The following is a 144,179-nucleotide window of genomic DNA, read 5'->3' on the forward strand; positions in this document are numbered from 1 at the left end:
TTAATTTTTGGTGTAGAGAGTATGACTGCATGTTACATAACTTAGGGTTTGTTTTGCTGCAGTGAAGCAACTTCGAATATGGCCCCACAAACCCAGGAGGTTCGTTTATAGACATGCAATTTACTTTTATAAGCTCAACTTTTAGTAGATGAGAGTCAGGGATGAGGAAGGAAAAAATAAGTCTGCCAATGTTTTCATGGCCCGCTTAAGAAACGGTGCCCAGCAGAATGATAAAAGATTATGCGTGCGCAGTTATGAACGCGTCTTAAAATAAAATGGCCAACACAGAAACTGATATGTTATGGTAAACATACAGATTTAGTGATACGGTGGAAGTCTGTAAGTGTTTGGACAGTGATAGACTTTAATTGTTTTGGCCCTGCTCCAGCACTTAGTGCAGTACTTGTGAGAGGAACAATGCCTTTGAGGTTCAAGTGTTGACTCTTGGTATAAAGGGGTTTCTGGGTGTTCCATACTAGTTGAACATTACAGGAATATTTACACACTGTAAGCCAGCTATTTTTAATTCCTTATCTGTTCATCCATTTCTTCAATTTCTTAACTGCTTCTGTTCCAGTGCAGTTAGTGCAAAGCATAAAGCAGCCGAAAAATTTGCCTCAGGGCAAGAAAATACAAAACAAAGGCAAAAAAAAGAAGATGTGACATGCAAAAATTTACACTTCAGACAATGTTTACCTTTTTAAAAAAAGAGTGTTTAATATACTAGCTGCTGACACTGTGGAGGGCAGGGCAGGAATGCTGACTGCCAGACTGTAACAGTCGAGGCAGACAGGTAGTGAGGTCTGTAGTGGTTGATTGCTGGCCAAGGGGGTGTGGGTCCACTTCCTTTGCCAGCGTCGTGTCAAATCTTTGCTACTAGGTGGATGGAGAGATTCTGATGATGAAGTGCTCCGTCATGGCACAAGAATTAGGGAGGAGATGAAAGACTTAGGGTAGGCATGGATGCTGTCTACAGTGACTTTTTAAATATAAGGTGAGTAGATCCAAATATCTCCAGCACTGGTAAGCAGATAGGCTTACATGGGTGTGTTTGCATTCCTTGTTTTTGGCTGGGCCCTTCTTGTGTGTATCCCTCCAGCTGACAGAAGCTTCCTGATGTAGTAATTGTCTTCTCTTTTTTTTTAGCTAGACTGAGGCGCCCTGTAGTCCACAGCACTTCAATCACCTGCTAGACAGCCGAGAACAAGTCCAGTGAAGGACTGCAAAGTAAAGCGGAAGAGAACAGACAAGGCTTTGAGGTGACTGTAGGAATGTTAAAAATGTCACAAGGCGCAGAGGCCAGTCACTAAAGCACTTCAACTAGCATGAAGTGGCAGTAGCCATTCTCGACGCTGCATAAGTTTGGCTTCATTCAGTTCCCCTTGAACTACATGGATCTGAATTATGGCCTTCTCTGTAAAAGGAGCCTATAATTGTTAGTGAAATGAATAGTAACAAGATTAGACCTGGCTTGCCTTTGTGTCTGTAATAACTCCACCTCTGTGGCATTCATAACACAAGCCTGGGTCAGAGTTAAGAAAGCGAAAGGATAAAATAAAGCAGCAGCAACATTCTTATCCAGTGCTCCCCTCCCTTCTCTTTTCCTTCCTGCAAAATCATATCTGAGCTCTGGCTTGTCTCTGCTCCTGGCCCCCGGAGAGCGAGAGGGGGAGATCTGTCTGTCCTCAGCGCTTCCTCCCTAGCCTCGCCAACATGGGTGGCGCTGGGAATGTTGCATAATTGCGGGTGGACAACATAAAATTATGAGGTCATCGCCCTTTGACCGAAGGTATGCCTCCTTACACTCGAGCAAGTCCTTTCCTTTCCTCTGATGTAGTGAAAGTAGGTCTGAGTCTAAGGTTACGTCAGGCTACAATAGGTGCATGAATGTATGTAAGGATAGAGACAATGACACTGAGGTATTATGTCATAGTTCAAAAAATAAAATAAAATAATGGCAGAGGCTGAAGCAAAAAACAAACAAAACAAAAAAAGCTACAAAAAAAGCATTAGTTGTGATTTACTAATCACACTGATGGACAGAACCAACAAGGATTGGCCACTTCAAAGAGTAACTGGAATAATATCAGTTAGTCTCACATGTTGCCATTTTAGTCCAGATGGAACTATTGCAGCCACTATTTGACAGATCAGTGTGAAATGTAGTACATGCATAATGCACAGCATTTAAGAATGATGATGGTAGAGTTATTCAGTAGCACCATAGTGATGATGATTTATAGCCTGTGCTGCGGACATTACTTTAAAAAGTATTGTATTACACATTACACATTAGTTTTCTTAAAAGTAACGCAGTGCATTACATAAGACCACTACTTGTCACATTACTATAACATTACTGAATAACAAGAGCTGAAATACACTGTCGCATGATTGTCAGTCAACAAAATACCTGAGGCTATAGTCCCAAGCACCAACACATAACAACACATCAAAAGTTGTTGATTCTTTTCCTCCTCCCTGCATATGAACCAAAATCAGCTAATTGTAGTGCAAGTGTGGATTAATAAAAACACATATTTTATGTTTTTTTAATGAGTGTTACGCAGATAACTTAAGAATCCTTGTAACGCAAGTTAAAATATAATTATGATATTGAGTTCGATTGTGAATTACATTAGAGCATCACTGATGCAAAATTGTAATATGATTACAGTAACATGGACATGTTACCCCAAACACTACTTATAGCTGTACAGAGTTAAATATACAAAATTCTTTTATTCAGCTTGCAGAATGCTATAAGGGCAGACCTGTCCTTTCCATTCAAGATTTTAAAAAGATTCGTGTAGCCATCGTGACATCACGCACCGGTTCATGATGTCATGATGCATTTTAAAGGCTATAAAGAAAAAAAGAAAATGCATGACATATGAATAGACTGGATTGGCACACTGCACGGTAACAAACCAGCTTCCTAATCAGCATTAGTATATAGCCTAATTAGTTAGCTTTATGCTATAACAACATTTTTGGTGGGCATTTTAACATTGAAGTCAGCTCACTTGGTATAAACACGCTATGCCTTTAGAAGTAGTTAGATTTTGTTTCAGGCATACTTACTTGTGTTACTGAGTGCTTTTGCATTAATGGATGCCTTGATTCTCTCGAACAGTGTTTTGAACTACACTCACGTCTGACTCAAATGGGCCTACATGAACAAAAATTACATTATGACACCTTCCAGCTTCAACTTCTCTACTTTTAGACTGGTGCCTGCAATCGGCGATAATATGAGAGTGTGTCTTTGTGCTTATCAGTGGAAGCATCAGTGAACTCAAACAGGAAATGTCTTTTTAATGACCGCGCTGTCCCTGTACCGTAACGCTATGCTAGCCAATTAGTTGCCAATAATTGCGTGCTTGTGTGTGTTTAAGAAATGGACCTTAGCTCTGAGCACATTTATTAGTTTTGTTTAGACAGTGAAGTCACAAACAGTCCCTTTGAGAAGCTCCTCAGGTGTATTCTGTCACTGTGGTCTGTGAGGCCAGCTTTCTGTGGTCGACTTTAATGTTTCCTATTGCAAAATTGTAACATTTTGTGCCGTAGCTGGCCACGACATAGAGTGGAGACCAAGTGGCGCACTGAAATTGCGATAAGCATCAAATTGCTCCCGTCAGTGACAAAAAACGCCTCTGTTTCTCAACTTTTGCGGCTCGGGCAATGATCCTTAGAAAAAGGACGCCCTTTGAAAAGGAGCTGAATAACATATTATGGAGGAGTGAATAGAAAAGGAGAGCTATTTCAGCGTCTAGTTAAGGAATGACAAGTGGCTGAACCCTGTAGCATGTATATTAACGTTTATATTAACATTTTTCAGACAGGCAGCACAGCTAGAGCACTTGACATGTGATGCAGTCTGGCCTTAAATGCATATTTATTGCATTCTTAACACTTTCCGTGTTCACTAAAGATGCTCCATCAGCAGTTTCTCATTGCTCTGTGCTGTTAGTTTTCTGTCTGGTCACCATTACAGAGCCTGTGTGTGTATAGTTTAAGATAAAAGGCTCCTCCTATCTGTGGGCAGAGGGTGTGTACTCCAGATCAGCACGCACGCCATCGTCAAGTGGATATTTACCCTCTGGCACGGTTCCCTAGCGTTTTTCTCACAATGGCATGTGACGTGGTTTCTGTGCCTTCGTGCTTGCTGAGCATGTCCCAACAGTGGCCGGTGCCACACTTTGATCCGTGCCCAAGCAAATTTTCACATTCGTATATGCCATTTTTCCTCTCGGTTTCAGACACTGACCAGAGCTGTGTCTAATACTGTCATACAGAAAAGCTGATACAGTGACAGGTTTGATATTTTATGAAGCCAAGTGTAATAGTATTGCTGGCAGTAGCCACTGTGACATTATAATTTAGGTAACACCCTCATTATGGGTTAATGGAGCTGTAAGAGTGACATAATACTACAGAGACCCTAAACTTCACTGGAAAATCCCCCTGACGAAGTCTTTCTTTGACCCAGAGTTGAGTTTCTTCGTCCTCGGCACCTGCTGATTGCCTTCACTGGCTTTCTCCTGGACTTCACATCTTCACATCCTCACTCTTTCACTCCAAATATCCCTCTCTGCTTTCACATACTTTTGCCGCTCGTCACTATGTAGTTAGTGGATTGTTTTACTACCCAGACTTAGCAGTCCAATCTTAAATTGCACTTTAAGAAAAAGAAACAAACTCAACAGCTGAACATTTCTATGGAGGTGCAACCTAACCCGACTGCTACATATTTTTGCATAGCTGTCAGTTACAGCAGCTTGGCACGGGGAACCGGCACTACAGCAACACCAACCATGATGATGATGCTGGTGAAGACGACATGACGGTAGTAGATAATGGCAGGAGTCATGGAATACTACTCTATGGCATGTAGCGGCTGCTTACGCTCTTATGAGAATGAGTCACAGGGAGGGGAGGGTCCTTCCTCCCTCTGCAGCTTTGTGGTTCGGTATTTAAGTAGTGAGGAGAAAAAAAACTGGTTTGACAGACGGTTACACAATCAGGATTCTTCTGTTATGGAACGAGGGAAAGTAATTGTTGATGTGCTGGTGAGAGGCAACCGTGCACATGCCTGTGCTGTAAATGCGAGGACAAACAAGGCGACGTGCAAGTATTGTTTAAAGGAGAAAAATAAAAAGACAAAAAAGTCAGTGTGGTATTTGAAACAGATCACATTTTTTATTGATTACATCCTCCATCCTCCACTTTACCTTAAGGGAGCCAAACTGGAACCTAAAAATGACTTTGGTGGGAACATTTAGGACAAATATGTCTTGGCATAATGTAACCTGCATGTGTGAGCAACTAAATACATTTCAGTGTCACTGTATATGCAGAGTAGTTTGGTGTAAGAAAATAGTGAAGTCTGCAACTTGATGTTTAGAGTAAACATTTTGGGGTAAATCTTTACTGCTTGCTTTTATTTTTTCAAACAATTCGAACCCTAGACTTTGTTTAAAATCACCATTGTCAAAATCATTGTCTGTCTTGACCCATACTGCTTCTTTTATGCAGTGCTACTGGCAAGGATCGGTCGTTTGAGGGAGGCTGCCTATTCCCAGATTGGAGCAAATAACTTGATATGTATAATTCGATTATTACTTTGGATGGTTCTGAGCCCAAGCTATGTTTAAAATCCTTTGGGGGAGTACTGGAGCCTCTGACTGGTCTGTTTGCCTGCATAGAGTAGCAGCACACACCCTTTGAATCAGGTTGCGTGTGCCAGCTTTCATTGACAAATGGGTTAAAATTGCATGTAGTGCATGGACTGTGCATGTAGACTCCACTTTATTTACAATTTGTCAGCTTAGGTAACATTAAACAACAACACAAGGCTTGCAGATGGATTCTTTTCCCCAATTTTTCATAATAAAATGTGAGGGTCACACTTTAAGTTATGGGATTTGCCTAAGAAAAAAGGCAAAAATACTGGAGAAACCATGGAAGGACAGGAGTGTTGGCAGGTATAACACAAATGAAGTGAAGACCTCTTTGACGTGCAGTACCATTCGGGAGACCATGTTATTCATTAAACAACTCTATTACAATACTCTAAAAACTAGAACGCAGCAGAGGCTTCAATTTCAGCGCCTCCAGTCAGAGCAGAAGAGTCGTAGCAGATGCTGATTGGCTGCGTCTAACTGAAAACCTCTCCCTTGAATCAGCCATTCCTCTTATGCAACCCTATTCACCCCCTATGGACACATTATGAAGGGGAAAATAGGGCAAAAGCCAAAGCATTTTTTATACCAGGATGTAAACATCCATTTTAATGTTGTAAAGCTAGACATTTTAATATAGGAGTCTTTTTGGGCTAGCTTACTTTTCTAGCCAGCCTCAGGTGGCCACCAGAGAAACTTTCCAACTTTTTTGGTGCTGTATTGGCTTCTTTTTTTAACTCCCCAGAGTCTGATGCTTGAGTGAAACCACATATCGCATATAAATGTGGATTTAGCCTTAATGATACACAGTGGATGACTGGCCCTGCCTAAGGTTCTGTCAGGGGGGTTTTCCTGTTGAAATGGGATTTTCCTTCCCTCTGTCACTACGTGCTTGCTCATAGGGCATTGCATAATTGTTGGGGTCTCTTTCATTTAAAGAAATACCTTCAAAAAGTAAGAAATTAGCTATTTATACAACCTATCCACATCCGTTTTGGAGGGCCTTTCCCCAGCAATCTCTTCCAGCACATTTGAGGGTGCACTGAGGAATTCCCAAGCCAGCAAGAGGTATAATCTCATCATGTCCCAGGTCTGACTCTGGACCTCCTCCCAGTAGGACATGCCAGAAGTATCTTAGCTGCTTCTATTCAATGTGGAGGAAAAGTGGCTCCCTGTATCTGTGACCTCGATCTTTTGGTCACTACCCAGAGCTCATGGTCATATGTGATTGTGAATATGTTAATACAATAATACCTTTAATTAACAAATAGATTGTAACCAAAATACATCTCAAAATCTGTATACCTGCATATGAAATGCTGACTCACATCATTGCGTAACATTTTTCTCAGATGAAGTTCTGCCCACTTGTCACCTGACCTGTGTACATTTTTTGACCCCCTAAAAAATGTTTCGCTTCAACAGCTACTGAAAGTCAAACACAGCCAGAGGGCCTGAACGGTGACTGCTGTGTTTACTGCTGTGTTTCCTACACAGGATTCACTTTTGCCAGTTATATTTAAGCTATTTTTAAAATGTATTTGTAATTTATCTTTATCAAGAGCATCCATGACCGATGAACAGACTCTGAACATCTGTCTCTTGGTCACTCTGTTATTATATTAGAAGACATGGACACACTGCTGAGCTCCACCACAACCAGAACCTCCAGTGTGAGCTCTGAGGTCACAGATGCCTCAGAGTGGGATGAGATGCTCGCCGGTCATGCAGCTACGCCAGGGACCACACCTCTGCCACAGTGATACTCCACCAATCCAAGCCTGGTGTGTCAACTTGAGATCAGACTCCCAGGACCTCTGCCCCTGACTGCCAACTGGTCTACAAAGCACCGAATGCCTACAGTCCTTTCAGTGAGGGAGTCACTGGAAGGGCGGGCCCATTTAGCGCTTTCAGGCCATGCCTGAACTGGAACGATGGGCTAAGGACCCAGCCACGGGCTGGTCTCCTGCAAGCACCCCCCTCTGCCCTATCCTGGGCATTGTCCCTTGGTTTTCTTAAGCAATTAGACACTGAAACCAACAGTTTTATTTATATTAGGCTGTAAAAATGTTTATATCTGCTATACAGTTGGCATTTTAACATGGGAGTCTATAGGGATTGATCCACTTTTGGAGCCAGCCTGAGCTGGCCAACCAATGAACATTTAGCATTTGGCACATGGACCTTGGCTTCATTTTTCAGCCCTGGAGGTTGCCACTTCACCGAAACTGATGGTGTAATCATTTTAAGTCCATACGGTTATCTTCTTTAAGGATTGTTTTCAGACACACACAACCACATGTAGAAACAGAAAATGAGGATAGTCATAGCTCCTGGCTAACTCTGAGCACAAGAACACCACCGTTTAGTCTCAGTGACCTCTCCGTCACAACAGGTACACAAACTGCTGATTGTTCCTGTCTTCACGTCATTCTGCAGACCGTGGAGCCAGCTCATGCACTTATTTGCTCTAGTCAGGAAGGAGTCCCTAACCTATTTAATAGGAAAATACACAGGTGCACTTTAAATAGCAGCATGACTTTTGTGCAGTATGTGAATGTGGCGAAACAGGTGCTGAAGCCTCCAAGGCAAACAAAAGTTGTATTTTTCCTAAAGCACACAGAGTCGAGGTGTGTGAAAGTGTGTGAAGGAATATGCTTACATGGCGTTTGCATGCTCACGTCATACTGGCTTTTTGTTAAGTTCCTTAATGTTGACAGCACAGACCCTGCATCAATTTTTCCCTGCTACAGATGTAACTAGCTCATGTCTGCCATGTATGTGAGCAGGCATACATACTGTATCTTGGCATAATGGAATAAGTCCACACGCTCTCACACCATCAACAAGCTGGAGAGCTTCCACTCTGACTGTAAGGGCTATAAACCAGTGCAGGGGCAACAAGGTCACATAGCTTGAAAAAAACCACAGAGTGAGTCTCCCAGTCCTCTTAAAGAGGTCGGTGGCTGTACTGTTGGAAAAGCATTTAAGGTAAATTGTGCTAAAGTACTAAAGAACTAAATATGTTCAAGGAAAGACATCTGAACTGTAATACATATGCACTGTATACAGTAGCTGAAAAATATGTTTGAAAAATGACAACTGATTATCTGCCTTTCATTTGTGCTCAAAGCAGACCAAGAAAGAAAACTGGCTTAAAGCACAGTAAATAAATAATACCATTAAATGTAAGTTGTTTTGCTGTAGTGAAATCTCTTTAGCTCTTTCTCAGTGTGCACCCCTAACAGTGTTCTTGTACGAGCAGCTGACGCTAATGGGATCAGTGCTTTATCTTATAAATTCCATCAGTTCCAGTGGTTTAATGAGTGCTTTTTGCAGTGTTTCCGATACAGTAATGAACACTGATGTGGATTTTTTTTTTCTAATCCATCTTTCTTATTAAACATCAATAAAATCTGTGGGCAAAAAATACTGTTCAGAGTGACAAAATGGCCTAACTTTAATGATTGCCATGCTTTTGTCATCTTTATGGCCATTTATGTGGAAGGTTCTGCCAGGGAAACCCTAATTTAATTCTTAAGGACGTCTCAGCGTTTTTTCTTCTTCTATTTGCTCACAGTGCCATATAGTCTCCATGCTGTGTCATAAATGTCATTAGCAGCTGGTGAATTTACTTTAATGCCTTCTAAGTGCACAATTGATCGCAGTTGGTATAAAATCACAAAGCCTCTGATGTCTTTTCAAAAATGTCTGCAAATGAAAGTGCTTTGCTAATGTGGCAAATTTCCCATTTTGGTTCTAAAGAAATTCATGTGAACCTACTAATTTAGTGCACTTCTAACATCCAGTTTTCTTTTCAGACTCATTAAATCCATGTGTCTAATGAACAGCCTATGCAATAGTTCTCTCTCTTCCTCTCTAACAGTGCATGCACATGTATACTTTTACTTTGGGCTCAAAGAAGAACTTTGACAGTTTGACATTTGGAGAAATGCACTTATTTTCTGTTGTGCTGAAAAGACTGACACCACCCCTGAGACTGTCTAACAAATAGACAGCGGAAACCAGAGGAACCAGTTAGCTTAGCAAAACAGAATGAAATCATGAGAAAAGAGTTAGCCTCAGTGCAGATGCATAAAGTACAGTGCAAAAATCTGGAGCCACCCCACATTTTGCTATATATTTATATTTTCTTTTATAAAGTGGTGTTCTCCAGGCTCCCCTAAGGTTTTCCAATTGTTTCTATATACACTGGCTGTGTTTTTGTTCATTTCTAATCCAGTCCTTGTACCTGACCATTTTCAGAGAAAAGGCACCTAATATGAGGAATGAACCAGTCTACACATGACAGTCACCTTAGCAAAGAACCAGTTTTAAATTGTGTCTTTAGGCACTTTGTTACCATCAGCCTGTTGCACAACATCACGTATTTGCACTTCTCTGGTTGAATCTACAAAAAATGTCAAAAATAATATAGTTTGGCAGGCATGCAACAGAATTTAAACACCAACGAGGTTATTCCAAAAGAGCTACTAGGCAACCTGGCATATCCCGGTATGCTGTGCAGTGTATACTTAAAAAACTGGACAAGTGGAGAACAAAGGAGGAAGTGGGAGGCCTAAAACTATCTACAGCATATAAAAAAATTACTGAAAGTCATAATCTTAAGGAATGGGGGGGGGGGAAGTCCAGCAAAGACCTGACGCAGGACCTGAACACACCCTCCGAGCAAACTTGAAAGTAGCAGGCTAAGAGCGAGCTACATGTTTATGGTTCCCTCAGTAGTCTGTTTGTGTGTCCACCACTAAAGTTAACACATTAAAATATTATACCTGGTTTATCCTACAACCAGGTCAGCATATAGCCCTAAATTAGTCATAACATCTTATTTAGAGATGCTGGTACATTTATTTCACAGAGCCAGGCTAGATGATTCTTGGCTTTTCCAATTTAGAGAGTTAAGCTAAGCTAATGGCTATAGGAGCTATAGCTCCAGCTATATTTACCATATGGTTATGTGATTGGTATCTAACTGTTGGCAAGAAAACAAAATGTCAGACTATTCCCTCAAGGGGATTCATTAGTCTATCCTGGCTGTTCCAACAAGAAAATCTGATGTAAAATCGGAGGATTTTAAGATGAAAAGACAGTACTTTCGCCATTTACCCTGCCATAGCGTCTTTATGATAAATGGCATAGTATCAAATTCCTACAATCAGTACAAATAGGTCAGTTTTACGACATTTTATTTCATAGTTAAGTATTTCATTGAGCCAGAGTAGCCCTGTAAGTGTAAGAGAGAGAGAAAGCCAGCGAGAGAGAGTAGAGTTGGGGAGGGGGGCTTTAAGTTCATGAGCTGGTGGCCCATCTGGTTTGAGTTACAGAAACCCCCCTTCTCAATTAGAGGCAGCATGATGTCAATAAAACGTCAGACTGGAGAAGCCATCACTTAAATTGTGCCTGTCAAGTTTTGTTCTTTCTTCAGCATTCCAGCCGGGCCGATGGGTCTGAAATGATTTGTAGTTTGATTAAGGTTACCACAATGTGCCATTTCTGATTTGATTTGGGTGCTTGCCTCACAAAAGTTGCCACAAAAGTTGTTTGCCTGTTACTGGAGATGCATGCACAGAGCAAAGTGAGGAAGGAAGGTGGCTTCCTCAGTCAACGTGCTTTTTGAGCAAGAAATCAGCGTATGCTTTTAACTTTTAATTAGTTTTCCAACTCTAATTTTTCCATGTCTCTGCTCTTCACAACAGTTGTCTTTTTTCCAACTGTTACAGAGTTCTGCCCTGCACCTCTTAGATTTATGCTTGAATATTAAACCATGGGGAGGTTTGGAGACGCAGTCGTGACATTTATGTTTCTCCTCTCTTATTGCACATAAAATTTATTAGGAGTTCCCTGGTTTTTCAATGGGGCTTTCCCACCAAGACAGTTTTCTCTCTTCTACAAACCATGGATCATCCAGCAGTATGTACGTGCTGATATTTTGGATTATTAGTGTCATTTTAATTCTCAGAACGTTACTCACTTGCAGGTATGTTTCCAGCACGACAATCTGAAAAACCTGAAAAACAGCAATACACAAAAGGGGTCAAACATTCCCAACCACTCCCAATGGGAAAACTTGGTGCACAAGGAACCCAGGAGCCTGCTACCCTCAAATCTGAAAACAATTATCATATGAATTTCAGGACTTTATAACACTAGAGAGTAAACCTGTAGCCAAAGGTGTTCATCCAGTCTGGAGATCATCAGGATGTGATGTGTTGGCAGTTTAGCAGTTTTAAATGTAAAGCTTGTGCATTCAAACATTTAGCCCTCAACCACTCTTGAATTTAATCCACATCATAAAAGCTTTAAAATTCCAAGTGCAATAGCATGCAAGCTCTAAGCCGTGTAAATCAAAAACCTTTGGCCCCATTTCTATGTCGCTGAACCGCTGAGCGTCTATCACATTGCATCTTAGATTCCTGTAAGCCTCACAAACATAAAGATTTAATCAAGCGATGTAAAAATATGACAGGTCTGGTTTAACAGCGCTGCATCAAGAGGATCGACGACCTGTTAGCTGCCTTTGAGTCAATGCCAGTGTTCTTCTTAAGCATTTGAAAAGTGCTTGTGATTGCCATATTAGCTGTGCAGGGTCTGATGCACTCATACAGTGAAACAGAAAACTTTAATACTCATATGGAACCTCTCTAACATTGTAAAGATCCTGGTTTACTCACTGAACTGTACACTTAGCTTTTATGGTACAAGCATGACTGAAATTCCTCGTGTTAAATTAGACTGTTTTGTATAGCTCATGTTCCCCTGGCCTGTACTTTAAAAATCATAGTTACAGGTTGGACAAAATAAAGAGAACCTTTTCAGAAAGATGCATGGCTACAGATGTGTACAGATGTGTGTTTCTGGTTATGAAATAATGCATCAATGTCTTTGTAAACATGCTATAGTTTGTGCTCTATAGTTTGTGCTCATGCACTGAAGACTTGGCCACTCTGGCTTGGTTAACTAACTGCATCCTGTTGTCTACATGCTGTGGACTATGTGTGCGCCTAGCCACAAACAGTGTGTGTGTGTCTGCCTATTTTTTTATAGACTTTGCCTTGTTTATGCAGACAACTCAACCCAAGAGTGACCCTCAGCAATGCAAAATGACCATCATGTGACTATTTAACAATTTTTTGACTATTCTTTTAATCCTAAACCATATATGCACGATTTAACTTGATGCCATTTCAAAAATCATAGTGACACTAACAGTATTAAAAACATTGTATTTAAGTCTGATATTAAATGGATTCAAGGAAACTACAGCACTGTGCAGAACTTTTGAGTCACCCCTCATTTCTTTAGATTTTGCTTCCAAGGAGCCAGACTTTTTAAATTGCTCTTGAGCAATAGTTGTCCAGGCTTTCTGAAGGCCTTTCAAAGTTTTTCTTTGATCACTGGCTGCTCTCTCACTCATCTTCATTCCACTCCATGTCGTCTGGCAATTTTCAGAGGAATGGGTTTTTTATTTGTTTGTTTGTTGAACCACTTAAAACCGACCAGTCTAACAGAAGGGATGAACCAGTGTATTTTAGGCACTTTGTTGTTCTAAAAACTCACAGTTGAATCTGTGATAACACATTTTGACAGAAATAAAATTGTGTTTTTCCACCAAAAAGGTGATTCCCAAAGAGCCAGTGGCTGAAAACCTTGCACATCTGAGCGTGGCGTCCAGTACGTCCATATAAAAAAAAAATTGAGGAACATGTACAAGTGAAGGAAAAAAGAAAAAGTGGCAGGCCTAGAATTTTAAAAAAGGACCCAAGAGATGCATCTGGCCCAGTTGATCCAGCTACTGTTCAGTGAAGCCTCATCAAAAATGGTCTTGATCGGTGCTCGACAAGAAGACATTCTTAAGGAAGGGAAACAAAAAACTTAAGAATATCCAAAATTAGACAAAAACTGCCCTGAAAGTCAGTAGCAACAGGTCTCATGAAAAATATCAAATTTTTGGTTCAAATCAATATTGGAGTGTATGGAGGAAGTCAGGAGTACAGAGAGGTTCAACAGTGAGTGTTCAGAGCAATCTGTGAAACAGAATGGAGGCTCTGTCAAGGTTTGGATCTGCATTTCAGCCAGTGGTGGTGGGGAGCTTGTCAAAACTGATGGAGTTATAAACACAGAAAAGTACCACTATCAGATTTTAATGTGAAAAGTATCAGATTAGAAACAGCTTCATTTTTTTATGCATGACAGTGATGTTGATGACAATGCAGTAAGCATACCTGGATGGAAAAACACACGTTGGAACACTATAAGTCATGGATTAACCTCCCCACAGCCTGAACATCAACATTACAACATCCAACAGTATGGGATTGTCTTGACAAAGAATGTAACAAAAGGCAGCCAGCAGCCAAAATAGAGCTGTGAATGTCCTTCAGGAAGCCCGGAAAACTATTCCCTACGTCTATTTAAAGAAATGACAAGAAGGCTTGTCTGAGAGGTGAGGCTATTCTGAAGAATAAAGGTGGTCACACCAAATATTGACTTTTCCCATTTTCCGAGCAAAATCTGAAGAAATTAAGCGTCTCTTGACTTTGTGCAGTACTGTACTTCCAAAGAAAATGCCTTCATTTGCACTTTATATAATTACAGTACTCAAGGATGTCATTCATTTCTAAATGAAAATCCCTATTTTCCTGCCATTCACAAAGTTTATTGGAAGCTATGCAAACACCTTTAAGGGCTTTAAACTTTAAACAGAGTCAAATGTACACAGATTGGCCAGATCATTGAGTCACTAAGCAAACCTAAGATAACTGGCTTAAAAACAAGAAAGAAAGCCAAGCAAGCATGGGCAGATATTTGAGTTAGTCCTCATGCTCAACTGATGTTAATCCCAAACAAGCTAAATCGTTGTTATAGTTAAAATGGAGGCGTTGGAAAATGTTCCCACTTGAAAGGACCTGCTTGAAGGACACTCCCATTAACGATCGGAAGCAAAAAGTGATGTCTAAACTGAAACTATGTGGGCGCTCAACAGAAAGGTTCACAGTAAAACCCTGTATTGGCCTACATTTCATGCTGGACAAATATTAAACTGTATTATATCAAGTGACTGGAAAATTAAAAACCAAACATAAGGCCCAGGGGCCAGAATCGGCCTGGCAAAGACTCGAATCCGGCCCACTGGGTGGCCTTGGAAAATGTGAAGGAGAACATCAATTTTGGACTTTTAACTGTATTTTCATAACTTTTCCAGCTTTTCCTGAGATAAAGATCTCCCCTCATGGTCATTCATTTTAGGTCAAAGTAATTAATATATACATTTCTGTTATTTCACGCATTTAATTCTTACAATTTAAGCCTAGATAATTTTCTTTCCAGCCCACATAAGATCCAAGTGGGCTGTATATGCCTGCAACGTAAAATTTGTTTTAAGCAGAAACCAAAAGATCACCTACATGACCAATCTTGTCAATGTTTGAAAGAAAGCCTTGTGAGTCTGTCTTTTACTGGCTCACTAACTCACAAATATCCTGCAGTCAACCTGACTACAATCCAGACTCAGGTAGTTTCTGGCTGGTCACAGTTACAGCAGTCCCATTTATGTCTCACTGGTCATACTTGATCAGGGAAGCTGTTTTTAAATCTCAAAGAATGAGCAGATAAGAGAACAGATGTGTGCAGGGAAGTGAACTTAAGTGTGTGTTTCCTACATGGGAAATGTTCACCACAAGCAAAATGTTTGTAACATCATGCCACTAATTATATGTATTTACATTAAATTAAGGCAGACATATTTTATATTATCATCTAATTAACTGAGCCCCATTTGGATGAGACACAATATAAATCTGACAAACATCACAGGCTGTAATGTGAGGTTGGTAATGATTTCAGGTTCCAGATTGAGACACGAAGCGGTCCAAGTTCTCCATATGTCAACAAGGTGAGCTCATGGTAAGTCCCTGATTCTCCCATGTCAAACACAGAAACACATTCTCTCCAGCTCTGGCAGCCCAGTCCCAGGCCTTTTCTTTTTAGAGGCTTCTAATCCTGGTGGGTCCCTGGCCTGACGTCACACGGCCCTCTCCCCACCCCTCTGTCTGCTGATGTGCTGTACCCACGCTCTCATTTCCTTTGCAGCTCACGAACACCAATCACTGCCCCGGTCCTTTTGACTTCTTACGTCTGAGCATCTGATTAAAACAGACTGCCTCATCCGACGCCTCATCTGGCCAGCTGAGGGGTTTAAACCTTACAGAAAGGAGGCGCTGAGCGCTGATTCTGTGGGCTGGTGTGAGTACAAAGTAGCCAACCAGGCTCCCTCTCCTTCCCTCACTCGCCCTTCCCCACTCGTCCTGTTGCATGTTCAGCTTCTTAGGCTTGATCACGTGACCAGGAAGTGTGGCTCTCTTCCATTTCCCCTCCTGAAGGAAAGAAAATATTTAAAAGGGGGCTGGCGCTAGGCTCTGTTACGTGGGCCTGGTTAAAAATAACTTAGATATTTAAGGCTGGAATCCCAGGGCAGGCAAAGGCTGGACAGCTTGCCGCCCGACAGGAGCTCTCGCCTCCCTCTCACTCTGTTTCTTGCTAACTTCTTCCTAACAGTGCTCCGTCGTCTGAAGCCATTTCGCCTTACCCACGATCAACACCCTGCACCTCAGAAACATTTTCCTACAACCAGTGGATGCTCAGGTCTACATTATTAAATGTTATGAAAATTCAGTTGGTGCTTCTCAGCCCAGCCGCAACTTTGTTTGGCTACTGAGGTTTGGCCGGAAACGTCCAAACAAAGCAGCCGGACAAACCCAGACTTCATCCATTTGCATACCATGACAGAACTGTAAACCAACAACTATCCATCAACTATCAAAAATTTTCACCACTGCAGTGATTTACATACAAGGCCACAGCACCACATGTGATATACTGTTGATCTAAAATAAGTACTGAACTGGACACCAAATCTAAATCCTTCAATAATTTGATTTAGCTTTAGATGATTAGAAAATGAATGCAACTCATCAGATCTGCCCCTAACCTAAGGTTATTTGTAAGAAGCACATCCAGTGAAAAGATGCTATATTGCATATTATTATAATACTTTAAACTGTAAACATATATTTTAATTTGGGAACAACTATTTGAAACAATGTTAACACCTATAAACTAATATATTAAGTACATTACATATGATAATAATAACATTACTCACATAATATTTCAGTCAAATAACTAATAACAATTAGCCAGCTAGCAGAATAGCAATGCCTCAATTCCTTTTTCAGCCACAACTGCATAAAATTAACTGAAAATGTTTACGGTAATTTACTATTTTCCTTTCTTTCAGTTCTTTTCCGCATTTGGGTTATGGGCTGTAGGTCAGCAATTTAAATATAATCATTAGTGACATTTTTCTGTAAACCTGAAATGCTCAAAGAGCAGTTTGGGATTTTTGAACAGATGCTGTTGTCAAATAGTGCGCTGTAAGGGTAAGTTTAGCTGCGAATGTTACAAACATTTGCTGCTTTTGTGCCGCTTTTTTTTCTTTTGTGCAGCACCAGTGAAGGAATTGAGACTCGTAGCTGTCTGAGTGCTACAAACCACAGCGATAGGGGAAATAATTTGATTACAGCCACAGTCAGTACCTCGTTGCTCGTGCTGTTCGAAAGCAAATAATCAGAAAGTCATCTGAACTTGAGTTCCTCTCTGGCTTTGCACTGGCTTTGCAAAACAAAAAGTTCCTACATATATAATTGTATTAAACCTAATGCGAGGTGGAGTAGTGGGGAAAGTACAGCGCTGAGATTCAACAAAGCTTGACTCAGCTTTCAAGAATTAGGGAAAGAATGAAAGCTATTTTTTAATTACTGAACAGCATCTGGAAGAGAGCACAGCAAACCTCAATATCTGGAGTTATGATCCGCTGATACTCATATGCACTTGGGCGCTTTCCAGGAGGGGGAACTTGACTGAGGGACACCAGTGGAAACAATGCCAGAAAAGCTCAAATTCTCCAGTGATAGGCAGTTAAGCGTTTTGTTATTCAGTGTTCACAAGTGTGTTGTTAGACTATAAAATATGGTTTTTTTTATTTGAATAGCCACAGATTATGTCAGCAAACATTAGAAACAAAACCAAAAAAAAAAACCCCTCTCAGCACAGCCAACAACAACACCCCCGTTCTTCTTCAGGTAGGCATCATAGCACTCACACTTTATCCATGTTGATAAGCAGAAACAATACCAGGACACTTGTTGAAGTTAATCAGAGGAAAATATTACACTGTACAGATACTAAACAGTTATGCTTGCTCATACAAAAACATTACCTCAGTCTCACCACCTCCGATTCTTATGTCATCAATGCCTTGCAAAAAAAAAAAAAGTCTACAACTGGGTATTGCAGATTTGTCTTTCATATTCTCAGCCGATACTGTGAGTGTTACATTAACATATTCTATACAAGCGTCTGGTGTGAGTTACTAAATCACCACGACTTCATTGTGTCAGGAAAAGAACACAGCCTACAGTGGTGTCACCTTCTCCTCCTTTATCTCTTTCCTCTGTTCCTCCTCTGCCTGTCATTATTGCAAAAGCAACTCAGTTGTCAAAGCCAGGCCTTTGTTTTCAGGATCACTTTCACCACCATTATCTTCCATCATAAAGAATATGGCTATATTCACACAGGTTCCTTTATCTCCCTACCTGCTGTAGGAAGCAGGTCTTGAAGAACAAAAGATGTAGTGCAAACGTTGTTGGTGTGAAGCCATCACTTCCCACCGCACATTTACAGGCGTTAAAAGACAACGCAGGTTCGGATTTTAAGTCTCATAGTATTAGTATATCAAATTATTGCAGTGAGCTAACCAACAGGATACACTTGCTATTTACCAAAGAAAATTTACATTTTAATCTGCAATTTTCCCACGAGTCTTGTTTGCCAGCCCAAGCTCTGTGCATTTGTGCAATTTCAAACGGTGAATGAAGATATTCACTGAGATGTGTCCTGTTGAAATGACGGCACATTTGTTGACATGCCTAACAGACAAGATCCTGATGCAGCAGGATCAGCAGCGAGCGCTTTGTTTGCTCTTGCACTGAACTCTTGATTCAATGTGTCTAATTATGCTGGATAGAGAGGTCTGTGTTAGTTCTCCTGTTCTGTGCAAACACTGCTGAGCCCAGTTCAAACGCAGCTCAAATGAGAAGTGTACTTTAATGCTTGCAGGAAAGGTTAAGTTTACAGTGCTGTTTATAGTTTTTCATGTGTTTTTTTTTATGGGCTAAAAGTGACAGCAAGATAATTATTATGTGTCGTTTCTTGAAGAAACGTAGTAAAATGTTAAAAGGGATTTAATTCTAGTTGCCTATATTTCAAGCACACCACATAGCATTTGTTTCAGAATGATAACATATTTTGTATATTGAAGGCCCATTTAAGGATAAGCATTGCACGTTACCTTTGGCTTTGGTGTGTAGCATGGCTAGCTCTCAGAATTTTGGCCATGCATAAACTGCAGTGTGTTTGCAATACAGTGTAAACATTCTAAATAATTATTAAAAATATTGTCCTAACATAATCATATTATTTTATAAATAATAAAATGATACATTTTGCAGAGCAGTGGGAACATTTGTTGCATGAAGGCTGGCCATAGACTGTATATAAAAGACAGGCATAGTCACCGTGGTCTCATTGATTTGTGGAGTGCCATTTTTTAAGTTTTTTTGTTTGGTTCTTTGATGTAAACCAGACGTCATAATTTAGAAAGGGAAGTGAGCATACCAGATGCTCATATAGTAGTGATCTGTCAGTGTCAGCCACGCCCTAAGGCAGGTCACATGTACGTCACAGTTCACACTGATTCACGTCAGGCTTCAGTGCTATCTCTTCGCAATCATTTTGAGTTGGGCAGTGTCACGTGGATCTATTTCTTTGTTCTTCATGAATAAAAAACAAAACAAAACGTACTTTTATATAGTGCTTAGACAGTCATTAGCCACCCAGTCAAATCAGTTTAATCAAATGCTCCAGCCAATGAAATCATGAAAAATATTCCTGAGAGAGTGAGATGGTTGCAGGTCAGAATGAAATTTAAAAGAAGATGGCTGTTACTTAGCTTTTTATATACAGTGTCGTGTGTAACATGTTACAAAGTAACGTCTTACTGTAGTTACATTGCATGTTTCAGTAACACAGTAGTGTAACGTGTCACTGTAGTAATTCAGTAACTACACTACATTTAATACTATGTCGTTACTTGTGTTGCAAGTGTTCTTTAGACATCTGTGTGCTGGGCGAAGACGGAAAAAAACACATCCTGCTAGAAGATTATAGCTATAGGTTTATATTACTGGTGATAATATGACAGAGCATTTCAGGTCATTTGATCTATTAATAAATTAGTAATGCAACAAGTAGTGCAATAAATTACTTTCTCAATTTAGAAATCAAGTAATATATTTCATTACTTAATACATTACCTTTTCTTGAGTAACAACTCAGATGCTGGTTATGTATGAAAAAGCTTTGTAACAGCTAGATTGTCTCATGGTAACTGCTAATTAAAGATATGTTAACTTGATTTGTGAGTGATTGATGGTTGGTGCTTCAAAAATTCCTCTTGAAGACACGTCGATAAGTAACAGGAGTATATCCTACCCACGGCATACTGTCTTTTCATCTATTTTAACTTAGACTAATTTATCTTAAACTATAATTTACAAATAATTTACAAAATGAAACCTGAGTTGGATTAAATACGATGTTTCACTAAGGATTAAGACGATGCACTGAATAAGAAGGTGTCTACTGAGATTATAAATCAGGTGAGCAAGATAAAATCTGACATATTTTTAAAAACAGAAGAGTCGCCTGCAGGACTTTGGAAAGACAGCAGGGTGCAACATTGGATTTACTTGCTTCCATCATTTCCGTCATTTATATACAGGCTGTGTGAAGCAACTCAGTACTCAGTATGTCCAGGACTAGATAGTGTTTTCACTGCTTTACAGGTCTGTCCGAAAGCAAAGTATTCAAGACTCAGTATTGTCTGTGATTTATTTTTTGTGTTCAACAAAGCACTTTTTAATTATGTTTTTAAAGTGCTATACAAATGAAGGTTTGCATTATTAATTATTATTATTTCACAAACTATAAAGCCATCATGCATTATTCTGAAGATGAAAAAAACGACCACAAAGTTGATTAATTTGGAAGAAAAGCACTCAGCATAATATTTGCTTTAATTGCGTGACACAAATTAGATATTTAATGGGGGATATGAAACGACTCCCTATGCGGTCCTTTACACAGAGCTCCCTATTTCACAGTGAGTGGGGAGTAGTGAGTGGCCGAATGATTTCCAACACAGGGTCCTTGTGCCGGCTCGTGATGTAACATAGATAAACATAATGTTTACCCACAATAATTTGCATATTTACCTGTCATGGGATAGGCCACCGCTTTTGGCACTACTCTGTGCCACTAAATAACAAATCCACAATTACGACGGGAAACAAACGCAGCAATGACAAACACAAATAGAGTTGTTGTTATTGGATAAATACGCCAAAAGCAGAGGTACCTGGTGTTTTTACAACTCAGGGTTAGCTAATGAAACGAGGCCCTAATATCACCTGCTCACGTCAGGTGACTCTCCAGTCGTTATTAACGAAAGTCTCAGGTATTCCCATGTCAGCCGTGTGCAGAATTTAGAACAACGCGGTTCTTCAACCACATTTCGCACGACTAACAAAAAGTAAGGAGAGTCACGGTTGCTATGAATACAAACAAACTTCTCTCTCCAATCTTTCGCTCTCCTTGCCTCTCCCTCCAGTCCCCTCCCCTCCTCCCCCCTCCGCTAATGTTTTGTTGCCGGGGCGACAGAGGCGGTTCCCTTCGCTCCAGTGATTTAAGACGAATACCTCTCACGCGCTTCCCTCAGTTCAGACTGCCGGTCCCTGCATGGCAACAGGAGCAAGGGATTCCCCCCCTGCCCCGTCGCCCCAGTCTATCTTCCCGTTTAGCATCGTTTCAGCTTTAAAAATGCAGCAGCCCGGCAGCTTTTAACCCGTTCGCGGTGGCATGTCCTGGAACCAAAGTGTAATGCGCGACGCGGAGCAGAAACTTTAAAATCCGGGGGATATTCAAAGCAGTGCAGCCGCATCCTCAGAAGAATCTTTTCAAACGGGACTCCGCATATATATACATTTATATATATGTGTGTATATATAAACTCTAAGCGATGAGGTGTGGACCTGACAAACTTTTAATGACAACATCTGACTGACTAACATCTGCTTGTTGGACTACAAACAGCCTGCGCTCGCCCGAGGGATCAGCCCGCGAGGATTTACGTTATTTTTCTGTTTAAATTTCAGGCAGCCTCCAAATGACGTCGAGATGGCATTAGGTGGAACCCTTCTGCCCTCCATATCCACCTTTGCCAGCGGCCCCACTATCAAGAGTAAATCTATAGGAAACGCCAATTTAGTGAGTATCCTGTGGTCACTTCATATTATGCGCGCATGGCAAAAAAAATAGCACTGTGTGGGGTAAAAAACAAAAATAAAAAAAGCATCAAAGAATTGGGTGCAGTGTATTTCTAGCGTGTTTGTTTTTCCAATGTGTCTCTCCCATGTTGTTACACTACAGCCAGGGCTTGACACCACGCTCCAATGGGGCGTGCACCAGTTTACACAGGCTGCTTTAGCGTGGAGACAGTGAGACATGCACGGGAAGCGCACATGGGTTACTGTATTGCTCCGTGGAGAGCATCCAGCTCGATTAGCTTTCCAATTAAATGCAGTTCAAATTCAAAATATTGAAAGGAAGATTATTCTGAGTCTGATCATTAAAAAAGGGCCCACTCTTTATTCACCAGATATACCTGTGCCTCTTCTCGTGCTTTCAGCTACAAATCAGTATTCTTGGGAAGTGCTTACAGCCAAGGACACTTTCTGCACCACACTCAGCTCTGTAGCTAAGCTGTCATAATAATCAGTCTCCATACTGCAGATCCAGGTTCCCTTCACTCTAAATTACCCTGTTTTAGGGCTGTTTTCAAGCAGGACAGACAGGATAAAACCCTAGTGTGATTTTCTTGACTCTGTGCCTGTAAAAACAGCAACATGACACAAATGATCAAATTGTGCCAGCACACTCATAATTGCCTCTATAACTTTCCCGTAGAGATGGAAGGAGGAGTTGTCCCATCTTAAGAGATCCAGCGTGCCAGACGAAAGCAGCTGCCCCGACCCAGACCATCCCACTGCCACCAGCATGTCCAAGAAAGACACAGAGCTGGACCTGGACTTAGACTATGACTTTATTTTGTCCAACTCTATTCTGCAGCAGCAACAACAGCAGCAGCAACAGCAGGAGGATGCCATGGCATGCACCTCTGCCCAGGGACTGTCTCCTTCCCCTGGGTCTTTCACCTCATCTTACCCTCTCCCTTCCCCTCAGGGAACTGCCAGCGAGCTGCTCTACACCATTCCAGACATCAACGATGTTTCGCCCTCTGGAGGCTTCGTGGCCGAGCTCATGAGACCCGAGCTGGATCCGGCTTACCTCCAACCCACGAGCCTCCATGGGAAGTTTGTAGTCAAGACAACAATGGACATGGGAGATTACAACCAAGGCATGAATGTTAGCAAGGCCTGTGTTAACGCTGTGTCAGACCCGACTCCCTCACGTGCCTCGACGACCTTCGCGTGCCATAGGATAAAGCAGGAAAACCCCAGTAATTGCACCATCTCACAACCCATGGACCTACACCTGGCTGGAGTAAACTCCCACGGACGAGGAAGCCAGCAGCAGCAGCGCCCCAGCCACTTGGATCTTGGGTTCCATGGCAGAGGGCGCTCCATGACAAACAGCAGGTTATCCTCATCCTCTTCCCTCTCCCCGGACCACCCCTTGAGCCGGGAACACCAGGTGTTGGGCCATTCCCACTCTCAGATCCCTCTTCCTCCCCAGGGATACCACCATAGTTCGCCACCGGGATACACGTCCTACGCCCAGACATCATCCATGCAGTACCAAGGTTAGAGAGCATTTATTATAATAGAGAGTTCTTAAAACTGTGTTTTCTTAAAATCTGTCTAAGAACACAACTTATACAGAGTCAATGGTTTTAAACGAGCCATTGGTTCAAAGTGTTGCACTTAAAAGGATCTTGTCCTCGTAAAACTCTTTAAAAGTATAGCCCGCATACAGAATTTGAATTTCTATAGAATCTGTGTTGTTTGTTACTTTAAAACATTAAAACTAACCACTTCTCTGTTGTGGTGGGGTTTTTTTTTTATTAATTGTGGCACTGTGCAGTGTTTTGCAGAGAAGTATTAAAGCTTTTAGAATCGCAGCTTTATTTTGCACAAGCCTTTTATATGATTTAAAGGAGGTGATGTTTTCTGAGTCCCTTCAAAGTTCGAGACAGAAGATACATTCTTTTTAAACAAATATTGAATTTTTATGCCTCTGTTATATCGGCTATAAGCCTGCCCCACTGTTCAGTGATCTCTGATATAGTTATAAGTTTTCTCTGTTCATGTGGAGTATGATTAGGGACCATGATAACAGTTATTGTCACATCTGTTTTTTGACTCCACAGAACCCCTCATGATATCTACTGGTGACTGCATGCCGGAGGAGCCAAAGCCTAAACGTGGTCGACGGTCCTGGCCGAGGAAGAGAGTGGCGACACACACGTGTGACTTTGTCGGCTGCGGGAAGACATACACAAAGAGCTCGCACCTTAAAGCGCACCACCGCACACACACAGGTATGCAGATGGGTGTTTGACGCTTCTGGCGTCCGCTTACACTAGTGTTAGCTTTTAGCCTTAGCACGCTCTCATTAAGCTTATTCTCTTCTTTTCGTGATAGTTTCCTTGTTGAACATCACTTGCTCATTATGGACAAACATGTTTGAATAGGGGCTGGAAGGGTGGGGGCTGGGAGGGGGACTTGTTTAGCAGGTGCAGTAAAACAGGTTGATACTGATCCCTTTTCAAATACAAACCCCAGGCCGGATGGTTTGGCCTTTACACACTAGCTGCAGGACAGGATGGACCTCTTTTTCTCCTGAATGTGGGGAAGGCTGGGCCGTTTTTAACCTCAGGGCCAGTGCTAACCGCTCTGTGTGTATTGTGTTTCCATCAAAGGGGAGAAGCCGTACCACTGCGACTGGGAGGGCTGTGGCTGGAAGTTTGCGCGTTCGGATGAGCTCACCCGCCACTACAGGAAACACACAGGCCACCGGCCGTTCCAGTGCCAGAAATGCGACCGGGCGTTTTCAAGGTCAGATCACCTAGCTCTCCACATGAAGAGACACTTATGAGACTTGGATGGTCGGTGGATGAAGGCTCCAGTGGGCGGGGAAGGGGACATATATGTACGTTAGCAGAACCCTGAACAAACCTGTGACCTACAGTTTTTTTTTCTTTTAAACCACGATTTGCCTTCAAACTGGCGTCAAGCAACAAGACAAGCTGTGGTGTTCATGGCAAAAAAAAACAAAAATGAAAGAGCGCTGGATCTTTAAGAGCCAAGAATTTCTCTCAAGACTGATCCCGTGCTCGCACGTTGTGCAGGTGACTCGACAAGACCTCTCAGCCAGGGTTGTAAACTTTTTTATGAAAGGGACCAAACTGGAATTTGTGTTATTTAACCGACAAAACTTGGAGGACCAGGTGCCAACTGTTTTTTGGGTTTTTTTTTCGAACTGGAAGTGTATTTTTGTCAGGGAAACCAGGAGCAACAGAAAAAACATCTCCAGAGGCCTTCTACCAGCAACATGTCTTCATAGGCCCTGTAAACGACACACTGTACAATTAAATACATATATATTTATATACACATTTCACCTGCAATGCCATTGATTTCAGGTACAATGTTAATTTATACAGAATGGTGCTCAGTGACTCTGAAGGGTTTTTTTTTGTAATAAAAGGTACCAAAGATTATACAAAAAGGGTGAAATGAAAAAGTGCCATATGGTTTTTGTGTTTCTTGGAAACCTCTCTTCCGCAATCTGACTTAAATCAGGTAAACACTTCATTTTTTTTTAAAGGTGATGGCAATCTTCAATGCACTGCAGCTGCAAAGTGCAATAATTTATATGAGACGCTTGTATTTTTGTATTGAATGAATAACTCTGAACAAATATTTGTTTGTTTATAGCCAAAATATGTAATATAATCTTGAACTTTGTACATTTGTAAATAATAATTCTTTGTTATTGTTTTGTATTTTACATTATAATAAAATGTATTTGGTATAAGAAGAAAAATCTTTATGACCTTTATGCCATTTCATTGACAACCTTTGATATCTAAAGACATGAACAGTTGGCAGGATGAAAGACATTAGTCCTATAAAAAAAAAAGTTTTACAGTAGGTTGAAGATTACCGCACTGACCTCTGTGGTAATGGTGAGATCACTCCAGGCGACCTAACACAATGTTGCTGTTAAAAAAGGTTTTCAAAAGAAAATTCACTCCTACAATGTCGCACTTCCATGGAGTTCTCTTTCCACCTGTCAGGCGGATGAATTGGGAGGACAACTGAGTTGGTGGCTGACATTCAAGGGTGACACCAAATCTGACACCGATGTGCACAATAGGAGTACAAGCACTCAGATATGCTGCGGTGAGATAGATGACCCGAGACTTACAGCACTGAAAAGAGCTCAGTAGAAAGGTGATGTTGCTGAGCCGTTAAGGCTCTATACCTATACTGTGCAGGCCTCATAGTGTGACCTCGTAGAGAGATTTGGACTATAATAACCGTACTTATTTTTATGTATGTCAAATAAGTTTAAAATACAGATGGTGATCATTTTTAGATATTTAAATAGCCCTTCATTTTGACAGGGGATGTCAAAATGTATTAAATCTACCACTGTATCTAACACTGGGTTTGCAACAGCTGTGTTATTTATCACTAAGTATTTGGATTTGTAGCGTGATGACATTATAGCACCTTGCAAAGAATTTTATTAAATTTATCAAGAAAGAAAAAAGTAATTTACATCCTGATAAGAAAGAAAAGGGTAAAAACATAAGAACCCATGTATGAGTATTACTTGTGTATTTAGATGTTGACACATTTGCTGTATAGTTACATTTATTAAAGTGGCACTTGGCAGGTGGGTGAAGCCTGAGATCAGATGTTGTGGTGAAGCAACAATAATAAAAAAACCCCATAGAGACTCACCTTAAATTAAACCCTGAGTGAATTTGTACTGTGGCCTCCATTGGATTTGTTTTCTTTGAGGATTACGTGATCGCCTGAGTGGTGCTGCTGTGTCTCTGAGGTTTACTGCTCTTTGAGAGTGTACAGCCTTTCAATAATACAAAATTTTTATTATAATTTTTTAACAATATGAATTTATAAGATGATTCAAAACATCACATACTAACTGATTATAGGGAAAAAACATCCTATAGTTAGGACATTACAGCATTCTTTAGAGACTTAAGTACCACAGCACAGGGATGACAAGGGGAAAAGAAGGATGTGTGTAAGACCATGCGGGTAGCATTGCTTTCCATTTGTTGTGAGTGGTAGCCCCCAGTCACACATCTTCAGGCTTGGAAGTTGGAAATATATTGTGGTCTATGTTGCCCCCTATAGGTTTATTTGGCTCAAGCACAGCAGGATCCCTTCAGAATCTCCCTTTTAATTAAGAATTACACTTCGTAAACCAGACGGCTATAATTGCAGGGGTCATTTGTAATGCTTATTGCCACAGAAAGAATATGCTAATTTTCAATGTCTTTTAATTCAGCATTTTAATGACTAAAGTGTCAGACGGATTGTGGATTTCTTGTGTGTGTTTATTTATTTTTTTACATAAAGATGTAAAAGTGAGTATACACATTTATTAACAGCAAAAAAAAAAAAAAAAAAAAAAAAAAAAAAAGCACTGTATTACTTCTCCCAAAGCTTTGACCCTCCTCATACAGTGCTCTGAAAAATCATCGCCCCCAAATGTGGTTATCAGGCGTTTTCCTACACCAGGCCCGGCAAGTTTGGGAACATTAACATTTTCACATTAATAAATGAAAAACTGGATTTTGTATTTTTTCAAGTTACCTCTAATATTACATTTGTTTGATTATTTGAAAATTTAAAAAAAAAAAAAAAAAAAAAAAAAAAAAAAAATCAGGAAGAAGGCTAATACTTCTCCATAGCACCACAAATGTTAAAATGCAAGCATATCTATCTAGATCTATCTATCTATGCGTATTGCAGATTCACCAGTTTGGTGTACCCTGCTGGGACAGGCTCCAGATCCACCTCCGAAACACAACACTAACTCAGATAAGCAGTTAATCGTGGCGTTTTTTTTTTTTTTTTCTCAACAAAGATGAATAAAAAAATAAATACAAACAAAACTCCACGTTGCTTGTGTTGAACACTTTAATTTTTCAAATCTCCATTTTAAGTCAACTCCAAAAATCAAATAAGAGTGCATGAATACTGTCAGAACCTTTCAGATGGACCCAGAACTCATCTCACATAACAGAAAAAAACTTAACATAAAACATACTGGTCTTAAGTATAACAAATAATAATAAACAGATTATTTCTGATGCAAAATTATTGTACTTTAATTTTTACTTCATTTTTAACCAATAACAAACAAAATCCTCCCCTCGTACAGCAGCCATCAGCTGATAAAGATCCAGTGTTACAAAGAAAGTAGAACGTGGAAGTGGTGAATAAAATAGTTTTTTTGGAAACTAAAAGGCTTATTGTGCACATTTATCAAAAAAATCTGCAATCAAAACATAAAGAAAGTGGTATGAAGATGGCTTGTTTAATCCTCATCAAAGTTCTGTTGTAAAAGGAAGTTGGCAGCCAAGTTCTCATTCTTCTCACAAGCAAAGTAGGCTTGTATAACAAGTCCCTCTGGAAATCCTAAGGCTTTTAGCTGGAATCAGAGAGTGATAGCTTAAAGTTAGTCAATCAATACGTTAATACATACTCCCCAGTCAGTAATATCCCTTCATTTGACATTTTGTTGAGTAAATGTTGCACAAATGTGACATGTAAGGGAAACTGGTTCACATAGATACTCCACCACCTTTGGTAAAGGAGCCTTGAGCTTTGCAATTATGGAAAATGTGTCATGTATCAGCCATGTGTCGTTCTCCTACCCTCTCAATGGCCTCCTTCTCCTGTGGTGTGACCTGGATATAGTTCATTTGATTTCCGCCACCACCTCCTCCTCCTCCTCCTCCTGCTCCACTGCTGCCACCTCCTGGCACTGGCTCTGGGACGGGTTCATTTAACATCTGAATGAACTGCTCTTGGTGGCTGCTGATCTCCTAGTGCGGTAGATAAAAAGAAGACTCCATAGCAATGGAAACTCTCTACTGCAGAAATAAATAATACATTAAAAATAAAGACTACAAATGATAATTTTATAATTAGAAAAAAAATAGGTGATTAGGTATAGTAGTTTCCTAGAGTCACAAGACTCGCAAACACCAAGGGTCTAAAGGTTTATTTGCACAAAGCAGCTGGAATCTCATGAATTCGCTGTGCAGTCACACAACTCAACACAACATGAAGCCAGAAAGTTTCACTTCTAAAATAAACAAATTAAAAAAAAATACACATTTTCTGACTTAAAGTCAATTTGTCTGCGCTCCCCTTATAAGTAGTCTCCTCATGGCAGCACTCCACTACTTCCAGTGCTTTTGCTACTACAGCCCGTGTCACAGTTTAGGTGGTTTGAGTTTAATGTTCTTCCTCAGACACCCCTTTATGCTACAGCAGAGCTGTATGTTTATAGTTTATAGTTAGAGACAAATTCATGCCGTAAGCTCCTTGTTGCATTCTTAACTCGATGAACTGACTCAGACCTTGGTCATCCATGGTGAAGTGGTGCAAGTAATCAGCTTTGGAGTCCTAGGACGCGTACTAAAAACAGAAACTACTCTGGAAACGGTCCAGAGGTGCCTAAGGAGACAACCTGGAAGGGGAGACAATCACGCTACAATTTGCTTGCAATGTAGAGCAATTTTGATATAATTTTTTTTTCTAATCTTATGGTTAAACTTGTTAATATGCCAAGTTAGGAATGAACTGATCTGATATATGGACAGTATATCAGACTATTCCCCACTTGAAAAGCCAGATTAGATATGCTCACAACAGGCTGAAGCAATTCTTCATTTCATTTCTGTGTTCCTTGCCAGTCAGCAGCAGTGTAACAGTTCCTGGTAGGAGTGCTAACAGCATAGCAGAAGCTAACAGCAAAGTGTGAGCAGTTTGAGCAGAGGTATTTCACATCTGCCATAACTGAAAATCTCCAGTCATGGTGCTTTTCAAATTCCCATTATGTAAGCTTGAAGACTCATCTTCTTCAACTTATACGATTTCGGTTTCACTGTAAAGATGTGCACTTGTGATAGTGATTCCCAACTAGCTAAAAGAAAGCAATGCAAATACATACATTTGAACTGAGCAACGCAAAAAAAAAAAAAATGTTAAAAATACCACTTCGCTAAATTAGAATTATTTCATTAAATTATTTGTTGTAACGCTTAAATTCAGTCTGATGCTTCCTCAAATATAAAAGAGTGATTCTCTGAGCCCCTCCTTCAGAGTAAGGGATATAGCTTATCAACTTAACACTGATATCAGGCCATCCAAAGGGAAGGTGTATTCTATCCAAACTGGAAAAACAGTTAACCTTGCATTGAGTAAGTAGAAGTATGAACTGGTCAAGTGACCTGTTAAGTGAAATATGACTTTTTAACCCCTTAATTATATTAAATAAGAATTATGTTAAAAGCCTTTACTACATCCATGTTTCCAACAACATTTTTATTTTTTGACACATAAGGCTCTGTCCTGTCACCTGCAGCAGCTCTGGATTTTCCCTGCCGATCTCTTGCAGCAGGGCGGGAAGAAGGGCTGCGTTCTGCTGGATCAGCTGTCGCATCACCTGGAATTGGGGCTGATTTCTTAGGAAGTTCAGTGGATTGCCTACAAGTATGAGTCACACAGCGCAGGCAAAAAATTTAAAGAAAGAAGACACAAAGACAAGGAGAAAAAAAAAAGAGCCACAGGAAGAAGAACAAAGAAAAACATTTGTTCATTGAAGCTGCAGAACAATATAAGGCCATTTACCTCCCCCAGCACTTGGTGAAGACCTAGTATTGGCAGGAGCACTAGCATTGCCTGCAGGTGCAGCTGGAGCTCCACTCGCTGGTGGCGCCGCTGCATCACGACCTGATGCATTACCCTGATTTCTGCTTGGGATACCCTGTGGGGAAATTGATGACATACACCTGTTTGTTTGCTATGACACAGTTACTGAATATACAATACTCTGTTAAAAATTTCACTGCTCTTACTGTGAGGAGGTATTCCATAGCTCTGTCGGGGTTGTTAAAGCTTGCTCTCAGAGCAGCCACCACCTGCTCCCTCTCGTAGCCCATGAGCATCATCTCATTCACCATGGCATCATATGAAGAGCCTGTCACTGTATGGATACAAACACAAAGACGGAACACTTCGTTATTACAAACTGAAAGTCAAGTTTTGTTTTCCGACGTTTAGTACGTCATCAGCCACTTCTAGAAGAATGTAGTAAACTTAGGAACTTCTGCTCAATGGTGCAACATTGTAATGACCCAATATCTGCATATATGTTCGGTTTCAACAGGGACATGGGCTGTGCGATATGACCAAAATCTCATATCCTGATATAAGACATCTATCGTCCCGATAACAATATAAAAATCACAAAAATTTAACATTTTAAATTCTGTGAATCTCGGGCAGCTCGACTTGCGTGAAGTGTTTCCAGCTGGGCGTCATGTACTTGGAGTCGAGTGTTTTAACCGATGCATGAAACGATACATTTTTAGACATAAGTTGTAACAGCCGCTGTTTTCTTTGTGAGTATTTATTACACGGCGTGCTGCGGGGAAAAGCCTGTTCTAACGTTTGAGTCTAGGGTTTATTTTTTAGCACCTGGCGGCTCTTTTTTGCTTCTCATCCGTAAATACTCTGCATACTCTTTCATGTGATTTAGTTTATTTTGAAAAGTCTCAACAGTATCTTGAACTTTATTGTGAAAGGTTTATGTGGAAAATAAAAAAAGCGGACACGCGATGGTTTTACCGTCGTTGTTGCTAACGACAACGCATAAAAACAGGCGCTTGTCCGTCCGTAGTGTGGTTATATTAAATATAAGAGAAAGAGAGACCTTTAAGAAATTAATATAGCCACTACAGTGACCATCAAAACGATGAAAAATTATTGCCGTAAATGGTTTATTTTGCGACACCACAAAACAAACGATAGCGTAAAATGAAACGATAGATGTTTTTATATCGTCATCCGATATATATTGTTATATCAAACAGCCCTACTTTAGCCATTATAAAATCTTTCCCCTCAAATACAACAACAAGAAAAAATAGAAATCCAACAACAATAGAACGCAATAGAATACTAAACCTCACAAAAACAAGCTTACCTAGATTTGAAACTGCTTCACTGATTAAGTTTGCTGAATCTCCAGAGTGTCTGTAACAGAAGGAGACCTTGGATTAGGTCTAAAAGTCGTTTCTCAAAGCCACACACTGAACAGTTAAAGAGAAGCATCAGCCCGTCTTTACCCGACAGAAGTGGAAGATGCTTCAGTTGTTGAAGGCTGGCTCTCTTCTGGTTTGTCGTCTGTAGAAGATTGCTCTGCTGGTTTGTCTGAAGTGGATGATGAATCAGACTGTGCAGCTGGAGCTGTAGTGCTGGGAGCTGGCACTGCTGTTGAAGGCTGTGAGGCAGCGGGGGCTTTTTTAGGCTGCAAAACAAATTTGTAGTTTTTTTTTTTTTCTTTTAGTTGTAATCAAAATGGTAAATTTGGGCTGTATTTTACTTAAGGCTGCTCTCTGCTGGATCAGCTGTCGCATCACATGGAATTGGGACTGATTCCTTAGGAAGCTCAGTGGGCTCCTATGGGTCAGACAATGTGAGCAACAAAAAGACAGCCTCAGGACAAGGATTTGCTCACTGAACGATTGCTTGATATAAAAAGTTCTAAGGTTGTAGCCGATTATGTGACTATGTGAATCCTTAGAAGGCCCAAAACTTCACTATTGATGTAGGTATTTGGGACAGCCCTCATTTTTTAATACCTTAAACCTATAGATTCTAGATACATAAGCAACATTTGTGGCACTGCAGTCGCTCCTCTCTCATAATCAGCATTTTACCTCATGGATCTTAAACTTGGAACTACACAATTCTCCAAAGTATAAAACTGTAAAAGCACCTGCTCATCTGCCCACACAAGAGTACCAATCAACCTTCCATGTGAACATTTTTCAAAGCTTTAAAACTGACTTGTCTTTTCCAAACTGCAAAATAATTCCCTGTTTCTGGGATTTTAAAAAAACAAATATCTTATCATATCTCACATTAAAACAAGTGCAAATTTACTCATCGGCTACTTTAAAGGCAATAGTTACTGTCATCATTTGCTCTATCATTATATCTGTCCTTGTTGTGTTGTAATTGTGCTTTTAGCAAAAAACCCAAAACAACAACAACATGTTTTAAAATACACAAAGACATTGCCTTCATTTTCTGTGGCTTACAACTCAGCCTCAAACATGAATCAGAGCCCAAGTAATTGTGCTACTTTTACATTACTCATCATTAGGAGGAACTGATTTTCATTACCTTTGTTAGGCCTACTTTTGCTCTGGACTGTGCAATCTATTTCAGTTGTGGCGGCTGTATTCCTCAGGACTCCAGTGTGAAGTTTGTGAAGTGATGTAGAAGAGAGGGGTTCTGATATTTTGGGCAATATTTGGCTTCCTATTATCAGTATTTTTCCTAGACTACTCTGCACTGCTGAGCAAATAAGATTAGAGGCCTACAGACACACAGTGTAAACTGCACATTCTCTGCGAAACAGGGAGCACAGGAGTGGAGAGAGAAAGAGTACAGTAGCTCACTTGAAAGTGCAGATAAAAGAGCCAATTAACAAATTAAATACTTGTATGTTTTTCTGCACTTTATTTTTTAATCTATTTTAAGTTTGGTTGGAGAGTTTGCAAACTTATTGAAGGCTACAATCAGCCTATTTCTTATAGACACATTTTAACAGGCAGGGGACTATTGTGTAGCACAATAGAGTTAAAAAACAAACAAAAAACACCAAAAAAAAAAAAAAAAACACAACCAAACAGACAAACTAACCCCCCCCCCCAAAAAAAAATCAATTAAAAAAAAAAAAAAAAAAAAAAAAATATCATAAAAAAGTAATTCTTGTACATTTTGAGGATAATCCCTGCTTGGAACAACTAATTTTCCATGCAGTGGAATAGACAGCAGAGCTAAACAGTGACCTTCTCTCCATACTGTACTGATCATGCTGTGAGCACTTGTTCCTGTGCAGAAGAGGATATTTAATAGCAGACAAGTGGTTGGAAATGCCGAATCATAGTTGAGTATGAGCTTGTACTCATAATATACAAGGACATGGTGTTCTACAGAAACATCACAAGATGTGCTTGACAAAGAAAACCTGCAATTTACTAAAACTATTCCTAATTCCCAAACCTTTGTCACCATGACGACCACAAAGTTCTTCTCGTCGATTTTGTATTCTTTGAGCGGTGAGTCATCGCTGAGGATTTTTCCTGTAACACCAAAAAAAAGAAAAAAAAAGAAAAGAAAAAAGTCAAAACTTCAGGGCATTCCCTCCCTTAACCTCAACAACAGATACTATCAAACTATATCAGTAAACAGATGAATCATCTGAATTTATCACCACAACTTGTTCTTCATGATATGATTTGCTACACGGCTTTTGTTTTGTACTTTATGTATGTCGGAGAATTTTTTAGCAGGTCAAGCAAAACCCTGAGGTCTAAATGGCAATACAGTATTGTTATATAGACAAAGCTTCTAAAGTACAATGAGCCCCCGATGGTTTCCAAAAACACAAAAGCTCAGTTGTGTCACTTAAGTTTGAGGGAGACAAAAATCTATATTTTTAATGCAGCTTTTCCCTCTATTGCACTTTTTGAAATATAGACACTAAAAAAATTATTTAAACAAAGGAAAATTAGCATTTGTGGTGACCTCAATTGCAACAGGTTCCCTGAATATACTTGATTAAGGACTCAGTCACATAGCCCTAGAGCCTAGTCAGCCCAACAAAGGGTTGGCCAGTAACCCTGGAAACCCTTTGAAGGCTAGGAAAAAAATATGTATTAATTCACTGGTTGACGAGCGGTTGTTGGAGGTTGCTGACTGTCACTGCATGAAATCCGTAGCAAAGAGGGTGCTGCACCCTCATTATTCTTTTGTTTGACTATCATGGTCGCCAAAAGCTTACATGGAAGATACCAAGTTGTCCGCAAACACTCGATTGTGCAACGCAAGTTAGAAACAGAACATTCACCTTCAAAGTAAAAGCAGTGCTTTATTGCAACTCCAACGTGTTTCAAAAGACACAACCTTTAGTTTGAAGGTGAATGTTTTGTTTACAGTTCGCACAACTTCTTTAACACACAGCTTGTACATCAAGTGTATTTGCAGACAAGTTGTTGTCTTCCATATTAACTACAAGCAAACGCAGCAGTCTGCTAAGACATGACTGATGTAAAGACCAGGTTACAGATGTGTTCACGCACACTGGAGATGTGTGAGTTAATCCTATTATAGTATTTACAAGCCCATTTGAAGGTTGTCTAGAGGACTTGATTTCACATGAGTAGTTGCCTGGGGGTCTACGTATAGCGGAAGTACAGGCCCTCTACGACTCAATTCAAAATGCCAACATTGATGCTAAGGGCAATTTCCCTCCACGAGTTGTTGCACGTGTGACCGTCTTTGCATTATTTCAAAGGGGAATTGTACAGATGTGGGTACCATGGATGGATAAATTGGTTCTTTACCAAAATGGATAAATTTAGTGTTCATTCTGCCCTGGTCCCCTCGCGATGCTGTGATTGCCCAACTGTTTTTAATGATTTGCTCATCACCAGACACAGTCAGGCATGTAGACATCCGCAAAGACCCTCAACTCTCACTCACAGTGTGACAATGAAACGTCACGAGGACCCGAGCGAACCCTGAGACTATAATCAAGGCTTTAGTGTCTAAAGTTCAAAGGTTTTCAGGGCAGCACTGAATACCTTTTTGTGACCAATTCCATATAGCCACTACTAGTAACTTCCTGCAACCACTTGACAGCTGGTCGGGGAATGCACATTTTCCCTAGCAACAGGGGATAACCAGTGGGTCGCTGACAGCAGGTTGCTAACTGGTCATTAGGGCTGTGTGACTACAGCCAATAATACCAATAATGGTTTAAAAGCATAGATACAAAAAGCAACAAAAATTGGGACAACTTCAGTCAGTTCAACGGCTCTGCAATGGTCGTCTTTCATTGAACTGTAAACCTAAAAAAAGCCCTAGCCTACAACTCAAAAATACAAATAAAAAAAATCAGCTCCTGCATATATAGCAACACTACTGAGACCTTATAACAGCTGTCAACCTCTTCGATAATCTGATCAGGGTCTTTTAACAGTTCCCCGCCCTCATTTTAAATCTCAAGGTGATCATACTTTTGAGGCTGTAGCTCCTAAATTCTGGACCAGTGTAGTTTAAACGACTGTTAGTGTTTTCTTAAATGTTCACTCATGTTTCATTATGCGTTTATTGGAGTTGTGTGTATGTAGGACTGAATGTAAGCCAATGTTGGCATGTTTGACGCTTATCTTTAATGTGTGATTTTATCCAAACTTTGAAGCAGTTTCTAACTGTGTGCTTAAAAAGGGCTATAAGAATAAAGTAATTTTTTAAAAATTAATATTTCCTTGAAGAAAGAAAGAAAGAAGTTAAGAAGATACAAGAGCATATCACATACCAGCATAAATCAGTTTCTGTCCGGCAACTGAAAAGATTTCCTTCCCCTTTTCCTGCTCAATCCTCTCTTTCAATGTCCTCACCTGTGAAATAAACATATGCACTTTTACTTCATATTTTCATCCCTTACCAACAAAACCATTAAGATGTTTTACTGGCACCATTTTGTCCAGCCCTGCAACGCTAACAGGAGTAAAAGTCCAAAGTGTGACCCAACTGTGTCAGCTGTGTCATCGGTGATTATGCAAAACCATACATTTAAAAGCAGTGCAACGCTAACTATAATCTGGCGACTAATATGCATACAAGCACGTCGAAAGTAAAAGTTAAAAGTGTCTGCACTAAAGTTAATCATATTATAATGATATGTAATGAGATGTGCTGTAGCCAGCCGGCCTTCAGTAGCCGACGGTTAAAGCTAGCGCTAGCTCAAAGATTTATATCTTTGACCAAAGACAAAAGGGAGTTTATACAAGCTTAATAACAAGTACAACATGTTTTAATTACTTTAAATAACGCTACTTTCTCTAAATGGCACAAATGTTTTCTTGTTTTACCTGAACCCAAATGTTCCAATTACAATAAGTTTTACAAGCTAACATGAAAAGACTGAGAAACACTAAAATGGTAAGGTTCAAGCTAACCTGTCAACCCCACCCCGCCCCCCCCGTAACACTCACATTTGGAGCCTTAAGTGGGCTACGGCTAAATGCTGACAACAAAAACAATTTCCTGATTGGTTTTTAAAAATAATGCGCATCTGCATTAAGCCGAACTTCTAATGCACGTCAGACGCATCCAAAAAGAATCTTACGTTATAACCCAGACTTGCCTATAAAACGCCAAAACTGGAAATGGTCAAAACAAATCATGTCGATTTCAGGACATACTCAACTCCCATTCCACTCCCCTGTCACAAAATGCATGATTATTAACTCTCACCGTCTCCTCTTCATCGATGTCGATTTTGAAAGTCTGCTGCTGTAAGGTCTTCAAAGTTATTAGCATTTTGTCGGTGGAGTTTTGTTATTCCTGCGTCCGGTTTAAACGCTTTAAATCCAACTTGCACGAGTCTTTACTGTTTTCGTTAAATCATCGTAAACTGTCAGCCGCCATGACGTATCGCTTTTCTTCTTCTATGTTAAATACTTGACGGACAGCGCTCCTGCTGGATTGCTTCGGTACTGCAGTAAACTGAGCATTGGCCACAATGCTCAGGTGTGCTCGTTGATGAGTTTTCCAACACGCTTGATTCCAATGAAGTATTACAATGCAGAAACACTGCGAGCTGATTAACTGAAGGCACACAAGTATAATCGGCAAAATGACGCAGAAAAACTTAAGTAAGCCAAGTCTTGTGGATTATAATTTCAATAACATGCAAAAATATATTTTATAAGCTGATGTTTTATGGCTATCTATAATACCTGCAAATTCAGCATTAACTGCAGATAAATGTGAATTAACAGAAAACAGAAATTCTCCAGTACAGTTAAGCACATTACTTAAGAACATTTTTACTGCTCATCATTCATTTTGTTTCATGTGATGCATAAGGGCATACACATAAAAAGATACTCCCCCAGCTACTAGTCCCCAGGTAAGCTTGCAAACTTTCCTTTCTTTTATACTCATTTATTTGTAATACAGTACAGGGTAAGGTACTGCGCAAAAGTCCAGAGTCACCTGTCATTAGTTTATATTTTGCTTCCAAAGAGCCAGACTTTCTTGTACTTTTTCAAAGTGGTCTTGAGCAGGTCTTGGCTTTCTGAAGGTCATTTAAAGTTTTTCTTTGGACAATGGCTGCTTTTTCACTCATGTTCAGTCCTTTTACGTGACCATTTTCAGGGAGAATGTTTGCTTGTTTGTTTCTTGAACCACTTAACTTACGTATGACTCACTAACCACAATAAAACACCTAACTCGAGCGATGAACACAGTGTCTTTCTACACATAACAGACATCTTGGCAAATTGTATTAAATTGTATCTTTAGGCACTTTATTACTAGCAGCCTGTCACAAAAGCACATCATTTGTTCCCATTTCTTTAGTTGAATCTACAAAAAATGCCAAAGATAACACAGTCTGAAAGGCATGAAATAATATTTCTGTACCAATGAGATGAGTCCCAAAGATCTATGAGCTGAAAACTTGGCATATCTCAGCATGCTGTGCACTGTGTCCTTAAAGATTTTGATGAAACTAGACAAGTGGACGAAGAAAAAACAAACATATCAGCAGATGAACAGTATCTGAAAGTCATGTTCCTAAGAAATACGAAGTAAAAATCATAGGTCTGACACAGGTCTGATAGCTGTTGATCCATCTACTGCTCACTGAAGCCTCATCAGGAAAGAGGGAGAAAAGACTGGACCGAACTGAAAATCAGCTGCAACAGAATATAGGAGAGAGTATCTACAACCATCTGTCAAAATTGATGAATTGAATGTGAACACAGATAAGCACCACCAGATTTTGATCCACTGTGCAATACCATCTGGAAAGCATTCATTCAGCAGGCTTCATTTTTCAGCATGACTATGATCAAAGAAGAGCTTTGAGTGTCCTTCAAGAAGCCGGGAGAGCGATTCCTGAAGGCTACTTCAAGAAAGCCTGCCTAAGTTCTGGCTTTGTTGAAGAAAAAGGCAGTCATACCAAATATTGACTTTCAAGGTCATTAGAATTTTACAAACTCAGTTTTCGTCTCATATACTTTACTGCTGGTTATGTCTGCATGTGTTTCAATAAATTGCTGCATTTATTTCCCATTTTCCTTGTAAAATATGAATGTAAATGAGGGATAGTTCAATAGACACAAAAACAATTTTCAGTGCAATAGTGTTAACAGCTCTTTTTTTCATGGTATGCATTTTGCTTTGTCAACACAGGACAAACACATGAAATTAAAATAGTAACAAACTAAGTAACCAAGTAAGCCATTATAACAAGTCAAAAAGGCCTATATCTTCAATTTAATCTTTCAAAGGTCATTGTAGCCTGTTGCATACACTCTTATTCTACAGTACTAACCTCTTCAAATTAGATGCAAATTGTTTTCAAAGCAGGGACAGCATCATCTGAGCAGATGCGAAGGCTTGCAGTATGTAACCACTGACATGCAATGCATTACTTGAATGTTTTTGCTGCTTGTACATTACATTTGTCTCAAGACTGACGTTTTAGGAAAAACTTTCTCTCCTTAGTAAACATGAGCTGGCAGTTTATTCCGTTATCAACCTTTCAACAATCCCAGGTCCTTCTGGCATGCATAGAGGAATTTCAATATCACCCATCCAGCACTCAGCATTCAGAGGTTTTATTGGCTTCTATTGTCCAGCTGCCCAGCCCTGACTTTAAACAGGACTGTTGAGTGCAAAGATAATATGCTGGAGGCCGATGGGGTCTCTTCCCCAGGTCATTTCGCCCTTATTCTTATATCGCTCCCTCTTACCTGCAATGACTGTTTGTATGACTCTGTCTGTCCTTATCTACCACTCCTCTCAACTGCCTTTGTCCTTCTGCCTTCCTTGTATCCTGCCTTCCCCTCCTCTTTCTCTCCACTCAATCCTCTCTCTCTATCATCCAGTTATTACGACGGGGCAGTGCCCTCGCCTGCCTTGGCCCGAGCGCTCATCAGGCATTCCTTATGTTGCTCCACTCAGCAGCGGCCGCACGAGAAGCAATAGTGTCCTCCTTTCCCCTCTCCCACTGTGGCTGTGACTCTTGCTCCTGTCTCCAGGGGTCGTCAGTCTGCCGTCAGCCCCCCTCTGAAGTGAAGAGCCACAGAGATTACAGTCTGATCCCTGGTGACTTCAAGATATTTTTAAGAGATGATGTTAGACATGTGAAATCAAGACATTGCAGGCAGGAGAGGAAATGCGGCAAAATAAAGGCTTTCTGGAGGAAGACAGCGATAATGGAGTAGTCAGAGTGGTGCCTCTTGGTCCAGCGTAATGGTGAGAAAATGAGGAGCTCGTGGAACATGAAAGCATAGCTAAATGTACCTTTGGTGTCGGTGACTTGTGACATCCAGAGCTGCAGCATTTCATGCATGTGCAATAAACAGACACAAGGACTCACACAAGTACACAACAGACACAACTGGTATTTGCAGGGATCTGTGGTTTTGGTCAGCGGAGCTGTTGCAGGGTGTGGAGTGGTGTAGAGACACAGAGAGAGAGAGAGAGAGAGAGAGAAGGGTGGAAGGGTGGAACACAGACTGAAGGCCACTGAGATGCCTTCTCAGCCCAAAGCTATTTCCTGTGAAAAAGGTGTAGGCACTGTTATTGGCTGGTACTGGGGCTGTGTAGATGTGTTACACTGGAAATCCAAAACATTGCTGAGTACATTGCTCTAAAGTTAAGTGCCAACCATTAAAGTTTTACAAAGTACAGAATATAACTGGAATCATAATTCACCAGATGTGTGAACAAAGAATCCAAACACAGTTCCATCTGAGCAAGTGAAATGTCTACTGCTGGTGGTTTCCGGATCTGGGTGGTGGCTGGTACCGTCAGATAAAGCCAACACGCAGTGTAAGCTAAAATGCACACAGTGATGATGCTGACATAGCCACTGCATTTTTTAAACAATCTTCACTATTTCAGTGCAGCATGTAGTTGTGCCAAGTTTTGCTAATTATCCCTAAGCACACAGCCGGGGCTGATGGCAGCATGCAGCCTATTACAATAAATCCTGTGCAAAAAAATAAAATAAGGAGGAAAAGAATGCTCTGACCAGATCAGCAACACCAAAAAGGGCTGGAAAAGCACAGGAGACAAGTGAAGTGGGATGATCGCAGAATTCTTTCTTTGGTTAACTAAAAAGACTTCATGAAACCAAGATGGACATGCCCTCGAATGATGGGAAGAGGAAAAGTATGGAGGAAGAGTGAAATGCTTATGATCCAAAGCATATTACATTATCTGTCAAACATGTTTCGAGGCAATATTGTGACATAGGCACTCTGGCAGCCAACAAAAGTGGGTCACTCATGTTTACTAATGATGTGAAAGCTGATAGAAACAGCAAGATGAACTCTGAAGTGTACAGGGCTATGCTCTGCTAGGTTCAAATGAATGCTGCAAAACTGATCAGACAACACTTCACAGTGTAAGCGAAGGATGACCCAAGGCAAGCTGCAAAAGCAACCCGAGAGTTTCCCAAGGCAAAGAAATGGGATATTCTTCAATGGCTGAGTCAGTCACCTGATCTCAACCCAACAGAGCAGCTTTTTAGTTTCTGGAGACAACGATTGCAGGATGTCCCACATACAAGCAGCAACTTCAGGGATTTTGGTGTCCATAGGTTCTAGAATTCAGGCAGTCACTTGATTCTCAACCAAGTAATAAATATTCAGATTGTTTTTGGAGCTTTTTGTTTTTTCCAATTACTTTTGAGCATCTGAAAATGGGGGACTATATAAATGATAATAACAGTTAATGAAAAACCTTCGTAAAACCTTCCCATGAATTAAAGCTGAAGGTCTGCACTTCAGTCACTTTAACACCTTTAAATCAAAATAGTTGAAGGAGACTGTATTAGGGAAACAAAATTTTCTTTGTAGTTCCTTTGGATTCACTTAATCCCTATTGTCCATTTGCATACTTACTTTAAACTTTAATAAAGAAAGCACAATTCTCTGATTTAAATAGCTCCAAAAAAACATTATCAAACATATCAAGTCAAATGTACAAAACTAATAAAGTTGTTTTTAGTTCAAGTTCCACAGCTCTGTATTTTAACTAAACCTTTGTGCTAAGCAAGGAAAATTGGAAAAAATAGAAAAAACCCAACAATTAACTGTTATCTGATAACTTTATTATCAAGTTAAAAAAAGACAATGAATTACAATATTTACAGAATATCCAGAGATAAATGGAATAAAATTGTAAACAATCATTCTAGGCAACATCACAACCCACCATCAGGTAATCAGATTTATATGGGGAAAGGCAAGAAGGAGAGATTCTAGTGTCAAACTATGGAGACAACAGTCTGAAAGGAGAAATGCATTGGAAACAAACTAAACATATATACAAGTATCCAGTGTGTTGTCAGCAGGGGCGTAACTTTGGGTAAACTGGGAACATTACAGTCTAGAGACTGCACACAGTGAGGGATTCATAGTCCTTCTCTATTAAAATGATCACAGAACAACAAACAATTTTGGGTCGACAGCTTCATCACCCACATTGTCCCAGATTATCATCTGGTTTAACCCTGGGATTTCAAGCTGGGTAACAAGCTGCCTTACAAAGCTTATTTCTACAACAACTATTTTCAAAGAGTTTTGCTTTCAAGAAAAAAGGATACAAGCTGGTTCAGTAAAACAGAAAAAAAAGGGCTTTGAGATTCAGCACCAACTCAACTGGTTTGAGAGTATTAGAAGGACCGGGGAGTCCGACTCTCAGAGTGCCACCTACTGTTGAGTGGGTAGACGATGGACAGGTACACTTGGAGAACATGAGCTGGTGCCCTTACTTGCCATGGACAGAAGATAACGGTGTGTCAGATTTGGGCTTGGACAAGAATAAGCTAAATCTTAGAGCAGGTCAAGAGGCTCACTAGGAACTGGAATCCAGATGTTGATGATGGTCAAGCCCAGAAATAGAACAGTTTAGGTAAATGCTCCCAAAGCAAACTATTCTTTACTTGTCTCTTCCTCAACCATGTTTTTTTTCTTCCTCAACAGTAAAAGCCCTGGCCATCAATCAGCAGAGAATTGCATTAATTTCCTTTATGTTTAATATTGTACAACCACACTGTGCTTCCTATCTGCTCATTCCCATTACGATACAAAATAGGGATGCATTTCCATTGGAACCAGACATTGCACAACAGGATAATAATGTTGGATTGGGGACTCAAAGACCCCCAAGGGTTAGCTATGATCTTTAAATTTATTTTTTTCCCTTTTAAAAAAAAAAAAAAAAAAAAAAAGTCAACACTTAAAGAAAAAAAAAAAGGGTTAAGTTATCCTTTCTGAAACACCACAGTTCAAAACACTTAACGAGTAGTTTTGTTGTCTATACATGGCTGCAAACATGTACTTCGTCCAAGTTCAACCCATAGAACAAGTCTATTGTTCAAACCCAGATTTGCCATTTCCATCAACAGTTCAATGCTTATGAAAGCCGATTCCAGCAGCAAACACATCAGGCGTGGTAAATATTTTGGTACCAAGAACACATTGCTTTATTACGTCTTCCTCTTAACATTGGAGTTATTAGCCATTCTTTTTTTCCCTCTCCAGACTGTTTAATTGTTCTTGCTGGTCTTATTGGAGTTGGATGCAAATTTGACTTCATTGCTATTCACTTCTCATAAGGCTTAAGGGCATTCAAGCAGCAGCTTCCAACAAATACAATCTCTGCCTTTTGTCAATATTAACAATTATATAACAGCTTTGTCTAACAAGAAGCACACAAATGCAGACTATGACAGGTGCGTCAAAACAGAAAAAAAAAAATTCCAGAGGTCTTTAAGATCAGGGAATTTGAGACCTTTAAAAACAGTGAATCTTTAACATTGTCTCATATTTTTCCTATAGATTTTTCCTATACACGTAGAAACAAATGTTTTCAGAGCTTCCTGCTCAGGTTACACTTGTCTTTTCATTGTATTTTTTTTTTTTTTTTTTAAACTGGGCCGGAGACTATAGCAAAACAGGGCCATTCCCTTAGCCTCAGCCATGTGTTTCTGAAGAGACATTTCAAAGCCTATGTTTGAATGCTCAACGCAAGCACATACAAATACAGTAGAGCAACCTTTCCATAATCTAATCAACAGAGGTGACAGTGAAAGGTCCAGACATTTTTCAAAGAAACAAAGAAGGCTACAAACATACTCAGTTTAGCCCGGGATATCATTTGTGGTGCGAAAACATGAAACAAACACTCAAAAATAATCAAAAGCAGCTTTTCCTTCTATATACACACCATCCTCCTTATCGAACTCTCAATAATGTGAGCATAACTAATTAAATCCCATGTGCTTACAGTGGATCGGGGAGGTCAAAAGAAATAAACTGTACTATATAGTTGAGTGACTAAAACTATATCCGGCGGATTAGATTAGAATAGGTTTTTTTGGTAATCTGGTTACGCTAAAAGTCTTAATATCTTTGCGCTAGATGATAAATCACATTTTACTTTTCTGGTACTTGCTCTGTGCAATTACAATAAAGATAAATTTAACTCGATCTGATCTGATCTTAATTATTGCCAATAAGGCACACATTGGAATAGATTCATGTAGAGCAAATTCTTGCGGAAAAACACACAACTTTAACTTGAAATTTTAGAGGGACGTTTGGTGTATTCCTTATTACTGTTAAAGCAATCAAAAGCCATATAGCGGCCTTAAGGGGAGCTGCATTTTAAGGCACTTGTGCACTGGTTTTGAAACACAGCTGTGGTGGGTTGACACTTGGCGTGGTCCGATCCCCCGTGCACAGTGTAATCCAGTGAACCAGACCACTCCAATACGGTTAGAACCTCCTGATCTTGGCGGAGGCGTGGACTCTTACTCCTCCGCAGAGGACGAGGAGAGAGAGCGGGATTTCAGGCACACCTGATTACACATTTTGCATTGAAAAGACAAGTGTAATCTTTGTCTCTCAGAAAAGTTGCCATTGATCGTAAAACTGGTAGTTGCAATCCAGGCTAATCCTTAACGGACACAGGTAAGGTCATGACACATTAAACAAATCACTAGGTCAATCCATGTTAAAGTCACTTCCACCTCACAATCAGCCTTTTTTGGTATAATAACTTCAGTATATTCAATGAAGCAATGCAAAAACGTGATGAATGACAAATGGAGTGGTACTTATACATTGCTTTTCTTTTTTACCTTCATGCTATGGAAATCAATTTAAGTAATAATGATAACTTTGTTCTTCTATAAAGATCCTTCTGTCCCTTACAGGTTATGGGGGTTCAAAAAGGCTAGAATATGAAACAGAAAGTGGCAATAGCAACCATCGTGTACTTGGGGAGGCTGTAACTCGGAAGAATTTCAAAGTATGAAGGTAAAATGTTCCACGGTTTCATTTAATATTCTAAAATTATTGGACCAAAAAACAATAAATCAGCTGGCTGTGGAGAGGCGTTGTGGGATCTGCTGAGGGCAAAGGAAAACCCGGACTACACTCAACATAATATCTTACAGGAGATTTAAGCCGATCCCATTATTTCTACGATTTTCACAGTGAATTTCTGGACAATTAAAAAAAAAAAAAAAAAAAAAAAAAAAAAGGAGTAGAAGTAAAATGCAAAGGGTGCCACAGGCCAAAGGTTTATACATAGTATAATACTAAAGGGACCAAAAATTATAGCAATTCCGATCAAACGTTGGGGCAATTTGCAGAGGGAGAGAACAAGATTTGTGATTTTACTCAAATACATAAGGTGCCACCATTTCTCCAAAAATACTTCCACACACTTCACTAAAAAAAAACCTCTGAAATTTTGATAAAATATAAGAAAAGCTTGGTCTACAGTGGGTCACAGCTGTAAATGCTTTCACGCCTTTTTGTTTTAGGTAAAATTTCAGTACCACTGTGTTGAATCAGCAGGGGAGGAGTGTGAAAGGTGCTTCAAATAATAAAATGCTAAAATTTAGTTTCTCGTTTTGGACAACATTCTCTATAAATAGTGGAGTTTATCTAGGTGGGAACTTTTACTGTGGATTTGACCAGAATGTCAGCAATAAAGAGTTCTGTTCACTATTGGTTACCAATATATTAAAATCTGTCCTAGGGGACCGCCCATTTAAAGAGCTTAGCCGTTTTATGCAGCACAACCTAATACTTATATATGTAACATCTAAAATCTAATAATGCACCAACTCATAAAAACTCTTTTTTTTTTTTTTTTGTTTCGACCTTTTGTTTCCTTTGACATCTTATTTTCTGATCCCACTACTCGGCGCTGATCCTACCCAATCTTATCACTTTCTAGCACAGCATCTCAAGAGGCCACAATCGCTTCAGCCGAACTGTTGATCCTTTTTGGTGTCAAGCTTTTCTTTGTCTTCCACATACTGGCTTTGACTTGCCAAAGATAGATCAGTGGGGTTCCCGTCCTCTTTTCTGTTGCTGGACAGGTCCAGTCTTGTGTCTGCAAACACAGAGGAGCCGGTGGAAGATGAAGCTGAGGCCTCTATTGCTGAAGTGGTGCTGGTGTCCAGTCGACTGTTGTTAACCATCCTAAAGCCAGAGGAACAATGCACAGAAAGACATCAATGAGTGTGTGAGTTTGCAAAAAATAAAGCAATTAAACAAAGTGGTGTGCACCGACAATGAGACTAGCAGCAAAAGTGGTAACATATCTCAGTTACACTACAGTCATATTATGGAAAACAGTAGTTTGTGACTGTGGCACAACCAAAATTATTGCGACTGTTTGCAAGGAACTTTGAAATGACTCAAAAGACAAGGCCCACGTTTGTGACCACTTGCAGTCAGTTGTTGTATTTATAACAATTTTAGTGCATCTAGGTGGTGGTAAACATTCAGACTCTAGCCAGAACACCATAGATTTGACAGATTTGATAATAGAAAATTCAGAGATTCCTCTGCAAATGAGTCTTGATTCCAGTAAGGAAATCCTAGGAAGTTGATTCTGTTCATCTGGAGCCAGAGATTGGTTTTTGATCAGTTATTATACAAATTGTCATGACCATTGAACAATGACCATGTGTCTGATTCACAGAGAGTTGGGGAACGATCATGAAACTGATCTTGTGGCTCAGTGTTAAGCAGTGGTGCTGGTTTCAGTCGTTATGCAAAAGTACTGTTTGTAAGTTTGGAGAAACTTGCAGTCAACTGAGACTGAAGATGTCACTTGGATAAGTAATGAAAATTTTCTCCCACTGAAAACACTCTATATGAACAGAATTGGCTTCTTGCATTTAGTTACATTCAGACTTTAGCCAGATCCTCAGATTTAATTCAGATATAGCTTCACAAATAGTGACATAGTTGCTGCAAGAAAGCAATTTAACTGCAGACTGAAAAAGGTACTAAGCAACTTTTGTCATACAGTATGTGAATATTGGCAAACAGTTCATGAGTTGAATTGTGTGCAGACGAATTCAGATTGATTGCAATTTGTAGGCAATATTTCTGCATTTATAAGTTAGATGGCAATTATTTGCAAACAAGACAGGTTGCCTCCCATCCCATCGGTGCAACTGCCTTGAAATCGAAAGTCAGTCTCCACAAAAGCATGCAACTGCTCTCCAAGAACAAAAACAATTCAAAGCAATTGCTGGACAGCTACAGATGTAAGATGAAGAGCTCCAGCAGAACACAGTCTCAGCCATTTGCTGAGACAGGTTTGGGTTGACCTTAAGTAACATTAACGCTTGAATGGAAACATCTTTGAAAAGGATGCACCTGGTGCTTTACCAAAGTCACGTTTCTCCACAGCTGCACACCAAAGACAAAATCTGGAAAAACCTCATTTTCATCAATTCATGTCAACCATGTCAACAAACATCTTAACTCTCGAATGATTTGTCAACTTTTTCCTTAGGTTTTGTATCAGCACAACCTTTCATCAGTTGAACTGAATGCAGATTTGTTTTTGTAGATAAATGACAGCAGAGAAATGGCTAAAAAGGGCCACAGAGGGCATTTAAAAGTAGGCTGGAAGAGCTGACTGGGTAGGGAAAGTATGCAGGCTCACACACAAAGAGACAGTTACGAAGAAGAGAGAGAGGAAAAAAAAAAAAATAGACTTACATGCCATGTCGAAGGACATGTCGTTCCCATTCGAGGCTGTTTGTGAAGCAGCGGCCGCAGAACTCGCAGGGAATACGCTTCTCTGCACTGCTTGGCCCAGAGCTGTTGCTGCTGCTGTTGCTGATGGGAGATGCAAGGACTTCTGGGAAATAGAGTTTCAGAATACAGCAAATTCACACATGTCGAAAAACAAGCCTCCACATCCCCATACCTACAGATTGATCAGATTTTTTTTTTTTTTTCCATACTTAATGTACTTTTTGCAGACATACCAATATAGTTAAGTACAGCAAAATAGAAGCTAAAATGATAAAAATAAGAAAATCAGCTCAGAATGACAATCTGGTTTCTGAAAGCTGGACTACAAATAAAGAACATAAACATGAATAATTGACAAAGAGATAAATGTTATGGAATTGAGATAAATCATACTTCCAGAATATTGTTGCATGTCCTACTTATGGGCATATTTACCGAGATCAAAGAGAGACACAGGAGATAATGTATAGCACAAACATAGGTCAGCTATACTTCACATAATCCCTTGCACTGTGGTCCCCAGTAATCTTCGTCAAAGAGTCTATTCTGCTTTTATAGTCTAGTTTGTTTGTTTTTTTAAAGTCATAATATAGAGTTTTGGATTTGACAGGCCAGTTTTTGGATATGACGTTACCTTGAGGGGCAGGCTTCCCTTCCCCCACTTCCTGGACTTCCTCTTCGTCCTCCTCATCCTCCACTTCTTCTACTTCTTCCACCTCATCGTCTTCGTCTTTGACGTTTTCCTCCATCTCTTCATCGTCCATCTCTGTCTGGCCCTCCACCATGTTCTCAATGATTTCCATTCCCACATCATTATCGTCATTCTCCTCCTCCGCTTCCTCCTCTTCCTCCTCCAGAGCCACTTTTCCATCTGACACCATCTCCATAGTTTCTCTCTCCTCCTCCTCCTCCTCCTCAGCACTGCTGCCTTGATCCTTTATCATGTCCAGCTGGTCCAGGTTGACCCGGCCCATCAGTTCAAAGTTGCGGATTACCTAATCGGACACAGGAGATGTGTGTTTTTCAGGTTAGTGTGGTGTTCGTCAGCCAGGGTTTATTTCAAGGAGCTCCCCCTGCTTGCTCCCCAAAATCAGAGTTGAAACTTTCCAGGCTTTGACAACATCAGAATGTGCATGTTTGGCCTTTTTTGTTTGTTTGATTTTAAGCAGGAAAATGAAAACACAATGAAAACCTGTTAGAAATTCCAGATCTGGGTTGAGACCACTAAGCTAACTGTTTCTGCTTGGATTTGGTTTTTGATGCAATTTTTCCTCCAGCAGCTATGTTTCTCTGACCTATATTCATTCACTGTAACACAGGTCCACATCCTGCCTGTATGGGATACGACAGTCATGGTGAAAGCGGTATATTTTTAGCACAAGCACAGAAATTCCTGGTATCAGTCAAAGTGAGTTTTGGTGGTTATTTATAGACCAAAGTGCTCAAACAACTGAAATGTCTGGTTTTTGTAAGACCTTAGCAGGTGAACGCCTGTCTTTTTTTTTTTTTTTTTTTTTTTAAAACAGTCGCAGCTTTTGCTGAACGCTCTACTTCTCAGTCAAAGTTCCGTCTGATTCGCAAGAATTATGCAAGGAGATTTTTGTATCTCTAGTTGACAAACTCAGATAATCTAAAATAGAACATTTAACAAAGGAAGGAAACTTGTTCCAATATCTCATTCATCTTGTCACCTATTATCTCACACTTTCTGAGTAATTTCCTCCTCCTATACTCCCTGAAGACACGGAACAGCAACCCTCCAAACCTCAACTCACATCATCCTTTAGCATGAATAAGCTTTAGCCTGCTGCCTCACCCAGGAAGAAACCTGATCTGTCATGCTTCCTTCTAACAGTCTGAAAGTTTTTCAGAACTACCATTAATCTGAAACAGGAAAAAACAAAACAAAGATGATCTGAAATAGCTCTGAATTCACATAAATTCATAGAAAAACTCAAAACTGACTTTTTTATATATAGAGGTTAAACACACAACAACCAGTGAAGAGGCAGGGGAAAAAAGGTCGTACTGACCTCTTCCATTGTAAATAAAACTATCGCAAACGTCAACCCCAAAAAAGTATTTATAGGCGTCTGATAAAAAGAGCATCGCACGGTTTAATCAAAGAGATATGATTATAAATTATATGTGAAAATCATGGCTCTGAAGCAAGCAAATCGTTTTTCAACTAAAAGCTGGGTTTGACTTTATCCCAACAAGCTCTGGGTGAAATCTCAGGTAAAGGTTGAAAAAGAACTTAAGAGGGTGCCCTTTAAAGCTCTTTCCACCTACCATCGCACATCATCTCATCATCTTATTCCTATTAAGAGAGAGTAACAGATTAACTCTTTTTCCTCTCCTGGACTGATTTGTAAGAATATGCTGAAACTGTAGCAATATGACACCTACTCGTCTCACCCCAATGTATCAATGCACTGTCCTTCTTTAGTTTTGTTACACCTTGATAGATAAAGGGAGACTTTGAAATTGAGCCTATTGATAATATGAGAGCATCTACATATTTTTATTCGAATTGCAGACACTCCAATCCTCAACTAAGGTTTCATGTAAAAATAAATGAATAAAATCGCAGGCGTAACAAATGTCAGCAGAATCACTGAGGCAGTTTTTTCTACCTTAAAATGAGCAGATTTTAATGTCAAACCCAGAGCAGCCTCTTTACAAATTTTACCCCATGCTGAGCTACTATTTGGAAAAATGTGGCTCTTTTTTTTTTGGTCATTTGATTAGTTATATAAAAAAAAAAATTAGTTATATAAAAAAATAATAATAATAAAAAAAATGCTTAGCAGTGAGTTGCCTGCTCTTAATAAGGTTAACCTACAACACCCAAGTAAACAGTAAAGACTTTCCTATTTATTCCCGGTGCAACTTTTCAAATACCACAAATATATGCTAATGGGGACTGATTATTGTTGTTCCAATTTAAATGTGATTTATCATTACATAGTCAGAGGGAGGGGAAAAAAAAAAAAGAAGAGGAAAAAAAAAAAAAAAAAAGGAGGTATACATCTAGTCTGACTGCCGCGCTTACTGACAGCCTTGAGGTTGTTACTTCTTACCTCTGACGAGGAGGTTATATTTTGTTATTCGCTTGCATGCGTTCCTGTCATTCTGCCTGTAAACACGATACAGTAGCTCCAACAGTTTTGAATAAATTCTGGTAAAACTGAATGTTAAATATCCATTAAAATCTGGGTTACATACACCGAGGTCAACTTCATTATTTATTGGTTGAAAACTCAGAAAAAGCTTTACGACTCAGAAACTCTGATTCTTACAAGTGTGCTGAGTATTGTCAACGTATAGAAAGTACTGTATAAAGATTTAAAACATTGTGTTACATTTGACCTCTGACCTCTCCTTCAAGGTCAAAGGCTTGATCTGAAGGTCAACTTGCTAACAACGTGTCAACAATGCTATATAGAGCTATTTAAACCTGTGTGCAAATATAGGCATAAAGGTAAAGATCTATGGGGATTCTAAATACGACGTAACCTTGGACCTCTGACCTCTGACCTCTTCTCGAGGTCAAATCAGGTCAAACTTTCATAAAATGCATTTTTTATTTTTAAAATTGTGCTTATTGCCTTTGCTTGTATTGGCAACATTACAAACAAAGGCAATGTATTGGCAATGACACTGGCATTTCATTTTACATTTCCGCCTTTCTTTCAATATGACCCTAAAATACGGTACATATATAAATACCATTTTTAGAAAGAGAAAGAGCTGCCTAGTTGGTTAGAAATATATATACTGTAGCATAATATTATGTAATAAGCTCAATTTATTCATGCCCAGTTATTTACAAATCAATACTTATTACCATTACCTACTCCTACACGTGTTTGTGTAATCAAAGTAAACGTCTGTCAAGTTGCCCTTTTCTGATTTTTACTGCACTACAAACATCTTAACGTACATTTAAAAAGAACAAAGAAAACAGAATGAGTATATAAAAAAAATACAACAGTACTCCCTTAAAAGTAAATACTGCCTTGAGCGAGCTGCCTTGGTGGTAGTTTGTGCTCTCGAGAGTGCTTCTTGTTACTTAAAAGTACGTTTGTAAATGTTTTACAAACTACTCGTGCTTTGAAAAAAGAAAAAGACAAAGCAATGCAGTATTTTGCTTATTTCCTCCCTTTAGGAGGTACAGTACTTTTGTGCAACACTGCCTGGGGTCCAGAAAACTGCCAACTGTACAGTGTTCCCCTGATCTGTTGCTTTATTGTACTGTAAGTACCATTTCCGCTGGATTTTGGTGAGTTAACGTGAAATTCCTTTTCTTGCCAAATAACAATCTGTATTTTAAATGCTTAATGTGTTTTTTAAACGCTTAAATTTTTTAACTGTAATGCTAATATTTAAAAAATGAATGTGTGTTTGTGTGTAATGTTTTTATAATACTAGATTTTCCGTCTTTACACATTGGGAGCGAGTAAGACTATTCAGTGTTTCAGTGATGAACATCTCACGTTACACCAAGTGAGAAGAGCAATAATTAAATACAAACATGTTTATTAAGACACTCTTACAGTGAAAAGCAAGACTCTCTCGTCTGCCAAACGACACCACGATTCAAAACTACTAGTCTGAATTTACTTGAACACCACACCATTGTACGCGAACTCCAACCGACCTTGTGCTCAAGGCGTAGATGGTCCTCTAGCTGGATCCGTCTATTGGTGTCATAATAGCAGAGCTGGCACTGGTAGGGCTTGATCTCAGCGTGCTTTTGCAGGTGCAGCTGCAGGGCCTGGTCACTGGAGCATGTGAAGGTGCATTTGTGACAACGGAAAACCAGGCCCTGAAGGTGACGAGACAGCTTGGAGCGGCTGACCTCCAATGGAGCCACGCGCTCCTCTGGTGGAGTGAGAGGAGAGAGTGAAGGGGAGAAAGTAAGGAGGAAATACAGGTAGTGGATGGTAGAAGCTTTCTATCATAAAAAGTACCCGAACACTATAAATGCAGTCGCACTTTCTTTGCTTGCTTTTGTTATCTGTCACTTTAAACGCTTTCATTTACAGAAAGTGATGCTTTAACTATTGAAAAACAAGAAAAACGCTCCACATAACATGTAAAGACCGTTGGTATTGCTTGTGTTACCGTTACTTTTACTGGTGTGTCTTTATTCCTCGTGATAAAAATACATGAAAAACATTCTTGTCAGGAGAAATTTAAATGTTTGCCTTGTCCATCAAGCCGAGCTCAGCTGCAGTTCCGGCAGATCAGCTGATCACAGTGCTAGCCCACATCAGCTGACGGCTCAGATGAGAAACCTCTATGTATCAGATTGGCAAATCTGACATGGGGCGTGTTTATTTAAGCCGCTTTAGCCTGCCTACAATTCGCTGTGGCTGCAACCCACCTCCCACACCAGCTCCTTTCATGTTGGGTCTCTCATCAGTGTCATATCTACAGACGCTAACGCCTGCTCTCCCCTGCACGGGGGATCTGTGCTGTCCTACTCCACAGCCGAGGCATACCGCCAAGTATAAATTACAGCAGATGGAAATAACAATCTTCCTTTGACTGTAGTAGTCCTGACTCAAATATCATTTAACCGTCTCCCTCATGTTGAACACTGCAAATGCCAGCACAGGCAGTATGACGCCGACTTTGAATCTAATGGCGTTTGCTGTAAAAGGAATGTTTTGACATTTTAGAAAATGCACTGTTTTTCGGTCTTGCCGGCAGTTATATAAGATGATTGATATCTCTGATGGCTCATGTCTGTTTACTACACAGAAAGAACAAGAGCTGAAGAACAACTCAAGAGCTAGCAAACATTCGCCAAACTGGCCGCAGCGCCGACACCAAAGGTCTTCAGATCTCACCACAACACACGCCTTTCCTTTTGTAGCTGGTTTCACTCCTAAATGGTAAGTGCTAGAAAAAAAAACAATATTCACGCGGACTGACCCTTTGACCCTGAGGTTAATTCTACAACCTGAGCCACAGCATTGAAAACCAGTCTCCCACAGCATGACCCACCGATAAAGTTGACTTGTAAAAAAACAGAAAAACATGCTATGTGGCCGGTTCCATTTTGAAGGCAGCGTACCTCTGTGCAGAACAATGTGGTCGATCATGTTGCTCTTGCGTTTGGTGTGGTAGAGGCAGAGAGGGCAGCGCAGGTCTTTAGCGAGGTCCTCTGGCATGTTGTTGTAGTGACCCGCCTCTACGTGCATGGTGAAGGTATTCCTGAGGCAGATTAAAAGACAGACAGACCCTGTAAGGTTTTCATATTTGATCCGAGAGTTTTTGTGAATTAAGACGAAAGTGAGATTTTTGTTTTCCTGAAAAAGCTGAATACATTGTAGAATATGCTTTTAAGCAGTAAACTGCACAAAAGCAGCAACTGTGGCAAAAAATGATGGAAATTAAAACTCATATATGCAAATATTTAATTTCTTTAAAAAAAATAGTCAGAAACTTCAGTAAACACTCCAGTTTCCAAAAAAAAAAAAAAAAAAAAAAAAATTTCAGGCAATTATTTGACGGTTCAGACTTTATGAGGTTAAATGAGCACCTGCAAATGTGCCAATACTAAGTGCAACGTGTGGACATCTTCCTACGTTTCTCTGTTAAATTTTGTTTTTCACTTACTTGTAGCAGGTGAAAAAGGAACAGTCTTTGCACTTGAAGAGCTTCTTGCCACCGTGACGGTCCCTGTAGTGACGCCGTAGACTCTGCATGTATCCGGAGCTGAACTCACAGAACTCGCATGTGAGGATATTCTCAGGACGATTGTCGGCCACCGTTGAGCCACCAGGTGTCGAGCTGGAAGACATTTGACTGCGGGAGGCCAGCTGGTAATGACTGAGCTGCTGACGAACATCCACTGGCTCCAGGTATGACGGATCTGAGGGAGAGGCGGAGGCGTTTACACAACCTCAGGGTTTAATAAAAGGTGACGCAGTGTATGCGGACATGGGGAAAATGTAACGTCTGGCAAGTAAGATCGCTTTTTACATTGATGTTTTATCTTTAGATGTTCTATGTTTTACCATAGGACAGGATTTGTATACAAGGTGGCAGGACTTAATTATTTTCTTCCCTCACCAAGTAACCCCTCCAACCACAACTCATCATCATCATCATCAGTCACCGACTGACTCCAGCGCACGGTGAAGTTGTCGAGCTGATGAATTTTTTTGCACAGCAGGGTGAAGTTTAACCTACTTTATCTACTTGGATCAATTGATCTCCCAGTTTTGTTCAGTTTATGTAAGAAGTCTGATTACATTTCATTAACATTTAATTTTTTTTAGAGTAAACATTACACCAGGGAATTTATTATGAGCGTCATAACTAACACTGGGAAAAGCTTCGATTTGCTCTCGACAGACCCTCAGTTATTTGCAGCACAGATTCCACAAATGCTGGAAACTTTCCTTTGAGATTCTCCTCCACGCCGACATGATTGCTTCGCATAATTTCCGCAGATTTGTCAGCTGCATGCTATGAACCACACTTTACGCCACATCCCAAAGGTGTTAGACTCGGATCTGGTGACTGGGGGGGGGGGTGTCACCGAGGAGCATGGTTGTGTCATTTTAATGAAACCAGTGTGCAATCTTTTACTTACTTACTTACTATGCTTAAATGTCGCTATTAGAGGGTTAACTGTATCATAAAGAGATGTGTGAGGTCAGCGACGGTCCTCCGATAGGCTGTAGCATTCAAACAATATCCGACTGCCATCGAGGTGCTCAGTAGTGAACTCTAGAGACTGTGTGAAAATCTCATGAGATCAGCAGCTTCGAAAACACTCAAACCACCAAATCAGCCCGTCTGGAACTGACAATTATGCCCCTAACACAAGCTTCTAACGTGTATCAGCAAGATTGTGTTACTACACTGCTGGAAAATAAGTGTCTGTTTAGATACACATACGAAAAGGTACGTGGTCCTAATAAAGTCTTCAGTAGGTGGATAGAAAGAATACATAACGTTGAATAAAAGGGCCATATATGATTCATGCCTCTGTAAAGAAGAGGTGTTCAGATGTGCTTACACCAAATGTCCCTCACACCCCCGCCGAAGTGTAACTGTGACTGTTGTCATTTTGTACCCTGCCTCTTTCCCTCCTCTATAATATCATCGAGCCGGCTCATATTCTCGTCCTAGTTTGAGCCTCCAACACATCAATAAATAAACTACAGTGACACTAACAGAGTTCTTCTCCGTGCGAAAAATACCTCATTCAGCACTAAGAGTAGGCGAAAGCAAGCAGGGAATGGGGAAAAAAACTCAACAACTTTTCTTTGAAACTTTGCTGTTACAAAATTCTTGAGATCCATTTTTTGACTTAGGCAGAGGAGACGGAAGAGCTCTATTAAATTAAACAGCGCCACGCTTGATTAATTCCCGTAATATCTTCACCGCGATGTGGAGGAGGTATGGAGATGAGACGGAAGATGAAGAGCAGATTCTGTAGTTAGGTGGGGACGTCGCTTCTTAAATTGTTCATTAAGGGCTAAAACTATTTATTGTACTGCACTAGAGATGGAATACCTGTGTGGGAAAGTTAAGGGAAAGGAGGAGAAAACCTTACCATAGCGGCTGCCTACACTAACTGCCAAGCTGTCGGCCTCAAATTGGAAAAGCTAACACGGAAGTCATAAAGGAGTTACCTGCAAGCTAACACACATTGTAAGTACAGCTGAAACCTTTAGAAACTCACTCGCTTTGCAGGTATTTGGTCATAAACTAAAGCACTGAAAAAATTTAACCTAATCCTTTGCTTTATAGAGTTCCTAAAGCTATTAATTATTCATCCTGCGGGGATGATGAGCGTGTATAGCAGTTTAGTAGTCACCGAGATATGGTGTGGATCAAACTAATACGTCTGCTCTGCCATTTTGCTAAAAGCGATGATGAGGCTGGATTTCAAAGACCTTTTGGTTTTATTTTCATAATTCTGCCAGGTACAACTGTTAAGAGGAATTTTCCAAGAAATTCAAGTAAACATTGCCGCTAATAACGGGCGATCAAATGGAAATCTTTTTCAAGACACCCTGCCAACAAGACAAACTCCCTCTGTTTGAATTTCAGACATTCAGCTGAAGGTAGCTAGTTTGGCTCAGTAAAGAGACATTCAATATGTCAGCCCCGCTCTCTCAATGCTTCATTTGTCTTGGTGGGGCACAGCTGACAGTGGTGGATGGTGCATTGAGGAATGCTGCCCCGCTTCAGCTCCAGGGAAGATTCCACAGCTCCAGCAGCAAGGTGACAGCTGCTGCCAAGAACAGTCTGCAAGCTAAAGCAGCCGCTGCAAAGCCACTATAACACCTCAAACATGGGATTACATCAAGGGGTTTACTTCTACACCAGCCTAGAGTCACGGCGCGTCCCCGTCTGAACATATTCTGTGGAAAAACAGTGTCTTACGTAGTCAAATCTAAACAGCCACAGTACTACATTAAAGCATTTCTCCAACATGAATGCATGACTCACGAATACCAGACTCACTTCTACAGATGCTTGTTAGGCATCCCCGCTTAATTTTATTAACACTATTCCCCCTCAATGTGACGGCACTTTCCTGCCTGCATATCCAAGCACACATTGAGAATGTCTGATACTTCGGGGATGGGAGGATCGTGACATTCAAGTGACTGAAATGTGTGTTTCGACAGAAGTGATTGGTCGTGAGAGGTTGTTTCCCAATGATACCCCATATAGACACCTGAGATTACCCTGGCAACCAGTTATACAGTTAAATGCATACACCCTCAGTGACAGCTACTTCATGCTGACTCCTATTTGACTATAAAAAAAAAAAAACATTACACTTGAGCTCCTGCAGTTTTCTATATAACTTCTATGCAATGAATTTCATTAAATGTAAGATTCAAAGCTGGAAAATGCTGTAGTCGACTGTGGTGAGCCAGGAGCATGCTGCTTACCAGCACCTACAAATCTCACTAGATAAAATATTATAATTTGTTCCTTTTACCCAGAGACAAACCGAAGAAAACAATGCTTAATGAAGATTCCGCATGATCTCATACCATCAGGTGCTATGGGAGTCTGTTCTGGATTACTGGCCGGTCGGGGGGGCCTGAGGGTGGCATGCGCAGCCTGGTTGGCTGCTCGGAGTTTGGGAAGGGTCAAGACTTCACCGTGGTCTCTCAGAGAGTGCTCCTTCAGCTGGCTGATGGTCATAGAAGTGAAGGGGCAGGACAAGCACTTGTATGTGTGCTGCTCACCTGGAAGAATATTGAGGATCATGAGGCGTTGGACTTTTTACATCAACACAGAAGTATTATACATACCAGGCTTGCAAAGACCTGCACATGGTTCTAGATAGCTAATTAGGGAGCATTTGTTAATGAAAGCTGTGATGATAAACACATCCCCGACCACAAACAAAGCCCTTTGAGGAAATCTGGAGCAAATGTAATAACCTATTGGCAACAGGGCTCCCCCTGAGTTACAGCGTTTATTAAAGCTTCTTAAATTTCAAGCAAAAATGCTGAAGCTGGTCCCATATTTTAGACTTAGCAATCAAATCAATTTGATTGCTATTTGAAAGTTTGAATTTGCACCTGAACGAAGAGCTCATAAAAACTGTAATCCTTGGTTCATTAAAAAGCGTTCAGCGCAGGTTAGTGAGCCACACAAAAAGAGTACTTCATAAAATACAAAGGGTTACAATGAGGTTATCACAGCTTATCTCTCATTTACAAATTGAAGCCCAATACAGTGACCCATTTTATTATTTTATGCTCTATTATAGCATATAACTGCACACTGGTGCACGCTTTACTTTATAATTTTTGGTTTTGATGTTCTGAATGTTCCCATGGGGATTTCCAGCCTTGTACTTCCTGCTTCTGTTAAATGTATTTGCTTAACATCTTAAAAGGAAGCAGCATCCTGATCCAAATCTAACTCTAACATTGGCTTGCCACACACAGCACTGAACTATTTCTAGTAAGAATATCTTCAATATAAATTCCTGGTAGCTTCAATACAAAAGCAATGTGAATGGAAACATTCAATGCTGATTGTTTTCAGAAATCCACTTATTGAATGTAACTAAACATTGGTTTGCCTCAAAGATCTAGAGCGGGGAAGTCAGACTTTGATCTTAACCAGTGAAACTGCTCTTTCTGTCAGTGTAAAGAAGTTTAACTACACTTGCAGCCATAACAAATTAAAGGAATCTTTGGGCTTAAACTGTAAGAAATAAATTGTAAACTATGGACCCACTGTAAAATTTCTGACCTTTACAGATCAGATTGACTTATTACAAACTGAAAAAAAGTTGAAAGTTAAATCAGTATACATCCATCCATCCATTCGCATCCGCTTATCCTTTTCAGGGTCGCGGGGGGGCGCTGGAGCCTATCCCAGCTGTCATAGGGCGAGAGGCGGGGTACACCCTGGACAGGTCGCCAGTCTGTCGCAGGGCCAACACACAGAGACAGACAACCATTCGCACTCACATTCACTCGCACATTCACACCTATGGGCAATTTGGATTAACCAATTAACCTATCCCCACTAAGTGCATGTCTTTGGACGGTGGGAGGAAGCCGGAGTACCCGGAGAGAACCCACGCAAACACGGGGAGAACATGCAAACTCCACACAGAAAGCTCCCGGCCTGATGGTGGAATCAGTATACATTTTTTGATTATTTTGGTGTAGTGTGAATGCATGGGGTGGAGGTCTTTATCATTAGGAAAACCTATAAAAGATATGAAAATACATTTCACATTTTCCAGAGCCTCACAGGATTGGAGTCTTTGCTGGACAGATTCTGGCCCCCGAGCCTTATATTTGACATCCCGGATCTAGCGCATCTTAGCGATCTTTCTTCAAAGTATTATTCAAATCCTCCGTAGGACTACCTTACCTGCCTCACCAGTTTCAAGGTTGCTTCATTTTGCTTGTGTTTTGATAGCTCAGGTGGAGATTTCCCGCATTTGCATTAACATGAATTCAAATTGCTGTCTGCTGTCTGGCTCCTTCGACAACAAAAATAATCTCATTATGCCACAACGGCCAGTAAACCTTCACTTTTGTAGCGTGCTAGGTTCCAATAAAGAAAATGTTAATAATAGAATTAAATTAATACATAATATTAAAGACGCAAATGCTCACTTGGCCTTTAAGTGTTAAAATAGGAATTCAAACTAAATCCCTGGATTTAGTGAATGGTTAAAATGCTGCTAAGGCTAACCCACTAGTGGAGTTGTGCTCGATAATCACACAGAACATCTTTTTGGAGAAGATAAACAGGAAGTTGGTAGGTATATGGGTCTAGGAATAGCTTGTTAGTCAGAGATACAGCTGTATGTGACAATGTTCTGTGTCTGCTTGTGTTTTTTTTTTTATTTACCTGTGTGTGCCTTATGCAGGTGGCTCTTCAAGCGGCTCACGTAGGCAGATTTAAAGGGGCAGAGCTTACACCTGAAGGGCTTGTGGTGCCCGTGGTGAGACTGCACATGTCGGTCCAGACTGGCAATGAAACAAAATTTAAAAAAAAGAAGTTAAAAACAACAGCAACAGCAAAACACAGAAGGGAGGATATGAGATAAGAGGATAAAATGAGAAAAATGGATGAAATGAGGACAAGAGAGAGAGAGACGGTGACAAGACGGGAGTACGAGAAAGAAAGAGAAAGCAGCTCTACAGCATCCACTTTGATGATTTCAACAGCGGGGTTTTTTTCCCTTCTTCTTTTCAGCGGCGTCTAAAGCACTCGATTCTGTTTACCTCGCGAACAACAGCCACACATTTCCAATGACTACAGAACAAGGAGCCGTGGGGTGAACTCATCTACCCACAATCCCCTGGTGGGAATGAGTGTGTGAGTGCCTGTGGGGACGGTAGCTGTGTTTTTAATGCCAGCCTCCTAGGTGGCATGGGAATGCGGCTTCTTTCTGGGTCAGGGCACATACAGTACAGAGGGATTACACCTGGGAGCTCAGAGGAGATGAGGACTCTCTCTTTCCCCTCTCGCTCTGTGTCTCTGTGATGGATAAAACAAATCACGCTACCAAAAAAAAAAAAAAAAAAAAATGTCTGCCTCGCTTGTAATGCTTGTCTTTCTCTCCTAGGAGGCAGGAAATCTTGGAGAAGATTGAAGATTCAAAGGGATTGTGATAGGGTAAACAGAATAAGGTGTAAAACTGTGCTCTGTACAAAATGACTTTAACATCTAGTTGATCTAAAGAGCAGCTGGTGTAAAGGCTGGTGAGGCGTTTAGCTTAAATATACACCGCTTACTGGGGCTGCAAAGGGTTCAAACCACTCATCCGTTTTTAACTGTAATTTTTAATAGATTAATGTCTGACTCACTGCCTCCTGCCAAGTGACTGCTAACGCAAACTAAACATTTCCAAGTAATGCTGCTTCACAGTCAGAGCATTCAAATACCACAGGGTGCACAATGTGTATCGCTGAGGTTAACACTGATCGCACTTCCTCAAGGCTGCATCTGCTAATCCAGCCACTTAGCCAAACAGCACTAGCAATAGCCAAATAACAGGAAGAAGCTTCTCAGCAAGAAGTAGCTGCATGTAAGAGCTCCCCATAAAGCTGGACTGACATCTTAAAGAAAATGGTCTTTGCATTCATCCTGCATGCATGGCGATCGTTATGAAACTTCCCCTGCTTAAGGGCTAACATTAAGGCAATTTTTCTAACGACAAGTGGCCATTATCTGTCTAAATACGTGACAATTTGCTTTTCCAGAACCTAATTCTGAACATCGGACACAGGCTTCGTTTTGGTGGCTTGCAAGAGACCGTATTTCTTCTTCTTTTACAGAGGGATTGTGGCATGTTTTTAAAATCGATTCACAAATGTGAAAAACTGATCAAAAGCCAGAAAATTCAAATTTTACACATATTTTGAGATTTTAACAAAAAAGAAAAGAAGAAAAAGAAAACACTAAAATTGGAAAGTTTGGTGTATCTAAGTCACACTAAAGCACTGATTCCTGGATACAATTTTAATTAATTTTATTTATCTAATATCACTCTAATTCGTTTTTTCTTCCTGTCCCTTGTGTTGCAGTAACAAGTAAATTCCCCCACTTAAATAAAGTCTATGTCTTAAAAATCTGCACCTATGTGTATATAAATGCGCATTTGGATTTTCTTTGCACTATTCTAAAAGGAGACAGAAGCAAAACAGCCATTAAATCTTAAAACTTCATCTTAATGAAAAGCGAAAAATCTAAAGAACTGGAAAGTGAGGAAAGATAAAATGTTCAAAGGAGAGTCAACAGATAACACAGCAATATGGTGAATATGTGCTTGCCTCAGCCAAAGTGTCTCAATTTACTGCGCTCTACTCTTTAAAAACAGTACCACAGTACACACAAGGGACAGCACTGTGGAAGCGGTGTTAAAGGTGTCAGTCACAAACCCCGATCCTCCCCACTTACTTGTGTCTGAAGGGCGAGACAAACTGGCAGTACTGGCAGCTGTATTTGTCTTCTTTGCTGAACAGCGCCATGGCTGAGTGGCTCCTCTCATGGGACCTCAGGCCCTGCATGGACATGAAGACTCGATCGCACTGGGCGCACGGGTGACCCCCTGCTGCCAGCCGCTGCTTCAGCTGGCCCTCTGACACTACGGCCCTGGCTGCGGCCACCAAGGCCGCCGCCCTTCCTTCACCAGCGTCCGTCTCAGGATCCAGGTTCTCCACGGTAACAGCGGCATCATCAGAATCTTTGGGCGTGGCTCCGGGTCTCTCCAGGCCGTCGACTTCGGCAGCTTCATCCCCCTCCATGTTGCCATTAGTTAGGCTCTCTGAAGGTAGGATCAGGGGGACCTCGCTGACTTCCTGCTGCAAAGCAAAAAGAGGAAAAGTCTCAGATGTTCAGCAACCTCTCAGTTCATGCTGATTTTTATCTGCCAACACCTTTTTTCATGTGGTTGCTGAATGCTGAAATGAAGAGATCGCTTTAATATAAATATCGCTTCAAGTCTAGCACCTACAGTTATTTTTTATTACATTATCTGCATACAGGCGACAGTTAAGCAGCTGCCTAACACTTCTGCTTCCATCCATGCAGTCACTGTCAGTTAGGCCTCAGTTACAGTTTCTCACACTCTGCCTTTGACCCCCCTGTTTTTCTTTCCATCTCTCTGTGTTATCTGAAGATCAGCACTTTGGTTAACTTTAACTCAGACATAAAACTCTTCAGTGTGTTGGTTGAGAGAAACCGCACTTGGCTTATATTTAGCAGAATATGACAGAAAAATTCCAGCCCATCCCCTTGCCTCATGCATCAAGTGTGATAACTGTAACCAACCATAAGCATTTATTCGGGGTGACTAATCGAGACAAATTTTTCTAAAAACAAAGATCTTGCAACCGTGCAGTTCTACCAACAATTACTGAAAGGAACTGGAAAAACATTTCTTTCCCCCCCTCCCTTCATCTGCCAGAGTGCAGGCTGCTTGCAGCAGTCATCGCGAGCAGACAGACGATCACCATGACTTTTTTATTGCCTCAAGGAAACTCATTCTTTCTGTGGAAGGACCTGACCCTGCACTTTGTGAATCCATAAATAAGATGTGGCATCCACAGCCCCAGCCTTACCATCCAGTCCCTGAATGCACCGTCAGTCTGCTCTTCACGCTCCCCTCTGAGAAACCAGCGCTGTTCTCGAATTTAATTCCCATCTTTGAACATTATGACCTCGTTACCAAAACGAATACAGTGCTTTTTCACTGGATCACTCTCGTTGGTGGAAAACATGGCGTCTTAGACACATAAAGAGAGACCGAGTGTCTGATGGAAGATCCAGGCCTCCATTTGGGTGAGGCATTGGGTCCTTAGGCCTGTTCCCCTCACTGGCAGCCTCACTGGAATACTAATGTTCGAATGGTTACCCGCCACTGCCCTAAAAGTTATGGCTCACCACCCCAACCCCCCTGCTTCTCTACAGCAATGGGACAGCACTGCTTGTTTTCTCTCGGGGTAGCTGACAGACTGTCTACCCAGAAGCCTCTGTCAGTAACAAACAAAATGGGAAACAGAACCCCAGTCCAGTAAAACAGATCACTGCAGTGCTAGGAGGATGAGAGATGGAAAATAATACAGAAGCACAGGGGACCGGAAAAAAAAAAAAGTGCCTTTGAAATATAGTTAGGAGGATATTACACTGATATCACATTAGCACAGTGGAATAAATTACATGTACTGTATATGTGGTCACGATTTATAAAAGGAAAGGTTTAAAAGAGTCATAACATCACAATAAATATGATGCTGCAGATATTTGATGTTTGGCTCATCATCTCTAACCCCTATAGCACACTAATGCCCTGCTGCCCAATATGAGAACAGTAAGAAGGCAAGATAAATGTATATTCTTATAAGTAAAATAACTCATTTAATGTATTTGACAAACGACTTACTTCTACTGTTGCCGCACATTTTAAATAACGACTTATTTTATATGGATAGTGAATATACACTATAGTATTTATTTGACGCAAGAAATATAACTATTATAAGCACTTTAAGAAGCTTTAAAAGCAGCTTCTCTTACCTTGACATGCCCCTCTTTAACCTCACCATACTGGACATGCTTCCTAAGGTGGTTGCAGATGGCTCGGAGGGTTGGGTGTATCTCTACACAGAAGTTACACCTGAATCCGATGGGAGTTTTATTTACAGGACTCTCCTGTGCACAGAAAAGGAAAGATTTTCTTTTTTTAAATGTCCTATTTAATAATATATAACAAAAAATACACACAATTAAAGCACCATAACTACCTAATTTAACATGAGTTGTGTGAATGGTGTGCACAAGCCAACATATCTGCCACAGTCAGACGACGGCATTATTTTAGTCTTGGTTTACAATTTTCACAAGAAAAACTGCAGAATATTACCGTTCTATAATTTAACATGAAGTTAATATGAAACTAATTGGCAGATGATGAAATCACCCCATCATGCACAGTTAGCAGCTTGCAAATTGGCTCAATGAGCGAAAGATCTCTGGTTCAATCCTGGAAGGAGACACAAAATAGCGTCTTCTAAAGGTAGCTTCTTCTACCATTACTTTTACCGTTTACTGCCAATGAAGTGCAGGGGCAAAGCCACCCGTTAGCTTTAGCACAATGCCACAAATGGTTGTTTAAAAAAAAACAAAAAACAGGAGGAAGCTTCCATCTTACAGGAAGATGAAGAACACAGGTAGAGCATTGGTATGTGACTCTCATGCAAATCACAGTATGCCATCACACACATTAATGGTAGGTAGAGAATTCTATTACGCCTTAATTCTTTCTTTGATGAGATTTCGGGACGACTATGTTTGCTCACCTTCTCCTGTTTGCTCTCAGGCAGCTCTGTGGCTTTCTGCTTGCTGAGGAGCTGCCTCCTTCTCTCGTGCCTCATCGCCTTTTTCTGAAACTCCTCATTGTGCTTCAGGAGATGTTTAGCAAGAGCGGGGAGATATAGGAACTTAAGCTCACAGTGAGAACACCGATATAAATCGGGATCCTCGTCCCAGAGACCAGGAGATACCACAAAGTCCCGCTTCAAGTCGTTGCAGTGGTGGTTGTTGTAGTGCATAGAGAGCAGCTCGCCGGTGCTAAAAGACAACCTGAAGCATTTCAGACACTTGAATGGCAGCCAGTCCACATCTCCATCCTGCTCAGGTTCGAGCGGGACCTCTATCACTTCCTTATCGTCCTCTGCTGATGCACTCGCGGCAGTCTTTTCGGGTTCTTTGGCATAAATGACAGTGAAGTAGCGGCCGAGTTTGCTCGAATGCTGCTTCTTAGGGAAGACACCCGGGTGGCGTTTAATGTAGTGTGAGACAATGCTCTTCCTGCTGAAGGCCTGGAAGGGGCAAAGAGAGCACCTCCGTCTCTCCACAGCTAATCGCAAATCTTCGCTCATTTCTGAATTGTCCCCTTCTGTCGGCGGGGGTGCCATCACTTTGTTCACCTTTTCATTCATAGTCTTCGAAGCAGCCAGACAGTGGGTGTAATAGGCATCGATATCATGCCGCTTCTGGTAGTGTGCTGCCAGGCCTTTGCGTATGGGGTTTGTGTATGAGCACAGAGCACATTTGAAGACGTTATTTTTACCCTCCGGCTGAGCACGGACGTTGTTGTGCTTGATACGGTAGTGGCGAGCGATGCCCTTCCTGGTCGAGCAGAAGTATTTGCAGAGCTGACACTTGAACACAGCGTGTTTTTCTGTCTTATTGATGGGTAACTGAGAGAGGGCAAGGTCCAACTCACTGACCTCCTGGACTTTTGCTGCACTTGATATATGACTAGCGCTGCACTCACCTGCTAGCTCTGTTTCTTTACCAGAAGAAAAATGAGTCAGAGAAGGAGAGAACATGTCGGAAGCAGACTGATTGTGATATTTCTCATAATGGATTTTGAGTTTCTCCAGAGTCCCATGTGTGTACGGGCACATTTTGCATCTGTACGCGCCGTAGCCCTGCCTTTGAGTTTTGAACTTGTCGTCCCCTTCGTGCAACTCTGTGATTTGCTCTATGTCGTCTGCAAAGTCTTCCGCTGTGACTTTGACCAACGGGTGTCTTTTCTGATAGTGGGTGAGGACTCCATGGATCCGGGAGTTCACATACGGACAGTGGCGACATTTATACACAGAACTGGGGTTGAGGTCTGCCTCCTGTGCAAAATCTGCAGCTTTCACTTTCATGCCAGGGTGCTTCTTTCCATAGTGGGTGAGGAGGCCATGCAGACTGTTGTACTCTGACAGACATACAGTACACTGATAAGGATTGTTAGAGATGGAAAGGCGTGGGTGGTGAGGCTGGGGATTGCTTTCTTGAGGTGGGGTGGCAATAACCAACGGGCCGTCATCTTCAACAGTCTGGCAATTCAGAGGAGTCTGCTCTTTGGAAACCTGCTGTTGGGCTTTTTCAGTTGAGCCGTTTCCTTTGATTATATCCAAAAGCACGGATTCGTCCCCTTTGATAGCCCAGGGGTGGACCGCCTGATAGTGATTGGTGATGTCCCATATTGTGCAAGCCTCAAAGGCACAGTCCCTACACTTGTAATGTTTCGTCTCTGCATTGCCTCCTTGTTGGGTTGTCTCAGGCCCAGCCCACAGCTTGCTGGCCATGTATGTGTAATCAACATTATGCTCAGGGTGGCGTCTTTGGTAATGGAGCAACAGACCCTGGGGTTCAGCATGGGAGTAAATACACCACTCGCAGTGGTAGCCAGCCTCCAAGATACCATCTTGATAAGCCCAGTGTAAAATTGTCATGGCTGTGGCTTTCACAGTAGGGTGCTCTTTCTTTAGGTGCTTCTTCAGAGCATAGACGTAGGGAGATGTGTAGGAACAGTGCCTGCACTTCAGGGAACGCAGAGGTGTAGTGTTTTCAGGGTCTGGAGGAGCTGGGACAGCGGCAGACGAGGCGACGCTGGACTGAACCATCTGCGCTCGCTCACGTTGACTCCGGACGACTGCAGTGTGGCGGCGCACAAGGTCAGCGTTGGCCTTGGTCTCCCTGTGCTTTTTCTGATAGTGAATAAGCACGCCTTTTACAGTGCGGTTGCCGTAATCACAGTGCTGGCAAAAGAACAGCTCGTCCTCGCCTTTCTCACCACTTCCGGGTTTGGGGCTCGAGTTATTAGATCCGTCGTGACCGTTATTTTGAAACTGCTTCATAAACTGCTTGGGTGCTGCAATCTGTAGCTCATCCATGAGCTTCATCAATCCAGGGGTAGGAGCGCCATGTTTGATGTATTTCGCTGTCACTTTCACCTCCGGGTGTCTTTTCTGATAATGGACCAAAACACCAACAACAGATCTGTTGCTGTACACGCAGTGCTTGCAGTAATACATTTCTTCATCTGATCCATAAACTGCTGCACTTGATTGTTTTGGAGTCGAAGACATGCTGGTGTTAAACGAAGAGTTGGCTACAGGCTGTGACTGATCCACTGAGATGACCTTCATGGTTTTCTGTATACGGAAATAAGACGCCTTTTGCTCTGGGTGTTTCTTCTGGTAGTGGACGAGAACAGAGTGCATATTGGGGCTTGCAAAGGAGCACACGTCACAATCGTAGACGACAACATTGCTGCCTTCTTTGAGAGGTTCTGGGTCAGCGCTAGCTTCAGGGGATTTGGAAACCGCTTTCTGCACCGGGCTTGAGGTGGACCTGGGCATCGAAGTGGGAGAGTTAAAATTTTTCGGTCCCGAATTGAGTATTTCCCTCAGAGTCTGTGATTCACTGCTTTTGTGGGACTGCTCTACAATATAGCTGGAAAAGATCATGGCGTTGTTGATTTTCACGGTGGGGTGCATTCTTTGGTAATGGGGCATTAGGCTCCTCACGTTAGGGCTCGTGTACGAACAAAACCGGCACATGTATAAGAGATGGGGCTGGTTGAAGTTGAGCACATTGCTTGCTTCAGGGTGGTGGTCCATGTAGTGTTGGTGCAGATCGTTGTAATTTGTGTATTCGATGTAGCACTCTAAGCAGCGGAAGACTGCACTCTGGTCTTCAGGGTCCAGGATGTACTTAAAACTAAACTTGATGTAAGGGTGCATCCTCTGGTAATGGGTGCTGACGCTACGAGCCGACTTGTTGTGGTAATCACAGTGTTTGCAGTAGAAGCGTGTAATTCCAGGATCCTCTGAATATTCCATGTTCTCTTGGATAGCACTGTCACTGGCATCAGCGGAGATATTTTCACTATCGTCCGAGAGAGTCAGCGATATGGGGATGTTTCTAGGCTTGGACCTAGGGTTGCTTTTTCTTTTCCCTATTCTGCTGCCCTCATTAGAGCTGGCAGAGTCTCTTGCATAAAGCTGCTGTGTGTTGTAAGCAAAGACAGAGTTGTTTTCATTGTTTCTCCCCTCATCAGCGCTGGCATGATTTTCTCCCGCGTCTTCATCATCCATGTCATCCAGATTAATGACGGTGTCCTGCTGGCTTTGGCTTATCTTGCTTTGAAGGTTACTGGCAATTTCATCAATTCTGGTTCTCTTTTTGACTGAGGACAAATCCAAAGGCAAGTCATTAATGGACTTCCTGGCTCTTTTCCCTGTTACTAAGGGCTTTTTGGTGGCAAGCCCTAAAATGGGGGTCTGGGTTTTTTGTAGGAAGATTGGAGAAGCATCCACTTCAGAGTCTGGCTGGTCAGACAGCTGGGCTTCAAAGACAGTGGAGTCGAGGTCATCACAGTAGGAATGCTTATGCTGCTGGTGGACCCTCAGACCTTTCAGGGTGGTGGTGGAGAAGCTGCAGAGGGTGCAGCGGTGAGGGTTCTGCTGGTCATTTGGTGTGCTGGTTGTCTTTTTCCCATTGACTTTAGAACTCACGTTACCCTCATTAACTGGCTCTGCTGCGCTGTCATTCTGAGGTCCTGGGCTATCACCTGTCAGGTCCAAGGTTTCTAAATCTGAAAGATTGTGGCTCTGTTTGTGCGTGCCTAGTTTCAGAGGGCTGGTGCAAATAAATGGGCACTCATCGCATTTGTACACCGTGGCTTTTCCAGAGAGGTGAATATTTTCAATGTGGCGGGAGATGCTCCGCCTGTGCATGGTGAGGAAGGAGCAGAATGGGCACTGAAATCGGTTCATGTACTTTCTGAAGGGAATTCCTTTAGTTTCCAATAATTTATTATCTTCATCTGTTAATAGCTGCTTTGCATCTGCGGACAGGGTTCCAGTGTAGCTGGGATCGTCCATATCACCCAGCTCTTCGTCGTCGTCATCGTCCTCTAAGCTGCTCCTCGAGTCTTCCTCATTGAGTAGGTTGGTGTCCATAGCTATCGCACTGTTGGGGACATCGGATGATGCAAACCTCTTGGATAGGATAGAAGAACCTGTGCTGTTGGGTGTAACTGCACTTATCTGTGCATATTGAAAGGATGAGATCTCTGAGGTGGACTTCTCCCCTGTGTTTTCTGGTGTTTTTGCTACAGACTCTTCCTTTCCGCTAACATTAGCACGGGAAGAGGAGGGAGAATCCGGTTTGGGGGAGCTTGCACTTGCCTGCTCTTCCACCTCCGCAATGCAGGAAACTATCTTGACCTTGTCACTGTGCTCCTTCACCACATGATTGGTCCAGCTGTCCTTCTGGTTGGTCTGATAGTCACACCACTCGCAGGCAAACGTTCCCTTCATGAGCTCAGTAGCAGAGTCCGATTTCTCACCGCTTTCATTGCACTCCGGGGGATCTCCAGCACTATCCGACGGAACTTTGTTGTGATACATTAGTTGGTGTTTCATTATCCGTGCTTTCCTTGGGGACTTATATGTGCAATACTGACAGGAATACACTTTTGAATGGTCACTGTGCATTATGACAGTGTAGCTGGGCTGCTTTGCAGTCTTTGAGGAGACACTTGCATCCGAATCTGGCTCTATGACATTATGCACCTTTTTGGTGTGGTTTCTTAAGAAAGACTTTGATCTGAAGTAACGGACACAGAACTTGCACTGATAAAACTGCAGATGAGTTTCAGCTGTTGGCTTTTGTGATGTTTGGTTGGGACTGTCAGTAGAGTTGGGGCCTAAAAAGAAAGAAAAAGAAAGAAAAGAGAAAGATTATTAGACACATGCTGGAAAATAGTAAATTATTTTGTTGTAATTTCTTTCCCTTTCTGTCGTTTCTGCTGATAAAGTCCATCCACAACTCTTTACATTACCCAACTTTGTAAAATGTATGATCACCTTACTTTGTAGACTTCTTTATAACAGACACAGACATGATCCTAATCCTCAACAAAACAACAGCAACATCTAAATGAATGTGGTAGGCATACTCATTCCAGATTTAGGAGGCGTATAATCCTTGTCATCTTTATCATCATAGTCCTCTTCTTCCTCCTCGTCTTCATCTTCATCTTTCAGGGAATCAGACTCATCTGCATCTGCAGGCTGCAGAAAAACAGTGTGCACTTCCTGTATGTGAGTCTTCAAGTCGTCGTATGACTCGGCTCGGAAGTCACAGCCATCACATTGCAACACCTCCATTATTAAAACTGGGGAGAACTCCCTGGAAAATCAGGGAAACCTGCAAAACACAAAGAGAGAAAATCATGAGGACACAGAACCTTTTTTAAGAAAAGCCAAAGTAATATAAAACAATCGAGCTGACACTTTCACACGTGCGGTCAGGGCCCGAATTTTGTCAGACTCAGAGAAAGTATATACAGAGAGAGTCCAGTCCTAGACTTCAGGGCTGTCATCCCCCTGTTCAGTGCATTAAACATGCTGTTCCATAAAAAATGAGCTCAGTGATGATCTGATAAGATTATCAGTGATGATTACTGCTCCGTGAGCAAAGAATAATCAGGTGCAGGAAGGTACACACACCTTCACCAAATAACAACACTACGAAAAAAAAAGAAAAAAAAAGAGAGAGAGAACAGATGCTTATGTGTATCAGCTCAAAAGATATGCTCCAAATGCAAACCCTAATTTCGTAGCTTAAAGAACTCAGCCTAATAGAACCTCCTTTCCATTTTCACCTGTTACACTGTGAGGGGAAATGTATTGGATAAAGTGCCGCCTTTGAATACACCTTTCAGGACTGCTTTGAAATGACACAATTAAAGGACCAAAATCAATCGAAATGCCACCGAATTATTATTTTTTAAAAAGCAAAAAAACTGCAATAAAACAAGTACAGATAACAAAAAACAAACCCCAAAAAAGACCCCCCCCCCCAAAAAAACCCCAAAGCAACAACAACCCAAAACCCCATAAGAAGCAAAGAAATAAAAAATAATCTGTTCTCCTTTTGATAAAAAACCCGCACGGATCAAGCGCCATAAATTCACATACAAATATTGTCTATCGCTAAAATGACAGGAGATGACACAAAGCAAACAAAACATGACACAGAGGCAAATCAGCAGTCGCCGATGTTATTCTGAATACTAAGAAGGTTCCTTTTTTTTCCTTTTTTTTTTTTTGCATAGCATCATTCCAAGAACAATGGAGGGACTGAGGAGGGATTATGGGCTGATTTGTCCCATTTTTATTACCTTGGGATAAGCAACAGCTGGAGAGCAGCTCCACAGCTCAGTATTTAGAGCAGACTATTCCATCAGATTGTATCAACTGCTCTGAAATAAGATTGAATGAATCAACTAAGAAATGATGGCTTTATGTCTTTGGGCTTCTCTGTAGTTTGGACATAGCCAGTAAAATGAAAGCTGACGGCGTGGCCGTTATTTCAAATCTCTGTCATTGTGGCTCTCTGATCACCAGCAGTGATTTTTTCCCCCCTCAAAACTACAAAAAACATGTAGCTGGCATTGGTTTTTGAAGAGATGGTTAAAAGGGCAAAGTTTACAGCCTTTACTCTAGAATTAAAACACATTCAATCTGATTTTTTCTCCTGAATGCGGCAAATTAAATGACAGCAAAGTTTTTCTCTAACATGTTACATTTTTTAGGATGAGCTTCACAGTGGGTTCATCTTTTCAGTAAATGTAACTCTAATATGTGAGCTATATGGTGTTATGGTCCACATAACCCCAGAAAATCTGAGATTCTTTTTTAATATGCAAGTGTGGTTCATTCCATAAATGCCTGAATACTGTGGGCAGATAAGGTTAAAACTGAGGTTTACTACCAGAATAAGTATGCTTGGTGTTTGAAAAGGCAGCAATTGATTTAACAAAAAAAGGCTGTGTGTCAGCACACGTAGAAGGGAAAAACGGAAGAATTCGTCCATGAACTACTTCTGCTTTCATAAAACACAAGCTGAAGCTTTTGTCCTTTAACATGATTGCAAAATCTGTGGAGCAGATCTTAACATGAAACATCTCAGAACCTGAAATGAAAAAGAAAGGATTTCTAAAATCAAAAGACAGAAAACTTGTGACAAAACTGAGAAACTGAGATAAACGGTCTGTTTATCTCAGTGAGCAAATAAAAGCAAACTATGCCACAAATCGACAGTTAAGAGATTACATTACTTTGGTACTAAATCAGCACCTCTGTGGCCTGATTTCAACAGGAACTGTATAATTTGAATTTACCTAAGCTGACATCTTTGGCAAGTTTCCCAACCAAACTGCTTGTGTCCAAGGACAGGGCACACACAAAAAATCCCCCCCCAAAAAAAACCACACAACCAACAAATGTCTACCAAGTATGGATGAGTAAGGTTGTGGTGTGGGAGTCTTTAGGTTTGTTCAACACAACCGGCATGCAGCCGTTTCACAGAACAAGACACACCCTGCTGTGCAAACAGCAGCTCCTCATGCTGTTTCTGTATTTCAGGATGATTACACCTTCAAACCAAAAAGAGTTTCATGAAAAGTACCTGGAACATTTCAGGATGGATTAAAGCACCTCTGAAAGCACAGGTGGCCCTTCCTCACTGCCTGCTTGATGAAGTGCGATGAGTTCCCTTTGTTTTTCTACAGCACTGCATGTCCGCAGGAGGGATAAAAAAAAAAATAATTAAAAAAAAAAGACTAAAACAACAATGAAAAAAAAAAAAAAAGAAAAAAAACCCCCCACACACGGGAAGTTGTGCACACAAGTGGTATGTACACAAATGAACACCAAACACAAACACACTTTACGGACACTGCACGCCACTTCTGCTCGAATCTGTTAAAAGTGGAAGAGGTAAGAAGCCCCAGACTGTAACAACAGTGCTCTTTTGCACAATTTATAATTTTTTTTCCTGTCTTTATTGTACAACTTTGCAGTTTAATAATGACGAATGACAAGTGACATTCCCCACACTACTCCCTGGCTCGATTCACAAATGGACGTCAGGGTTACAATGGACTGTATGCCCGTGTCTGACATCCCAGGAAGACGACTTTGGTATGCATTGAGTTAAATGTAACCCTTTCAGTCTTACCAACGGAAACACATTTTCAAGCTGAAATTCAAGCCTCTTTTCCAAGACCCACTTCTTTGCAATGACTATTCATTTGTTTTCTATTAGGCGACGGCCAAAATGTTTTGAATATATTCAAAGAAGATTAATGATTCACACTTCCAGTGTGACCCTTGTTGATCCCTTGTTGTTTTAATAAAAAAATAAATAAACAAAAAAAGTCTACACTGCACTGTTCTTGGATGTCTGGAATATGACTAAATCCTATCTTACTGCTGTACTTTTTGTCATTGAAAGAAATAAAAATATATGACTGGCACAAAATAAATAGTATCCCATAAACCTAAAGCCTTGAATCTAAAAAATTTTAAAGCAAAAAACCAATATAAAAACAAATAGACTAGTAAAATATTAATCTGCTTAGGCCTGTTCATTTGAATGCTGCAGTGCATTAAATGTCTACAACACGACTAAATTAGACCAAGAACACCACAGTTGAAATTTGTGGGCGTGGGTCTGGAACAGATGACTAAACACCGAAATCAGGTCATGTCAACTAGCGATGTACTTTGGAAAAAAAACCAAGACAAGTACTGTTAACCAAGTATTTAGAACAACGTGAATTTAAAAAAATAAAGCACAGTCGAATCATGCCTTCACCAGATGGAAAAACCATTCATGGACACTTCATCTGAAAGTAGATATCAGCAGCCAGAGATAAGACATCCGAAGCAACATTAGTAGCCTACAAATGATCACTACACGCTCCACGATGTGAAACCATAGAAAATCAAAAAACTGACCTGTCTTTCAGGTCTTAAATGTTACGGCAAAGCAGAAGCGTCTTAAACCTGCTTTATTAACCGCCACTAGGGGGCGATACACATGGTTACAAAAAGACATCCAGTTCTATGTCTGACTGTAAACCTGCTCTTACAGACTTTATAGACTCAGTCTCTCATTTCAAGTCATACAGATTTTTTTTTTTCTTACAAAAAGTTCATATTATATTAAGATTTATCAAAGCCTTTATTGCACAGGCATTATTGCATGCAACTACCTGACAAGTACCAGTTGCGAGAAAAAGTAGCACTCACGAAGGCCAACAGACTGGTCAGTGACCCTCTGGTAACCTGGATACTAGGGACCAATGGGCACAATTAGTGGTCAGTGGTTGCTGGCAGTGGTAATATTAAGTTGGTTCACAAAGAGGTATACGAAACCACACCACAAACCTCTACACAATTGCTTTGGTAGCAGGTTGCACCAGTTGCCTGTGTGGAAGATGCAGATTTTCTTGCCAGCCAGTTGCAAAGGTCGCGCCAAGTGGAAACGTGAAGAGTACAACGCAAATCAGAAATGGAAGCTGTACGCTATCAAAGTAAAAGTTGCGCCTTTTGAAATGTTTTAGCAGTAAGGTACAGCTTTTACCTTGAAGGTGAATTTTCTGTGAAACTTATAAGCAAGTGTTTGCAGACAAGTCTGCATCTTCCATACAAACTACCTGCAATCACAGCACTGGTTACCATCTCTATGGTTTATAGGACGTTAGCCAACAAAGGAAGCAGTTTTACATTCAGGCCTGCTCGCTACATCCATCTTGTACACAGTGTGTGTATGGAACTGAGAGGGAAATAAAAAGCAATACACAATCACCCTATATTAACCTGTGTTAAGTGGAGAATTACACTTATTTTAGGAAAGTTCCCAAAAACCATTTGTTGCTATTGGTTTTTTCACCCCCCCATTCATGAGTTCAATTCTGAATCAACAACAACTGGAAAAAATAAATAAATAAATAAATAAAACGGAAAAAAAAATACACTAGTTTAAAGTATTTTAAGTGAAGAAAAAAAATACTTCCAGTGTAACTGAACTACTAGAAGAAAAAAAATAATTATACTTATTCTACTTATATTTATTATGTCAGGTTTAAGTTGGATAGCTATCTGTGAAATGTCGTTTCAGTAACACTGTCGTTTTCAGTCCCCCCACTCTCACTCCCACTGCAATTCAAATGAGATCCAGCCAGAGACAGTTGGGAATCCTACCGTGCTTCCCACACCCAACTGACCAGCCAGTGGAGTGCTCCACGAGAGCCAGCCAAACTGCCAGCATGTCCCTGAGCAACCAGGGGAGCCATTGTTGTTCAGGGTCAGGTTACAACTTCACCACGTGGCCCCACCCTGCTCTCTTGGCAGTTCACTGCTGTTTTGAACAAAGTTGTCTCCTAATGAAGGGTTCCTTGACATGGATATCAAGAGAATCCCGTTGGAGAAGGAAGGGAGAGAGATGGCCAGGGAGGAGAGTGGGAGAGAAATAAAAACAACCCTTGTACACAACCAGCATTTGCCTCAGAGTTCACTGTGTCTTTTCAGGCAGTCAATCCCTGCACCACACCAAGTTAATGGGTGAGATTGTGTAACTGCTTTCATCTAGTCAGCTGGGGCTCTAACAGACAGCGACTGAGCTGCTCAGATCCTCCTCTGAGCCGAGCTTCAAGGGCAGCCATTTTAGGAGCTGACTATGTGCGCTTAGGTGTTCAGCCAGCACACAACATGGACCCACAGATCTGATCCTCTTCCTCAAAGGCAGGCAGCCTGTCGCTGGAGAGCTGCTGACAGAAATCTATCTGCCAGATGTACAGTACAGTACCCGAGCTCTCTGCCCACACAGCTCAGCAGAAAACATCTCACGCTCTTGTCAGCCTGACTTTGTGCAGTCTTTTCATTTCTCGGCGACATTATCTCTCACATCAAGAGATTCTCGGAGAAATGCTGGATGTCCCTCTCTAAAAGGAAGAAAGCGGAGGCCAGAGCAAGCGGCATCCACCGCCACTCTGCGGAGCAAAATACGGCAAAAGTGTTTTGCGGAAGCCGCCAGCAACGTTCCACAAGGGGGTCTAAAAATGTGAGGCATGTCTGAACTTCTTTATCTCAGAGCGCTCTGCAACCCTGAGCCCTGAGGAGACAGGGGCACACAGAAGCAAAAAGGGAAGAGCAGATCTGAGAGGGAAAGGACGAGAAGGGAAGGGAAGGGAAGGGTGGGAGGCGGTGAAAGTGCATGACGGAGCCACCTGGAAGACCTTCAGTGCAAGCAAAAGAGGACAAAGCCATCAGACTGGGCTCCCCAGATTCCAAAGTCTACTGACATTTGTTAATCACCAACCGGTCTCACTGCATTGGCAAGCTCTGCCAGCAGTCACACCCTCTACTCAAACTGGCTGACAGCAGCTGCTCTGTCTGAAAGAGGGCCTTTGAATAAGCCAGCATTAAGCTGATTAGGAGTACAGAGGTTTGTCCTTAACTGTTGGTTAGTGCAACCATCTCATGCTGTCTGGGAGAGAGAAGTCCACAGATGTGTTAAATTATTATATGGCATGCATCCTGGCGACAGAGAAGTCATCTGGCAAGCAAGGCAGGATGTGCATCTCGTCAACCTGCACCATCCTCAATAATTAATGACCCAGTGAATGAAAACGACAGCCTGATTTTTTTAAAGGGGAAAAAAATGATAGTGGCAATAACAGCAGGTAGCCAGAATCATGGAAACGTATTTATTCGTGTTTTCTGCAGAGTTTAGATGACCACAACAGAGAAGAAATCAATAGGTTTAGTTTAATTTTAGAACATTTTAAAGGCAGAGAGACAGAAATGTGTAGGAAACCACACAATACTCCAAATCCTGATCTCTTTAGCCCGCAGTGCTTCACCAGGGTTTACCCAGAAGAAAAAGGAAAAGCCGGAGAAAGATCTCATTGTGTCTCGCAGAGGAGAAAACGTTGCGTCACGATACCAGTGAGAATTTGGCCTCTTGCACAAACAAGAGAAAGAGAGATCTGGAGATCAAGATGTCTACTCCCATCCTCTGATGTCAGCGGACCCGGAGAACTCAAGACATCGGATCAGAGTGTGTGCTTTAAGAGTTTCTCAAACACAAATAGCACGCAACATCTAACACAGCTATGAGTAACTCATAAAATAAACAAGTTACTCCCTGTCACAGGTTTGAGCGAAAACAAAGCAAGACGCTGAAATATAAACAATAAAATAAACATGGATTCAACTGTCGAGCTTCTCTATACAGATGTTTGTTTGCTACATGGGGCAAAGATTACAGAGATTATCGAGGCGTATTATGTCATGTAAATCTAATTTACCATTAAAATATAGTTTTTTCCTGGTATTTATTATGAGACACAGTAAATGTAAAGTTTGATTTTCCCACAACTCCAGTTGTGGAGGTAATGGACCGTGATGCTGCTTACAAACCACCAGAAAAATCAAGAAGAAGAGCAAAATGTTAGCAAAGGTAATATTCACCAGAGCACACTCAGCAAATGAGTGAAAAACAATGAATTTATCAAACTCAAGCACGTTAATAGTAGTTAAGTAATGGCCAAACACAGCAGCAGCAGGAGCAGACCATTCACAGCCACGTCTTAGTTTCCAGGATTACAATAGTTGCTTTGAATGTTTGGAACTAGCTTAAGAACCTGACAAATCTTCTTCACAGCAGTGATACTTCAGTTCGTCTCATTATTGCTACCTTAGTGACTCTGTCACAACACCCAGCCAGTTTTAACAGCCTTTAGTAACTTTTTCTAAAAATGCACCAAGCGTCATATGTAATGTTTCCATCGTGTAATGGTTAGCACATTTGCCTCCTTGCCAGGAACCACACCCAGCCTAAGGGTTCACAAGGTACACCTAGCCACAAATCTAGTCCAGATAAATGGGACGGTAGAGGAAAAGGAAATAAAATTCAATAAAATCTGTGCCTTTCCATCCCTGCTTCATGAGCAGTCTTTCTACCCTGCCAGAAGTCACCTCTGAGAAGTAGACCTTTTTCTTACTCATTCAGCGAGCTGCAGCACCCAACACCGGTACAACAACGTCACCAGCGGAGCTTTAAATATTCACAGTTAGCTACCACTTTAGCAAGCAGTAGTATATCGAAAATAATGGAAGAGACAGTGTACAAAATGTACCTGCAGTTGCAAGATTATATGCAGAAAACCATGCTGAGCTGTCGCTGCTTAACAGCAACTTGCCAAGACTGTTAAGTTTACACCTAAAACATCAAAAATCTGGCATCAACTTGGACATATCATACATCAGACTGCAGTGACTCTCACTAGTAGAAGATTAGTTCACCCAAGTGAAATCTTTGCTTTATTTTATGGGGGGGGTTTTTTTCCACAAGGAGTCAAATTTTGCAGCTCTTTGCTATGATTGTTTTATCATAAAGCCACAGAGCCACAAGAGACAAGACATCTGCTGCACGCCACTACAAAACAAGCAGGTTCATAACCAGCAGCGTCTGCATGCTGGCACACTGGCTCTGTGAAAATAACTCATATTTATATCCAATGATAGGTTTTCACAAGGATGACAAAAAGACTGCCTTTACAAAAAAAAAAAAAAAAAGAAAAGAAAAAAAAATCAGTAATCTCTTCTTCAACATTTTCCTCTCAGTAGTCTATACGCACCTGTCTTTTGAACATTATTCATGAAATATGGCAGGTTGCGGCAGAGTGCTGCTGCAATAGAAAGATTTAATCAAGAGTATTAAACAATACGATATTCAGCCAAAAAGAATGAATCTGACAATGAGAACTTAAATTCCAACGTTTATCTCACAAGTTTGCCGTCAATCTTGATATATGCTTGCTTTTTTCTTTAAAGAGTTGGTCATACCAGATTTTGACTTTTAAGTTTGTTAGAATTACACAACTTGGTTTTTTTTTTCTGAGATTTTCATTTATATGTGCACATTTCAATAAGTCACTGGCAGAAGATAAAGAAATGAGGGGAGGCTCGAGGGTTCTGCACAGTACTATATAAATCACTGTAACTAGAACCTGAGTTGAATTGAAACAAAGTGAAGCTGCAGGCACATCATGCACACCGACATACAGCTGAAACAAACCTTTTTATTAGTTTATCTGTTTACTGATCGTTTGAACTGTGAAATCCAAGTAGAGCATGACCATCAAAATCTCTCTATGAATTTTAACCCACTTTTCCCTGCATATCATGTCAGGTTCTGTGATATGTTTATGCCTTCTTGCACACACAGCATGTTTAAGATGTCTACCCAGAGACTTTGAATGTTCTTCAAGTCAGGGGACTATGAAGGCCACTCCAAAGCTTCAGCCTGAGTTTCTTTAAGTAGGTCACGCTAGATTTTAAAGGTATGCTTTGGAAACTCGTCTCGATGTGGGAACCAGTCTCTTTTCAGTTTCACATTTATTTTTATTTTTTTGAATGACTGCATGACTGACGCATCCAGACTGTTCTATATTTACGTGCAATCCAATCGTCCTCATATCTGTGCAGCGTTGTCTGTTGCAATGGGTTACGAACAATGCTAAAGCAGAATATTTCTTCTCCCAAGCTAAACAATTGGCAAGCTATACGCAATTTAATCTTCATGCGTCCACCCTTTTCCAAAATAACGTGCTTTTGCAGATGTTTTGCATGCTTCCTATGTCGATTTTTGTGAGGTTTCCTGATGACTCTTCTGTGTAGACCCTGTTTTTGCAAGCAGCTCTATACAGAGGAATGATGCCCCGATCTCATGTGGGAAGGTTTAGCTGACACATTCAATACAGATTTTGCTTTTTGCATTTTTCTAAGTCCCGACTTCCTCTGTTAAGAGAAACTACTCACCGGGCTTTATTTTCAGATCCTCAATTATTAATTCAAATGATGATTCTTGAGCCATCTTACAAGTCTTGACAAGTCAATGACTGTCTAGTTATTCCCTAAAGCCTTTGGTAGTTGTGTTTGGGTTTTTTCCACATGAAGAAAGTTTAAAAATGTAGTCAAATTTAGTCAAACACAACTGCAGCACTGTGAGGCCAAATGAACAAATGGATCAGACACTTGGGAGAATTATGACTGGCATATAATATGTAAGCAAATTTTAACTGCAGCTGTAACTTTTCATCTTGGTTTTAATTCAGGCCAATACTTTTTAAATGATACCATCATTGTGTCCTCAGGCTTTCAAGCTTGTCTGATGAATTTAACTGTTAATCCTATCAGCTCTAAAAGATGTTGCTGACAGGCACCGTTTAAATAACAATAATGGGCTACAAATAACAGGATTTGATATTTAACAGAATTCTAAGTAGTGGATGAATATGGGTCAGTTCATCATTTATTATCGAATTATGCCTTAAGCATTTTTTTCCCCACTTGCTCCTTTGCATGCTTTCCCGCTCATCTTTAATGGAACATATTTTAAGTTTAGTAAACATTGAACTACAACATTTGTTTCTGAATGGGGCACTTCTACTTACATGTCTAAATCGACACAGATAAAATATAAAAATCAAGCATGTATGTATACAGACTGCTTCTGCAAACATTAGTGAAAGAATGGGTCACTCTCAGGAGTGAATTCCACCTTGGTACCGTGATAGGATGCCACCTGTGTAACAAGCCCAGTCGTGAAAGTGAAAGCGACTGGGAAATGACAGCAAGTCAGACATGAAGTGATAGGCCGTGTAAAAGCACGGAGAGGGATCAGGGGATGTTGAGTGTGCAGAGGTTGCTGACTTCCTGCAGAGTCGGTTGCCACAGACCTCCAAACTTCATGTGGCCTTGAGATCATCTCCATGTGTAGAAAGCTTCATGGAATGAATTTCCATGGCTGAGCAGCTGCATCCAAGCCTTACGTCACCAAGTGCAATGCAAAGCGTTGGATGCAGTGGTGTAAAGCACACTGCCACTGGACTCTAGAGCAGTGGAGATGTGCTCTCTGGAGTGACGAATCACTCTTCTCCATCTGGCAACCAAATGGAAGAGTCTGGGTTTGGCAGTTGCCATGAGAACGCGAGTTGTCTGACTGCACTTTGCCAAGTGTAGAGTTGGTGGAGGGGAGCAGGGGGGTTAACGGTGTGGGGTTGTTTTTCAGAAGTTGGGCTCGTCCCTTTAGTTCCAATGAAAGAAACTTCATGCTTCAGCACATCAAGACATTTTAGACAATGTCATGCCTCCAACATTGTAGGAACAGTTTGGGAAGCATCAGCGCACCAGTGCATAAAGCAGCGTCCATAAAATCATGGATGAGTTTGGTGTAGAAGAACTTGACTAGCCTGCACAGAGTCCTGATCTCAACCCATGGAACACCTCTGGGATGACTCAAGTTTATACAGGAATGAGGGCATTGTGAATGAATGTATGGTTCATGATTTTACTTGGAAAAAGAAAAAGGATTTTGTCTCCATTTTCATCGCAGTACATACACATTAAAAAAAATTAGAAGACCTCTTTCCTGCCTAACAGTTCCTTAACATTGCAAGTCACTCTTTATAGGTGGAGGCTCAAATTATCTTCTTGAAATCAACTGATGCAAGTGTGGGCCAAGTCAAGCAGCAGCAGGAAATATTTATTTTGGCACCAAACTGTTAAACCTTTTCTTTACCTGATACTGTGAGACTTTGAAACCAGAAAACTAACAATGTAAGGCCTCAGATTCATTTTTTGTGTGTGGTCATATTACACCTGTTCACGCACTGTAATCATTAGACGGAGTATTAGATCCCGTTGGTCTTTTATTGTTAAATTATTTACCAGCTGTTTTGACACAAACAGGAAAACCAGCTCGGCTGATGTAAAGGAGTAGTGACTTAATGAAGCTTGGCAGTTTGATGATGATGAACCATATTTAAATGGACAAACTTGATTTGGTGCCTAATGTGGTGGAGAACAGTTAAATTAAAAAAAAAAAAAAAAAAAAAAACACAACACATCTGAAGCTCCTATTTAAATTAGACTCAAACTTCCTGAAAGAAAATATTTGATGCTTAATTAAATAATTCAAGCAAAAATGCCAGTGTATATACCGTGACGATTTGCTGACTTGCTCTATCATATTTGAGATTATATTGCCTGAAAACAATGCAACCAATCTAAAAATGTCACAATCTGCTTTTAAGAAACTGGAAAAGGTCCTTCTCACTTTTTTCTAACAACCTTGTAGACTAGAGATTGCCTAAAAGTGAAACAAATAATGGTTGTTATCTTTCAGCAATGTGCACACCAAAGTAGGGGATATATTAACATATTAAGAGCTCATGTTACCTGGCGTATGTATGTTGAAAAGAGCAAAACTGAAATGGACAGCTTTAATGAACCGAACATCCGAGAACTTTTTTTTTTTTTTTTTAAATCTCTACAGACTTGTCAGGAGCACCTTTAAACAAACAGGCTTGTTGCTTACCAATCGGACATGGTACATACAGATGGACAATGGGATAAATCATGAATCAGTACCATGGTGTTGGAAGACTTGTTACAGCAAGTCTGATTTGCTTCAGCTGCTCCTTACAACTTAAAGGATTTAAAGGATCTGCTAATTTCTCACTGTCAGATACAACAGGGCACCTTCAATGCCTTATAGAGTCCATGTGGGTTTGATTAGATTGTGGCAGCACTTAATAGACCAATATCATACTAGGCAGAGGTGATTAGAAGCTACTAAACTATAGACGACATTGACTAGTTCCCCTTTTATTAAAAAATTGAGTTAATTGTTTAATGGGAAGCACTTTACAGACAGCATTTAAGCTTTTTAAATTATGACAGTTCCACTTAAACTTGCATGCATTTGAATGTAAAGGCAAAATAACAAAGAGCAAACGACAACCCAGTTTTTGGAAAAACACAAAGCTCCCACTAGCACTGAGACTGCTCAGTTGCATATAGAGCCACCACAGACACTGACTAGATGGTCAGGACAACTGACTCACTCCTTCCACATCTGTGGGAAATCTTAACATACTATTTTTGTATTTTTGTTAGGGCTTTAGCAAATCCCATTAAAACGTATCCGTTAAAAAAGGCCTGTTCTGTGATGACTACCTTTTCCGCCTTAACACAGCTCCCTACTCAACTATTAACAACCATTGCTGCTTTTACCATGTGTGCGCTCATGGCGTCAGAGCGAAAAAAAATGGTCCTTGAACTACCTATTGTAGCAAGAACCAACACAAGAGTTAAAAGAGAGCAATCATTGGATTTCAGAATTTTCACATGGCTCAAAATAAATTGATTTGTTGTATAACGGGTGGATTTAGAAAAAAAGTTACTCTTTAAGATAAAACACTTTATTGTGAGGCCCAATCAATATGGAGCTGATATATCGTACGATATTAGCTTTTAGACGACATTTCAATTTTGGCTTTTATAACGGGCAATAAATGAAAATTTTGAAAGTACATAAAAGACGAGAGAAACACCCTTCAACCATGCTATAAGTGTTGATATTAACACCACAAATGACAACCAGCGGCCCATATACTGGATTTTCTTAATAATCAAATATCGTTATCGGTTTTAAAAATCCTGCATTTTGGGGGGGTTTAGTTTATTTTTTCCAAATTTTTGAAATTAATGCATCGCAGTAGCGAAAACTGATTTGCTAAACGTTCATCGTATCGACTCAAAGAGGTGATATGTCACTGATATGTTTACAGCGTATCATAATAGCAGGTAAAATGTTAATTTAAAGAAAGGTTAACAGTGTTAACAGTGTGATAAAGCCGCACATTTATCAGTTAATTTAATTTGTTAGGGTCAGCAAACACAGGATGCTATAGGCCCTGAGACAGCAGCCAAAGGGCAGCCAGGAAGCATAATTAACATTTGTACTGTCAGCTTACATGCACCCATATGCGTCTAAATTTACTGCACTGCACACACACACACACACAACAATCAGAAAGATTACACAGCATAACATCCTAAAATACAATGTGCAGAGTTCCAGCAGCAACTTGTCTCAGACTTTTTGTGGTGTAGCTTCACCTGAAGGTCTCAGCAAACAATAAAACCATGGGGTGTGAATATGCCACAGCGTGTTAATCCCCTGAAAAGGATCAAGAATTACTTTGCATGAGCGTTGAAAGTTGCCTTGGTTCATTTTGGAAGGGTGCCCTCAAATACAACCTAGAAATATAAGTCGGGCTTGAAGAACGAAAAAAAATTTGCATGCAGCTTAGAGTTTTGTTGCCGCACAGTTGAAGTTTTATCTGTTGGCAGTGTAGCAGATAACAACACTGGCTCAAAACAGAAAGGCTTGTCCAACCTGACTGACCTTCTCAGTCCAATCACAGAAGATTTAACATACTGAAAGACAGAAAAACACTGTATAGTAGTTTCCTTTTGCATAGTAAAACTCTAATGTAGAGATCCTGCATGTAGGGGCTGTGCATCGCTAATGTGGGATTGATTATTGATTGCTTGCACCTAAAGTTGCGATGTTCTTGTTGATTCAACACTTAATCTAATGTGTTTCAACAACCACATGATTGTTTCTATTAAATCTGTTGCCATCATTGATGGTGCACATTGGAGGACTCTTGGCAACTTATCATGCAGAGTGATTGCATTTGTTTTTAGTCAAATGTCTCACCTACTGGTTTGGTATTTAATGCAATTTCTATTTCTCACTTCAGTAATCAGTTCAAACCTGGCATGACTGTTAACATGAAACAGGCCTTATTTTAGCACGGGACACTGTCATTGTATTTAGCTAAAAGTAACTGTGTGAAAGTGCAACCTCAGAGCTAACTCTTTCCCACCAATCTAGTCAGTGTTCAAACAATGTGATTTCCACCAAAAAAACAAAAAGAAAAAACTGGTGCCCAAAATCTGTCACCAGTGTGGCACCACAAAAAAGTGTTGGGTCCAAAGGTGGAATAATTGCATCATTAACTATGGAAGGGTTTTTTCCTACATTCAGCACCAGTTTAAATGACTGGATAGACCCAATAAGTGGGTGTGTTCAAATGTTTGACAGGTACCAACAAGCATGCAACTGGTTTTAGAAACTGATGAAGTGAAAGCTGGTTCTGAAAGACACCAAACGCTCCGCACTTGCACAGCTGCACCAATCCAAAGTTGGAAGAGATGTAATAGATGAAGTAATGAAGTAATCTCTTTTGTAACATATTTGTTACTAGTTTACAGCTTTGGGCACAAAAAAGGCACTAATAAGTAACACAAAAGTGCTTCCAAATAATATTAGCACCAAATCATTATGGTGGATGACCACTGTTTGCTTTTGAAACAGTACCAGTGCTTAAGCATACTTTCTTTCTGGTTTGTAGAATGCCCTGAGCAACTTCAGGAACTTCAGCAGTCTTCCTGTGAATTTAGACTGCTTCAGCCTCTTTATGTAATCCCAGGCTTACTCAATGTTGTTGAGGTCTGGACTCTGGAGTGAGGTGGGGGTGGGGTGGAATGAGGTAAGTGTGCACTACCGTCTGTTGCAGAACTCCTTGTTCTTCTTGTTGCAGAAGATAGCTCGTTTATGCTCTGGCTGTATATTTGGGGAGCTGCAGGATATATTTGGGACTTGCTCAGGTGTCCCGACTGATTTCACAGTCTGGAGTTCTTGAATAGAAATACCAAAACAGAAAGTAGCAACCCCATATATTATACTCAAATTGGTGCTCCTGCTACTTTGGCAGTGTTGATAATTAAAACAATGACATTGATAGGTTTAAGGAACCTGAATCTGACAGATATTTATCTTGCCACTATATTACTGATGAGCATATCTGTCTCGTTACAACAGCTTGTGCGATAAGAGCAGTTAGTTGGACACTGACCTCATTCTTCTGTGCCTGTGATCAGAGCACAGAGCTTCCTTAAATGACGTGATCACATGATCCTACTCATTTGAGGAAGTCTGAATGTGCCGAGATGAAACATCGATCCCACCTGGCCGATCAATGAACCAGGCCTTTTCAGAGAAGATGTGAGGAATCAATAATGTTCAGTATGAACATTTTGTCATAACATTCATCAGACATCTGCTGGAATTGAATGAAAGGGATGGGGAAGGGCATGAAAGGCAACAGAAAAAGGGCTGAAAATACATCAGCAATGCCACCACGCAATGCTCTGCCTGTCGAGCATTAGCATATATTTGAACTTAAATATTCTCTGTCACATTTCTGTTCAGTTTTAGTTTTGGTTCTAAGAGGACAGTGTTTTTTTAAATAACAGCGCGGTTTGACCAGCATTATTACTCAGTTCAGGAAAAACCAAAAAAAGAAAAAAAAAAAAATACCATAATAGTCATAGCATTTCTATCATGTTTCAAATGAATCAGCCAACTCTGCAGAGTCTAAAAGTCACAAACATCTTCCAGAACACCAGAAATCCTCCACATTGTCATGAGATATGATCAGCTATCTGACTAATAACTAAAGGAGAAGTCACAAAGTCAATGTGTTTTCAGACCACACCCATCTTTAAACACGGCTATAATACTGACCTCAGCTACCCACCTGTACATGGTGCCATCATGCTGACAAAATCTGTCGTCAGGCACACAGACCTATAAACACATGCCAAAGTACCCAGGAGTGGCTTTTCTACTAGTTCTGGCTCTTTTGGGCTACATTTTGCAACGAAGCCCTAAACACCAAAGCCTGAAAACAACACCATAATCACCATTGTGGCTGATAAAAATGCTGGGCGTAAAATCTGAGAAGAGATCGGTTTCAGGAGGCATATGGCATTCAAAAAAAAAAAAAAAAAAATAGGTCAACCATAACCAGCTAAACAGCATCTCTCTGACCAAAGACATTCTTCAGCCTTACTTTGTTTGATTTGACCGGCAGCTGATGATGACTAATATCACATAATGTCCGCCAACATAAGACTGAGATTCTCCTGCCTTCCTAAAGTCAGTTTTTTCCAAAGACCCCGGGAATATTTTCAGTCAGAGTCATGATAAATATTTCTATTTACATTTTCCCCCATAACCTTCTGAATTTATTCTCTCTTCCATCTACACAACAGCTGTATAAAGGTTTTGACCTGCACTCTGAAACGTACCACTCCTCCATATTTGGCGAGTAAGATCAAAACATTCAACCTTGATTTCATCGGACCACAAGTTCCATTTCCTGTCATGGGAATTAACCACATGCTTGCAACATTAAAATGTGCCTTTTGGAGAAGAGAAATCTTCATGCCGCTGTCCCGCAGAGAGTTCAGAAGTGTGCGGAACACATGAATCTCTTGCTAACTGCATGTTGTGGACAGACTCTGCTATATAGTCCTTCAGATATTTTTAGCTTGCTGCTGGCCTCTTGGTAGTTTTTCCTTTTGAGCTTCCTCTTTATAAGTGTCCATCATAGGAAGATGACCTGATCTACATGTGGTCCTCATGGTTCTATAATTCCTTCCATGACATCCATCTATGCTGTGTTTCAGAGAAAACCTTCATCTAATTTTTTACCTTCCCCCCCCCCCATCTGAAACATTATTGTTTTAGCATGCAGGCTCTTTATGCTTATTAACTGCACTATTTTGACGTTGGAAAATCAGCTTTTTCTAATCAGAATGAATACAAGCAACACTGGACCGTACATCAGCACAAGTCTCAAAAACAGCAGACAAAGCAGAAGTAGCCCATTTTTGCATACACAAACAGCAGTCATTTGTGTCTAAACTTTAACTGCAATTGAGCAGAATGAATGAAAAGCAGTGAAGATTTTTGTGAACATCCAGCTCAGTAATCCTGGTTTGTCTCAGAGAGACTGCTAAATGCAGGTGCAGAGCCTTTCAGACGCTGCAATCCAGCAAGCTTTGCTGATCTGCCGCAGCCTGACCTTCACGAGTGTCACATTCAAAGGGCGTAAAAGAGAAACAACTCATCGCAGCAGGATCAGGCAACCCTTAAGGATTCTGGGTAACTGAGAAGATCATGTAGGCTAACCGCCATACCGTTAAGATGACTAAAGGGAAACCAAATGAAACACAAAGATATGTTTTTCTAGTGTCAGTTGATAAAGGTTTAGAAAATCGTTACTGCTCTTCAAACTGATTGCTATTGCAATACACTGCACGCAGTTACAATAGTATCACAATACAGCATGATATCTGTGTGTAACTAAAGAAGAGCAAACAACGTTAAAAAACTGCAAAAGCCCGAATTGTGATGTTATTCAGTGGCTTCTTCACATTTTCCCTCTGTGAGTTTTACTTCTAAACCACAAGTTAGTTAACTTTTTTGCAAGTGGCACCGTATCAGTTATAATGCACCAACTCTGAACAATAAAACTGGAGGAACAAGTTTTTTTTTATACAATTATTAATACTGGCCTGCACATTTATATTGAAATCATGCTGAAAGAGCAAACTCAAGAATACAACATCTGGTCCCAACTCACTACACGGTCAAGACATTAAACAAAAGGAAGACACGCCACCTTTGTAATAAAAGTCAGCAACGCCCCCCCAGTCCAGAGATTTTGATCTCTGGACCTCAAAGTATTTGAGTGACTGAAGCCTTCAAGCAAATCCTCACATCAAAAAGAGGAAAGTTGGAATTCTTTTAGCACGGCACCTAGTTGGAATGCTATGATGAGCCCAGAAAAATGTGACAACTTTCTCTTTCAAAAAAAACTAGAAGGAAAAAAAACAAACAAACACATGCACATTTATAGCAAAAGGCTTGACCAAGAACAAGTAAACATAAACTGAACCACGAAAACAGTTTCAAATGCAGACCTCAATAATAAGAATTAAAAAAAAAAAAAATCAAGCATACTTTTTCTTCTTCCTGTTTTTTACTTTCTAGTTTATGTCAGTCATGTATAATACAAGGTCAGACAGCGCCTGGATCAGCCTGTCTCTCTGACATGTTACCTGACATCACCCATCACTGGGCCTTTTCTATTTAACATCAGTGTACTTGCTGACCTCTATATAGACTTACTTTGCAAAGCAAGACATTCCCTTTGTCAATTAAAAGACATCCAACTTGCCAAATCCATGTCTCTCTAAAGCTGCATTGGAACAAATAAAAAAAAAAAAAAAGGGAAAAAGAAGAAGAAGAAGAAGAAGAAGAAGACGCTGGCCATCATGGTACAAGTAACCTTGCACCAAGGGTAGCCTTTGTGCTTAGCAAAGGGCTCAGATTGTTCCTTCTGAACAGGAGGACGACTGCAGAGCATTCAGTAGTAACATTTGGTCCTTTTTTTTTTTTTTTGCACAGATGATAATGACCGAGCAGATTAGGAAGGGACAAGCATTAATGGTTATCTGCTGTGTGGCTGCCGTCTTCAGGTTGTCATGGTGAAAACTAACCAATAAGAAAAAAAAAAAAATACAAGTCCACTTAATATGCAGCGCTGACACTCTTTTAAATCTTGTGAATTTGCGTTTTAATCACGAGCCTGAGAGATATTTATGTGACCTTCAAGGCTGAAAGCAGCAAAACAAGGGTCTGGTAAATCCCTCAGCTTGAGCCTGCTGGGTGTGAAGGTTAGATACCGAGATACCGAACACTCTTACACAGCCACTTTCTTCATTCCTACAAACGAAGCCAAAACATAAATCCCAACTGATTCCTTCCTAACCTGTTACAAGTCTGTTTAAAGCTAAAAAGCACCAAAATATATATTTTTAAATAGCTATTAATAGAAATCAGAACCCAGGAGATCAAGTAGGACAGCAGATTAGAAGATAAGAAACAGAAGCAAGCAGACACAAACATGGCTCGAGTCCTCTGCCTTCTTTTAGTATAGTCACCTCACTTGGCTGCTCTTTCGTCTCTCTCTCTCGAGGCTGACAGAATTATCTTCTGCATCAGAGCTGAGGCTGGGCCAACGCTCAGCACAGAGGACTCCATTTCACACAGCCAGCCCCACAGTGGCCAAGGAGACACGCAGCCAATCACGCTGGAGAATCAGTGGTATGGCCATCCACCATTTTGTGCTCCTCAAGGTCTTTGACTGTCCTGCTCAGCTGAGTGGAGCTGCCTCTGCTTGCTCTGCTATCTTGTTACACAGATGGAAGTGTTTAACTTTAAGAGCGCAGACCTGAGCAAGCTGCTTCCCCTCCTGTCGGTTCCTCTGCACGCTGTCATTGCAGTCAGCGAGAAAAGCAGAAGTGAAAAGTGTGGTTTTGTGAACTGCAAAGATGGCCTCCTGCGAACCTGCCTTTTGCTGTTCTTCCGAGGGTGAAGACAAGAGCCCAGATCTGATTGTCGTGCATCTAAAACGTGGCTCCTTCGACCGCCCGGTCGAGTACACTTTAGAGGCGATGTCGCGTCCTGAACCTTCTGCGAGCGACATCATACTTATATAGGCGACCTAACGTGGTCTAATCAAGATTTCCATGAAAGAGGTTAGAGCTTCTTTTCTACACTGAAAAGCATAAGAGAGGAAAACTTGGGGCAACCCTCAGGAACACGATTAAATATTCCATCCAAAAATGATTAAGTGCACAATTTAATTAATAGCCTCAGGCGTGATTATTTTTACAATTTTATATGGGAATAAGTAGATATTTTTGGTTTTCTCCAGAGGTTTCTTCCCTTGAGCTTAAAAGAGAAAAAAAAATCCTGACAAAAGATGTGGCGTACACAAGTAGGCTAGAGCAAAAAAAAAAGTTGTTCTGCACACAACACACAAGTCAGACACATGAGCCTGAAGACATGCTTGAGTCAGATCTCTCCAAAGTGAAACATAAGGGTTCATGGGCTAAACAAACAAGAGTGGGGCAAGTGAAGGACAGATCTTGGAGAGAAACCAGGAAGTGTTTTTCCACAAGGACAATTAGGTCCAGGAAACCTTGCATTCCGTGCAGCCTTGAAGCCCATCTCTCCTAGGAAACCATTTCCTGACGTAAATCAATCCACTGCTGTCTCAGATAAATCGGCATCATCTCACAAAAATTGTCCATAAATGACCCCGAAGTTTTGCTCTTGAGGTACCAAACTTTACAATCGAGGGAAATGTTTAGTATAACTGAAATGCCTTCTTACTGTCAGGAAAATTAGCCTCAGCTGGAGGCTGAGGCTGGAGGCAACAGGAATTTTACTCCTGTTTTTCCATTTTACACATCAAAATGCCTTTTGGTTGTATTCTATTCGCCCAATTCACAAAAAAAGTAAGGAAAGGGGGGGGAAAGGATTACATGAAAGGACTGCAAGATGCACTGAAGGGTTTCTTGTAAGTAGTGCTCAGTGGACAAATGCCAGAAAAGCTTGCAATGCTGACTTCCTTGTAAGCCTGACATGGCAGTTACTACAGTTACAAGGACTGGGTGAGGTTACAAGCTAGCCAGGATGGAGTGTTTCACAGTGACCATGAGAGGACACAGGAAGAAGCTGGGGGGAAAAAAAGGGGAGGGGGGGTGTCAGAAAAATTCAAAAGTCAGCTGCAGGAAACACTGCAAACAAACTCTGTGAAGGTTCGAAGTTTTTTAAGAAGAAAAGAAGGTAGGTTCCTCTCCAGACCTGCTAAACCAACCTCTTGAGTCAACTCAACAAGTTTGAGAAGGGAAAGATGAGACCCATCAATATTAACTTACCACTGAGACCTCCTTTCCAAGCTCTTAAATATTTAATCGTCCTTGGACAGTTCTGTTGCTTCGGAGGCTGAGCCACTGTGGATCCCATCTACAAGACCACTCCTGTTTCTGCTCAATGAAGGCCTTGTCTGGTGGCACCACACTGCCCAAGGAACGGGCGTCTCCAAAGAATTTTTCTCTCCTTTTTTTTTTTTTTTTTTTCCCCTTCCTCCCCACCACAGGCAGCTCGAGACTGACAGAGCTGGTTCACTGTGTCTTAGCAGAGAACAGCACAAATCCTGAATTTAGGCTGGAAACCCTGAGGACGCCGTGTAGACTGCTTAATTTATCCCACCAGACGAGCTGTCTCTTCAGCACAGCCACTTTAGACCTTGAATTTCAACAAAACGAGTCCCTCGCACGCCTAAAATATGCACGCTGAAAAGATCAGCAGATCTAGATAAAGGTAGGGCACAACTGCAAGCTTCACTGAGCTACACAAGCATTTTTTTCTCTTCCTCAGGACACAGTTGAATTGTTGATGTTCTGATGGAAAGCAGAGAGGAGGAACCAGTTTTGCAGCAGTATAACGTCGCAACTGACAACAGAAACTGGAATGACACCTCTAAGAAGCTACTTCCTTGTTCCACTTAAACCCTGACATGATATTGCCTTTTAGTTCTTCAAATATACCCGCTACAGTTAAACAGCATTAAATTATTCAGATGGGCAGAGCAGGTTTGGGCATATTGTAAGAGCATGCATGTGTGTGGTGGCTACTTATGAAGGCAGGAAGGTCAGGAGAAAATAGTGAGGGTTTTTTTCCCCCCTTGCAGCTGTGCTGTGATGACTGTAGTGTTTTGGATCTACACTTGCAGCCTGGCCCTGCTGCTACACTTGCATCTTGTGAGCCATGCATCACGTCAAGAAAGCACTCACTGGAGCATTTCAATTTGCTTTTGTGCATCTCCTTAGCCTTCTTCAGTGCCCCAGGTAGAGAAGAATGGAGACGTGCATCACCCAGTGTGAGTGAGTGAGTGAGTGAGTGAGAGATGGAGGGAGGGGAGGGAAGGACAGAGAGAGCAGCTGTATGCATGTATGTGTGTTTGTGTGTGTAGAGGGGGGTGATGAGCTTCATGACCACTTCCTCCGAGCATTCAAACCATCACAGAAGTCTCTCTTGTTTGATCCTCCGTCCTCTCTGTCAAGCTTTTCTAACATAATCCTGAAATACCTTGCAAACAAATCCAGTTATGTAATTCCTCCCCCCGCCACCTTAAAGCTGAGCTATGGTAACACTGAGTATTAAAATTTTCTTTCTATGCCGCGCTAAAATTCAAACAGTTTGATACAAGCATGCGCTACATGCAAATATTCAGTCAGACAGAAAGTGGTCCATCAAAAAAATAAAATAAAACCCAAAACACTGCTGTCTGCTGCACCACATCACAAGTGAGAGGGGGACCCGATCTGAGATGATCTTGATCTGCTTTTCAGACCATTTATTACTAAACAAACAGCACTGCCCAACTGCCATTCTCCACTTCAAACTTAATGCAAATTAAGGCAACATTCGCTGGAATTACTACAGGTCCTGGAGGCGTAGTCTCTTTGGAACAAACAGTAATCGAGCAGTGGAGGTCACAGTGTCACGGCGTTTGGTCGGGACTTTCAGAATAAAACAGGAAGAGTGAGACAACAGGAAGAAGGGAATGCGCATTGGGACATTCAGCGATAGCCTTTCAGTCCAACATGATGGTGCACATCTGCTCGTGTCATCACATGACTTCAGTTAAATCTTAGAAGATCATTCAGAAACATGCAGCTCAAAGACCCAACACATGTGCTCCCACACAGCCCTGCCCCAAGGTTTTCTGTACGACACTGGTGATGATTACACCAGCAGAGAAATGCTTTTGTAGACACGAAGCGAGCAGAAGAGTGAAACACTAAACAGAGCAGCGGAAAAGTCCAAGATCAAATTTGAGTAGAGCATTCTGGCTCTGTGAAATTCTTAGTTTAGTCTCAGAAATACAAGCAGGAAAGGGGCACAAGATGTTTCCTCTTATTTACAGTCTAAATTCCAAGCCTATTTTGTTTACCAGCACACTAGTTTCCACTTACAAAATACATATTTCCCAAGGAGAGATTGATTTTCTTATGGGCGTTGCAGATAGTGGCCTTCCAGGCTATGTAAAAATACAGGAGCCACTTTAAGGACCCTGCGTTGTTCAGTTTTTAATTCATATGTGTGGCACATACATATGTTACTGCCACACATGAGTGTCATTTGCCGAATTATAACAAAGAAATTCCTACAGGGAACTTCAGGGGCCCTCACAGAGTCCAGGGGGCTTTGGTATATGACTATAGGTCACCCGCCAGCGTAGTACGAATAGGCCACGAATGTGCTGGAGACTTGTGAAAGTTATTACAGGAACTGCAAGTGCAAAGAGAAGCACACTCCGAGCGGGAACAAAACACTGCGATCACGGGGGCTTGTTTCTGCAGAACATCCACCATCCACCTGACTGCATCCATTGCATTGCAGCGAGGCAAATGTGTCGCCGCAGCAGATTCCTGCCCGTCTCTGTCCTCTATTGGCTCCTCCTCGAGAACCTGTTTGCCCTGCCACGCCGGGGAGAAGGAGCCTCGCCACCATTTTGATTGCTCCTCTCAGCCCCGGCATTGTCGCAGCACAGTGTGTCAAGCTCACAGTCTCCTTGTCAGCAAGATTTCACACAGTGGCCAGGGGAACTGCAGAGCGTAGCACAACCTCACACACTCCCTCTCTCTCCTTCTCTGTCACACACACACACACACACACACACACACACACACACACACACACACACAACATCTACCCACACACAGACAAACACACTACAGCTTTCAAGCCCCCCACCCCCACACTCTTCTGCCAGGCTGGTCAACAGACACCTTTTGGATATAATGTGTGAAAAGTCACCCAAGGCTTGCAGAGCGAACGCGGAGCGCATTGCAACCGAGAGGCTGTTAATAAATGACCAACAACCTCAATCGCAAGTCTAAAATAAGTTTTCCAAAAGGACCCAGAATCTCAAATAAGTCCCAAATAAGTCTGTAGAGCCTTGCAGTAACGTGCACAGTGGAGGCTCCTGCTTCCTTTGCAAATTATGGGGAAGCCATAAGGGAGCAAAATTTAAAGCACAATCATGACAGTATCTGAACCCTCGTCTGACCAGAGCGCGGAGTAAAAAAAAAAAGAAAAAGAAAAAAAAAAAAGAATCATCTTGAGAACTTCCTTTAAGAAACTGTTTGCGACAGTCATTACTTCACCCTCACACACTCAACCAGAAGAGAGAGAAGAGAGCGCGTGTGTGTGTGTGTGTGTGTTGACACCACTTTGTTGAACATTAACTACTTGCATGGTCAAAACACTGCATTATTGAGCCTTAGGATTCCTGTCTCATCCATGTGCCCCCCCCCAGCCAATCACAAGCGCACGCTTTCCAGAAGCCTCAGCAGTACATCTCTAGCAAAAATAAAGAAATATTTGAAAAGCAAGTTTTTCAAATGAAGATGAGTTAAACAAGCAAGCCGGGGGTTAAAAATAAAGAAGTTAACCTCGAAAGGCCCCCCACACACACACACAAACACACACACTGGAGGATCTAACCTCACTTTTTAGAGTTCTTCTGCTTCCTCTTAGACTAAAACTTCCGAGCTGAAAACGAAGCAGAAGAGGAGGAAGAAGAGGATGTGGCCGAGCTTTTCTTTTTTGTTTTACCCCCCCCTTCTCTCTCTTTCTTTCTTTTTCTAAACACAACCTTTGTTCTGGCGTGAGGGGGGGGGGGAGATCCTGCCTATCTGACTCCAGGGCTCTCCTTGGATACTCATCTGCCTTCCTCCATTTTATGGTGAAGCCCTCACTAGTGTGACATACCTGACTTGAGACCAGTGACAGCAAATAGACATCCAAAACAGTGCAAGGGCACATGCGGGTTAACAGTGTAGCAAGAAGCACCCAAGAAGAAAAGCAAAAGAAGGACCAAAAAACACCCGTTTGAATTAAAAAAAAAAAAAAACATCTAAAAAGAAAGAGCAGAAGAAGAAGCCACACTGCGCTTTTAAATTGATTTCACGACCAGCAAGACGTGTAGTAGCTCCAGCACTGTGGACTCAAAAATCGCCACCACGTTAAGGTTTCCTTTTTAAAAATTGAGAGAAGCAAGGGGAGGTGGAGAGCGCATATAGCCTCCACACAGTGGACATGGCTTTTCATGGTGTGTGTGTGTGTGAGACTGGACCAGCGGCTATGCCAGCTCCACTGTGTCGCTAATGGAGGCTGGTTGGTAAAGGAGAGCAATCCGTGCAATGGCTTCTCCATGAAGCTAACGCGCAACAACACGCACGGCCGAAGGGGGGGGGGGGTGCACAGCCGGGGCCAATAATTCCCCTGACCAGACATGTCAGAATAACAAAACACTGGCGCTCCGGTGCTGCCGAAACACGCAGGCGAGCCTCTTTACACCGCCGCGTCCATTTCCTTGTGTCACTTTGACAACAAACCGAAAGGCGACATAGCGAGGAAGCGCTAGGCTGGTTAGGATATTAACTGGGAAGCGAGAAGACCCACTTGACTTTGGCTGCACGGGTGCCAGCAAGAGCGACCACCCGATTAAAAAAGAGAGAGAGAGGAGAAAATCTCGCCCCGACTTCCTTCTCAGTGGTAGCATGGACCTCGACTACAAAAAAAAGGGGGAGAAACGAGGGGAGATCAGCTCTTTCCAGGTCATTCACGAGGCGCTCTCCAAATTATATCCCATGATCTACCATACCGACGTTCTCGCAGACCTTGAAAGCTCAGCCGAAATCTTGACGAAACTGGAAATATAGAGCAAGAGCACACACACAAAAAACTCACTGGTACAATCTTCTCCTCAAGCGATCCTCCCAAAAGTTGTCCTCCGTATTTCATGCGTGCGCTCGGTCGGTCTAGTGGATGATCGCCATCTTTCCTGCTTCTCCTTTGCTGCAGCTGCAGATGACCTGAGATCCGTCTGTCTCTGAATAATGAGCAACCACACAGACAAGGAAGACAATCTGCAAAGCAGGCTACACAAAGAAGTTTGGGAGACTAGCAAGCACCAGAGGGTGCACAAGAGTTTACGATGAGACGAGGGAGCATCAGCAGGATGGACAACGTCTGTGCCTGAGAAGCTCATCCTTCATCTAGACTGAAGTCAGATAGTCTGCAAAGCCTTATCAAGCGGCGCAGACCACCACCAGATACATGCGGCCACCGTCAATTTTATATAGGGTTGCATACCATGTCTGCAACGTCATGAGGTTATCTGCAGTTCACTTTGGTGGTGATGCTGCTTCCCAAGTCAACCAAACACATAGATACACAGATTCACTATACACACCCCGATATTAAAAGATAAATATAATTTCAACTGTATATTTTTACACATCCCAATATATATAAAATATAGAATATAAAAAAATCTCCCAGTGACTGACAAACAAAAGGTTTATTGTTTTCATCCAAATAAAAAATCAAGAATTCAAAGTATTCTATTTAAATTAAATTAAACAATTAATTATATATCATTCTATATATGTATATTAGATTTCATATTTTTTTAATATATATTTTGTGCTTACTTGATTGATAGTCAGAAAAAAATAGGTAAATGGCTGATGAGATGCAGTTTTCTGTCACTTCCCTGTTACTGTAGACATACGGCACGCAGGCTGCTGCTGTGTCCACCAGCCACTAACAAAGGAGGGAGCCCAAGACAAAAGGTGCTGGGTCCTGCTCAGATGTATGTCAGTGTAAACGGTGGGTGGGTGAGTGGGTGGGGGTTTGAGCGGCAGGAAGGGCACGCATGGGTGGGTGGGTAGTGAGAAGAAGAGTCTACCTTGAGTGGTTGAGTAACTACAATGTGAGCGGGGAAATGTGTCTCCCTCCATGACTTTTTGTTGGGAAGTGTATATTTTTACCTGTTATATATGGGCTTTCTTTTAAATCGATGTTGTTTACATTATATCTCTGCACAATATTTCTGATATGGCAACAGCTTATTGTCACACACTGCATGTCTGAATATTTAAAAGCTTTGTATGATGTCAGGCACATTGATTTTTCACATAAATGCAGTTGCAGCTGCAGAATTGGGCTGAAGTTGCAAGTATTTGCTTTAAAGCAAGCGTCTTTTGTCATTGGTAGTTTTTACTTATCAGTTAACCTAAAATATAATGAAATCATTTTTTAAAAACTTTATTAAAAATGGAGATCTGTGTTTGGTTCGGCAGCAGTTAGGTAGCTCTGTGTATCTCGGAGACCTTGTTGTGGTTCTTCAGTGGATTTAGGCTGTCTCGTTTGCTTCTGTTTTTTCATGTAATCCCAGTCTGATTCCATGTTGTTGATATCAGGGCCCTGGGGGGGAGGGGGGGGGCAGGGTAGGGGGTAATACCATCTGTTTCTGGACTCTTTGTTCTTCTTGTTGTTGAAGATCTTTGGTGCAAGCACTGTGTGTAAGCAATGCATTATACAAGCCACCCAATAAAACTCAATTTCCTTTCATTGCATCTACTTGACTACACTTGTATATGTGTAAATAGTGGTAAAATGTGCTTATTAATACTGTACAGTATATGTAATAGTTGCGCTATGTTCATCTAAAGGCCGATGTGATTACTCTTTAACACTCACGCAGAGTAATTACTTCTCTCTACATGATGTGCACAAGGAGATTGGTTGTTTGTTGTTTTGTCTTTTCAAGACAGAAGACAGAAAAGCCCATCTGCCCTGATTGTTCAAACAAAGATCTGAGATGTTCTGTGTGCTTCAAGGTTTTATTCATTAAGCAAAAAGGAAAAAAAAAAAAAAGTAGTTTGGATTCCAGAAACTTTTCCTTTCCTGTGACATTCAAACCCACAAAAAACCTCAGCCACAAATCTTGCGAGCATGCTCACTGGTGATTGTTGCCTGATTTACAGGCAGAGACACAGAGAGGAATTAAATTTGTGTAAGATACAGACGTAGTTAATCATGTTTGACAAGTGTTGATGTTGCCTCTTGCGAGGTTCGGTTATGAATTATGGATTGTGGAATGCATATTTTTTTTTTGTCTTGAATTTAATAGAAAGCTTGGGTTAGCAAATTATATTCAGTCACTCTTTCTATCACCATCGCCGCTGCTCGTGTCAGCAGAGCTAATGCTCGAGTAGATTCTCCACAACACTACTAAGCAGTGTGATACAAGTGGTGTCTAAAATGTGACACCTTGTGAGCTGAGTCATGTGCGAATATGAAATGTATACAGTGCTGTTAAGCATAAGGTGACAGATGGAAACAGGACTCGGCCTTTGTTAATGCACTTCCATTGTGCCAGTTCTTCTGTCGCCGTGACGTACATAGCCCCATGTATTTCCCAAACACTGTGGCAAATGATCATTTGGCCCAAAAGTGACTTCCCCCTCCTTCAGGGTTATTGCTCATAACCTGTGTTATATATTTTCTTTTTAAGTCAGAGCATCTCAAAGAAAAAGAAACACACACACAAACAGAAAAGGCCTAAGATATTCATGCCAAGCATTTTTGATGTCTCAACAGATCTTTGAAGGAATGTCTCTGGAGTAAAAGACTTGTGAAATATACACACCTGCGCAGACGTACACACACTCTGTTGACAGTGAGTCCTTTGGGTGCCAGGTAGCAGCCGGGGTTTATCACGCTGCTTGGACATATGGCTGCTGCGGCAAATCTGATTAATATGGGATGGCCAGGAGACCAGCGTGCAGCGTGGGACAGACTGCGCCAGGACATCCCCACTGGTCCGGCCTCCCCCTCACACCGTGCCAGGCCTCCACCCGGCGCAGCTAAAAACAGACCCGTCGTCAGGGATTCAGATGGTCTGAGCAGTGGGAGAGCGGGAGCAGAGGAGGTGTTGTACAGATTTAGAAGGTGACCGATGACTTTTTGGATACGCTTACATCAGCGTGCCACCATTTCAGTGTAAATATTTACTGCTAATTAAAAACGAGGGTCTTCAGTTAATTCAGTCAATTATTTCTTAAGAGTTTTGCAAATAAAAAGAATCAGTTTAACAGATGTTTTGTGTTGTATATGTTCTTAAATGCTTTTAGGAGTCTTTTGGAACTCAGAAACACTTAAATTGAGTCCTACAGCATTTGGTTCAGCAAAAGTTGCTAGATATGTGACCACACATAGACGGAGGTGATACAAGCGGATAAAGTGATTGCTGCTGTTACGGGACTTTTCATGGACATCTACCTTCAGCTACAGGTCTAAACATGCTGCCTGTGTCCTCTTAAATTCTCATTTCCCCCCCCTTTCACAGCATAACAGCACACGTACGTTCACAATGAGCACAACAAAGTGCACACGAACTGTTTGTGCCGGTTCTGTCGTGACGTAATTTTCTTGTAATCAAGCAGGCAATGAAATAATTATTTCAGTTGTCGGACAGATTTTTAAATATGTGCTCCGTTTAAATGTACGAGATTATGATGAAAGAAAAAGAAACTCATACAGTTTCTTTCTGTATGTATTTCCCAGAATAACTTCTTTTAAACTGTCATTGCATTTTTGATATATCTCTTAAATTACAAAACACACCATTACAATGTGTATAAAGTGGAAATAAATCCACTAACTGCTGCCTGCAAGGACCTTTAGACAGAGATGTTACATTCAGCAAATTACCACGGCTTAGGCCTAAATGGATAAATGATCCTGAATTATTAATGCTTGAACTACTATTTTATATAGTTAAGCCCTTTAACTGTCTTTATATGTCTTTTAAGGATTACCAGAAACTGTTGCACTCCTCCACTTTTTTGTGAATGTTTAACTTTCTTCCAGAAGCCTGAACATCTTTCTGGCAGTGTTTATTTTAAAGGAATAGTATTATATTTTGTATACAATCTTTACGTAGGAGTAATGAATAATAGGTATTGATTTGTAAATAACTGGCCATGAACAACTTGGACTTATTACATAATATTATGCTACGGTATATTTTTTACTAACTGGGCAGCTCAATCTCTTTCTGTTGCTATGACACATGAAAGAAAGATGAACATGAAAGGTAAAAGTGAGGTCAGAAGTTAAGTGTGACATGATACTTGGATGCAAAGTATAATCCGATATTTAGAATCCCCATATAAGAAGGTCAGTTTTGAAATGTTGCTAATACAAACAGAAAGTAATTTCAAAGATAGTTTTTTTTTTTATGACGGTTTGACCCTATTTGACCTTGAAGAAGAGGTCAGAGGTCCAAAGTAATGTCATATTTAGAATCCCCATATATCATTGCCTTTGCCTATATGTTGTTAATGCAAGTGTGATGGCTGCATGCAACCACACAGTTGAGATACTTAGGTAATATTCATTTGGTCTTTTGTCTTATGTTTACGTTATGCTCTAAAGCTTCTGTGATCATAAGTTAACTAATTTGATATTTTGAGTTTACCTGTAATGCATGACAGCACTAAGCTATAGCCCAAATGGTGGCATAGACTTTGCTTTGCATTGTTTGTTATTTTATATAGGTATGTTATATTGATTATATTTCTGCTCTTTCTGAGTTACCTGACCTCCACTCCCATCCTTCCTGGTTTGGCTGAGGGTGGAGCTGGTTTAAATGCAGAAGCCAATATAGTGGACTGGACCATCTATTGTGATCATGCAGGGGGAATGGGGTTCTTCTTGAATGATGGTTAGCTGTAATCTCTTTAGTTTTCACCTTTGGTGTATATAATGGTTTATTCATTTGCTATATAACTGGAGCTGTTTCTCATATGGCCAGGTCAGTTTGTTGAGTTATGTTTTTGTTAAGTGGCTTTTGAGTAGTGTTCTGTTAGTTAACCTCTTTTATGGGCCCACTTGGTTCTTAAAAACTTTATTTTTGTTATTTTGAATTTTTGTAATCATCTTGTCCTTTTTGGGGGTATAATAAAACCCATTTTTGAAGATTACATTTGTGCCTGTGTGTTCCTGGCTGCTTGGATCATGACAACAAGTAATGGGAGTAAGAAACATTTTTAAATATCTCTGTATAGCCTTATTATCACTTTAGATCAATCTATTAAGAGATCAGAGGTCAAATGTACCATGATATTTCTAATCTTTATGTGACACTTTTTATATGTTGACATTACAGGTGTGTAGAAATCATAATTTCTATGTTATAAGGCTTTTTTTTTTCTTCTTCTTCAAATTTTTAACCAATAACAGTATTGTGGCATAGTGGTTATGCCAGTACTCTTACTCTTGCCGCACAGCACGAAGGTCCTGAGTTCAATTCCGCCATCAGGCCGGGGTCTTTCTGCGTGGAGTTTGCATGTTCTCCCCGTGTTTGCGTGGGTTCTTCCTGGGTACTCTGCCTTACTCCCACAGTCCAATGACATATAGGTTAATTGATCAATCTAAATTGCCCATAGGTGTGAATGTGAGTGCGAATGGTTGTTTGTCTCTGTGTGTTAGCCCCGTGACAGACTGGGGACCTGTCCAGAGTGTACCCTGCCTCTCGCCCTATGACAGCTGGGATGGGCTCCAGCGCCCCTGAAAAAATGATAAGCGGAAGCGAATGGATGGATAACCAATAGCTTATTAAGTAGACCTTGGTGGATGTAAGCCAAGTTTTAATAAATTGTCAACACGACCCAACTCTGCACCCCTACAAAGTGTAATCCGAATTCTCCAAAACATTTTGCCTTATTGCATTTTCAGACAGAATGATTCTCACGTAAGCGCGCAGGTAAACACTATCAAAAACATATCATCCGTGGCGGCAGTAATCAGGAAGGGGGCAAATACTTTTTCGCAGCACTGTATCTTCATTAGTATTTGCATTAGTTTCCCCCTCCTTGTCTTTGTGGTTCTTTGTCTCATTGTTGTTAAGTGTTAGAATTTACGCTCATGGTATACTGAGTTCATGGTCAGTTCCTTAACTGCAAGGTGATCCCTCTCCCACCATGCTTGTGAATTTTGGCCAAACATCTCCACGTTGGTCTGTCCAAAGGTTTTGTAGTTTAATTCCTCATCTGTGTGTCATGGTGCTCTTTGTGCCTAAATCGTCCTGTCTTCTCCTCTGTTTTTGAGTATCTATTATACTCCCCAGCTGTGCCCCAATCCCCCGCTCCTTGTTTCTGTGAGAATTTGGTTTTTGAATTTAATATTTGGTGTATCTTGATCAGCCTCAATAAATGACTGACTTTTTGTTAAGTTTGAATCCCGTATTTGGATCAAAACTCTGAATCTCATGTCTTTGTGCTTCCTAGCAATTTCTGACAGCAGACAAAATAATGGACTGATGCAAACATTTCATTAAAGATATGAAAGGTATGACATGCTAAAGGTAAGAGGAACTAGACAAACAGTATGCAATGTGTTTACTTCAATTAGCATTTAATACATATAAAGCAATTTATTTTGGTACACATCTAAGTAGATTGAAGTTTTTTCATGTTGACCTACATACATTGTTTGAAGAAGACATTTATTTGTCATCTGAACATGACAGAACCACCTTGGCATTAGACTGTCAGAAAACTGCTGCCCAGTGATTTTCATAACCTTTCCATAACTCATTTGGCTATGATCTCCTAATCTGTTGATGTTATCAGTGAATATATTACCTTTCCAAGGGCTGAAGGATTGCTCTGCTATTCTTGCTTATGCTTCACATCCCTCATGGTTGACTGACTGACCCGCTGATGGCACTGAAGTAAGAACACTCTGTGTATTAGGACTGGATGCAGTACACATGGGTAGATCCGGTGCGATTTCTCAAATGATTAGCAAGTAGGCAAGTCATCGGTTAAAGCACAAAAAACATCCCAAATGCTTGCTCATAAATGGTATTTCAAAAACACGATTCAGTCTCTATCAGCCACCTGACTCAGCTGGTCAGCTAATAGTAGCACTTGCCAATTTTAATCTAATGTCTTTTTTGTGTTCACTTTTGCACAAATGAAAATGTTTTGTTTGATATTGTTTAAAACCTGATTAGATGGGTTGCTATATATTTTTGAACAATAGAAATATCATTATGGGTGTGAGTGGGTGATGGTGGTTAATTTCTCTTTGTGATGAATTTTATTGCTTTCAAGATCTCATTCTCTGACCTCACTGAAGTGATTGTATCTGATAATGCCATTAACCACTGCCCTGCAATTCTCCAGAGAACAATCAGGCCACTAGAATAGAAAATACTTTGATTTCTGAAAGAGGTGTGGATTTTTCTCAGTCCTGATTTATCAAAGGAGAAAATTGACTGCACTATATTTGCCTCTAAGTAACTAAATCATGCATTGATCTGTCCACACCTGCTAAGCCTTTCATTAGTATGCCAATGGCTGATGGAAAGAACGAGAGTAAAATTAATTGGTAATAATAAAAGACTCACTGATGTTTCATAAGCCCTTTTGTCATACGCCATTTGTTGTTGTAAACAGCAATAGAGCAGGGCATAAAACTATTCCTTTGATATTTAGCCATTATACAACACTGTGAAATCGTCTTTAGCCACCCCTCATTTCTTTAGATTTTGATGGGAAATGGGTTATCTACTGAAACATACAAACATGAATGGAAATAGACTATATAGGGTGACTGCAGAGTTCTACAATTCTGCTTTTTGTTCTGTTCCCTGTCACAGTGATCCCACTCTTGCATCAATAGCGCTAAGGTCTGGGCTGTGGGAAGGCCAGTCCATGACTGCTAGTGTTCCACTGTGTTTTTCTATCCAGGTGTGCTTTTACTCTACTGGCAGTGTGTTTGGGATGATTGTCATGATGAAAAAATGAAACTGAATAGTATTGCATATTGGATAAAAATCAGAAACTGCTTTTCTGCATTTATAATACCATCAATTTTGACAAGATCCACAACACCACTGGCTGAAATGCAGCCTCAAACCTTTACTGATTTACTTTACAGATGGTCATAGACACTATTGTACCTCACTGTACTCCTGACCTTCTACTATGCACTGGCAACATGGATCAACAGAAGGGCCAGATGCATCTCTTAGGCTCTGTGTCAGGTCTCTGCAGGATTTCTTTCCTATGTCTTAAGGACATGACTTCCACATACTGTTCTACATGCCATGCAGATATATGCAAAGTTTGCTAAGCAAAGTAATAATCTGAACATAGTAATGTAGCAAATATTACACCTGCTAAACATCAGTATGTTCATCACATGTTGCTATGCTGATGTTTAAGCTAGCATTTTTACTCAGTGTTCTTTAGTCTGTTACGTAGTCTGTGACTCTTTGTAGCTTCATTTAAATCATTTTGAGGTACATCTTAAGCGTGAGAGGTGTTACACAAATACAATCCACTGTTGTTAGTATTATATTATTATGTTTTCCTTGTCTCATAGGCCATCTCAATTACACATACAACTATTGGCAGAAATTGATGTTGACAGTACATAGATGATGCAAAGGCAGAAAGTAAAGACATTTTGTGCAGCCAATATAAAATCTACGCATACTACTTCACCCAAATCTGCTTGTATCTTCTTTCTCTGTCGCTCCCTCGTACTTTTATCTATTTTTCTGTCTGCTGGCACAGTCCAAGGTGCCCAGTCTTTATCCCCATCTATGCAACAATGAATCTGCTCTGCCACAGGAACTTTAAAGTCCCCAGGTGAGAGCTGCGCAAGGAAGGCCCTCCTATCAGAGAACAGCCAAGCATATAGTGGACAGTGTCATCTCTGGGATTAAAAACTGCTGCATCCACTGTTCCCCTGGCCCATTGACTGATGGATAAAGCCTTGGACTTCACCTTATTGAAAGAAGGAGAGAGCGCCCGGGGAGCCATGAAATCCATAGACCCTTCTTTAAATGGGTTTGTAAGAGGCTTCCGCCTAGCAAACCACGGCTGAAAGAGCCCATTAAATAAAGCCCAGCTCCTCGGCGAGGAGCTGGGGCAGATTCATCAGAGAGAAGAAGGCAAAGATAATGATTGCTCATGGCCAGATGTGAGACGGTGGCTCCACTCACATGCCACGTGGGACAAAGTCAGTAACAGCAACAGACACACAAACAGTCTTTTCGAACTCATCTCTAGCTGAGAATTGTGTTTGCAGAAGCAGCTACATGCAGACAGACATATGGACACACAATATACCCACAGATCTGAGATATACAGAAGAGAATGGGGTTGGATATTTTCTTAAGCAGTCTGAAAGTGTTTTATTAACCACCTTCAGCTGATTTAATCAGTGACCTTAGGTTAGTAACATGGAAATGAGTCTGCAAAGTACAAACCATAGCATAAGTCAATTTCATTTATCCAACTGTTGAGTCAAAGTGGGGAACTTTTTTCCTCTCTCCTTGGTTTGGTGAGACCTTCACGATGAGAGGAGATGGAACGCAGCCGGGGCAGATTTGAATATCAATGCGGTCAGATAGGATGGAAAGGTGCTGGAAGGAGGGAGGAAACAGCCAAAGAGGGCCTCTGGCAGGACAGTGGGAGAGATGGTGAGAGAGAGATTTGTCATTTGCTCTCCGTTCCACCTGCTCCCTTGTCATGCATCCTGCCGGGGGGGAAATATGCCCTGATGTCTGAGGGAGACATGAGGGGAAAAGGGTGAGTGAGGTGGGGGGATGGGGTGGAGAAGAAAAGAAGCAAATAGATGAGGAGAAAAGATGGACGGGGCTGAGAAGGAGACAAAGGAGGGTGAAATAGAAGAAGAAATGGACAGAGCTGTTGAAAAAAGGAAGAAAATCCATGCATACCCAAGCGTATCTAAGGTGCCAAGTACTGAAATGCAGGAGCTAACTACAAGGGCTGGCAGGTATGCAAATAGGAGGATGTACCAGTGCGCCACCAGATTACTTTTCCTGCATTTGCTATTCATATATTTGCAAGGTGACTCACTTCAGACAAAGCAGGTGATCAAGAGCTCTTTCCTTTTCCCTCCAGCTCTCCTCTTTCTCTCTTCCTCCACATCTGAATAGTGAGGAGAAGAGGAGAGCAGGCAAGTAGTGATGGATCCACACCCTCAGCAGGAGTCATAAGCCTTGCAAAACCCGCAGCCAACAATTGCATGCCCTCAGATTTGATATGTATTCCGTCAGCAAACCCCATTTAATCCATTTTCCTGTCAACCCTCCTTAAAAGCATCTCAGCTACTACAAGGAGAGTTCAGAGTGTAGGAGAGAGACAAACAAGGCACCAACATCCACGGCTAACAATCAAACCCCAATCACTGAGAAATGTTTTATGTTTTCAACTTCACACTCATCACTTTTGCTTTTGATGAATGATTCTTTTCACATTTTTATCTTTATCTTTTGGAGAGTCAAGAGTGTACTTAAAGGGATGGCCTTCCTTAGAGCACCAAAGCATCCAACATATCTATTTTCTAATAAAAGAGGATTCAAATTGACTGAAATTCTTTTGGCACAAAGAAGCTCAGTCTGAACTGTTTTCTGTTGTTCATTTAGTGAACATGTAGTGCCTCTGCATAAAAATATATCAATATATTAACAATACAATATTCATAGTGTAAATTACATATTCACTACCATCAGTGGGAGCTTTCATCATCCTCTCTAGTTCTCATCTTAGCTCTTTTTCTTCCTTTAGCCTCTCATTTTCTTTCTTTGGTGTTACGCTTACACGTGCTTCTCCTTTCTCCATTACTGTGCTCGCTGCTTGGCCACTGCTTATTTATCTTGCCAGATACAAAAATCTCACGGGATCCAAGCTACGCTACTTTCAACAATTTGTGGTCTGCAAGGGTTATGCTGGGTTATATAAGTCTGAGTCGGATGCGTGTCACGCAAGGTGTTGAACACCACTAAAGAAGATTCACTGGCTGTGCTTGACTCAGAGACTGGCTGGTCTACTGAATTTCATTTTTTAAGTTAAATGTGACTATAAGATATTAATAAAAGCATTTCCATGTAAAGAGGACCTCAAAGAAATTCAGTTTCGAACCAAGGAAGAGCTCCTACTCAAATGCTGCTGTCACAGACATCTATTTTTCACTGCAGCACACTTGCAACACGAGATACGTAATAGTTTTCCACCTTTTTGAAGCTGCAAGATGTGAAGGTGGCTACATAACTGGGTGTGAAATAAGACATGAAGTCACTTTGTATGGATCATCAGATGCCAAAATACTGCATAGCACTTTATAATCCTCAACATTTTTATCTTTAGTCTCTAAATAATTTAGAAAAACAATGTCGCATTATGGTGAGTAGCCTATATATTAAAGTATTTGACCATGGACAATGTTGCACCTTGGCAGATGGCATAGAAGTCGAGCAAATTCAAAGTATTTTTGAAGTTTTGTGGAGTTCATTTCGTTTTAAACTTACTATATTAACTGACATTCTCTATTCCAATGAATCAGAAGGCTTTGTTTGAATGGCTGCTTGGTAATTTGTTAGCAGGAGTAATCAAAAGGATTTACATTTAAAAAAATTATGAGATTTTGCTGCTTTAGCTGTCGGACAGATGGCTTTGTATCTGACTAGAATACGCTGGTATACATAGAAGTTTGTGAACAACTCAGTGATTGCAAGGTGCCTGGGTCCTGTGGTTGTCATGAACCTTTAACATTTAACATGCTAACTGAGGCCTGCAGAGTCTAAGATGCAGCTCTTGAGTGTTTTCCTGAGCTTTGCATGATTTGACCTTGGGGTGAATTTTTAGTGATGTCCACTCCTGGGAAAACTGAAACTGCCTTGAATGTTTTCCACTTGTGAATAATCTTTCTCGCTGTAGAATGATGGGCTTTAAATTGCTTGGAAATGGCTTTTTATAACCCTTTACAGATTGATGGGGAGCAACAACTGTTTCTCTAAGACATAATCGCTGTTGTATTTCCTGCTTGCCTTTGTGTTAACACATGCCTGAATACTCCAGAACAGCAAACTCCTTCCGCTTTTACAGAGGTTCTCACACTTGGTGGTGATCATTTAATCCAGTGCTTTTGATTAGCAGCAGCTGACTGCTTCCTACCCTCTTGATTCTGTAAGACTGCACATAGTTTTTCACCCAGCTTCTGCATTTTTCCTTAATCTTTACTAAGTAAATAACAATAATAAATGATAACATGATTTAATAGGTCATGTGTTATTGTTTATCTGAGGCTACATTTACCTATATTTAAGACCTAGTAAAGATTAGAAAAAAAATGATTTCATGAAAGGTAAAAACTTTACATTACGTGGCACTCAGTTGTAATGGAAAACAACCAAAATTAGAATTAAAATGAGTAGAGCTGAGTCGTGTCAAACTGAGCTGAGTAGGTACTAGTGAAGGAGAGGCTTTTGTTTTTCACATTTATTTGTTCCATCCTACTTACCATCTATTTTCTAATTGGTTCTAAACACAAAGTGAAGGGCTTTTGCAGCTGATTATATTAAAAAAGGTTAAACCAGTACATTATCATTTACAGTGTGTCAAATATTGCCTTTTTGTCAAAGCTACCAGCATCTCAGAGACACCAAATGATAAATATCTGCAGAAATTCTGCCAACCAATAAATTTGTACACAACAGCAGGACTTAAATGTTACAGGAACATTTAAGTCATTATTACCTCTGAATAATTAAGGTTGGTGACTGTAAGAAAACAACAACATTAAACTGGAAAATAAAAGAGTCAGAAGATTCAGAGGATTATTGAAGTCATTTAAAGTCATGCATAGCAGTACCAGATGTTTCAATATGCCAGCACTGTCATCCATGGAGACACAGTTGTAGTGTGACTAAACTGCACAAATGTTGCTATAAGATGCCTGCCTACAGCCTAACCAGAGAAACTCACATGAATCAAGCATACTGAGCAGACTGACTGAATAACTGTGTCTATACCCCACCTCAAGCCTCAGAGGGCCTCTGCCTGTTAAGATTCAAGATTTCATTCCAACAATTCTATATTATTACATAATGTAAGCTGTCAGTAAAAAGAGAGGAAAGCACGGTGAGAATAACGTTGTACATTAAAGCCATGAATTTGTAAGTGCCATCATATGAGGGGATACAGCACATAAAGAGCAAATCTGCGATGCACTCACGGTGCTTACAAAATACCACTGTCTCTCCAAGGTCACATCTTTCACCAAGGATGTCATGCAATCAAGAGAAATAAATGGAAATCTCGCACCATCCTGAGGGGAGGGGGGGGGACCACAACAAACACTGGGCTTAGGAGGAGCTAAATGCTGCATACATACATACATTTTTATAAAAATAACCACTTTTACATATTTTTTAATCATTACTATTTTTGTGTTTTAATTTCAGGACAGAAAACTGGCAGTGATGCTTGAAAATGTCCATGTCAGTTTGAGACGGGAGACCCCACATTTGTGAATTTCATATTGGGGTGAATTTTTCCTTCAGGCCAGATCTTGTGAATCAGATCCATGGCTCCAGGCTGCATGGTGACCCATATTTCTTGTTTGACCAGTTCCCTCCACTGACTTGTTGCTGTTATTGTTCAACCAATTGTGGGCAATGCACCATTTTCTGATCCTTAATAGAGTCACAACAAGTCTTTATCTTAAAAAAATATGCTAGATTTGTTATAGCTGTTTTACTGTAGCCATGTGCTCATCACTCAAACAGGGTTAAAGCAATAATATAACAGCAGAAAGAAAAATGTCATGTTTTAAAAGTGTTTGAAAAGTGTTTTGCTATAAATTTTATACAAATATATAACACAATTTTTTTGTAACCCATGTAGTTTAAAAAAATTGCAATTCACAACAGTTAACTTGATCCCGTAGTGCACTGTCTAATGAATGATTTTTCTCCAAAATACAAAATAATGGATATTTAAACATTCATGAAATATTTGACACAAATCAAAAGGTTCTTCATGATGCAAAAACAAGCCGAGACTCGTGGTCATAATCCGTAAAGGAATACTATTCACAGATGTCGTCCTTTGCCTTGATTCCTTAAACCTGATCCTCAAAAGGTCTGATGTCAATAAAAGTATATGGAAGCGGCTATGAAATATTAAAGCCTGGTTGTAACTCCAGGAAGCACAGAAGAAGTTGTCGGCATTTAATTTCACTTCTTTGTTAAGATTTCTTCCTGAGACAGTTGGCGGCGTCAGCAGATTCTCGTCTGGCACAAAATTCATGGGACAAGTGTCCATGTCAGCACTTTCTCCCCCCTCAGCCGGTGTGTAAAAGGACATCACACTTGTCAGCCGCAGTAAGCCCAAATTATAAGGACAAATAAAATGGTGTGTTTGTGGCCAGGCTTTTTCAAAGGGGATGGGTGAATGATATGATAACTTCTATAGCGTTCTCGCATGGGCTGACAGCTCCCCTGCATGTATGTATATATAAATATAAACATATAGCAAATGTATATGCAAATAGATGCATATATGCATGCATGTGTGTCAAAGCTGGAGAGCAAAGGTATCTATGTGGGTATGCTGGTGTGCATGCTTGCTTGTCTGCACCGGTTCATGCTAGCATTGTCCAGGCATGCTAGTGCCATCTCTGCAGATGAAAAAAAGACAAACCCATTTTATACTATAAAGGGAATTTGCAATCATTCATTTTGAATGAATGATGTCAACATGAATATGAATAACCTGTATGAACTGAAAGCCATGCTTTGGACCGTTTTTTCTATTTTTTCTCTGTATGATGTCACGAGAATTGTGAATTGTAATAATGTCATTTCAGGCAAAGAAAGATATTTTTCAGAGCTGATGAACTGAGGGTCTGCCTCAAGGCCCAGAATAAGGCAAATAAGGATTTCTTTGAAATGTGACTCATGCATAGCTACTCTAGTAGACTCCAAGAGCTGGTAACGAGCACAGTAGGTCCCCTATAAAGGTGAACTTAGATTCTTCTTCTTTACGGTAGCTGACCTAAATATTCAGGTCAAAACACCAAGAATTTACAGTATATACTGACATCTTATCATGAATTTTAATTTCTACTGAACTTTAGTATAGAGAGACTGTGCCAGCATACTCTTACTCAATACTAGCTTGCTGGTTTACAAGCAAATAGGAGGTGAGTCAGGAATTAGCAGCTGCTAGGTGTGGATTAAGGTTTCCACTCATTAGACGGAGGAAGCAGAGCTATAATCCAGATCCTTCACAGGCTGTTGACACATTTGCAGGCCTCCATACAGTACACATTTAGCAGCAAACACACTGCTATGTCCATTCAGAACTTTATAATCATCAATTTTGCATGACCAAGTGGCAGGGGCCTCTCTTTTAGGTTTAACACCTAGAGCTGCTGATGTAACTGGGTGAAAATGACAGAGGAGCTGCTGCAGGTAAGTGTAGGATGAGATTTTATCAGAGAAAACTGTGAGAAATGGCTGCAATGTTGCAGTACCTGAATCTGGATTATGACTGCAGTCTTTGCCTGTGGCTTCTCAATCAGTTAGATGGAGCTGAAGAAGCTGTCTTCAGAAGTTTAATCCTCTCCCATTTCTATCAAAATCCTCACAGGGCATCATTATGGAGGTATTGATTTGATGACTGGCTGAGCTGAATGTCACAGCAAAGATAGCGATAATTTTCTTAGCATTTGAAGGCACCGAAATTGAACGTACCTTTTTTTTCTCCAGATTTGTAAAAAAAGAAAAATGATCCAGGAGGCAGACAGCACATTATAATTATGGGAACTGACATTACAGAGAACGTGACCTTTGTTTAGAGTGGACATTATAAAGGAATAAGCTGGTGTACAAATCCATTAACAGGCAACACATTAGAGTTATAATGGTTTAATGTTTTCTAATTACTTCTTCATTTATTTTGACTCCTGGGTTTTAATTTGGGTTATTTTACAGAGTGAGTTTGCTCATTTCAGTTTAGTTTGTATTATTTATTTTTTTAAAAATGTTTTTGTTTTTGCTTTTATTAGTTTCTGTGTTAGTTTTGGTCTTTTTGAGTATTATTGTATGAATGCCATATACCGTTTATATGAAGCCAAAGAGTTTTTTATTTTTTAAGGGTACCTAAATTTAGGATATGTCCTCTATCTTTTGTCTGTTTATGTGTTTCAAACATACACAAAATAGTTTCAGGTAGCTAATTTTTCTTTTTATGCCAATGAACTAAAACGAGTTAGTCTTCTCTCCCTCCTCTAACTCGCAGAGGTTGCAAAAGATGGATTTCCCTCTCTTAGCGTGTTTCTGCTGGAGGTTTCTTCCTGTTAAAAGGGAGGTTTTCCTTCATACTGTTGTCTGCTCATATGGAGTTGTATGACTGTTGAGGGTTTTCTCTTGTAGGATCGTCACAGTATAAAGTGCATCTAGGTGACTGCTGTCGTGACTGGACAATACATAAATAATAATAAATTCTGACAGATTGCTTAAAACCTTCTTACTTTCTTCTTGAATTACCCACTTATTGAGAATTCAGTAATATTCTATTAAAACTTAACTTCACATATGGAGATAGTTTATAATGGTACTGTCAGAATTAAGACTGGAAGGGAAGTATAATAAAATAATTCACTCACCAGCCCCTTTATTGGGTTCTAGACCACCTGATGTGATCTTTTTCTACTCTAACCCATCAGCTTCAAGGTTTGACATGTTGTGCATTCAGGGATGTTCTTCTTTATACCCTGGATGTAACAAGTGGTTATTTGAGTTACTGTTGTCTTCCTATCAGCTTGAAGCAGTCTGGCCTTTCTCCTCTGATCTCTGACATCAAAAAGGCATTTTTGCCCAGAGAACTGCTGCTCAGTGGATATTTTCTATTATTTTATTTATTTATTTTATCTGTTGCTCTGTTGCATGACTACTTGTTTTTCTAGTGGTGAATCTAAACATCTAAACCACCTTTTTTGAACACAACTTTTTCGTTTTGCTTTTATTTTGCTGTTGTTTTTTATGCTGATATAACAGCAATGAGTCATTTTTACAGAGCATCAGGCTCTTTAGTTTTAATTTAATGCACCATAACTCCAAAAGCTATGCACTATGTAGTCAGAGGATTATATTTAGAGTGAAAAACAAATCTAAACTCAGTAGCACATTACGACAAAGTAAAAACATGTTTTCAGATTTTTTATTTTTCACATTTCTTTAAAAGTAAAACTTGTATTAATTTATTTACAAATCCTTCAGACACTCTATTCATGACCTCATAGAAGCTCCTTGAGGCACACATTATGGCAGAGGTGAGCAATCAGTTATCCCAAGAGTCCACATGAAAGCCTGGGACTGTTGTGGAGGGCAGTGGACAGGTGATCATCACTGACAGACCATCTGTATTTGTTAAACTTCATCACTGAGAATGTTTTTTCACATATGAAGAACAAAGAGAAGCAACATCTTCTGAGCCTTCTAATGTGTGGAAAGCTCTCCTCTTTGAAAAAAGGATAAAAATACAGGAGTGATCCTGGCTAGAAGTGTTCTGCAACAAGTGAATCAGGTCAGTGAGTTCAAGCTCAACATCACTGGATGCATTATCCACACTGCAAGTGAAAGGATATTGAATCATGTGCATTTCACTCAACTGTTTTGAAGTCTTCAAATTGCTTTGCAAACCCATCGTGCAGGGCTGTAATGGCTCCTGCCATCAATGTTGGCATGTGATTGAGAATGTTGTTCTATGAGCTGAACTGAATTGAAAGAAGCTGCAGGTTTCTCATTAAAGCTTTTACTATTTTGCAAATAGGCCGTTGCCTTGCAATTTGGTATTTACTCAAGTCATTAGTACAGTCACATCAATAGCAAATACAAGATCTGCCTTTTATTCTACACCATGAGCCCTCTGGAATGTCCTTTAAAACTCTTGAATTTCTGCAGGTCCTGTAGTCCTTTTAGCACTTTGCCCAGGCTAAGCTACCTGACAGCTGTGTGGTAGCCTATGTCACCATTTCCTGTTTCATGCTCTTCCAAAAGTCCAAAAAAACTGACTCTGATTCATAAGTGTTTTAGTTATTGTAGAACATCAATAACACAGCTAATATTAGCACTGACTTTCACAAGCCCACCCGATGTATAATGTAATTCAAAAGTATCAATATCAGTTCTGGATTTATTTCAGTGGTTTTATTTATATTTATACTTTATATCCACAGATCAAAAATTTTCCCTGCCAGTTTGTCCCATTTTGGCTTCAGATGTGATCCTCGGGGCACAAAGTGCCCAAGTCAGTGTCAGCAAGACAAATCAGTAGATGATGATGTCATGACCTCATCAGCCAGTTACTTATTTGGTAGGGTAAGTGGTTGTGGTAACCATTTAGAAGTTTTTGAGGCTACTCTTCTCCACAATCTTATCATGTAGGACTACAACGCAGACTTGAGGCTTGGTTTTTGTCTTGACATGCACTGCTAAATGTGGGTTCTTATATGCAAAGATTTGTGTCTTTCAAAACATTTTATTCAGTTTACCACAGTTAAAGGTAGGCAGTCATGTCCTAAGATAAACACAGCAACAGGATGGACCTGACCAAAATGTTAAGTGGCACAGCCTCAGGCACATTTTATGAATTCGGTTTTAAGTAATTTGCAAATATTTCTAAAAACATGTTTTCTCTGAGTAATGACATTATTATTGACATTTTTGAGTGTATATTAATGGGGATACCTAAACACCCTTCTCTTTTTGCGTAATTAATGAATAAAAGTCTTAGTTTAAAATAATATTGCAACAAACAACATTGTACACATGAACCAGTTGTTAACAGGCAACACTTTATGAAAAATGATCAGCAATCAGTGAATCCCACATGTTTAACTTTTAGTTGGTTGAAAAGGGAAAAGAGTAAAGAAAAAGGGAACATGGTGCACTGCCACAGTAAACAGTGAACAGTCTGTTCTTTCAAACTGTCATGCACTGTGCACAAATCTTCCTCATTTCTTTATATCTTGCTTCAAGGAATCAGACTTTCTTGTGTTTTTAGTTTTTTTTCTACAGTATCCCAAAGTCATGTCAAGAAACAGGAAGAAAATCAAGCAAAGACCTGACACAGGACCTGAGAGATGCATCTGGCCTTTCAGTAGATCTTCAAAGTTCACCAGAAAGTATTTCAGTGGAAGAGTGGTTGTCAAGTAGCCATTCTTAAGGAAAGGAAATGGGGAGGAAAGGCTGAGGAATGCCAAATCAGTGCCAATAGGTCTTATGAAGTGATGAATACATTTTTTAAAATATTGGTTCAATTAATCAATAATATGAATAATATGAATTATTCTAAAGGAGGTTAGGAGAGAGGTACAACAGTGAGTGTTTCAGTGAGTGGTTTGAGGCTTTCAGCCATGGTGTTGGTGATCTTGAATGATCCCAAACTCACTGCCAATGCCCCCCCCCCCCTTGCACGCTGCTTTAAATGTAGGATTATATATGCTGCCGAGCTTAAATGCCAGTGATTTTGAAGGGTCACGTGGAAATACGTTTTGGCTCTTCTTCACCAACCATTTTGTTAAAATAGGTGCAGTAAAACATGCTTTAAATGCCCAACTGTTAATATTCTACTGACAGTGCGCCTTTTTCCACGGCTACTTTATTTATTGAAAATGTTGAAAGGATGCCATTAGGTATTTCAAGCACACAGAAATGTGCTTTTTGCTGAGTAGATTGACATTTGGGTGTCCGTAATAATGGAACAGTGAGGAAAACAACACCTTAATGATCCAGTGAGTTTTTGAACTAATGAGTGTAAATCAACAATGACAGCTCCGAGTAGCTGTTGGGAACAGTGTGGCTTTTGAACTGTGAGATAATATATCTGCTTTAAATAAGTAATCTTAGCCATGTAGGTGGGCTCACACTCCTCAGTGGGAAGTCTCCTGTATGTGTTTGCATTTGTCAACATTCATTTTGTAGTGATGGAAACATTTTTTCTTTTCCAGATTGAGACTGCCGTGCTACAGAAGAACTTTTACCAGTTACCTAAGATGCTTTTGATCTGGGCAGAGTGAAAGGGGACATTCATTTCAAATGATTTGCTTGTTTCAGTGAATGCTTTTTGCATGTATTTCTGTGCGTACTTTTCTTCCCTCCACATGTAATCGCATGAGATGGCAACCTAGCTCTGGAAAAAAAAAAAGCGGCACCTTTGTGAAATACAAAAAAGAAAAAGAAAGGGGAAAAAAATCTGATCTGCCTCTGAAGAAACACCACCTTATCTCAGAAACACTGGAGGCAGCTTGTCAAGCTTCTGATGTTTTATATTCAGGGGTAATATCTGGATTCAGATGAACAGAGGAACCCAGGTGTATCTGGCCACTGTCTGTGCAGGATTCAATCAAAGCCAAGTCAGATTTGTTCTGTTTTTCCTTTTCCTTTGCTCCCTTGCTATTTCTCTTAATTTCACTTCAATTCACTGTGCTCTATTGGCATGAATGATAGATGAGCCGTGCTGCTGCAGCATCAAACAATAAACAGTTTTTGACCATTTGTATGATTGTGTGTGTTGATATGTGTGTATCTGTGCGTGTGCTATACATATATATATATATATATATATATTGATTTTCTTTTTGTTTTCCACCAGGCAGATGTCTTTGTTGTAGCTTCATTTCCATATTTACCTTTTGTCTGCCTTCTCCTGTGAGACATGAAATCGCATCTAAAACAAATCATCACGATTTAAACCAGCTTTGCTGTGTAGTTCTTCTGAAGCATGGTTTTGCTTTGTTTTTCATCAGTTTAAAGAAATTTGTATTTACAGTCTTCAGTGGCATTCCTCTTTTTCCGAAAAACATGTTCCCATATGAAATAATTAGGAAGAATAATTTCTGCAGAGATACATGTGTGTAATAAAATAATTCACACTCTCACTCGTTTCTCGTGGCCATGTTTCTAGCTTTTGAAGTTAAATAACTAATTAAAATTAATAATTTTTTCATAAGGGGTAGCTGTAGTTTAGAGGAAGAGCAGGTCCTCTACTGTCATGGAAGGTTGGACGTTCAATCCCTGGCTGCTCCAGATCCATGGTAATCTTGCAATGGTGAACCTTTTTCCAAAGATCCTCTCATAATCCTAACTCCAGTTCAATTTATCTCAACTTGGAGTTACCTCACAATAGCTCAGTGCTTGTTGGCTAATGACCCAATAACAGCAAGAGTCTGTTGCACTCTGATGAAAATGAAGAAAAGATGGACTGCTTGTTTAAAAAAAACAAACAAACAGGCGTAACTGGTGCATAGGTTCATTTTTTAATGATACAACATGATGTTATCATCCATCCATCTTCATCCGCTTTATCCGAGGCCGGGTCGCGGGGGCAGCAGCCTAAGCAAAGAGGCCCAGACCTCCCTCTCCCCGGCCACCTCCTCCAGCTTATCCGGGGGAACACCAAGGCGTTCCCAGGCCAGCCGAGAGATATAATCTCTCCAGCGTGTCCTGGGTCTGCCCCGGGGCCTCCTCCCGGTGGGACATGCCTGGAACACCTCACCCAGGAGGCGCCCAGGGGGCATCCTTGTCAGATGCCCAAACCACCTCAGCTGGCTCCTTTCGATGTGGAGCAGCAGCGGCTCTACTCTGAGCCCCTCCCGGATAGCCGAACATCTCACCCTATCTCTAAGGGAGAGGCCAGCCACCCTTCGGAGGAAGCTCATTTCTGCCGCTTGTATCCGCGATCTCGTTCTTTCGGTCACTACTCACAGCTCGTGGCCATAGGTGAGGGTAGGGACGTAGATCGACTGGTAAATTGAGAGCTTCATTTAGAGCAAAATTTTGCAAACCTCCTTTTACAAACCACTGATTTAAGTCACAGTTTCAAGCTGATTAAGGCACAATTTTTCACTTATCTAGGAGCCAGACATTCCTGTAATCTGTGTTGATTTTTTTTAACTAGCCTTGAGAAATCTGAAGGTCTTTCAAAGTTTTTCATTTTCAATTCAGGACATTTTCAGAGGATTTTTTTTTTTGTTTGTAATTAAGCCATGAACACTAACCTAGATTTTTGTGTCTACACATAACAGAACCTTTAGCAAGGAATTTAAACAGTATTTTTAGCAGCCCATTTTAAAAATGCATTTTTCCCATTTCTTTTTTTAGAATTTCCAAAAATAACACAGTTTGAAAGTTATGGGATCCTTTTTCGCTAACAAGGTGAAAAGGGGCAACAAAGCTGTTTGAGTCCCAAAGAGCTATTAGTCAAAACACTTGGGTTTTGGAATATCTTGGAATAGTGTGCAGTGTGTTGTCAAAAAATATGAAGAAACTGGACAAGTTTACTCAGATTAAGAAAAAATCCAGCAGTTGACTCCTGACATAGAACCTGAGAGGTATGCCAAATTACAATAGAATAGATACAATGATACACACACATACTTCCAATGCAGTCAAAGCAAATCTGGATAGAAAAACAAACAATTAAATCACTATCGGCCATGGATTGGCCTCCCCAGAGCCTGGACCTCAACACTATTGTAGCAGTGTGCCATTATCTCAAAAGAGAGCGCAACAAAAGGCAGCCTCCATCCAAAGAAAAGCTTTGAATGTCCTCCAAGAAGCCAGGAGAGCTATTCCTGAAGACTACTTAAGGAAATTACAAAACAGCTTGCCTAAGAGAGTTCAGACTAGGCTGAAGAATAAAGGTGGTCATACCAAATATTGACTTTTTTACTTCAATACATGCTTGTACATGTTGCAATAAATTCCCACAACTATTCCCGTTTTTTTCCCAGGAAAATATGAGGAATTGAGGGCTTTGCAAAGCAGAATTTCTCAAGCAGGCCTTTTTTTTTTATTCAAGTAGAACTTCTTGCACTGCTTCTTTTCTACTTTTACTTTTACTCTGAAACATTTTCCCATTGCTGACTAGAGGTAGTCAGTGACTGTATTATTATTTTTTTTAGTGATTTGGGTTAACCACTCCTTAAAATACCAAACATTGCTGGCCTAAATGAGAGGAAGTTCTTCATCCAGCCATGCTTTGTGGTGCACATTTGCTTCTCTCTGTGCCTGTGATCACACTTTGTTGGGAGGGGATTGGATTTTCTCTCTCCATTTGGGCCACCAGTGATTAGATGAGTCTATGTCTGAGAGTTTAATCCTTGTTGGAAGGAGCACCAAGTTGCATGTGGCTTGCTCACGCGCACACACATTCACACACACACACACACACACACACACTCACAGTTTGAGATCCAGATGTATCTTCTTTTTTTTTTTAAGTTCTGCATCTGCAGGGAGGCATGTGGCCTTCATGGCACAGGCCCAAGCAGCTTATTGATGGGCAGATTTAGTCCCCATTCATTTCACTCAGACATTTCTTTTGTCAGGCCCCCCTCACCCTCTCTTTTTCACTCACACAGCACACACGCACACACACGAACACACACATCATGTGTCAGATGAAGCCAGCAGGGGTTGGAAGCTTTGTGCAACAGGCCAGAGAGAAATAATAATGTCTTTTAAAGCACGCTGCAACATAATCCTGCCTTTACGTTTCTCATGTCTTCTTCTGCAGCTTCCGATTCTTCTCTTCCTCTCACATATTTTCAAAGTAACAGCTGATGGGCTAAATTGACAAAGTGTGCAGCACATCAAGGAATTTTTGATTTGTGAATCTACCCCAGACAGAAGGACAGAGTGGTTTTAGCATAATAATGCAGCTCTCTACTGTACATTAATATTCATATTCGCAGACTCAGTTGCTGCTCTGACAACGTGCACCTGCCAGACATCTGTGTTGGAGAAACAGCCAGAGAGTGTTGTTGCATGTTTGCACAGTCATTCACAAATAATCTGGCTCATTTTATGCTTTTACCTGTGACAAGAGCGCACTATAGAGCTGCTGCTACTTCAGCTCTACTGAAGGGGTTAAAAAATAAAAGAGGTAAAATCAGGTAAATACACTTCACAGTGGGGCTGTGCTTCTTGTTTCCTTCCATTGATTTACCCCTCCTCTTTCAATCCTTATAACTTTAGCTCCTTCTGTTGCCTAGGCAGTTTTAATTTCTTACTGCTTTATCTAAAACAGATCTAAAGCACTTAAGATGCAGCGAGGTAAGAAATGCTTATTGGCGTCTAAATTTGCGCATAAACACAAACCGCCAAACACATTCACCAAAAATATAACTTAATGATTTAAGAGAAAATAGAGTGCTGTATAGAGTGCTTTAGTTGATTTTCTTTATTTCTTTTCTTATTAAGTTCGTTTATTTAAAAGGGACAAAGCACAATACAAACAAATCAGGTGAAAAAGAAAGCACACCCTCTTTCAGTTATCAGGAAAAACAAAAATCTGATCTCAGTAGGTCTTAAAATTACTTAAACACATTGTTATTACTTATGGAAGGCAACATGCAGAATCAGTGTGTGTGAAACTAAGCACACTGCATAATTCAGTAGCTTGCAGAACCACCTTTAGCAGATATAACTTAAGTAATCATGTTCTGTGTGACTTTATCAGTCTGTCATATCACTGTAGAGGAATTTTGGCTCACTCTTTGCAATGTTGCTTCATTTCATTGAAGCATCGATTCGTTTATTCACAGCTCTCTTAAGGTTCCACCGCTGCATTTCACTCCTCTGGGTCGGGACTTTGACTGGGCCATTCCACTATTTCTACCACTCTGTTGTAGATTCGCTGCTGTGCTTGGGGTCATTGTGCTGTTGCATGACCTAATTTGGACTGAGCTTCAGCTGTTGGACAGATGGCCTCACGTTTGACTCCAGAATATTTTGGTATACAGAGCAGTTCATGGTCAACTCAATGACTGCAACGTGCACAGGCCCAAGGCTGCCCTCCACTACTGTTCCTCAGAACATCTGCTTTTATTTATGTGCTCACACTCTCTGATGATCAGTTAATCAATTATTTTTGATTATCTGCTACCTGGCCTCTTGATTCCTGTGGAAGCATTAAGGGTGTACTTAATTTTTTACACACTGCTTTTTCCATCTGAGCTTGGATTTTGCCAAATAAGTGCAATGTGTTGCTGTTCATTTGAGGTTGTAATGACCTAATGTAAATTTAAATGTATTTTAATTTACATTGTCTTAATGTCCTGATATTTAAAACGTCACGATAAACAGAATGTTCTTTTTATTCATGTACCTGATTTGGCTAAAAGCTCATTTTCATCTTTCGATTTAAAAATCCAAAACCAAACCAACATAAACAGAAATATTTCAGATTTTCAAATAAAGCAACTCAACTATTTTGCAAATCTGACGGAGGTCAGGTTTTATTCTCTGTGTTTGCTTACACGGGCTATGCAGCGACACAGTGTTTGTCTGAGCTCAGGCTGTGATACAGTATGAATGAGAAGTGTGAAACTAGCGCTGAGGGCAGCTACGGTTTTGCTGCATTTGTACTCATTTGACTTCTCAGAAATCTGCTGATAAACTTACCTGACAGAGCTCATGATAGATCTTTGCACTTCTAAAAGAAATTACAGCCACATTCAGACTCAGCACAAACTTAAACTGAACCACTAACAACTACAGAAACTGGTGCAAAGCAGGCATTTAATGTTATATTTTATTGACTCGTGCTCAGCGACCCGCTAGAACAAATGTGGCAGGCAAAACAGGGCTGGTTTGCTCAAGATATCCTGATAACATACTCAGTTTCTTTGCTTGTTAATATCCAACCCTTTGTTTGCCTTTTTTTATTGGTTAGAAAGGAGTTCATTTAACTGCCTGAACAGTTTGCTGTGCTCCTGCATTGTATTGCATTATATTATAGTGCATTTGTTAAATGCATTTTATGACCTCTTTGTTAACCATCTCAGTTGTTTACGTTGTTTTGATATTTTAAAAAAATCACTGCACAGCCAATGTCCTTACAGAATTGTCTGTTTCACGGCCAGGGTTTTACATGTGGAGGTTTCCTTGTGCAGCTGTCTTCTAGTGCGACTCATGCATCCTCTGGCTCCACCATCCTACTCATAGCATCCTAAACCACACACACACACACACACACACTCACACTCAAACACACACAGCATCTTACTCATTTTATCCCAAATACAAGGCCTGCTCAGGTCACATCTCATCACACACTCCACAGAAAAAAGAAAAAGCAACAGTACAGGGTTACTGAAGTTCTTCACTGCTTATTTACATTTTCTTTGAGTCTCTCTTTCTCCTGGAGATATTTTCTCCATATTTAATGAAAAGGTCTGTAGCGCTGTGAGACTGCAGTGAAAAGCAAAGGTGATTGTTGTAGCATTAGAACCAGGAAAGGGAAGAAATGACAGTAGGGACTCAGGATATCATCAGAGGCCAAGTGGAACAAAAGGTGGCTTTAGAGGGTTTGCAGACGAAGAAAGGCTGTGTTTGTATTACCGTGTAGACTTCTTTTTTGTCCCCGAACAATCACATTCTGCCCGTGTTTTAATCTACACTCCACAGATGATGACAGATCTTTGCTATTTTTGCAGCCTGTCTAAGATGACACTTTTTATTGCGACAGAGACAATGAAAAATAGTTGGCTCCTCGCGCGGATGTCTAGCTCGCTCTCAGAGGTGAGCATCACACACAATTAGTATGCAACCAAGACACCTCAATGTGGCTGCAATTTGAATGGAGAAAATGAAAGTTGTGGAAAATATGATGTGTTTTCAGAGTCCCGGGAGAAAAGAGCTAATATGCATGTCAGTCAAGCCCGCTGGCAGCAGATAAAACCGAGCAGCCATTTTATGCCTGAGAGTGAGTAAAATATTGGTGTGAACTAACTGACCAGATGCTGTTTTCAGAGTCAGTGACCTTCAAACAGAGATTTATGCAGAGCAGGGGAGTGCGAGAGAAGGAAACTGTGATTCTCATTTGTCCTGGATGTCATTCACATTGGGAATGGAGTGACACTTCAATTAACTCCCCGTCCTCAACAAAGTTTACCTTGGTCTTCAGAAAGGCGCAGCCTTTCAGCTCATCCTGCAGGATTAGCCAATCATATTTCCAATCTCAGACCTGTCACCGTGGTGTCGCTACGCGGCAGGTGGTAGTCATAATGACAATCTATTCTTCAAAAAGTGAAGAGCTGTTTTCCCCTCAGATTTCCAAAATTTGACATGGTAGTTTTTACTCTTTCACAGTTACTGCTTATATTTATTCACATGGTGTCTTTGTCTTTCCTTCATAAAGATGACATTTAACGACCTCCCCCGTACCCTTGATGATGAGTATCTATCACTAAAGATGTGGTTTGATGACCATTAGAATAGTTTCCAGCTTTTTCCCAAGGGTAGGTGCACAGGCAGAGATCACTAACTTTTGATGCACACCCATTCATTTTGCTTTTCAAGCCAGGCTGAAATATGACAGAAACCACTTAGTTCAGAAAAAAAGCTTAGACCGAAGGGTTACGCTGAGTGGGCTTTAAAGAGATAAAGAGCTAACCTACACTGGTTTAATGCATATCAGTTATCTGGTGCATATCTGTTAATATGTTTCAACAATCTTACAGTTTATTTGTTAGAAATCCTTTTTTTCTTTTTAAGTTTGATGGCATTTGCATTTGTGATTTTTTTTTTTTCCACATGAAAATGTTGACCCTGGTGACTCAGAAGCTGAAATATTCCAGATGTGAGATGATAAACCAAAACTTGTGTCCCTGAGACTCCTCCACAGCCCAGAGAAGGAATTCTTCACTTAAATAGATCTCAGTCCAACCTCTTTCACTCTCACAGGAATTGAAAAAAATGAAGAAAGCTCATTTGAGGAAATTCACTGGGGAATCTTGGGATTTCAGTGAAGGAGCAAATATGGACCAGTGGAAACTTGCAGTGTTCCAGATGTTGCTGCAAGACTGATTTGGCCCGCATCTTCTCGCTCTGCTTCTTGGATAGAGCAACAAGACATCTGAGGAATTCAAGCAGATATTTAGCATCGCTGCATGTAGGCGCAGTTTGGCTCCGAGCTGTCCCATGATGGACGCTACGATTGTTGACAAAGACTGTCGCTGCCTCTGCTGCAGCTGAATCCACAATGATGCAGTGTGCTGTCTGCTGCTTGAAAAATACTGTTTGTCTGGATCAGAAAAGCAATGTTAGCACAACACAAATTAGGATATATTGGCAATCATGTAGCCAGAAAAAGATGCTCACTTTTGGCTCCTTGTTTTCTTTACTAATCTTATCGTGGCTTTCTTAATCACTGGCACGCATCAGTACATCCTTGACAGCAGGGTACAACCACTGTATGAGTAAGAAATGGTGATAGATCTAATTTCTAAAGGCTTCTACAGCAGCGTTCCCCTTGTGTCTGCTGTAGGTTAGTCTACAGTGAAGAGCAATGGTGTATTTTAGCAGAAATCGTTGTGGACAGTTTACTCGGGCTTTTTCTTGAAGCAAGTGGATGGCAGTTATATTCACGTAATTATATATCTAAAAACACTGTATTGCCAGGAGTATTTGCTCATCTGCCTTCACAAGCATGTGAAGTAAAGTGACATCCCATTCTTCTAGGGTTTAGTATGACGTCAGCCCATCCTTTGCACCTCTAACAGCTTCAACTCTTCTGTGAAGGCTTTCGACAAGGTTTAAGAGTGTGTTTATGGGAATTACTGACCGTAGACGTGCGAGGTTAGACCCCAATTTTGGTTGAGATGTCCTGGCTCACAGTCTCTGCTCTAATTCATCCCAAAGGTGTTCTAATTGGTTGATGTCAGGACTGTGTGCAGCCCAGTCAAATTCTTCCCCAACAAATTCTTCATCCATTTCTTCATGGAGCTTGCTTTGTGCACTGGTGCGCAGTCATGTTGGAACAGAAAAGATAAAAAGTGACCTTGGTAAATATTTCATCATCCCACAAAGTTGGGAGCATGAAAGCAGCTGCTCGACCATTGCATCAAGTTCACTACATACTGTTCTTGAGCTAATCTGAAGCCCACATGAAGTTTGGAGGTCTGCAGCGATTGACTGATCCTGCTCTGTGATTTTACGGCTTACCACTGAGTTGCTGTCATTTCCAATCACTTCCACTTTGTTATAATACAATAAAAAGTGACATTATAACACCTGTGGCCATGGAAATGATTGGAACACCTGAATTCAATGACTAATGTTTTTTAACCCTGGGGACATAATGTTCCACTGAAATGACCTTTTCTTGAGTGAAATTACTGAAGGTGAGCTAGCTAGATTTTGTTCTATTTTTTCATGTAACCAGTAATAGCAAATGGGCAAAAGATGTAATATTTCAGATGCAAGATCTGAGGAGTCATTCGAGCAGAGAATCACTTGCACTCTCTGATTTACTTGCTGGCTGTCATAAACAGGACAATCATAACGCCACACTTGAAGTCTTATTTACTTCCTCTTCTCACATCTCTTCGCTTCTCGTTCTCTCCCCTCTTTTCTGTTTGCTGGTATCACTATCAAACACTAACAAGCAGCCCCAGTTAAACCCGCACATAACATGACGTTTACACAAGAGCACTGATCAGTTTAAGATCCTAAAACAAACTTCTTCCTCACCTTATTTATCTAATATTTATTACTGCACAGCAAAGAACTCTCCTACGTTAGACTTGCGTCACATGAGAGGCTAGATGATCAAAAACCACTGAGTCACACAGATCCAATATAGTTCTCTTTTTTTTCTCCTCCATCTGATTCAAGGTGTCATCCTGTGCGTGCAACACAGTCTCATTCCAGGTGATGCAAACACAACAAATATTATTCCCTCTGCAGCCTTCCCATGGTAGGACATGACTCCTCCATCATTACACACCTTCAAATGTGCATCCGTGGTCATGAATATAAATTTGGAGCTCCATAAAGAAATGAGTCTCAACAACAGCATCTAATAAGATTATTTATACTTTATATCAACCAAGACATGCATGAATAAATATAATTGAAAGACATGGAGCAAAGGTAAAAGAGAGGAAATGACAGACAGGAGAAGTATTGTAAAGAGATGGCGAGATGGAGGCAGCGCGGGCTGTGAGCTGAATACTGAGCTTCAAGACGAAAATAAAACAGTTGCTTCTTGTTGCAGTAGATGAGTCTGAGATTTTTTTAGCTTTAGTTTTTTCAGCACCCTTTTATTTATTCAAGTGCTTTTTAATCACCATCACAGAAATACAGTAACGATAAGAAGAAATGAGGTTTGTCAAAACGTGAGTCTTAAAACCTCTGATGAACGACAAATCATTGGGTTTAGCGAACAACAATTAAGTCAAAATGCAGAATGAGTGCACCTCATGATACAACAGATTTTAAAACCACCTTTTCTGTATGATTTTATCTCTTTCTCCCAGCATCGTGGAGCAATTTTGGCTCACTTTTCTTAAAAAAAAACGTTGCTTCAGCTTATTGAGCTTTGCAGGCATTTATTCATGCACAGCTCTCTTAAGGTCAGATTACGATCTGGATTTTGATTGGGCTACTGTAACACCTCAGTTCTTTGAGTTGAGTCAGATATTCTGTTGTAGATATGCTGGTTTGGCCAAGTCTTAGCTGTCCGACAGATGGCCTCACATTTCACTCTAGAATACACAATAATAAAGATTTGTGTTTGACTCAGTGACTGCAAGTTGCCCAGCTCCTCTGGCTGCAAAACAAGTCCTTATATCACCTCTCCACCACCATGAGGTGTTCGTGCTAATATGCTGTGTTGGGTTTATACCAAACACGCTGCTGTGCTTTATAGCCAAACATCTCTACTTTGGTCTTGTCTGTCCAAAAGACATTGTTCCAGAAGTGTTGTGGTTTCTTCAGACGCAACTTCGCAAACCTAAGTCACGCTCCCATGCTCTTTTTAGAGAGAAGAAGCTTTCCTCTGACAACTCTACCAAACAATACTTTTCAATCTTTGTCTAATTGTACTGTCATCAAAGACTGGCTGCTATCATGTGGAAGCAATAAGAGTGTACTTAGTTTCAACACATTGCTTCTACATTTAGCTTACTTTTAGTTGACACGATGTAATATGTAGTTGATCTGAGTTTGTATTTACCTATTAAAGACCAAATTACTTTTAATTATGTCCTGATACATAAAACCTCAGAAATTAAAGAGGGTAGACTTTTTTTTTTTTTACCATGACTCTAGCTGGGCAATTTTAGTAGCAAATGTAATCTACTACTAATTTAAGCAGTAATTATTATATTACAGATTACTCAACATATTAGTTTACGGAGCCCAGCTGTTACATCCACATCTCACATATTTAAATACAAAATGGGTCATTATGATTTAGCATGCTGCTAGTCTACTATTTACTTAAACGTATTTATTGACTAACAGCAGACAACAAATAGACCCATTTGTGACCTTGGATTAGTGATGCTGTGTGCAGTGACTGTGACTAATGTTTAGATAACCCCTTTTGTTTTAAACACTGGTTTTACCCATAGCAAACATTTTATCTCCTTTTCCCTTAAGAGTTACATACAGAGTACTCTGAGAGAGGTCATGGCAAAATACCAAGCATGAGGAGTCACTGGTGAAAAAAAACACACACGGTGGACAAGACAATATAAAGAGAAGCCTAGACAGTATATAGAAGGCCCCACTGGGTAACGTCCTCATCATTATGCTGGTTTTTGAAACCCTATTTTGATTTTGTGATTTCAGCTGTGGCTTTCCTTAACATAGTTTTGCATTTAAGGCACACACACACACACACACACACACACACACACACACACACACACACACACACACACACACACACACACACACACACACACACACACACCTAACTTTCATTTTGCACATGCACAGGTCATGCAGTCAAACTCATGTCATTTGAGCTGCGGTGATCTAAAGGAAACAGAAATTAGAACAACTAAACTGAGGCTGTACAGAAGTCAACTAAATATGTGTGTGAGAGTTACAAACAGGAAGTTATGTACTGCAACCGTATAAATTTAACAGAAGCCTCTTGACTTTCATGTTTTCTGATGTACAACAACATAAAGCCCCAAGTTCGGCAGCGAGTTCAGTTTTAGCCCCCGCGTAACATTCCTGTCCTCACTGTGCGGTTACACTCTCTGCTGATACCTAATGTTAGCAAGCCAGGTGACAATATACTAACTAACCAACTTCTAGCTAACCAGAGGTTTCTCTTCTATGGCCCGTGTGATAGTAGATACTAGGCTAACCTGACACTGATCTCGTGTTGAGACAGCAAACATAATTGCATTAGAGCACATTATACATCACTAATGTAATATCACTGACATTAGCAGTCTAACCTGTTCTGAAAGAATAACATCTTCTGGCACACCTTGCTGCAACAAGTAGCGACAATACCACAAACCTCGAAATAAAGTGGCTTACAAACAGTCTCAGGTCTAAGGAATCATAAATACTTCCACCTTGGATGATGGTTAAAACCAAATGAATAAATGTAAACTTTGATGATGATTTACTTTCCCTTTTGTTTTTGCTCAAAATATTATATATATATTCTATAATCGCTTCTCACATGCTCTCTGCTCCTCCATGCTCTCTGATGTCTGAGCAGCTGAAATACTTAACTTACAATGTGACATACTTTCTGTTTCTCATACACTCATATATGTATATAGGCTCAGATGAATTTACACCCTCTAGCGCAACTGCTGTCTTTTTCACACATTGGCCACATTTCCTCACTAGTGGATCACCTGAAACAACATGTAGTCGCAGTTGCATTTCCTGAAAGGGTTACAAGGTCAGAATTTCTTCTAGACGTCTAAAAACTCCAGCAAATTCATTCAAACTTATGAACAATATTTAGATGCATATAACAAACTTGTAGATCGATAACAACTCCTTTACGCTACTATCAAAACCAGGGAAAACAGACAATATAACGCTGCACATAGAAGAATTTTTAGACGGGCCATACGTATGCAGGTTTCTTTTTTAAACCACAGGTTTCTGCTTTAGTCATCCACATGCAAACTAAGTTTCAGCTATAGACTGTATATAAAAGATGGACACAGGCACTGTTGCAGAGTCCTGCTGTCAAGCTTGTTGTTTTTGTGGCCTCCCACCTTGTTGTTTTAAAAATAGGAATGAGAGGTGAGTTTGATTTAGAAATTAAGGGACACTGCACTTGTGACTTACAACAAAGCCCATCATTCTTTATGCTCCCTTTTCACTGTAATTGTCATAATAATATAAAAACTGATATTGTATTCCTAAACACTTAAATCAGCTGACTGAGACCCTAAACCCATCGGGCAAGCATTGAGATCATAGAGCAGAGGGTCATTTTCCAGTAGACTTCTACACAATCTGACTTTTTATATAAATCAGTTCAGTTTAATTTCATTTATATATAGTGCTATTTATATAACACCAAATCACACAACAGTTGCCTCAAGATGCTTTATACTATAAGGTAAACAGCATAAATTAATAAGCAAATTCACCCTCTGATGGCCATTTGAAATAATCCAGGTTTATGGCACTACTGCCTCAAAAATTCAATATTTCTAATGCATGATGCAACTTTCATGTTCCGCCACATCCTAAAGGTGCCCTATTGGATTGGGATCTGGTGACTATAGAGGTCATTTGAGTACAGTGAACACTTGTTAAAGAAACAAGTTAATGTGTGATCCTGCTGGAAGCAGCCATCAGAGAATGGGAGCACTGTTATCATAAAGGGATTGACATGTTCAGCAACAATACTCAGATGGGCTGTGGTGTTGCAGTGAGTGGTTATTTGAGTTACTATGGCTTCACTAGCAGCTGGAAGCATTCTGGCCATTCTCCTTTAACATCTGGCATCAACTAAACATTTTCATCCAGAGAACTTCCCTGCGGTTGTCGGGGGAAAATCCCAGTAGATGAGCACATCTGGCACCAAAAACCATGCCACGTTCAGTCACCTAAATCACCTTTCCAATGTTCAATCTTAACTTCCTTATCTATATAAATGCACTGAGGTGCTGCCATGTGATTGACACCTGTTTCATAGATGGCTGCTTTTTCTTCCCACACAGCTCATCCCAGCCCTTCTCAACTAGGCTTAGGTCAGGTGACTGTGGAGTCTCCTGTAATCTGATGCAGCAAACCATCAGTCTCTTTCTTGGTGAAATAGGCCTTTCGGAGCTTGAGGGTCTGTTCTGGGCCATTGTCCTGTGCAAAGACAAATGGTGACAATATGCAGGTGAGAATGTGTGTCGCTGCAGAATATTATGGCAGCCATGCTGTTTAAGCATCATCTCGAATTTAAAATAAAATCTGCCAACAGTGCTGCTAGCAAAGCCCCCAGACACTCACAGCTCCTCCTACACACTTCATGGTGGGACAAACACATGTAGAAACCATCCGTTCGGAGCTGTGCGTTTGTTGTGTGTCATAGTTTTCACAAAGACAACAGAGTGAGAAAAGGCAGGGTTTCAGCCAGACAAAAAAAATGTGGTTAATCTCAGTTAGTTTACGATCTAACAAGTTGGAGCAATTGCTTTTCACACCAGGCCATGTAGCTTTTTCCCCTTAATATATAATAATCGGTGAGAGAGGACTTCCTTCGGCAGTTAAAAGACCATTGAGGAAGTTTTTGTAGTTTCAGTTGTTCTCTGTTTTGCCACAAGTGCACAAAGTGGTCATCTGAAGCAACTAGTAAAGAACCAGAATCCATTTCTTTGCACCGTCTGTCAACTGCAGCACAGCACTGTGCCAATCCTGCATAAAGTTGAGCTGGACCTAATTCACGGCACTTAATGTTTAAACGCTAGCTGTTTCCTCGAACCAATTCGACCATGAAGGCCAGGTTTGTGCTGTCTCATCAGAGAAGTTAATGATCACATCTCCAATTTGAACTCTGCGGCAGTTCTTAGGAGGGCAACTTCAACTATGGTGCATAAAAGTGAAAAAGAAGGTGTACCTAATATCACAGTGGTGATGTAGTTCTTACAACATCACGTTACTGTTGCTCTGGGACCATTAGCGCACTTGGCCCATGTTGTTGTTGTGATGTTGCAGCACTGTGACTCTGGGAATGGGGACTTTTTGTTTTCAGGATCACTGGTAATGATTTGGTAAGAACTACATGGTAACCCTGCATGTTAAGCAGTTGGTTAAGCAGTTTCTGCCACTATGTAGCAGCACTTTTATCGTGCTCTTTGCTATCTAGCACCAATGCAACATCTGCACAAAATAATATATGTGAACACCCGTTGCTTAAAAAACACTGTCAGGTAAAATACTGAATGAGACATTATCAAGGAAGCTATCAAACAGGTGGCGCTTTGTTTACATTTTTATCTTAGAGGATAACTCCAGTCAGGCTGGTTTCTTGTTTCCAGTACACACAGAAAACAAGTGCAAAAACCTCTTGAATGAACATCTGTCTGTGGACTTTTATATAATTAAACACATACATTCTCCTACTTATCAGTTATTCAGTGCTGGAAATTACATTATAAAGACTCATAGGTGCCATTATGGTGTTTAGGGCCTGAATGCCAAACAGATAAGGTTTAAACAAAGAATTACCTTTGTGTGTTTTTTGCGTGTGTTATTGCCATTACTAAAACTACTTCAGGTGGGAACTAAGACATTTCACCTCTTTTTTGCTGGGCATTAGTCTTCATCACACTTAGGTGTATCAGCTTAACACCACTGACCTTCTCCTAGTTAATGACCCTTGTTATCACAGCGGCGTCACATCAGAACTTTACACAAGGGTGACAGTACAAACAGCAGCTCCGGTTGACCGGCCCTCAATCACTGCCCCATAATGGCGGTTACCTTGGTACGGTGATATCTGTCATCATCACCCGGCGTTAATTTGTCATAAGGGATAAAGAGTTAGAAGCTTTAGGGGGACAAAAGAGAGCGCAGCAGTGACAGGGGCTCCCTCTGGTGTGATGACAAAAACACAGGGAGCTCCGTGCTGTGGTGGACAAAATAATATGCATGCCCCAGATGTAAAGAATTACATCCGGAGAAACTGAAGAGTGCTTCAAAAAGATGACTGAAAGTAATGAGAGACTTTGTCGGCGTGGCCATAAATGTGTTGGCACTTGGAGAGATGTTTCTGTTTGTTTTTCTTTCTGTCTTCACATGTATCTCTGTAGTTTCAGGTTTCTGAGGAACACATCTGCTCAGCAGGAGTGGTGCAAAAGCTGTGCAGAATATTTAAAAAAAAAAAAAGCAATCTGGATTGTATCTACAAATGAAGACACTATAGTCAGGGCCTCAGTATTTCAGGACACGTTTCGGAGTATAAAGTAAAGTACTGTTAGAACAACAACAAAAAAACAATAGCCATGTTGACTAGAGTTAATCATATTTAGGTTTATAAGCAGCAGCAGATGGATTGGCATCTGAGCTGGATTTCCTCAGTTAATCTAATAAAAAAAAGTTTTAAAAAGCAACTAACTAAAGAACATTTAGACTTTTGATTTGATGAAGCGTGTTTGATGGTGGTGGTGGGCGATACACAAACCCCCCTCGCTGTTCGGCACAGTTAGTAAAGCCGTGTTGCAGCCATGGATTTCTGGAATCTCCAATGTGAAGAAAAAGTCCAACTGAATAGGACAAAATCCAAATAAACCAAAACTTTGAGCGCACTGCCGAAGCTTTTCACTGTAGCATTTGGAAAACAGGCTTCAGTTTGCAGTAAGTAGCATGTTAACAGTTACACAAGTGGGTTTGCAGACAGTTACAGAGGGGGGTGGGGGGTGGCTGTGAAGAGGAGGCTCTGTCTCTCACAGGAAGAGTTTCAGAGCAGATGGTTGCCTGGGTGTGCAGGCTCTGTGGTGATGTCTCCTGCCCTTTTTTGTCACCCTGGCATCATGCAGCTCCTTCGTGGAGGGCAGCTGACAGCCATTCACCCACTCATCAGTGCACACATCATGTAGGAGCTTGTCCTTGGTGTGGGAGGGAGATTAGAACCAGATTGTGGTGGAGGATTTGAGGATGTTTTCAGTCCCTGATTTACAAAAAAAAAATGGAACAGGACTGTTCAGGGATAATGTTGGACTTTCACTCGTGCGCTGTGATACTTATTTGTTTTTTACATTTCTTTTCACTTGGCAACAGATTCTGGTTAGGGTTTGGGAGTCCTGTCATCTAATAAGAATATAGATCAAGCAATTTTAGAAACGCTTTCTGCTGTGTGGAGACTACATCAGGATTAAAATGTGGTATATATTTTTGTCATAGATATAGGTACAGACGGGGTCACACAACTGCACACATTCACAAACACTTTAAGGTTTAGGACGTAAAAGCATTAAAAGGCGTCAACATCAACTTCCTTTGCTTAATATCATTATTTACAGTAAGATCAAATAAATAGCATCTCCCTAGGGTGTCATGTAGTTAACATTAGAGGATAGCCAGGATTACAGTTGATCCGTTATTATTTGCAGGTCTGTGAATGCAAGAAAAAGCCTTCACTTCTGCTCTGCTACATGCAAAAAACATACCCTGCAAGGATAGATTTGTGAGATCCAAAGTTGTCCAATACTGCATTTTTATAGAGTATGGAGGAGAGAAACAAGGGCTGAATCTTAACAAGAAAACCGAAAATCAATTGAGGCCATTCATCTTCCTCAGGTTTCAGTAAACGTAGAGTCAGGTGGAAAAGCCCAGACTGCTGGATTGAGAAGATAATACTATAGTAATCTAAGTCATGTTGATACTGGAAGCATAATTCCTCAGAGCCCGATCTCCACGCGTTGATCATCCTCCATCGCATGGTGCTGCCACCTGTTTCCCGTCCTCTCCAGGCATTTCCTCCACTGTCATGAGGTACTTCCTCTTCCTGTTCTCAAAAATCTAATCCTCATTCTTCATCGCTGTCCATTTCCTCCCTCAGCAAATCTCTTCCCTTTGAAGACACGCACGCTAGTTTACAATCAGCTCGGCCTATGCTGCAATTACAGAGCTGATCCTGAATGGCTTTGTAAAAAGCATTAGCTCAGCCAGTATTTGCTGATGTTTGCTGTTACTACATGAAAAGCACTGGCTCTCTGTACTTCTGCCTCACTCAGTTTTTCCTTTTCTCTTTCTGCCTTCTGATTTATTCTACCCCTTTGGTGGCCTCTAGCCAGCCTCACTCTTATGTTCCTTAACAATGGAGAGGGAGGAGGTCACTTGATGCCTCTCCTAAGCTCGACTCGGCTCTCTTTTGCTCTCCTCATATTCCCTAATATGCTGTGTTCCGATGTCTCCTTTCTTCTGCTTTCCTTTCCCTTTTCTTTTTGGTTTACTCCCCTCCTCAGCCCTCTGGGTGATGTTGTCCTCTCTCTCTCTCTCAGGAGAAAAGAAGGAGCTGATATGAAGCACATAGCAGCAGGCAGGTTCTTCTGAGGACGATGTGATTCATGAACACGCTGAAAGACTTCCATATTTTGCTGTAAATTATTGACGTCAGGCTACACTACATTGCTAAAAGAGATTTGAGATCTCATTTTAGTTCCATGACCACTAAGATGATACGGAAATACAATGGTAAGTGAAAGTTTGTGAATCTACTTTTGTATTTCTGCTCAAAGTATAATCAGATTTTAGGTCAAGACAACCTAATTAACAATTAAGGCAAAAATATTTATAATGGAAACCAATCAGTATTGCATATCTGTGATAGAAAGGAGTATGTACACTTTTTACAAAGCTTTTGGTAACTCGTGTGACCCCGTGTGCAGCAAAAACTGCAATTAAATATTTCTGATAACTGTTAACTTGCACGCTTTTCATTCATTCTGGGATCTGGGAGAAATTGCTCCCTTCAGGACTTTCAGCTTATAAGGTCAGGACTTTCAACTGGCCACATTATTACAAATATCTGTTCATTTCCTTCCGGTTCTCCAGTTCAAGGTCATCTGCAGGCTGGAGCTTATCTCAGCTGCCACATAAACAAAGGGAGATGTGCAAACTGCTCACAGAAAGGCCCGGTCCAGATTGCTAACCAATCTATCACAAATATCTTTCTGTCTTACTGCGATATAGTGTCTCTTGGGATTCAGGTAATGGACAGATGTCTTGACATTTACCTTTAGAAATTGCGACTAGAATTCAGAAATCATTGTTTAATCAGTCAATTAATCCAAGTTGTCCTCTCCCCAATAAAGCAAATAGACTAAAACCATGATACTACCGCCGCCATGTTTCACCAACAGAACATATGAACAACATATGTGCTTAAACAAACTGCAGTTTCAAAAATAGACATGTTTTTATTAATTAACATTGAGTCTAGAGTCAAAAACAAAATGAACTTTTCTGTTATTTGATATGTAAAAATTCGATTTTACAGTTAATCTACAGTAAATAAAAATGTTTTGTTAATATTAGTCCTAAAGCAATACAAATGTTTACTTTTAGGCTAACGACAGCGATAAGAAATAATATTTAAATATATACTCTGTGAAAGAAACAGATTAATTTAATATCAAATGGTAGCTCTTTTACAATTTAGTAAACAAACTGAACTGAAACACCTGCCACGTACACCAGTGTTGCTCTTAGATTTTTGGACTTTTGGACATGGATTCATGAGCATTTCCAGCTCTTTAAATATGCGCTTTTTCCATGCAATGACACACTTTCACAAGCGCATTGTGATGGTCGGATTTTCACTGATCCATGCATATCAAATGAAATTTAAAAAATACTCAAAAAACACTTATTTAACCAAAATGCTAATCATAATGGTTCAACAAGTAAATAATTAAGTTTAGCTTAGTTAATTAAGCTTAGCTACATAGTAACCAATCTGATCCAATCTCATATTTATGTAAAAAATGTAGAAAATACCAAAGGATTGACAAACTTTCAAGCATTACTGTAGCTTCTGTTCACATGTGATGACTCGCAATCGACCTGCACTCAGAGTTTCATTGGTGAGTTGATGTCAGGTGATAATTTTGATTTTTAAAGCCTGGATTGTTCCCATTCATTGTAAAAGTGTTAAAGGAGATTAAGGTTTCAGACTCTGTGCTTGCCAGTCCACACTGTTCCAAAAAATAGTAATGTCAAAGTATCTTACTGTATATTTTACAGTTGTGTACTGTATTTCTAGAATATCATCAAATTTACATAAGTAGACTGTGATTTTACATGTCAAAGGTAAAATAACATAACATCACTGTAAATATAGTAAAACACAATTTACTTGTTTTTTAAATATATTTTTTCTGTACATATGCATATTTAGATTGTAAAAATACATTCACAAATGTATCATGATTTCACAAATATCTGTCCGTTATTTGAAAGATTGAACTGTTGAATTCAAATGTAATGCTATGGATTTGATTTGATATACCTTTATTAGTCCCACAAGGGGAAATTTCATAAGGCTACCGACCTATTGCACGCAATGGTGGCGCCATCTTACCCTCCAACCATACATACATTACACAAAACATCACATAGGGCAGACAGGTCAGAGAGGTATAACAATGGAAAATGCACCACAAGAGGAAAGATAAGGAGAAAAAATAACTCTCCCCAGACTGAGCTCCAACAGGGAGATCAGTTTGAGAACAGAAAAAAACACCTCTGCACATAGCACATGAAAAAAACTCTTAATACACCAATGAAACACATGACAAGCAACAGGGGTGGGTAAAGGGTGAGAGACAGCCGATTCAGACAGTACATCCGGGCCTGCAGCCTGTGCGCTGGTCTCCTTGATCCACCGTCAGCATCGGAAGGGAATAAGCATCGAAGGCGTTTGGAAAGAGGGGGGATGAGTGTGTGGAAAAGTATATAACATGATTCCTATAAGCTTGTCTTACATCACATAAGTATTATTATCGTTGCTATTTAGGGCGATTGTGGCTCAAGAGTTGGCAGTTTGCCTTGTGATCAGAAGGTTGCCGGTTCGAGCCCCGGCTCGGACACTCTCGGTATTGTGTCCGTGGTCAAGACTCTTCACCTACTGGTGAGGGGCCGATGGTGCGATATAGCAGCCTTTCCTCTGTCCCAGGGCATGCAATCCATTATTATTTAAATTAACTGTATATTTCTGTACATTTACGTATTATGATTGATACTGCCACATTCATTGACCTTGTTTATAGGTAATTTCATTGTTTGATCACGTTAAAATCTTCCTAATTTTATGTCTAAAAGCACTTGGAAAAGGCAGAATCCCATGTGAAATTAGCGCAACAAACTCTATTTTCATTACTGAAAATGACTGTATTTTCATGAGAAAGTTATTTTCTGTTATTTTACGCTAGTATTTTGGCGCCCCAGCTGCCGGAATATTAACGTTTTTTTAAGATGTTTTTTTTAACAGTGCAGTTACACAGTATAAAGAGAGTAGTAATAGGGACTCGAAAGAAAGATCATACTTCTCCCATTTTAGCTTCGGTTCGTTTGCTCCTTTAATTTTAAAATTGAATTAAAATCCTTTGCTTCAGATAGGAAGTCTTGAGGTCTTAATCAGGCCCTGTCACATCTCAAAGACCTCATAGTGCCTTATTATTCTAATAGAGTTGCTCTCAGATTGTATGCTTGTTTGTGGTTGAGCTTTTAGCTATCTGGTCTCTCTGCCCTGCAACCAGCTCCTGGTTTGGATTCAGGAGACATTTCTATTTTTAAAATTAGACTTAAAACTTTCCTTTTTGATAAAGCTTATATTTAGGCTTACATCAGTTGAAACTGTCCTTAGTTATCCTGCTTTAGGCTCAGTTCACTGAGGGGGGCATTCCATTATGCTCTGAGCATTTCTTCTACACTTCTGTCTTTTCATCCCCCCATGTGTTTGGGGGTTTTTGTGCCATTTTCTCTTCTCTCTTCCATAGTTTGCGTTTTGTCCCGGTCTCTCTTTCCTGTCCTGTTTTTCTTTTCTCTTTCCCGTCACCCTCTAACTGGTCACTGCCTGAGCCTGGTTCAGCTGGAGGTCGTCCGAGGTCTTCCCTTCTCTCTTCATCAAGGGTTTGCTCATTTGCATATTGCCTCTTTGTTGGTTTTTTTCCTCAAATATGGTTTTCACCTTACCCAAACACCTTCAGGCAACTGTTGCTGTGAATTGGTGCTAAAAAAAAAATTGAAGTTAAAATTCTAATATTCCTGTAAATCATGCTCATATTGAATATTTATGCAATGCTTTACATTCAATGCAAAAGCTTTAGTGCCAAATAAGGATGCAGTATGACCTTAGATTAGCAAGGTGAAAAGTGTGTGCTGGTCTGGATGATGGATGAGCAGCTGATCCATTTAAATTTCATGCAGGAATTAATTTTCCTAAATTTCCTCAAGGCTACTGGTGCCTGATCCTCATCATTAGAGGTGGAATTAGCTAATTTCCCAGGATTGAAATATTTTATTTTAGTAATTATTAATTAGATTTTTTTTTCTATAAATCAAGAGTATGTCTGCACAGTGGTAAGTCAGAAAACATTTACCTTTGCTCATAAAACTGGGGTAAAAAGGTGCAAATACCAAACACTATGAAACAAAAACAACCTCAATCTTGGATTCAGCTTCCTTCTTTATCACTGAACCATCCAGAGCTGCTGCATTCAGGAGCCATCAGTTACTGCTACCATCCTCAAAGGCTGCATGTAGAGTCAGCAGAGGAACTTGCCATCAGGTCCTCCCTTCAACTCCCCCGCCCACCCCACCGACCCTGCATCCCAGTCCTGGACCGTGCTGGCGGCCATGATGAATGATTCATTCCTCCAGCAAGAAAACAGCTGACTCATCGCTGCATTCCAGCTCCATATTTCCAAAGTGTGCAGAAGCTAAATGGCTTTACCAATAGCCCCGTCCTCTCACCGGCTATAGCTGCCGTCTGCTGTTCCATATACAAAATTAGGAAAATGAGTATCGAAATGCATCGCTACACTGTGTGAGAAGAAGCCGTACTGGCAGAGTCATCTCTTTACGCTGCAGTTAATTCTGTCCAAGCAGCCTGACCCGATCGTTTATTAAAATGTCATCTTAAAAGCTCTGACCGCTAAAATGGTCAAAAATCTGACTGTAGTGAAGGTCTGTGTCTTTGAAGATACGGGTTTTGAGGCCTCGGTGAAGCACAAATATTCGCATACTCACACTCACAGTGTGACATTCTGAAATGAAGGACATTTTAGTTCTGCTCTGCTGCAGTGGGCTAATGGTCAATAACACATTTATTTTCATCACAGTACGTGTGTGTCTGTGTGTCTACGTCCCTCACTTCCTTCTCCGGCAGTTATTATGGACATTTGAAATTCTGTGCCAGCTTCTAGATTGAGCGGGGGGATTACTCATCTGCCTCAGATATTGTGCTCCTTGGTGGTGCTTGGCTTTGCCGCTGACTTAATGAGAGTGGAAGGCTTTGTTGTTGTGAATTTCTCTTTTCATCCAAAAAGAGGAGGAAAAGGTGCTCCGCCGAGGAGAAAGGAGGGGGGGGAGAAATAAGGTAGCTACTCTCAGCTCCTTTTCCTGGTGAAAAGGAATGACAACTAATACCTGAGGGCACTTCCTTATCTGCACCCTGTCAACACAGACAGGCCGTATCATTCACCGGGAGCTTTACTCGGTGGGAGAAAGCCATCCACCAATGGGAATAAGCCCTTTCTTGAAAAACAGTGATGCTCTATCTCTTACTGTGACTCTGTAACCTTTATCATACAGTGTTTATGGAAGAATGGTTCCTCACTCTGCCAAATACTGAGACTTTCTTTCATTTCCTGATTTCAAAGCAAGTCTGAGATGTTCTCGGCTTAAAGGAAACAGGATGAGGTGAAGAGGCAGGAAGAGCATTGTGGGACAAAGATGAGATTATGGGGTGAGAAGAGAAAATCGGGCTCAGAATCAAAAGATGTGCTGACCGCAGGTGGTGTTATTAAGGAGCGCGCGTGTGCATCTCTATTTGTGAGAAGGTTGCTCTGGCAGACATTTTTTTTCTGAAGCCATCGCCGAAGAATCCTAGTTTGAATTGTGATGCAAAGGAAAGCACTGCTCTTCTTTGCTGGGACACAGACAAAACAGGGCGTGAAAAATGCAAACTAGACTTCCCAAAGTAAAAGTTTTCATTTATCTATTAAAATAGAAGTCAGAGTATTTGCATACCCAAGCCATATCTGCAAACATGCCCATTGGCCAGAAACGCAGTCTGCCTTTTCCAAGCACTTGTACACCTGTCTGCCACCCGCACTATCACCTTTGAAGATTAAACAAATGTATGCTTGAGTCAGATGAGCTAGGTACAACCATGTTTACACAGCCTGGGAAGGGATGTAAAATGCAAAAAAAAATTAAAAATTAAAAAAAAAACCCAAACAAACAAGACCAGTGATTTGCAAATAACTTAAACGTTATTTAATTGGCATTAGAACACAATATATCAAATACTGAAACCAATAAAGACAAAGAAAAGGGCATTTTAATATCTACACCCAGCAGCCACTTCATCAGTTACACCTTTCAGGGTCAGCCCCCTTTTTGCCTTCAGACCTTCTTCAATTCTTTGTGACATAGATTCAAAAAGGTGGTGGAGACATTCCTCAGAGATTTGACAGCATCACACAGTTGCTGCAGATTCGTCAGCTGCACAACTATGATGTGAATCTCCCATTCTACCACATCCGAAGGGTGCTCTATTGGTTTGAGATCTGGTGACTATGGAAGCTATCTGAGTACAATGGGCTCACTGTCATGTTAAAAAAAAAGTGAGATGATCTGAGCATAGTGACATGGTGCGTTATCCTGCTGGATCATAAAGGGTCAGCAACAACAGTCAGATAGGCCTAATAAAGTGACCCATGAGTGTACTGTATACATGCAGCACCTCAACATTTCTGAACGCAACATACTTATTTGTATAGTGCTGCATATATATTAAAACAATCTACTGTAGACATAATCTGACAACTGCATCAACAGCAAGTACAGTAAACACGATAAACTGAAACTTTGTATAATATAGATGTTTCAGAGTAGCTTTGCTCACTCTTCATTCTGTCAAGCAGCTTGAGGTCATTCCCTGGAATGCTCTCCTTGAAGCAGTTCCCAGCACTTGTTGGCTGCTTTTCCTTCACTCTGTCATTCCAAACCATCTCAACTGGATATGGGTCTTTAGTGACTGTGGAGGCCAGGTGCAGCACTTCATTACTCTGCTTCTTGGTCATACAGCCCTATCACAGCCTGGAGGTGTGTTTTAAATGGTGCTTCAATCCACTTGAATTCTTCTTGCTAACAAAACTAGCTGGTTTACAGCCAAAATGCCAAAATCATAGCTCCATAATGTACTTCAAAGGATATATATGAGTTCAGTCATGACCTTATTAATCCTCTCTCCACCAAACAGTTGTAGAGAAGTTGAACAATACCAAATAAGACTTAAATTGCCTCATCATTAGCAAATTTAGAAAAGAAAGTAACAACCAAATCATGATTTTCACTGGGGAAGGCATGCAAAATTTTGCGTTTAGAGAAAGAAATCTGAAAGTCAGAAAGAAATTCTTTGCATTCTGCCCCTAAACAAAGCCACCAAACCACATCCTGTAGATACCCACAGAAACCATATCCGTTTAAGCAAAGTGTAGTAGTTCTCTACGTCTTGGGTATCCTCATACACAGAAAACACTCGCAAAATAGCAGCATTATGTTGTCCACCTATAAGAGAAAAAAACAAAAATAAGCACTGCACACTGCTGCACCCTGGCAATTTCCTGATGAAACCGTGTGCCCCCACCCCCACAGAGATACACACATACACACTCACTCAAGAAGTATTTCCCAAGAAGAAATCAATGACCTTCTGTGGGAGGTGGAGATATGCCACAATCCACTTCACAGCCCACTAAATAAGGAGCCACTGGCAGATGATGTTAAACGAGGTAGGGAGGAGATATAACATTTGCTCTGGTCCCACGATAATGCAGGAAATGTTTCAAAGACACGAGGTCAAGATCCAAAGAAGTGTTTTTTCACTAGTAGACAGAACTATGTTCAAAATAAAAGGTGGATTAGTACAGCTGAACTGTCCTGTGGCAATGTGCAAAGTTATAAATCACAAGAAGACATGTCAAAATGCTGAAATAGACATGCAAATAGAAATAAATAAATAGAGCCATCTCATTAAAAACATATTCCGTGGGATACATTGAATTTTCTAAATTTCAATAGGAAATAAAACCATGCTGCATATCTACACTGATATGAACTGCGTAATATGTTAGAAATGAAAGGATGCTACATTGTTTGATGGAAATGAAGATTATCAACGTAAGGAAGGCTAAAGAGACCCTGAAAATCAAAGTGAAAAAACGATCTGGATGGTCCCAGCGGACCTCCTCCCAGATCTGGACCAAGACATTACCGAGCACCTGGACGGTCTCAGGTGCAAGCTGTCAGATGGACTGAATCATCCCTGAGGATTCAGGTCAGGTGAGCGTGGAGGCCAGTCAATGCAGGAATTCCCTACATACTCTCGTCATGTGAGGCCATACATAGTTGGATTATTGTGCACCAGGAACAACCCTGGACCCCCTGCTCCAACAGAGTGTCTGACAGTGGGTCCAAGGATTTAATCCCAAAACTTAATGTTGCCACAGCCTAGCCTGTAGAGGTCTGTCCTACCACCAAACCAGTCGTGCTGAATGATGTTACAGACATTATAACCTTTTCCACAACTTTTCCAGACCTTTTCACATCTGTCACATGTGCTCAGGGTGAACCTGCTTTCATCTGTGAACTTATTATTTAATTTAACTTATTATTTTATTTTATTGTACTTTATTTTATTTTAGACTTATTTTATTTTATTTTTGAGCAGTGTAGTTGGCTGAAATTGAAGGATTAACCAGTCCTGAACAAACTGTCAACAGGATGCAGCATCCGC

The 144,179-nt window shown here is 40.6% G+C and overlaps 3 protein-coding genes and 1 long non-coding RNA gene across 12 annotated transcripts; 2 read left to right on the plus strand and 2 right to left on the minus strand.

Moving 5' to 3' along the window:
- The first annotated feature begins 521 nt into the window (after nucleotides 1-521).
- Nucleotides 522-8,600, plus strand: LOC120714600. 2 transcript variants are annotated; one of them, XR_005691441.1, is made up of 3 exons: nucleotides 522-994; nucleotides 1,147-1,789; nucleotides 7,311-8,600. It is a non-coding gene; the product is annotated as an uncharacterized LOC120714600 (long non-coding RNA). The 2 variants fall into 2 exon arrangements; XR_005691440.1 differs by having other exon boundaries at nucleotides 522-1,789.
- Nucleotides 8,601-21,584: 12,984 nt separating this feature from the next.
- klf4 (Kruppel-like factor 4) lies at nucleotides 21,585-26,881 on the plus strand. The gene is made up of 5 exons (XM_040000441.1): nucleotides 21,585-21,905; nucleotides 22,037-22,148; nucleotides 22,848-23,703; nucleotides 24,271-24,441; nucleotides 24,823-26,881. Exons 1-5 carry the CDS (start codon nucleotides 21,901-21,903, stop codon nucleotides 24,996-24,998), a joined length of 1,320 nt encoding a protein of 439 aa, XP_039856375.1. The 5' UTR covers nucleotides 21,585-21,900; the 3' UTR covers nucleotides 24,999-26,881.
- A 1,185-nt stretch (nucleotides 26,882-28,066) lies between these two features.
- rad23b (RAD23 homolog B, nucleotide excision repair protein) lies at nucleotides 28,067-37,723 on the minus strand. Of its 2 annotated transcripts, none has more exons than XM_040000442.1 (10): nucleotides 37,517-37,723; nucleotides 36,576-36,657; nucleotides 34,256-34,335; nucleotides 32,308-32,489; nucleotides 32,166-32,215; nucleotides 31,036-31,163; nucleotides 30,809-30,944; nucleotides 30,537-30,664; nucleotides 28,825-28,995; nucleotides 28,067-28,598 (listed from the first exon to the last, which is right to left on the minus strand). In XM_040000442.1, exons 1-10 carry the CDS (start codon nucleotides 37,580-37,582, stop codon nucleotides 28,485-28,487), a joined length of 1,137 nt encoding a protein of 378 aa, XP_039856376.1. In that variant the 5' UTR covers nucleotides 37,583-37,723; the 3' UTR covers nucleotides 28,067-28,484. The 2 variants fall into 2 exon arrangements, with proteins under 2 accessions (XP_039856376.1, XP_039856377.1); XM_040000443.1 differs by lacking the exon at nucleotides 37,517-37,723 and adding an exon at nucleotides 37,132-37,191.
- A 4,650-nt stretch (nucleotides 37,724-42,373) lies between these two features.
- Nucleotides 42,374-97,800, minus strand: znf462 (zinc finger protein 462). Of its 7 annotated transcripts, none has more exons than XM_040000438.1 (13): nucleotides 97,438-97,800; nucleotides 71,153-71,403; nucleotides 65,703-70,900; nucleotides 64,921-65,055; nucleotides 62,803-63,203; nucleotides 60,748-60,866; nucleotides 58,410-58,607; nucleotides 55,000-55,255; nucleotides 54,455-54,594; nucleotides 53,030-53,253; nucleotides 49,001-49,361; nucleotides 48,328-48,469; nucleotides 42,374-46,788 (listed from the first exon to the last, which is right to left on the minus strand). In XM_040000438.1, the coding sequence occupies exons 2-13, from the start codon at nucleotides 71,361-71,363 to the stop codon at nucleotides 46,569-46,571; spliced, it is 7,605 nt and encodes a 2,534-aa protein (XP_039856372.1). In that variant the 5' UTR covers nucleotides 71,364-71,403; nucleotides 97,438-97,800; the 3' UTR covers nucleotides 42,374-46,568. The 7 variants fall into 7 exon arrangements, with proteins under 7 accessions (XP_039856372.1, XP_039856368.1, XP_039856369.1 ...); XM_040000434.1 differs by having other exon boundaries at nucleotides 62,803-63,206; XM_040000435.1 differs by having other exon boundaries at nucleotides 62,803-63,206; nucleotides 96,457-97,800.
- Nucleotides 97,801-144,179: the final 46,379 nt, after the last annotated feature.

Source organism: Simochromis diagramma, unplaced genomic scaffold (assembly GCF_900408965.1).
Source record: "Simochromis diagramma unplaced genomic scaffold, fSimDia1.1 OVJJ01000596.1, whole genome shotgun sequence".
Classification (NCBI taxonomy): Eukaryota; Metazoa; Chordata; class Actinopteri; order Cichliformes; family Cichlidae; genus Simochromis; species Simochromis diagramma.

What these genes read in the sequence shown, in the direction of transcription:
- klf4 (XM_040000441.1), top strand. An exon ending in CTATAGGAAACGCCAATTTA is followed by an intron (nt 22,149 to 22,847) that starts GTGAGTATCCTG and finishes ACTTTCCCGTAG; the next exon opens with AGATGGAAGGAGGAGTTGTC. An exon ending in GCACCACCGCACACACACAG is followed by an intron (nt 24,442 to 24,822) that starts GTATGCAGATGG and finishes TTTCCATCAAAG; the next exon opens with GGGAGAAGCCGTACCACTGC.
- rad23b (XM_040000442.1), bottom strand. Translation starts at nt 37,582, where the DNA reads ATGCTAATAACTTTGAAGACCTTACAGCAGCAGACTTTCAAAATCGAC. An exon ending in ACATCGATGAAGAGGAGACG is followed by an intron (nt 36,658 to 37,516) that starts GTGAGAGTTAAT and finishes TTTATTTCACAG; the next exon opens with GTGAGGACATTGAAAGAGAG. An exon ending in ACAGAAACTGATTTATGCTG is followed by an intron (nt 34,336 to 36,575) that starts GTATGTGATATG and finishes TTGGTGTTACAG; the next exon opens with GAAAAATCCTCAGCGATGAC.
- znf462 (XM_040000434.1), bottom strand. Translation starts at nt 71,363, where the DNA reads ATGGAGGTGTTGCAATGTGATGGCTGTGACTTCCGAGCCGAGTCATAC. An exon ending in GTCTCGCCCTTCAGACACAA is followed by an intron (nt 60,867 to 62,802) that starts GTAAGTGGGGAG and finishes TTTCATTGCCAG; the next exon opens with TCTGGACCGACATGTGCAGT. An exon ending in CCACATTGTTCTGCACAGAG is followed by an intron (nt 53,254 to 54,454) that starts GTACGCTGCCTT and finishes TCACTCCACCAG; the next exon opens with AGGAGCGCGTGGCTCCATTG.